Genomic DNA, 144,179 nt, shown 5'->3' on the forward strand with positions numbered 1-144,179 from the left:
GAGCACAATCTGTGCAGTCCAGTTTGCCCGCATGCCATCTTCCACCTCACTGGGTCACTCCAGTTCCTCTTCCATCTCCAAAAATTGTGTGAGGGTTATGTGATTCTTCACCTTGCAGTGGTGGTCAGACTATTATGTAGGTCGGAATACTGCTGGGTTAATGAGTGCTTTGCTCTGTACCCTGATTTCACCAAGGGGCAGCACTTACAGTGCTTGGACCACTCCAGGTCTTACACTGTTACGCCATCAGATTCCTTGGAAGGATTCAGAGGTTCTTTTCAGTCAGATTCCCACCTTGCCAGCCTCCATACCTCCTGCGTCTCCTGGGGAGTGTCAAATGTGTGATCTTTATTTTATAGGTGACGTTTGGCCTCTGCAGGTAGTACGTGTCCAAGAGAACTATGATCTACTGAGCACACTCAACTCCTGTTCCATCTTCCACGTATGTCTGGGTCCCTCAGTGTCCAAATCCTTTAGGGGCTGTGACTTGTGCTGCCCTTATTGAAGGACTCTATGCTGCTTCCCAATTTGTCCTGCTCTTACCCTGTGAGCACCCACTGCGGCTCCTTTTTAGGTGATTTGTTTCAAGCGACATCAAGGCCACGTTGTAGCACAAAATCACAGTTCAATAGTGAAGGCAGTGAGATAAACTGAAGAGGTTTGTAAGGAAATTGATGGAACATGAAAGATAAGAGTGACTGGGGGGCACGGTTTCAATAACAATTCCATGTATTAATAGGTTTGGATCCCTGCAACCTAAACTAGATGAGTCTCCCGGCTGTCTAGAGATCACTCCTGGTGCTGGGTTAACTCAAATATTGAATAAAGGTAGTAAACCCAAAGTTATATTATGTGAAGCGTCATCTTGGTGGAAGAATTAAAACGCTTAAAAAAAATCAGTGAAACCGTTTGCTATAATTTACCAAGAACTTGTTTTTCAGGGTTAACCCAGGGCACGTCCTTGGCCAGATGCCCAAAAACCATGCTCATGACAGGCTTCTACCACTCTTGTAATGTTCAGCCTATTAACCTTAACACCAATTTATTGAACATCCATCCCAGTCGTCTCTAGCCAGATAAGTTCTAGTGTTCTGCCCACAAGTGTAACACATACACCCACCCACCACAGGCGTCACCAGTCAGGTGACCCGGTCAACAAAAGAGGCCGGGTGCACATTCCTGGGACCAGTTCCGCACCATAACTATACGCGTCTGCATGGTCCATTATTCTAATATGCTGGCCTAGCACCCGCCAACTCTACAGTGGCGACAAGCAGGTCTTATACGCATGTGAAGCTGCCGCCTTGAACGTGTTTGAGGGGGAGAATGCTGCCCGTGTAGATGGTACCCCTCTGTGAACCGGCCAAGGACATGCCAATTGACCCGCAGGCAGGGGCGTAGGAGACACTAAAATTCGGGGGGGGGGGGACAGGGACACCTTGTGGACTTTCCAATGACCCTATACAAATCACCGCCCATTAAACAAATATAATTGCATACTTCCGAAGTGAAATATTAGGAAGAGCAGGCATGTTGTCACAGTTTGCATGTATGCTGTATTGTTATTTACATTCATATAGTAATCAGAACAAATGTTTAAAAAAGGTATATGAATCTTGCATCTTCATGCACCAAGCAAACAAAGGTCGCTGACTTAGGTGTTTGCAAGTGCCTTATGGTTTGAAAAGTACCTGCATTCCTGGCCTCCAGCAATTTTCAGGCAACAATACAAATGTGAAGATAACTTTGGTGATTAATGTTCTTTATTGAGAGAGATCGGAGGTTTGTCTAGTGTTAGTTTTGACTCTTGGTAAGGTAGCCACAGTGGGCTAACATGCCTGCCTCAAAGAAGGTGCACCAGGCAGATCACAAAATGCATATCATGTAAATAGGTCAGTGAGTTACTGCTTTTGTCTGAGAGATTCTTTTGGTATTTTCAGAAGTTAAAATCCTAACATTGAACAGTGCGCTATTAAACATCAAAGAGATGCATGAAAACTGCAAGGTATAGATTAGAACGTTATGATTTTTCCCGAGTGTTTCCTTATCCTAATGTTGGAAAATGGGTTCATTAGGATGTAAATCAATTCCTTTTATTAAAAAGAACCCCCCCAACCATGGTGTTAGGTTTTAAATTCTGATTGTGTGCATCTTTAGTGTTGCAAAGCCATCCTGTACCCTGGGCACTCCCCAATGTTTTGCTGACTGGTACTGGTGGTACCTGACTGACCCTGGCCTCTTCCTGAACAGGCCCAGGGCCACTGGTATTCTGAAAGAGACACTTAAAGATACTGTGAAAACACCTACATACACTAGGGTGCACTATGGGTTAGGGTATCCCTATGATTGGCATGACCTCTCCTATAAGGCCCTAGTACATAATAGGGCAGGGGGGGGTTAGAACTACCTTTAAGTCCCTAGAATATAATAGGGCATGGCAGTTTAGAGGCCAGCAGTCCTTTCTGCGTTTGCATGTGTGCACTGCTGAAGCCTGAGGTCAGTTTAAAAGTAGCCCTGTGTTGTAGGGCTGCTTTTAAAATGCAAATTGTGCCCAAACTCGACTTTTGGGTTTGGGGAACTTATAAATTAATCAACTACAATGCTGGGGCAAAATTAAGTAAAGTGGAAAAAAGTTTTCCACTTAACTATGGCTGTATCACATTTGCCACACAATATATCATCTGCTGCATAATCTCACGATTTGACCCAAAAACAATTTTGTAGGTCAAACGGATCAAAAATTACTTAAAGAAATGTGATTTATGGTGCTGTGAAGTGTAGGCCCTTTGCAAAGGTTGACTGGTCACCTTTCCCACTGCTGCATTCGTATGTTACACAGGTACTAATGAGGCAAAAGCTTTGTAGAGGCTGTCAGTATGTATAAATATGTCAAAATAATAAAGTATCATAAAGTGCACGGCATTACGCTGCAGCCTTTTTATTGTTGTATCATTTAGTCAACACTGCAACATAATTTTGGCCTCCATTGCTGCATAACTCCAGCGGCCTGAAAGCAGGCTGCAAGTGTTTGTGCATGAAGCAGAGACCATGAAGTTTGCAAACTTAGGGGCTGATTACGATGGCAGGTGGACTACAGTCCATCCGCTATCGAATTGTGGAATGGGACTGCTGGCCTCCAAGGTGGAAGCCCCACGATAGGCATTACAATGTGACCACCACTAGGGTGTGCGCAGTGCCTATCTTTTACATTGGCTGCATCATCTGCCGCAATGTAAAAACTGACATGTTACATATATCACTGCACTACGTGGCAGGCACAACGCGGTGCCTGCCACATGGTGCAGTGATTTGTAAGGGGGCTTCTTACAGGCCTCCAATGTCCCTTTCCGCCAACTTTTCCATGGCGGGTCAACCGCCATGGATAGGCTGGAGGGTAAGGGGGAATAGTAATACCTACTGTGTTGCCAGGTAGGCAGCACGAGCATTGTAGAAACCATAAGCCCCTCCGCCGCACTGGCGGGCTCAAGGTGCCAGTCGGGTGCGTGGCGGTTGGTCTTTCCGACCGCCAGGGAACCACCCACCATTGTAATATGGTTGGTAGTGATGCAGTCACCGATGGCGGTGGGACCACCACTGACGGGGTGACGTGGCTGTCCCACCTCCATTATAATCACCCTCTAAGTTTGGTGTGCATGCAAATCCTACTTTCCCAACCCCTGGTAAGTTGCAACACTACTGCTGAAAAAGGCCAATGGAGATACCAATGGGTGCAGTGGACTGGCCTCAAGGATCTTGTGACCTCAGTGTCACTGTCGATCTAGGGTGTGCTTCTTCATATGCCTGCTCGCAAGACTGGAGGTGAACTGCAGTATGGATTGTGGTAGACAGGCCTTCAAGGTTAACTCACACTTGCCACCCCTAGGGTCCAACTGCGGGTGCTAAGACACCAGGGCTTCCAAGGTCTATTGGGCCTTCTAAGGTGTAGCATCGGAATGAGCTGTCAGGAGTGTGGACTGTTCATGAAGGCTGAAAATGGTGCTCCAGTTCCAAATTCAGCAGCTATGGCCAGAGTGCCACAACCTCTCCCACACTGAACACCATACCGCCCCACTGAGCGAAACATGCACTGCATTCAGCTACAACTCAATTGTGCTGCGACTAAATTCAAACTATGCACTAGACTACAGTAAAATGCTGCCTGAAAAAAATGAGTAACAACCTAGAAAAAGCAAACACTCCTAAGGAATGCACGAATAAGCAAATCATGTGAAATGTATTCAGGAGCAACATGGTTACCTTAACAGTTTAAAACTCATTATTCAGAAATCAGTAAGTGATTTTGCCTGAAAATTTCAGGATATGGCTACAGGACCAGGAAGGGACCTGTTTCAATGTCCATTGCTTATATCCTTTAAAAAATGTAAGGAGTTTGGTTTAAAAAAGACCACATCCCCGGACACAGAGCCCCAGGACACATTTTATAAGCTAAAATACTTAAAACAGTTGAAAATCATATTAAACATTTCCACTCCATCCATCAACCAGGTATTTCAGTCCCTTTAGGAATGGTTCCCCACCCTGGGAAAACAATGTTGTTCAAAGAAAGAAGAAAGAAAGTAGCGCTTTCACTGGCAAACTGTGTTAACCCCTTCCACACTCATGACGAGCTGGGCTCGTCATGGTGTAGCCTCCTCATACACTGATGACGAGCCCAGCTCGTCATAAAACAATGAATATAGCAATTTCCCAGCACAGGAGGGGAATTGCCTTAGCAGCCATGGAGTTAAGTGGCGCTAATGTGTGTGGCTGTAAATAACAATCCGGCCAGTCTGCTGACCACTCTGTATTACTTTATTTCGGTATTTCATTATTTTTTCTCTCCATCCCGAGGTTTTTCTTTGGAATAATAAAACGGTCAGTAAATGAGGACATTTCCAGCCAAAGTGTTCCGCCTATTTTGAATCTATTTCACTGGGAAACGAAGAAAAGAAGAGGTAAGAGAGGGTACATAAGAGCGCTTGAAATCAGAACTTAAGGAGGAGCGAGACAGAGACAGAAAGAGATGGAAGAATAAAGAGAGAGAGGAGGACAGCTGCCAGAGGCAGGACAGGAGAAGTTGAAACTGTCCTTGCCTTCGCCCGGGGTATGAAGGAAAAGAGACCGTTTTTTTTCCTTCTCTGGCCTTCCCAGGACGCCGAGCCTTCCTGCAGCATAACAAAGGGCAGAGGGCGAGGCCTCTTTGACTACAGGCAGGTGAGGTCACAGGTCAAGTACAGGGCCATTAGGTAGAGCTTTTGCACGCTAATGGCCCTGCAAATGACTGAAAGGAAAATGGGAAATTCTTTTATCCCCAGTGTCCCCCCCACTCCAAAATCTGGGGGAGATATATCCCCCGCGTCCCCCACACTTCCTACGCCCATGCCCGCAGGGCATGTGGAGAGCCTAGGGGCAGAAGGAGGTTTGCGGGAGCCCACCCCACATTGGAGGCAGACGGTATAGATTACTGCCAAGAGGAGAGAGAGTGGGGTAGCTGCCCATCCACCCGACCCCGCGAGGAAGATAACTGTGCCCATTATAGAGCCAGTAGCCACAGCGCAGCGAGTGAAATGTGAGATTATGCGGCGACTGCCTAGTGTCTGGCCATAAAAGAAAGTGAGCAGAAGGGCCGCGGTGCAGCAAGGACAGGGATACTACTCCAGAAGCCCACCAGGACGCTGACCCCAACCAGACAAAGAGTGAGTGAAAGCGCTGCATATGGGGGTGAAGGCGCGTAGCAGCAAGTGCAGCGTAAACGAAAGCTACCGCCCAGCGCAGGCCGGTAAAGTCACCGGCGGCAGTTCCAGCCCCCCTCACGCAGACCGTGAAGTGCATGGGTTTGCTGCGAGGGGTAATAGTTAAAAGTGAATGTCTGGCCGCCGCACTGAAGGAGAATAATTACCGGGCAGCAGGAGGAGAGAATGGCGGTTATCCTAGCGTGCATGGTCGATGTGGTGCCCCACCAGCAATGGAAGGCAACGTCTGAGTCAGCAAAGCCAGGCGCTCCCAGCCTAGGCAGCTTGCCGGGTGTGAGTGAAGTGCACTAAGCATGGGCGAATTTTGTGAATTCGCAATTCGCGAATTTGCGATCCACGAATTTGTGAATTCACGGATTGTGTGGGTAAAGGCCGGGCGGGAAAACGGTGCACATCGCTAATGTGAGGGGCAGGGCCAAACGGGCGAGGCTTATATGAGAGTTCACATGCCTCTTGTGTGCATAAAAGGACAGGCACGGATCAGAGAAGCTCGTGGTCACAGGAACTGCACAGGGATTGAGCTTGTGAAAGTCAATAATGCAAAGGCCTCGACAAAACACACATTTGGGGGGGGGGGGGCTGATTAACTTTGGCATCACACCAAAGAGCGCGCTGTCCATCAAGTGGGTAAGGGGCGCGAAGACTGTGCACACCACTAGTGTGTGGGGACTGGGAGGGGCCAAACGGACGGGGCTTATATGCGAGTTCACATGCCTCTTGTGTGCATAAAAGGACAGGCATGGATCAGAGAAGCTCGTGGTCACAGGAACTGCACAGGGATTGAGCTCGTGAAAGTCAATAATGCAAAGGCCTCCATCAAGCATCAAAGCTAATTTTCGACAATAGATATGGGGAGAACGCACACCTGCCCAGCCTCGACAAAACTCACATTTTTGGGGTGTGATTAACTTTGCCATCACACCGAAGAGCGCATGGGTCCCGTGAGTGAGCTGCCTGCCAGTGCCCATCATCCTGTAACAGGAAGCACTAATAGATAAAATAAAGCAGGTGCTCGAGCACCTTCTTTATTTTATCTATTAGTGCTTCCTGATGAAGCTAATTTAGTAACTATTTTAGATTGGCGCTGGCAGCTTGCCAGCGCCATCCTAAATAGTTATAAGTTCAACAGGCTTGAACTTTAGCCCCCCAAATCCGCCGCTCGCGGATTTCCGGTAAATTCGCGGATTTACAGAAAATCCGCGAAATCCTCGCGAGTGGTCAACAGCGCACCTAAGCGGAGACAAAGAAAAAAAAAAACACTTACTGTGAAGGGGAGGAAGTCCATCTGCGAAGTACTGCGGCGTGTGAGTGCCCAGTAAAGCAGATTCAGACATCAGACAAGACGCACAGTCCATGACTGGGGTGAAGCGAGGCCTGCAGCGCATACAAAGCTGCGGAGGCCGATTCTGAACTCGTGAATACATCTCAGACAGCATTCACGGAAGAGAGAAGGTTCTGCACCCTGAGGGCATCGGATGAAAAGAAGGTAGCACCCGCCACGAGTTGTATTCCATTCCCCTGCACCAACGGTACCCGCGAGGGCAAGACAAGCTGAAGCATCATTGAACCAGTAGAGGTTCCAAAGAAAAAACGGCCAGACCGCGATAACAAGCCCTGCTGCGCCACCTAGTGGCCATTTGCAATACCGAACTTTTGCGCAACAGTATTATTATGGACAGACCGGCAGCATAGAGGGAGGCTGCTGTGACCCACAGAGAAAGTTGACTGACAGAGCCACCCTGCTGGCAAGTGGCCTCCTCCAGAAAAAGGAAAGTAAACCATAAAAATAAAAAAAAGAAGGGTCTGTGACGGACTGCCAGCAAGATATTAATAGGCAACCCCAACTGCCATGCTTCCCCTCTGCAAATGCAACTCACAGGACACAATAGGAAAGGAAACACTACAGCTGCACAGGAACAGCTGCCACAGTTGCATGAGCGAAAGACTGAAGAGAATGCGCAGCAAAAAAATTCCATGGAGAAAACGATACGTGCAGTCGGAAGTGCACCAAGCAGGAGTGACCAGGAAGAGGTCGCTGGACAGACAACCAGGACCACAGTTACCCCCAAGAGGGCTGAAGAGCGCCAAGTCCAAGGTGTGCGACAGACTCATCCAGAAGCGTGACTGCATGGGCAAGCACCCAGGAGTGCAAGACCTCCTCAAAGAGAAGGAGGCAAGCAGAAGGCATCAAAGAGAATCACTGCGGTATCCTCAAACAAAAGATGGTGCCAATGGAAATTCCCACGAGGAAGTACCAGTCCTACTGACAAGACAGTTCCGAGACGGGTCCACAGGAAAGATGACTGTCCAATGAAAGTTCCCTAGAGGAAGTACAGGTCCTACTGACCGGACAAACCAGAGACAGGCTCAGAAGAAGGGCGAGACTGTCTGGGCGCCCAGCGAGGTCCACGTGACACCAACACGACACATACGTCAGGACACCACCCCCAAGTGAGATCCTGGTCAGATGAGAGAGAAGGGAGTGACGCAATGCCACTCCGCAGAGAGGAAGCAGTGGCACAGCGCCACAGGGCAAACTACCACCACAGACGGGCAGGAGGAAAGGAGCAGAGTGACAGGACAGAAGACTCGAACCACCACCGGAGGAGCACACCGAGACACGAGACAGGCACCAGCCGGAACTACGCCTTGGGAGACAGTCCATGGAGACGACCCAACTGGAAGTCGCAGCTAGCGTGAATAGTTTCTCTAAGCGTCCCAGTGACACTGTCCAGTCCTGAAGCCAGACCAACGTCCCTGGAGACATCCCAACGAGGAGAACCAAACGCCAGCGCGTTGCGAGCATCTCGCCAACGCTTCCCTGCGCGACCAGTCAGTCCCGAACACCGACAGGGTAAGTCAGACTACTTCCCTGTGTCTCACCGCAGGACAGGCAAAGACAACCTCAGCAAGATAAAGGCAAGCTGCGAAGCCCTTCAAGTCCTTCTCGCTCCACAAACTCACCCAAGACAACAGACCGCCGACTGCTGCCCAAATGAGAAACAACCACCGTTCAACACCACCAAGGAGCATCGCACCACCAACGCAAATCCACACACTCCAGATAATCGAAGTTCCATGAGCGAGCCAATCGAAGTTCCATGAGCGAGCCACCCAGGAACAGTGTGTCTGTGTACCAGTCAACCTGCACCATACCGAAGTGAAGCGCACCCGGCCATTGGAAGATCCACCCCTGGGACCACACAAGACTCGACCGTGGTCCTGTGGAAAGTTCTGCAGCGATCCCAAGCACAGCCTGCCCAAAGGCCCGCACAGCCCACGTGGAAATCCAAGGAGTTGGAGCCTTGGTGGAGTTCCCGTGAAATGGGAGACCGAAAGGGAGAAATACCTAGGCAGTGGCTGCGACACACACGGGACGCAGGAAGGTCACAGTCCAAGACCAGAAGGCCTCACACACAGATCCTCCAGAGTAGACCTCACCACATCTCCCAATGCAATGATACTGGACTCTGTACATAGACTTTGACACTGAGACCACGCCAGTCTAAAGCACGTTGCCAAGGACAACTAAAACATCATGGCCATGCGGTCCAAAGTTCCAGTGACGCCTGGCTGACGGCCTGAAGAAACTCATTCAGTGCTATTTAATGTTTGTTGGTTTTTCTTCCAGGTTGGACCTTTTTTCCTTTCTTTTCAAGAAGGTGGGGGGGGGGGATGTTGTGTCTAGCCAGACACGTTCTAATGTTCTGCCTGCAAGTGCAAGAAACCCTACATCCACCCACCACAGGTGTCACCAGTCAGGTGACCCAGTCAACTAAAGAAGCAAGGCGCACGTGCCTGGGACCAGTTTTGCACCATAACTAGCGCGTCTGCGTGGTCCATTATTCTAATATGCAGGCCTAGCGCCCGCCAACTCTACAACCCCCACTTAGCAAATCCTGCAAGGTCTGAGATCGAAGTTTCAAGGCAACATAACACGTACAGTACCGCATGACCAGGAGAAAAGGACTAGGTTTGTGCCCGCCTACACCCTCCTCTAAAGTCAGGGCCCACCTTGGGCAGAAATGATTAAATCATACTTATATGGACCCCATCCCCAGCTTTTGGGGGTCAAGGAATTGTATTGGCTATGGGTTGGTAGGAGTCTGTGACCCAAAGCAGGCGGATGCCGAAAAGTGCTCCCACCATACTAGAAAGTCAATTTAGTCTTCATGTATTTGGTTCTCTAACATTTGGGGACAGGGTTACTTAACATGGAATTAAGGTTAGTTTCATATTTTCCAACAGCTATCCAAATAAGGGGCAATGTTAAGTTTTAGATGCTATACTCTCGGGGGAAAGCACTGGTTTTAGAAATCCAAATATACCTCCTGTAGATGCACTGAAATGGAACACCATAACACCATACAGGCAAGGAACAGAACGGTTTGCCCCTCCACGGCGTCCCCATTTACACATGTCTGAAGGTGGGTGAGAACACAATACCTCCAACTTTACCCAGCTTGCTGGTACGAACATACATACACATATGAATCCAGGGTTATCTGCTCCGACTCCTAGTCCAGGGCAGAAAGTATATGTGGAAGATGTGGTCTGACAAAATTCTGTTGGGTATCAACGCCAAATACTGCTAGGGCACCAACAAACGGGATGTGGGTTATCACCTTTACAAACCTTGAACATAGATGGACTGGAAGCAAAAATGAGTTATGATTGAAATCTGGGTGTCTGTTCCCAGGAAACCTGTGAATTGTTCCTTTCTATACACTACATGGAGTCCAACAGTTCAAAGACCCTCTGAGAGACTGTTTGGGGTGGGTGGGATCATGTTGTGGCATAACAGATATTATCTCACACTTAAAAGAGTTGCAGTAATCCCAACCAGTTTTTTAATAACCTATTCTGCGTTATTGGTGCATTTTCTTTAAAATCCAATAGGCGTAACTCGGCAAGTAAGGCTTCAGTTACGTCAGTAGAACTGGATCTTCTTTAGGATATGGTGCCACCATTGGATTTAAGGATTGTATCAATCCAGTACAAGTACTGCTGGATGGAAACGAGTCTGCCTTTAAGGACACTTGCCCTTTACCTCCGGAGATACACAAGTTACATAGAATCGGTTATACCAAATCAACAAAGTACATAAACTAAGGTTTTCAAGTAACTAACCTTAATTACTCTAAAGCTTGGCCTCAAACCTCGGAATGAGAGATTCCCATCTAATTGCCGTTAAAAGCATTTTGAAAAGGAACTTCTTGGTTGTGGTTGAGTTAGATTTTGGCAGATTGTAGACAGTTGAGTGCTGTGAAGAACCTGTTCGATCAATTATGGGTGAGTAACCATGACTACAGTATTGCTACCTCTACTTGCTAGATTAAGGTTTTTACCTGCGTTTATGCTCCCTTAACCACACTTTTGTATACCCAAACACTGGGACAGTAGAAAGGTCTTTGTTCAATGTTTTATAACTAGTACAATACTTCCTAATGTTGCCTATTTGTCAAATCTTACGTGTGAACCATCTTTTATTTACATCAAGCAGTTAGGAAATTGAGAATACAACAGATTTTTAGGCATGTTTGACATTACAACGCATACTTTTACCATGTATGCCTTTACATCGCAGTTTTAACAACGCATGCTGTTACAACGCATAGCGTTAAGGGGTGCTGGATAGTGAATAGTTTAATTTACTATTCCAACTCCAGTCCCCGTGGATAGTAGGGAAGGTGTTGGATAGTAAATTAAATCTATTCCCTATCCTAGAGTGCCCCCCAGCACTGTGCGTTGTAATAGTTGCGTCGTAAAGGCACTGCGTGGTAAAAGTTGCGTTGAAAAGGATGGTCCCCGATTTTGAGTTATCTTCAACACCAATGATTGCAACAAACTAAAAAAAAGTGGTAGGCTGGTTTGGTCCTCAATTTGCCACCATGGTAGATGGCCTACTTTCCCTAGTGCCTCTTACCTCTTATGAGAGAATAGTATAAAAAAAACTTACAAAGGTCCAGCTTTAAGGTTAGACAGGAGGGAGAGGGGAATCGGGATCCATTGCGACATGCCTTGATTGAGAAAAGAACAGTTTTGGAAATTAATTTCGAAGGTGATAAGAGATCACAAAGTAATCTGATGTGCCATGTAATGGCTGGTCGCTTTTATTTCCATTTCTACGTTCACCCCTGTAGTGTCTGGGCACGTCAATAACCCCAGTATAGGTAGTCATCAGCAACCAATTTACAGAACAGGGCACAGTGCTGAAAATGGAACCTTGAACTTGCATAAACATTTTAAGAATAGTCGACATTAAGTGAGCATATGTTCCGAGGCGAACTTCTCTGGAGGTGTGGCCATTACAATGACGAGCACCGCAGGTAGGAGGTAGTGTCTTGTTGACAACTTTCTTCCAATAACCCGGTGAATGCCAGTGGATAAAATATTATACCTATAAAATACATGCAGTTCAAAATCCCCTTATAATGAATGAAGTTCAGCTTTTCAAAGTGTAGTTCAGTAGTTTCTGGACTGCCGGGTACAGTTTGGTCTCAGAAGACGAGTAACATTGTAAGAAACAACTCATGGATGCTTCCTAATTAGGCAGTGAATCAAACGTGATCAATTGTAAGCATTCAATTTCGCCCAAAACAATCCATGACAGGAGCTCAGAAATGTCATAAAAATAAACTCAATTTATAACCTTTGGTATGAAAGACCAATTTTAATATAATGTTTAGCATGTAAACCAAGAATTTGCTAATCCTTTAGAAAATATCAAAATATTAGGCTTCTTCAGTGTATTTTGGTTGACTAGGGAACTTAGCATTCAGTAGTGGCTCAAATCCTCTCCTCCTCTTACGGTGCATAAACAATGCAAGCAATAGCACCAGCACAAGTAAAGCAAGGAGGAGCCCGCCAACAGTGGAGCCAAGCATAATGGTCATGGCACGGACCTCTTCTTCAGAAGCTGCAAAAAAGAATTAAAAGAAATCAGTCATTACCCTGAGTAACAAATGAAGAGCAAGAAATTCACAGCAAGTACAGAGTAGATCAACCAAAATCCGATTTTTGGGGTTAAACGAAGTAAAGTCAGGACTCACTGAGCAGTAGCATATTTTGTCGCCATTAAACAACCACATTTCTCTGTACCCGAGAAAGTATTTCAAAGGAGCTCAGAGTACACCATGTACCAGAGGGTGCAAAAAGTCCACAATTTGCTATTTGGGATCACATGGACACAATTAGCTGGCTTCGTGGTCAGGTAGTAAAAAGGTAGGGCAGGTGGTTAAAAAGGGAAAGCAGCATAATCCTTGTGCAATCATTGTGCATTGCAAAAATGAAGGATATTCTAGCATGAATTAAAGAAAATTTTGGAATACTTTGGCAGAAGGAGGGGGGGACTTATGTACAGGGATATACAGTGCTGGATTAAAGAGGGAACCAGCCAGATTCAGTTTACAGCAGCTGTTTGAGCTGTAGCTGGGATCCAAGCCCATCTCCGAACCTTTCTGGCACACAGTTGGGGATGGTGGTTTCCTAATTTTCAGTTCACAGTGCTGTAAAAGGTTAAAGCTAAAAAGGGGGGGGGGATGGGTCACAAGGGGGCGGAGTGTAGATGGAAAGAGCAAACATTGCCTTGGAGTGTGAATTCACAATTGAGATTCAAGCTCTTTGTACTACTAGGAAGGTGTATGGTGTGTCAACGATTAGGAAGTTTCATAAAGTGTTTAAATACTCAACCGCATGTCCTTGTACTGCCCAGACGTGGGTCCCGTGCTCTCCATGCCACTGGAGTCAAGCTATCCTGGCTGATGAGGGGTAAAACCCTCAAACCGGCCCTAGGATGCTTGTTTCCAGTCCAGAGAGGACCTGGCCTGGCAATTCGGGCTGGACTGTTTCCATTGGGCGCAGGGTGAAGTCTTATTTGCATATGGCTGGGTTCAAACTGGAATGGTATGGGGGATCAAAAAAACGATGGATGTAGGCCCATATCTCTATACTGGGGTGAATGTATGATATTGTTCTGCATTCGGTCCATCAATTGTTCTTTTTGCACTGGTACTGTGCTAGGCATGTCAGGTACACCTGCATGTTAGTGTGTAACTACGCTGTTGTCAACACTTCAGTATTTATTACTACACAACCAAACCCATTACATCAACATTAAATAACGAGATTGAGTTATGGACTGTAAGCATATTAAATGTATATATTTTGCGGTGGGTGGATAAAGGAGACCTTTCATCACATTGTAACACTGGACTAGTAGGCTAAATAATGATCTTTGCAATGCAACAACCTACTGTGCAATTTTACAGGAAATCAAAACCTGATTCACATGAACTGTATCTCTGCAACATCCACATCATCCGTCTGTTACCTAATGGTTCAAACCTCTGACTAAAGCTTACTTACAATTCTCTCAGGGAAGTGCACAATCACCCAGGGTAAATTATCAGGGTTATACCATGCATTACAAATCTCTGCAGCAGGGATATTAACCTCATCAACTATTTTACAATGCAGTCTATTTAGGGCCAGGCTGGGAACCCAAAGCAGCCCTGGCAAATTTTGTTACACCTGCCCCATATGGTGCACAGTGAGCAAACCGGACCACTACAATGGGGTTTGAGAGGGAAGGTCTCACCTAATAAAATTTGGTTAAAAAAATGGTGCATTCTACAACCCCTCTCATAATATATTCAATTGTATTCGCTTTTAAAGCATAGTAAAGGATGATCTTACAGTGAACCAGGGTACGACAATCTTTGTGGGGTTCTTCAATGATCCCTCACTATCACAACAGGACCCCTCATCTCTCCATAACCCCTCTCACATACTTTCCATTGGTTTTACAGTGTAGGGTGTTGGAGTACTTTACATCGCATAATATACTGAAACAATGAATCATATGTATGCAAATAAGTGCACAAATAATGTTATGTAAGTCAAAGGGGACTACAAGGTGTAGGATTTACAGGTTATACATACTGGTAGGTATTTTTTTTATTATTATTATTTTTTTTTAAGGAGACTATGGTCTGGAAATACACAAATTCCGGATTCAGAACGTAACACAGGAGTTAGGGTTGGCTTTACTAATGAAAATGTATTTCCAAACAAACCCTTTTTTGCAACATTAGTATAAAGAAATACTGGGAAAAATAATAACTTTCTAACCAGTACCATGCAGTTTGCATGCAGCTCTGATAGCAGTTCATAGGTTCCTGTGCTAGATTAAGATCGTAAATGATGAACAGCTCGTAACAAAAGGATCTCTGTGATAAATGCAGTAACCCACTGAACGATGCACATAAAATGATGTTCTGATGTGCATGGTACACGTTCTTTGCAACAGGCACAGTAACCCTCTGTGCTACCTTAGACGAGTCAAACATGTGACTAAACAAAACTCCGATCTCTCTCCAGCAGGTACATTAATTACCAGTGTCATTGTTGCCAGAAAACAGCTGGATATACAAGGAATTCTGCAGGGCTGCTTTTTTAAAAAAATGTAAAGCTGCTATACTGCTACAAAACCTGCCCACTGTAACAAAAGTTGTCCGCCACCCTTCCAGACTCCCAGGAAAATGCCCATGCCCGCTACGGCCAGTCCGGCTTGGAGTCTAATTGTGATGACTAAAGAAAACAGTTTACCATCACTTTTTTCCAAGTTCTGAGGTGGAAGGTTGCAAATAGAAACAAAAATGTAATAATGCATAGGATGACTGTCGTTTAACAGCTCTAACTCTGCACCGTTACTGCCAAAACCACAGCACCGCCAATTTGGGGGTTTCCGCAGTAAATTATGTTTATTTCCAGCACTGGCACCAGAAAAACTTTAAAAAACTCGATATGTAGGCATATTTACTCTAGTGAAATAAATATTATATTGTTAGATTTTGTTAGTACTGTACGTCTTCAAATAGCTCATTGGATGGGCTTGATTAAGCGCCTGCAAATGGAGCAGTCCCAGGTCCCTTGTTTAACGGCGCCCTGCACACCACAAATGCAGAAGCAACAGAACGTACCTGGGAGTTCTACGGCATAGGAATAGCCAAGTTGTTCTGCAGTTTGGAAAAGTTCATCGTTTGTTACCGGGGGGAAAAAGGGCACCATGTTGTACATGCGGTTGTGGCCGATTGGAGCCAATTCTTGAGGCCAAACGCCATCCGAGGGAGCAACACGCTTCATCCATTCGTCAAAAATGGCATCTGTGAAAGAGTGAAGCACCTAGAGGGAAAAGGTGAAGGATGGTATGCATTATTTTTGTCAGCGAAAAGTAAAGCAAAAGTGACAATAAGAAGTCACTACTCACATATCAGAGATTCATTAGAAAGTTAGCGAGTAGAGGCCTGGCGTTATCGCCTTTGGGGCTCCACCCTTACAGTTTTCTGCCCGTATTTTATTATGATGCCAGCAGAAAATATTAACCTTTCCTTAGCAAGTAGTAAAAAAAGGAAAATGCTAATCCTCACTATGAAGGACAAGCAGCTGTCTGAGGAAGGCAAAGAACCTTCTCGATGGCTGCACCATTTCAAAACCAACTGAAGTATACAAAACAATGACGGCTGAAAATTACTCCTGGCCGCATCCCAGTCCACTGTTATTTGGCACACTGCCACCTCAGTTTAGACCAAGACATAAAAATCAGTCTTGACCCTGGTCCAATGGAAACAGTCCAGCCCAAACTGCCAGGCCCTCCCTGAAACAGAGGACAAGTAACCCAGGACCAGTTTTTGTACTTCTTAATGCTCATCAGCCAGGTATAGCTTGGTTCCCGAGGCACAGGGTGCACAGGACCCACGCCTGGGCATACCTGAACCACTTAGGGCCTTGCACTAAAGTATAAAAGAAATGGATGGTTGGAATGCTAGAATTAGTCTCAGCCACTGGTAATTATGCTGATCACCCGAGTACTTACAAGTGACTCAAAAAAAAGTGAAGGATGGAGTGCTAGAATTAATCTGATGCCCTAAGTGTGATGGGTTTGCCCAGAGGTGTCCCTTGCTCACGTCCCACTGGAATCGAGCTATAACAGGCTGATGAGCCTAAAGGGTAAAAACAGCCCTGGGCTTCGTGCGTTCCAGTTAAAGGAGCACCGGACCTGGTGGTTAGGGCTGGACTGTTCCCACTTGAGCAGTGTCAAGACTTATTTGCATCCAGCTGTATCCTAAATGAGGAGGCATGATGGGTGAAAAACAATGGACTGGGATGAGGCCCAAGTGGTTGCCACTGGCTAAGATTAATTCAAGCATTCCATCCATCACTTTATTTTTGATACCCCATGTCAAGGCCATGTTAAAGTTCCACTGTGCAATAACAAATATTTTGTGAGGAAAACCTGTATCAAGTCTTTAATAAACCTCTTCACAAAAAGATTAAAACAAGGACTGTTGATTCTTCAAATGAAGAAAGTCTTAAGGAGTGACCAATTACCTTTTATAGTAGACCACTAAAAAGGTCTTTCTGGGCTTAGGACAAAAAACGCAGAAGGACATCTAGGTCAGTGCCTCAGCCAGGATACCAGGTAATAGTTTTATCGCAGCATGCAGCATAGATGGATTTAGTGGAGGGGTGTATGATAGGATGACATTCACCACTTCGGAATATCTGAATAGCCACTTGCCTCCTCTCATGGAGTGGTCAGTTGCATACATTCAGGTGGAGAACCCTTGTCTGCTGCGGAGACAGAAAGTACTCCTAATGCATTAGCCTGATCAGAAGACAGATGCTCAGGAGTTCTGTGTACACCACTCTCCTGGCTCAACACATGAGGACGTTCAGGATCTTCAGAATTCAGGGCAAGAGATAGTGGCAGAAAGATGTGCAGTAGTCCCTTGTTCCATTCCGGCGAGAATGCATCTCCCAACATGTGTTCTTGCAAAGTCTCAACTCACAAAACTGACACTGACATTTGAAAGTGGCTATAGGACCTGGCTTTCTGTGCAGGATCACCCCAAACCTTTTGCCTTCACCCCTCCTGTTTTGCTGAGTTCTGTTGTCTTTAGGACTGGGCACTTTTGCACTGCTAACCAGTGCTAAAGTGCTCTCTCCATTAGAACAAAGTGATCTTGGTTTACATCAAATTGGCACATAAAATACCCCTTTAATATGAACTTAAAGTACATTAAATGTATCCAGGACATGTAAATGAATTGCTACTAGTGAGCCTGCATCACTTATTGTGCCATCCACTTTAGCAGCCCATTTTAAACATGTCTGAGGCCGGTCATTACAGCCTGTGTGTGCAGCATTACACTGCCATTTCAGCCTTTAAAGTAAACCTTTTTGCCAAACCGAAGCCTCCCTTTTAATACATAAAAAGTCACCCTTACGGTAGGCCCTCAGCAGCTCACAGTGCATTGCATTTATAAAGTTGGACATGTACTTTTACGTTTTACATGTCCTAGAGGTGAAGAACGCAAATTTGATTTACACTTTTGTGAGGCCTATCTATCCCATATGATAAAATGTAGTTACCTTAGTGCATTTAATAAGCAATAGTTGTATTTGGTAGTAAGTAGAAATTTCAATTTTGGGGTCTGAGGAATTGTATTTTATAATTCTCTTTAAGGATGAAGTTGGATTTTAAGTCACAATTCTAAAATATACACTTAAAGTTGGCATTTTCTTGTCCAACCCATTTGGTGCCTGCAGCCTACTTTTTGGGTCAAATGACTAGATGGAGTTTGAAGTTGGCCTATGTATAGTCCTTCCAGACAGCCACACAATAGACGGCCTGGGTGTTGGCAGGATGGGCCATCCTGACTTGAAGGGCCGAGCAGTCACCGGTCACACTTGCACTGAAAAAGACACTGCATAGCTCACACACCCAAAAGGAATTCACACTAGCCAATTGCATGCCTCCAGATGGAATGGGACCAAGGCAGGAAATTCCAGTCACTTCTGTAAGGGGTCACTCCAGCAAAAGTGACTTATCGCTACAGAGACCTCCAGCACCAATCGCCAATACAAGATCTGCACTTAACGCTACAGCATCAACAACCCGCAATGACCACCAACACGAATCTCTAGCAATGAATAATCACAAATTCAGACACAAACTTCTTGCTACAGTGACAACCATCTGTGATGCCAGACTTGCTCTCGGAACTACACCAAAAACGTTTCACCATGCTCTACCTCCTTTCTGTGCCCTATACTTAGCTGAAACTTTTCAAATTACATTTCACAGGTTTTCCCGATTGAATTTGTCATTTTGGTGTCAAATAATGTATTACATTTTACTATTTTTTCAATTGGTGAGGGATTTTCCTTCGGTTGTGTTTTCACTTTAATACTGGTTAAGGATTGCATAAATACTATGTGAAGCGTAAATGCATGTGTGCCAAGCTGCTAGAGAGTTAAGCACAGGTTAACTTTTGTGACATTTTGTGGTTCGCCTTGACGAGTATTGCGGCTGTTGCTCGAGTAGGGTTAAACGCCCCTCCCCCACCAACCGCCTCATTTTCTCACAGCAGAGAAGAAAAAAATCTAGCCAATTCTCTCACCACCAGCCAAAGACTCCTTGTAGTTCATTGGGGTCTAGGCACCACTCATGGTATGCCAGACAACATCTACTCAGTTTGTCCACAATTGTATAGCGCTAGCTGGACCCGAGGGTATCGGAGCTCTTCACAGCGAGTACAATTATGAGCCTTGTCAGCATAGACAGAATCCGTAACTTAACTTAAGAGCATTATAGGCATAATTACAATACAGATCTTGAACAAGAGGGACGAGGTTGAGGGGTTTCATAAAGAGGAGTTAATTTGCTGATAGCGAGTGGGGTGCCTATCAAACAGGACGAGGTACAGTGGGAGATCCTGGTGATTATAGTTCTAAGACAACTGTTTTGGACCACTTAGAGGATATGGTAAGGCGTCGAGCTCTTTTTAGAGTATCTTGTGTTCTTCTCGTTACGTTCGAGAGCGCTCTAGGAAGAGGGCTTTGAGTAGGATCTTGAATTTCAGGAAAGAGGTGGTCGTTCTGATGTGGGGGGGATGGAGTTCCAGATCTTAGGTGTATTTCCCGCAAAGAATTTAGTTGCGGTTTTGTGTTTCCGATATTTCAGTGGGATGAGTAGTAGCGTGTTGGAACTTCTGAGATTCCTGGACTGGCCGGACCTTTTGAGTTTAGCGGCCAGGTATTTTGGTTTGCCTGTGTGAAGGGCTTTGTGCGTGAGGCAGGCTGTTCGGAAGCTGGCTCGTTGTTCAATTGGGAGCCACTTAAGTTTGAGTGCGGGAGAGATGTGGTTGAATTTTAGTTCCTGTGACCATTCTTGCTGTTGCATTGAAGGTAGTTTTCAGGGGACCTAGGTGAGATTTTGCTGTCCCGGTCAAGGTTGCGATTCCATATTCAATTCTGGAGAGCACCAGTGCCTGGGTGGCCTGTTGAAGGTCTTTCTGGGGAAAGAAGGGTTCTATTTTGTATAGAATTTTCAGATTGAGAAACGTACTTTTGGCAGATCTGGAGATGTGTTTTTTCATGTCCAGTTTGGGGTCTAGGGTGATACTTAGAGATTTCACAGAGTGCGTTGGCGTGATGGCGTCAATGGCTTTGAGCCATTCTTCGATTTGGGGGTTTTCGTCTCTGTTGGAGATGAGGAGAACTTCTGTTTTCTCTAGATTAAGTTTAAGGTGGTTCAATGTGAGCCATTCCTGTACCTCTTTAAGCGTGGCCTTTAGTCTGTGTAGGTAGTCAATGGAGGTGGTTTCCAGATAAAGCTGTGTGTCAAGGGGATGTTGGAATTGCTGAGTAGTGTGGTGAGGGGTTCCATGTGGATGTTGAAAAGTTGGGGAGTACTTACCCTTGTGGAACTCCTCTGTTGACGGGAAGGGGGTCGGATTAAAAGTTTAAATATTATTCTTTGCGAGCGTTTGTGTAGAAAGGAGGAGAACCAGTTTAGGAACGTCATTTCAATGCCTGCTCTTTCCTGGAGGACTTTGAGAAGCAGGGTGTGATCAACTGTATCGCAAGCGGTCGATAAGTCTAGGAGAATGAGATGGCAGCATTAGTCTGAGTCAAGTGACTTGTGTAGATAGTCTATGACATTTAGGATTGCGGTTTCGGTGCTGCATCCCTTTCTGAATCCAGATTGGTGAGGGTCTAGGAGCTCGGTGTTCTCCAGGTGTTGGGTTAGCTGTGGAAGGACACATCTTTCAAGAATTTTGGATAAAAGAGGTAGGTTCGATGCAGGTCTAAAGTTGTTCATATCCTCAATGTCTAGCCCTGTTTTTTTAGTAGCGGCGTGACTTGGCCTACTTTGAGGCAGTCTGGAATGATTCCCGAGCTCAGTGAGCTATGGAGGATCTTGCACCAAAATTGGAGCCAAGATAAGCTTCAGGTCTTTAGCCTAGAAGGTACCTTGGTGACCCAGCTTTGAATAGAAAAAAAAGCCTCTGGCAGAGTAGCCCACACCACCCTTCTTGTTGCTGTACTGCAGGTTCAAAGGCCGCGTCTGGTGGCTCAGTGGACTAATGCATCCACTGCAGGAGCCTGCCTCGGTTCGACCTCATGGTCGCAGGTTTAAATCCCGGCGTGTCCACTCAGCCTTTCATCCATCGGAGGTCGATAAAATTAGTACCATTGAGTTGGGTAACAATAAACATCTGTTATTCAGCACCAAGATAACCCATTTGGGGTGAACGTGCACTTTACAAATACACGTTATGTTAATTTCTTAGATTCAGCGTAGAAAGGAACTGAGCCAATGGGAGCATCCCTCAGCAGAAAGGCATCGCGGGTTGGAGATCCAAGATGAGCCTCAACCACCCAATCTTTTTTACGACGAGAAAATAGAAGGAACAACTGCCTCTCAAATTTCAGCAGTCTCTCTGATGCACCCTATAGCGCAACCGGTGTACCTCCTGCAGCAGGATGGACAGATGGTTTTAAAAAAACTTGCTCTGGTGTGGTAGGTACATTGAGTGGGGTGGAGAGAAAAGGTAGGATGTAGCCTTTTTGAACAATAAGTAGGAAACTTCTAAATGTAATGGATCACCAATCCAGGGGGAAGTGCTGGATCATGCTCCCTCTGTTGGTTAGACATGCATCCCTGAGGGAAAAACTAAACTGGATGGTTGGCCGTTGTGGTAGGGAAGGAGAGGAGTTGGAGGACTGGTGTCCCCATGGCCTACACACAGTCAGACACTTAAAAGTCTGGAGGGCCCCGAAAAGAACTGGGCTGTCTGCTGAATCACTGGCTGGGAAGGTTGTATCTGCATATATGCCGGCCACCTATGAATTTGTGGAACTCGAAATTAATTTGCTCTACAGGAGCCTACAGTCCCAAGCAATGCAATGTGGCTTTACTTTCTTTAAAGCACTCCACTGCAGAGTCTGCTTTTTCTCCGAAGAGTAGAGTGCCGTTAAAGGGCATATTCAGTAGTAACTCTTGGACATGAATGGGAAATGAAGTTGATCTTACCCAGTCATGTTTGCAAATACTAACACAGACTGCCCTTCCAATGCAGGCAGTGGAATCAAAGAAGTGTGGATAACATACTTTGCAGCATGATGCCAGTCCTATATCGTGAAAACCAAAGATCCCCTCCAGAGCCACCAGTAAGAGCTCACTGGTCATGTCCCAAAGGACGTGTGTTTAGCGGCCCAGCAGACAGACTGCATTTATCGATCCTCGGTGCCGGGCTAGCAAAAATTAAAAAAAAAAAACAAAAAAAAAAAAACACACATTTGCCAAAAGGTATCAATCCTTTTAGTTTCAATATCCAGAGATTGGTTGGAAATTAATTGGGATTTAACATTAAGGCAGAGGCCTGTATAATAAGACACTCTGGAGTAGGATGCTTGGTGATCAAATCCCGGCTCCAGGTACCAGCATATGCCACCTGTCCACCTGCAGTAAAATAGGTGGGTAAGAACACATGGCTTCATCACGGTAGCCAGCATGGTATCTGGGAGGGCATCATTAAATGTGAGCAAGGGCTTCAGTGTTGCAGGCCCAAGCTGCCGAATTTCTGCCAGAACATTAATTTTAGTCTGAATGGAGAGCATATACAATTCCAGTACTTCAAATACCCTGTAAACCACCACTGCAAATGAGGAGGAGTTTTTTCAAAAAATGAATAATGCACATCAGTATAACTAGTGTGGTGCAAGCACCACCTCTCTCCATAGTCGTCATTATCACTATTCTGGAGGTGTACCCTGCTCTGGAACATCATCAAAGTCCGCGAACTGCCCCCCCACCCCCCTCCCGCGCACCCCAAAAGAAGGCGCTACTGAATATAGTTGCAAAACGTTAGCAGCACTAGGTTAAGTTAGGGTGCATCACCACTGGTTGCTCTCCGTTAATTTCATAGCTTGACATCAGTTGGTTTCGAGCAGATATCGATTTGTGGTCCAGGAAGGGCATCAGCACCTGATCAAACACTGGTGGTGTTGATACCAGCATGGCTCTTGGGCCAGAGTCAAAGTCTGTACTAGACTTGGTACCGGTCTGGTACGGAGTCCTAATGGGACAGAAGGTGCCAGGGAAGGACCAGACAAGACAGAGATTTCATAAGGCACACCAGAACGTGCAGAAGGCACACTGAAGATTTGTAGCCTGGTTTCTTTGAGGGACTGGATATGCTTCAGGGTACATTGTGACAAACTAAAGAATCTGCTCTGCAGCCAGTGACCGAATGAACGAGAAATCTTACCGCTCTCGCGCCACCAATTTGTAGTAAGATTGGCAGACAGGGAGGTGACAAAGATTTGAAGAGTGCAGCAGTCATGGGACTAGCCTGTGATCAGGCCCATGACTTAGGGTAGGGCCTGCATGAAGACTGCAACTTCTTGTGTTCGCAGACATACAACTTTGCATCCTAATCTCGAATCGCCTTTGGGTGCATAAGGGTGCATTATCACTCATCTGGAGCTCAGACAGATACACTCCTTGATCATAAGGTCAAGAGTACGTGGGTAGCATCATAGGACTAGGCTGCTAGTCAAAATATGGCACCTAACTTTCCTAATCTGCAATGAAGCAGGCTGTACAAAGACACACAGATTGTTCAACATAGCTGTAATTTAACATGGCAGACATGTCTGTTGACAAATTCATTTCAAGCATAGGGGTCAATAAAGGGCTGTAAAGTAAGGTTGATTCAGCCTTTTTCAAATGGGGACTGGCTTCCCTAGGAGTTTAACATTCAGGTCCTAAATTAGAAAGAATAGGGCTCTCTCCTACCGACATAAGAGCTATGCAGTCTAGTCCGCAAGATCCAATCACTTATGGTTATGCAAGACTGTGTACATGTAAGGGCTTAATCCACAACAGGAAAAGGACCACGTTGGACGCAGGGAGGCCGCTTTACATTTTAGAGATTCTTTCAATATTGAAGAACTAAACCTAAGGCGATGTCCTAAGCCCAGTCGATATCCAGTTGCGACTGCAAGCAGTCCTAAAAACAGGCTCCTTGGAAGGCTTTAAGGAAAGCTTTTCACATTTGATTTTAAATAAGACGTTGGCTCCAACGAAGGTCCTTGTTTCTGGAGTACCTCTCATTGTCATATTCCCGGGGAGATTTTATGAAAACGCTACCTCCACCTTTTGATGCCCACATCTACCCTAAATTTCAAGTGGTAGTAACTATAGCCTTGGGAGAACAAAAGAAAACTGTCCTGAAGAAGGTGTACATCCTTTGAATCCCCGAAACGCAGCGTCGACTTGGTTTTCTGTGAATACCAATGCTTTTATGCGATAAAATATTTTTCACTTTATGATTTGTAATAAATTGTAATCTTGTTTTTTATATATTATGATTCTTGATGTTTATTAGTGTGTGGTTGCTGACGTACTGACCCTCTAGCAATATAATTGTCAATCTAATAACCTAGTGTAATTTGGGTTTGCCCAAGACATATGCACATACGTGCTTGTTATCTGGGACTTTTTTGCTCTTGCTCACTACACCAACCCGGTCCCCATTCTCAATAGTAGGGTATTTCCCTATCTTTTTGTACCCTTAATCGTTTAGGGACAATAGGAAGTGTCTTCCTAGGATGGAGTGGCAAGGCTGAGAAACTGTTAAATATTGGTGTAGACATCTGTTGGTAGGCAGTGAAGGGTAGCCAGCATACACTTCAGCATAGATCGGCATGGCATTTATTCCTTTTGAAATATTCATTTAACTAAGCCACACAGTGATGACCATTATGAACACCATTTTAAGATTAAAATCGTTGTAGAATAATAACGCTTTGCTAAAGATGCCCCTGGCTGAAGAGCTAATCAGATTGCCTCATCCTACAGGTGGTGCGTTGAGTGCCCAGTTCAGGTTCAAGAGGTCTGATGTTTGAGGAAGAAAGGTACAAACATAATTATGTGCGAATTCTACACTGTGAAATTCAGCTCCAAATCGGTCTCAACCAGTGTTAAAAAAAATTTTTTTAAAATTTTAAAAAAATCACAAATCAAAATATAGCTAACAGGTGGTAAGGTAGAAAGGGCCAGATGTACGACCCATTTTTACCGTTTGCGAAAGGTAAACTGAATTTAGCCATGTACAGAAGGCAAAAGTAGATTCAGTAACTTTGTAGCGAACCACATTTTGCTTTTGCGATTCGGTATTAGGAAGAGCAGCGTTTAGGGCATCCTCTTTCCTAATACCGAATAGCACTGGCATGCATGAATGGTTTGCAACCGGGAATGCGGTCGCAAAACATTGGCAGTTACCAACAACTTCAAGTTGGTGGTAACCCATTCGCAAACGGGAAGTGGTCCACACGGGACACCTTCTTTCTTGTGAATATGGGCACCAACATTTTTTAAGAGCAGGCAGTGGTCCCACAGTCCACTGCTTACTCAATAGAAAAGGAAGTTTGTAGTTTTTTTTAATTTTTTTAATGCAGCCTGTTTTCCTTGAAGGAAAACTGGATGCATTACAAAAACAAATGTTGCTTTATTAAAAAAGCAATCACAGGCATGGCGGTTCAACACTCTGTCCATCATGCCCTTTGGTTTATCTTGGTTCACCCTAAGTTGGCAGAGTATGCCCAGACGTGGGTCCATTGCTCACTTTGCCACTGGATTCAAGCTAGCCTGGCTGATGATGGCCGATTAGCCAGAAACCGGTCCCAGGATGCTGGTTTCTGGTCCAGGGACGACATGGCTTGGCAATTCGGTCTGGGCTGTTCCCATGAGGCACAGGGTCAGACTGATTTGCATATGGCCATGTCTGAACTGGGGTGGCTAAAGAACGATGATGGATTAAACCCAGATCAGTTGACTGGGGGTGAGTGCTTGCAATGTTCAACACTCCGTCCATCATCCCCTTTGGTCTGCTGACCCCAGCAGGCCACCAATCCCCGTAACTGTAGCCATTCGCAATGGGTCGCAAATTGCGACCTTCCTCAGGAATATTGATGAGGCAGGTCCATTTGCGACCCACTGCAAAAAGCTAACAGTATCAAACACACTGTTGTACATCGCAGTTTGCTATTACCTAATAGCGATTCGCTAAAATTCGCTTTTAGGAAATTGCAAACATGCAATTTTGTACATCCGGCCCAAAGTCCTTTGAGCAGGAATGCCAAAATGTGCCACATAACATAAAAAGCCTCAATTGCAACTTTACAACATACCACAAAGATGGGATCATTGGCTGCAGAATGAGACAAAGCATTTGTTCCGTTTAGAAAGGAGTGAACCAGGTTGTGAAGGCTCGTCGCTGGAGAGTCTAATGTTCCATCTGGTTTATCGAATCCTTCAAGGGCATTTCTGAAAAGAAGACAAACTATTTCAGGAGTTACAATATATGGAAAGCTCTTGTAAAAACAATGCATGCAGCTCAGAGAGCAATAATGGGAAATAAGAGGCACAAATCGGCTACGTTTCCTAAAAGTCTTCATCCTGGCTACAGAGGATACTGGAGGGAAAGTTTGCAATGCTCACATTGTGTGTGGATAATGTGCACACGTTTATATCAATATTGGATACATAGTGGGTAACCATATAAAATGGTTCTATATGGCTACTTTTCAGGTAAACTATATATCGAGCCTTCCTTCACCGATACGGTGTAATATTGGGAGTTTTTACAGTTGGTCTCGGGTTTTTTTTCTCCTTTTGTGATACATATAGCTACACCTCGCTTCAAGGAGGAGGAATTATGCAGGCATAGTTTTTATAAATGATTAGTTGAAACTACAGATAGTACAAGAGTGGAGACATTAACATGACTGTTGTGTACAGTGGCGCTTGACAATTTAGAGCCTAAATGACAGGGCGGTTTTATCGCACAAGTGGCCCTTTCAGCATTTAAAATTGTGTGCTAAACGGTCGCATTTTTCTGCACAACACATACACAAAGGTGGGAAACCAGAATTCCCCAGTACTTGGGTGATTGGGAGACTATAGAAGAAAAGCAGTTCCTTCATTGTCACTCCCCCCCCCCCCTCCCCCCTCCCCCCCCCCCCAAAAAAAGAAATCTGGGACAATGTTCAAGATGATCACCAACATAACCTAAGCAGTGAGTTTTAGGTGAGGAATTAATGTTTCTGCAGAAGGAAAATGTAATGTAAGCATCACAAACCCATTTCAGATGAGTAAAGACAATGACCACAACATGATCTAGGAAAACTACAATATGTCTCTTTAGAACAGTTTTCTGAACATTTTTTTGGCTTGTTTTAATTTTCTTAAAAACATTGATATATTTTAGTATTTTATAGTGTCATTTTTTAATTTTTCAATCCGAAAGATTTGTTACTTAAATTGATCATGGCGCTACATGTGTTGCTGGAGAAGCACCTTCAGGGAGCTCTTTAGCAGACACGACTCAGAAGCCCGAATAAAAAGGTCACAGGGAAATGGAAAAAGGCAGAACTGGAATCCGATATAGTGGGAGGGGCAATCCTGCTAAAATTTGGAACCTGCGTGAGATGGCACAATGCCGACCTTTTATCTCTGGTTAAGCAGGCCTTAGTTCTATAAAAACTTGAAGTAAGTATGGAGTCTCAGGCTGGCTCCAACCATGTGCTGTACCTATGTGAATGTTTGTGCTACAGCCAAGCGAATGGCTTTGTAGATTTGGAAATTAACTGCCCTGTGTATCCTGGCGAGAAGAGGTAACACTGGGTAGATACGAGCATATGTGTCTCTCTCTCTAACATTCATACAGGGTTGTGTGCGACGATTAGAGTTTGGGCACATCGGAATGTGAGCCTTACACCGAGCACCACTCCTTAAAGCACTGATGCCATGTGTGATACTGTCCGCACAAAGGAGGGCTGCTCCGGGCCTGCATAGGAAGGGCCCCTATGGGATCTGTGCATTATATTCAGTTTCAGTCCTCTACCTGCATGCGTTTCTCCTCCCAATTTTTTATTGAGAGGAGGACCCAAGCTGCACCCCACATTTGTCCATTAAGCTGGTGCGCTTCGCTCTCTACATAAGTCATGCCCAAACTTTACGCAGCACCACTGTCAAAGGTCACCAGCCGTCACTGTGTGGCACAGGGTGAATATCTGGAGAATGTGGGAGAATAGTAAATGTAGCCATCTATTACTTTAACCGATAATATTCAGTGGGAGCTATAGGGCTCTACTTGTTTCAAGGATCATTATTCCATTCCAAAAGGACAGACCTACATATAAGTGTTAGTGGGGAGGCTGGGAACTCTTTACTATGGACCTTTGGGGTAACTTTAAGGCTCAGTAGCTGTAGGCCAGGGGAAGCAACTCTTACCTGGTCTTGACCCCATCTAGGACCTACGAGTCCCCCACTATTTTAGTATTTCCATAATAAGAGAAGCGTTAATATCAACAGTAATTTAAATTGATCTACTTTTGGAATGCTGGTCACAAGTTACTTACCCGGGCAGCAATGTAACTCAAAACTAAAAGTACAGTAAAAAAAACAACAACAAAAAATAAAAAAACACAAACGTTAACTGCACATTTTTATTTGGTACCAAAGTACCTTTTACCCTCGCTGATCCTCCTTCTAAACTAAACAGTAGCAGCTCTACCCCCCCCCCTCCCTGCCAGCCTCAAAACTTAACATAAAATATTAAAACAGGTCTAGCATTTTTCTATTTTTCAAGTTCTAGGGGCTGGGTCGAGTCTTAGGGGCGGGGCCATTGCAGGGGCAGTCACGAGAGGGAGTGTTAGGCACTACTATCAGTGAGCATGTCAGGCTGGCCGGACGTCTTAGGACGGCCAAACAGACATGCCAGCAGCATGAGTGCAGTGTCAGGATTAGCCGCAAGGAAGTCAGGGAGCCTAGGCAGCAGTGAGGGCTCAGAGCAGAAGAGCGGCAATGGTTTTTTCACTTTTTCTGTGCTTTCTTCATCGTCCGTCAATCCACCACACCCGCACACCAGCCACTACTGAAAATAAATAAATGAAAATATGGCTTTAAAAAAGGTAGCACACATACCTAAAGCTGAAAGTTGAATTCCGGAAAAAAGGAGGATTATCGAATTCTTTAATTGATAAGCACTTCTGTACATCTTCCATTGTTGGTAGTGTTCCATTAGCGCCTCCAATTGGGTTTCTCCGGAGCTGGCCTTCATTTGTCCCATTACACAGAGTGACCAAACGATTGTAGTCATCCAGGCTAAATTATTGAAGAAAAAAAAAGGATTAAATGTAAATGGAGTATCATGTGAGCACGAGGTACTAAGAACCTTTCAGTCTTGTCAAATGAACAAAAATGAATCCTCAATCAACTGTCCCAAGAGAGGACTAGCGGGGGGGATGGGGGTGGGCGAGAGGTGCTAAAGATGGTATTATGCTGGACTACAGCAATTCGCCAAAATAAGATTCTGAAACAATTGAAAAGGTTTTCATTGCAAAGGTAGCCAAGCATCAATGAACGTGAAAAGAAACAGGTAAGAACTAGGCCTGTGCAGCGTTTACAAAAGTACACAATTTCGAATCATGAGCTTTCGCGTAATTTTTGCACAAGGAGCCAGTTTGTGCCGAACATGTCTCACTGAGGTACATTCTGTGGTCTAACCAACCTCCTGCCAGCATCTCACTTCACCCTGTGTTAAGTATGCCATCGCTTGAAAGAATGCATGCACGATACCAGCAAACCAAGTATTGTACTAAAAGTGCAATTTTGCAAAATTGCCACTAAATCTCGCAGAAAAAACCTTACTTATTATAGTTGCACAAAATTGTGCAAGTAAGAATTTATTGTACAGTTAATTAAAACCTTTACAAGAGTGCGTCTCATGGCGTATGTTCAGGACAACAGTTTAAAAGAAGAATGTGAACCACCATTAAAATAAACCTTAGGGCTCCCAAGGGAGTTAAGTAATACTTTAAAGAGGGAAGACGGAAAGGCAGATGATTTTCACAGACAAAAGTGAGGAGCAGAGCAGGAGAAGCTATCCTAATTAGTCGGATACTTAGCAGCAGCGTAGATGAAAGAGCAAAGTGTTAAGGAGTGCAAGAGAAAGCGCAGAAACGACCCTTAGCCTGTGCATTATTTGTTAGAACAAGCATTAATTTTTACACAGCACGACAGATATGGAAAGTGCTGTGTGTGAGGCAGCAAACTGTTAACCCGAGGTTGCTTCGGATGTTGCCTCTCAGCGTTCCTCAAATGTTCATTTTAATGGCAGCAGATATGGACAGAGCAGATGCATAGGCAGCACAAGTTGTCTCAAGGATGTTGGATGTTCAGTAGCGGCTGTGCAATGGTGTTCCACATAGCAAAGTGCACTGGAACAATGGATTACTCCACGGATGCTTCAAATGTTCCACAGCAGCTGTGTGATGAGGAGAACAGTTTTAAGGACTGAGTTCTGCAACAAAGGTGGTGCTTGTGGAGCCCAGTTTAGCTACAGCAATCTGCACGAATGTTACGGTTTTTTACATTTATAGGGGTATTCGCTGGGTTCAAGCTGGTGATTACAGCCCGACAGCAGATTCGGAATTTCAAGCGAACAAAGTCTCTGAAGTAGAGATTTTCTTAGCTGTATCAAAGAAGGGCCGATGCATGATATGTGAGTGATTGTTTCCTTGTTAAAGGCACAGAGACGACACATTGCTCCTGGAGTTGGAGTGTCTCGCCATGCAGGGAGGTGAGCCCTCAAGTTCCTCTCCCCCAGTCTAAGTGCCCCTAGGCTGGCTATTAGCCATTGCGGATGGGTGCAGGTGATGTATTTTTGTGGTTTCCAGGGGGTATAGGAATGGATTACTGCCCAGGCATGCAAGCGCTTGCTCAGTGCGCCCATATATTCTAGCCTTAATAGTTTTTAGGGCTCGCCTGCTGATGCGCTTTCGCATAGCTGGCGAAGCTCTATTGTAGCTTATCCAGAGTTTAACCACTGGCGATTCCACTGGCGATTCCATGCAGTGCATGTGCTTTTTAGGTCATTGCGCAAGCGCAAGCCCTAAAAAGCGCGTGCACGATGCCACCAGCCGCCTGCCTGCCTCGCATTACCGCATCAAAGGCAGCCCTCTCAGCGCATTTCTCACCCCCTAATTATTCACGGCTGGCCGGCCGTACTTTCACTTTCACGGCCGCCAGGCCGTGTCTCCTTTTATGATTTGATGCCGTGTCTCGCGTTTCTCCTCCCCCCAGTGTACTTTTTTTAAAACTTGTTTTATTTCACCCTAGTCAGTCGTTGCTGGTTTCCTTTTTCATTTTCTTTTCACTCGCTTTGGTCCTCACGGTCACTTTTTCACATTCTCTTGCTCCGTGTAGATTGTCTTTCCTCTTTTGGTTCACTTTATTTTGACCCCGTTCTGCCACCCCACGTTGTTTTCTCGTGCCGCACTTTCGTTTCAACCGTTTTACTCTTCTCTAGCTTTTTATTTTTAATACAGCATCTTTTGCACAGTCGTTGACTAAACGCTAATTTTTGTCGTATATCTGCTATAACATTACTGGCAGATACTTTAATGGTGACTGGATTGATTGCGTAATTCGGCAGCTTTCTTCCCTGGTTATCTAGGTACTCGTCGCTAACTACGACCAATACACACTGACCGAGTGAGGCACCCTAAACTTCTGGTTCGGCCAGCGCTCTACATATCCCGGCAATGCCCACGGGACCGTTCTTAAACTTCCGTTTTCCTTACACTTCCTGCGTGGGACTTGCCGTATCGACACGAGGAGTAACTACTGCCTGATGCGCTCGTCTTGCAGTCAGGTAAGCCGGTCATCCCTTTGTCGCAACGGCCCCAGACGCGGGGAAGATACTAATGCTTCCTAGATTCCTTTTCTTCCCACAGTGCCTCGCTCCATCTAATCCCAACATCGATGAACTTGGCCCTTTCTCTGGCTTATTTTTGGGTTGTCTGGTTTGCCATTTTGGATAGTTGCAGCTCCCGCAACCGGGGCAGATGTTCCTAATGAAATCGAAAGCTCCAGCCCCCGTTACGTGGGCGATTGGCACTCTTGTATTCGAGAGTTCCGAATCCCTAGCATCAGTGTAAGAGCCGGACGTTTATTAAGCTATAACTAAGGGATGTATTTTTTTCACCTCACCCCTGGTCTACTTGCCCATCTCGGCTGGGGATCAGATGTTGACGCTCTTAGAGATTAGAACTTGCCAATAGTACAGGGTTTGTTCTGGAGCTGAGCGCCACCGGATCTCCATCACATGGCCTTGAGAATCCCCTAGACCATTACAGGAGCTGGGTGTTGGTTCTTCTAACCTTTCCCAGGCACTTATTCATGGGGACTCCAAGTGCTTTTTTAACTTCCCATGCCTTCGTCCTTTATGGGGTTTGGGTCTCTCCACACCCCCATATTCTCACCTCATCTTAAGAACCCACACTTCACTCCATGGATCCCATGTTTTCCATGCTGCCTTTTAATGACATTAAAATCCTGCGCTGTGTACATCTGTGAAATATTGGTTAAAGGGGCCCTCGAGTTTAGATTAAAAAAAAAAGGAACAGCAACAAAAGGCTTCTGGAATGTTCTATTGGTCGTGATGTCATCTGAGGTTTAGAAACTTGAGGGCACTGCTGTGCCGGCTGCTCCGCGCTGTTTCTCCTCATTATAGTTTGTTTATGGTGGATGGCACTTCCTGCAGAAAACAACAACGTGTGTGTCAAAAGCTAACAACATCGGGGAGCCGGTGTCCCACACCATGTAAACGGCAATTCGTTTATGTTCTCAGTTCAAAGCATGGGACGGGCGCAATCTACTGGAGGATATGGAATCTGTTAACTGTAAACTTTAATTTGACAAAGATTGTAGAGGGTGTAATCTTTATTAAAACTCAAATAATACACCTGAAAGCATGCAGCGTTGTAAAACCTCACTTGGCTGGTAAATCAGAATATTGGTTTGATTTTTACGTGAAATAGATGGTGCGCTCCTTCTTTATGCGTCTGTGACCTGCTCTTCACTTCTTTCTCTTTCTCACACACACTATCTGCTCCCCCTGTCTATTTGAAGCTCATTCACCACTTCATGCACACGCTTGACAGGTTTTTCCTGTGGAGCACTACTTTCGTTTTATCGTGTTTGTTTAAACAACAATGTTCACTTCCACTTTCTGCTAGCAGCTGCCCCCTCACCCTCTCTCTTTCTTCCAGGAAGTCCTCTCCTATTTTGGTGACTCACAACCACACACATGGATTTTCGTCACAATAAAAAACACTTAACATAATCTTCACAAAAGTTATTTACAAAAGTTTAAGCTATTGCCATTACAAATTAAATAAATTATTTAAATATTAATTATTTTAAAAAAATCAAAAGCCATTGTTATTTGTAATATCAATACATCTAAGTCCCGTAAATATAAAACATGTTGCATTACAAATGCTATAGGTGTCACATTAGCGAAAGTTATAACTATTGGCATTGTAAATGACAAAGCTATTAATTTAGCTATTTTAAAAAAATAACACAAATAATAAAAATGTAATTTATAAGACCAATAGCTCAAACTTTCCTAATGCGAGCCCTATTGCATTTTTTGTTGTTGCTGCAGTGAGCTTTTTGAAAGCCAGCCGTGGGAGATATTCCCCCACACTCCCGAGTGAAAATGTGTTTAATTGGTCTTGGAGATTGTGATTGTACGAGGATCCTGAGCTCGTTTGGTCTTGCCAGACTAAGCCATTCATAGCATCTGACGGGGCAAGTCAAAGTCCATTACAATTTTTTTTTTTTTTATTTTTTTTTTTTTATTGTGCTGCTTCTGGCCCAGGGCTGCTTTATTATGTTAAACTAGAGCCTTATTTGTTTAGGTGATGCTCTTTGGCAGACAAAGAGCAGCTTTATAGGCTCGAGTGATGAATGTATCCAGCAGAGCGGCCTTCATACCCATTTCACTCCCTTAAGACAGTGTACGAATGAGCTTTGCTTCCATCATCCTAAGTAAGGGGTCTAGGCTCGTTCTCCAGAGTTTCTGGGCAAGAGTCGTAAGGGCGAGCACGAGGCTGGTGCCTTCGTTTTTCTGGGAGAACAAATGAGATGTAAACGTGGCTCGATGAACCAGAAAGATGCCCAGATACTCTGCGCTATGCTGAAGCCATTCCCTGTTGAAATGCCAGCTAGCACAACCTGCTGTTTTGGTTACGAAGGTGACAGTCATGGCTTTTGTAGGGGTTCTTTCAAGGCTGTCCCAGAGTGTGTAGGGTGGGGAGGGGATGCTGAAAGCCATTTTGCTTTTGTCTAGCAGATCCAGGTCATCCAGGAAAGGCAGGTGTGTGTGTGTGGCGTATTTGTATAGCACGAACAGTGACCCGGAGGCATCCCGGCGCTTGTACTCCTACCACAAGGCTTTTCCTTGTGGGGCGTCCACTCCTGGGCATCCCATGGTGAAACCAGGCATCCCTTGTGTATCAGGGGGCCTTTGTGGAGACTAAGCAAGCTATTGCCCAGAGTTGCAGCGTGGGACCCATGCTTAGAATCGGCACTGAGGCGAGAATATCCGGTCAGAGGAATTTATGCCCAAGACCCGCCAGGCGGGAATCGAACCCTGGTCCCTGGCCAGCGTTCTGCATCAAGGTCTGCCGCTCTAAGCATTGAGCCACACTTCTCCATCATACGTTGACCTCCCAGTTTGGAAGGATGGCAGTTGACTTTGTACAGCGCTGACCTGTAGAAGGCCCAAGACAGATTAAAAAGCATGGTAACAGAATGCAACCCGGTTTCAGCCGAGTTTGTGGGTATCTTTCTTGAAAAGCACGCGGCATGCCCCGGTTCAACCCGCACCCAGGTGTCGGAGTACAGCTCCTCAATTGGTCTCATTTAGTTTGCTAGGAGATCCCAGTCCCAATGTTTGCACCACAGGGTAGTTCCGGGGAAAAACTAGAACTTCAAAGTGTTAGATAGACACGAAGTGCATAAAATACAAAAGAACTCATCTTCTGCACATGCAAGTAATTGATGGAGAAAATCAAGAGCGAAAAGTCAAAGCAAGAGGTTAGGATCTCCTGAAAATGAAGCTACATTTTAGATTAAGAAATCAAACTATTTTAGGTAATACATTATAATGATAAATTTGTCCTAGTTTCATCACTGTAGACTTGAAAAGGTTTCATATTTATTTATTCGTGGTCATGGATGCATTTCGGTAGTACATTATCAAAATGGACCATAAAACAGACATGACTCAATATAAGGGTACATCAAGTTATCGGGTTCCTGCTTGGATGAAACAAATCACATGAAATAAATAGTAAAGGTTGCTGAAAATGCAGATTCCTAAAGTTACCTGTTACACACTATGCCCCAGCGTGAAAATCTAGAATTCTCATTAATTCGGCTTGTGTCATCTAGTCTTGATGCGCCAAAAAGTTCATCTGTACATATGTCACATTCATTTTTGCCAGTGGCAAAATTCCAATACGGTAAGGCAAACGACTCGTCTCCAAGCATTCTCTGCATGAAGAAATAGCAATACTTTCTTAGGAAACAATATTAATGCCATATGTTTATTTTACAAAAAACACATTAATTGTAACGTGAAGAGGAAAACGAAGACATGGATAGAATACAGGACACACAAGTTACATCTAATTCCAAACTAATTACTTACAAGAAAAGAAATGTTCCAAACATAAAATACGCAACCTACAAAAAGTGCAGATGAGTTGTTGATCTTGTGATGTATGATCAAGTGTGATGAGAAACTGATGAAGTCTGAACACAAAAGACAGCCCAAACCACACAAACCAGGATCTAGGCTAAACAAAACCATTAGGAAATGTCACTGTAAAAAATCACATGTGTATTTTTTCTCGTATCTTCGAGGTTGGATTAATTTTAACAGGCATAGGCCTAAGCTTAATAAATAAATGCATCTCTTACCTACCTGGGGTGAAGTCCAACCTAGAGGTGGACGAGGCACTAAAAGCTCGATCCAGGCTCGAACCTGAAGCCTAGCTCGGGCCCCGGCTCAGCACGAGGTCCTGTTGGAACCCAGCTTTCATGTGGCTTCTGCCTTCCTTCTACCCAAGATGTGGCATTACTGCCGGAGCTCGGACCTCGGTGTCATGTCTTGCTTGCAATAAAGACAGACAAATATCACAAATAACACGGTGCTTTATTTCACATGTGCTCTCTGGTCTCTGTCCTTACTCTCACTGCCCCCTTTCCTGTCGTTCCTTCTCTTCCCTTGACCCCTCTCGCTCCGCCCACCCCAACTACTAGACTGCACAGCATAACACTCGGGACCCACGTTCTAGTCTGGGCTTCGGCTCAACACCCTGTGACCTATAAGCAATGCATGTGACTGTGTAATGTAACTATTACTCATATGAAGTGCACCAATGCCTTCGGGTCGAGTTTGCACTGTATTTTAAAACCGCCGAACAATGCACTACGAGGGAAACGAAGCCTTTAACATAAGGAAATTCAAATAATACCCACTTACTGGCTGATTTATACAGAGTGCAACTAGAAAACCTGGATAAGTCGCAGCTTTCCCCACTTAGATTGTGTGATTTCAGGTAAATATTTTATTTCACAAAAACACTTTCCTTCATTATCGTGTATGAAAGCACTTTCGATAGATAATGTGATTGAAGACTAACAGTTTTAATAAGTACTTCTCAGTGCAGTGCTATAATGGGTCTTAATAATGTCGAAGATTGCATATATTAAAGAATTATTTTTTTCCAAATTTAAAGACTTTAGTATATTTTAACGATTTACAAAACACATTTTTAGGGCTTGGCTCATGCAGGGGCTCGAAGATTTGCACCAGGCCCTAGGCTCGGCTCTCCCTGTTAATTTGTTGGCTCACCCACTTCTAGTGCCACCTTTCCGCCTGCCAGAGTATTATCTTCGGCCACAAGTCCAGTGCTTAATTTGTATGAAAACATAAGTGACCGGGCCCTGGTCAGGAGGTTTACTGCAGCTTGCACCACACAATGCCTTTGCCACCCCGCCAATGACAGTAACACCACAACTAGTAACCATCACACTCTTCCAAATGAGCCAATTCAGTCTCTTTCAGGCCCCCCACAACTGGAAGAATGGCTTGGGCAGCAGGTAACAGTCATTTTTAACGTCTATTGAATTCATAATTAACTGTTGTGGTCCTCTTTAAATTCGCCAGACAGCACCACCTAGTGTCACTCACAGGCACCAGTGTCAACAATTAAGTGCCGGTGCCGAGCATCCGAAACCACAGGTTCAAATTAAGCAATGCCCAAATCCCCACCCACCTCACCAAGTTGCATTTCAGGTATTTATTCAGAAGCTTCCTTGCACCTGCTGCTCCTCTCTTGCAACATACGCCCTGTGCTTTCGGATTTAATTCCCTACCAGCTCTAGCCATAGTGTACATTCACGAGAACACTGCGGACAAGTGGGGTCAGTAAGTATAGACCACTTAGCCTAGTGGAATAGTGACCTTGATGCCAATGCTGGGAGACCCAGTGTGCCTTCGTGCGGTTGATCATTAGAAGTCAGCAGAACGCTGAGCGGACAGGTTCTGTTTGCAGGAACATTGGGGTGGTGCCTGTTCTGGAAAGCACCTTTAACTTTTACTCAAACCCTGTGGGACTCTTGAGGTCAGATCTAGTGGCAAGACACCAAACGATGGCACGTATTAGAACTCTAGCCATAGGCACCACAGCTTTGTAGGAAGGCCCACCCCTGTGTAGGTGGGGGAACAAGAGCTGCTGTAGCCTTAAAGTTTCAAGTCCAAATGAGATAGTCCATTTCAAGCGATCTTGAAAGAGTTGGATGACTGCAACAAACATTGGGCAGGAAGTGTCTTGGAGTATGGTGCTTACTCTGTAGGACCACCTGGAGCCTGGTGGTGCTTCCTAAACAGTGGGGAGTAACTCCTCATACCCTCCAAGTAGAAGCACTTCTGTGGTAGCCTCCTCGCCTGCCTACAAGATGCACTACATTGTAAGAACTCAAATCTGCCATTCACAAGCTGGATGACGGAGGAGCGAGAGTCCTCCAAGTGGGAGATTAAGTGAAGAGATTTTAGACACCAACTTGAAACCCTTTGTGGTGGTAATGTTCTCACCCCTGCCGGGTGAAAATCACCCTGCAATAAAAAGATAGGATACAGTTCCAGGAGACAGTCCCAAAACCAGAGACCAAGAGGTGTGCTTATCAAATTTGACATGACCTTCCTGCGAGCGTTTAAAAGGCCTAGCAGGGGATTTAGCCTCTACACTACGCAAAAATGGCATCCCACTAGCCCTTTCCGTATTCTAATTAAAATATTAACATGAAAGTTACTTAACTAAGTCATTGGCATGGTCTGAAGGGGGCTGGAGTGAGGGGACCCAGAGGTTCCCCACATGCAGAGTAGCTGTATCCTAACAGATCAGGTCTAGTCTGAGAATGGCTGAACTAACCAGGAGGGCCTCCTTGCCCTGGTACAGTGACATCCAGGGCAGATGTCACCCTTGCACACTGACCCTTTTGAGTGGGGGGTGGATAGTTTCCACCCCCTGTGGGGGTAGCATATCTCCTGAGACACAATCTCCCTCCAGTAATCTTGCACACTAAATCTGACAGGTACTGTAGATATCTCATTGTATAGGTGCTGGAGGGATGACCTGTCACCTCAGTCATGGTATATGCACTTAACGCAGTGAGGGACCCTTTCAGATTAGGTTTCTTGGAGGAACTGACTGGCGTGGCCAAGGGGAGATTATTCTTGCTGTGGACTTCAATATGGTATGGGACTCGCACAGGAACAGACACTGAGAAGGGGGGGGGGGCATGCAGAAGTCTATGTGGTTGAAGAAGACTCTGGAGGAGATGGGCTTTTGCCATACCAAGTGACATGTGACAAATCACGGCTTTACATTCTACTCCCATGTCCTTCGGACATGTTCCTATATTGATTACATTCTATTAACCATTCCCCTCGTGGGACTGAACAGATCTGTCCGGATTCAATTCGATCTTCGAACACTGAGACAACCAACAAGGAGGCAGCTACACCTCTCCTTGCCGAGGAATCGGGTAATAAACAATGAAAAAAGGGAAAAAAAACGATGAATGCTTAAAACTTAATGAAGTCCTAGAGGTTTCGGTCGTTGGGGTATGGAATGCCTTCAAGGCAGTCATCGGGGTTTGTTTCACAGAGTCAGCAATTGAGCGTTCTAGATTTCTCAGGCTGAGGTTCAGTCTGAATCTGGAAAAAGAATGGCTGCAGCACCCTTCTTGCCGCACCATTAAGACTAGTGGCAAGCTACATATGTACTTTACTAACAAGGTGGAGCTCACTCTGCTTCGTTTTAGAAAACATTCATGCATTTTGGGAGATAAAGTAGGCACCCAGTTCTCTTGAGCCTTGAGGGGCAAGAGAAAAAGAGTACATCAGGAAGTGTGTCCTGTGTCTTGGAACTAAGCTCTCCTCCAGGCCTTGGAAGACCTTCCTAAATAAGCTTTAACTCGAGACTCACAGATGTTCTTTCCTTTTTTTACAATGCTGGAAAGGACAGGGAAAGTTTAAATTTGTACAGACCCCTAAGTCTTTTAAATACAGACTACAAAAGTTTTACAAACTTTTTAGCAAACCGATTAAACAAAATAGTGGGGTCTCTGGTAGCTCATGATCGGTGTGGTTTTATTGCAGGTAGGCATCTTAACTCAAATACAACATTTTTATTGGAGGAACTAGATTTAAAGATTAATAAGGTGAAGGCTTAAATCTGGCTTTTAGACGCGGAGAAAGCCTTCAATCTAGTGTTATGGGATTGCCTTTTTGCTATCTTGCACAGTTTTAATTTCCCGATTGTTTTTATTTCTCTTTTATAACAACTATATGGGAATTCTAGGGCACAGATTATCATTAATAATACCAATATTGGGTCATGTCAGGTCACTAGGGGCACATGACAAGGATGCCCCCTGTCGCCAATTGTATTCGCGTTATTTATTGAACCGTTGGTGATCGCAATTAGGGATATAAGGACCGTCACTGCCCCAGTAGTTGGAATGACCAATATAAAATGATATGCGGATGATATTGCTCTTTTTTTAGATTCCAGACCCTCAGGCCAATTGAAAATTTTAAAAATCTTCTCAGACTGCCAAAAATTAGGAGGCTACAAGATTAATGTTAACAAAAAGGAAATTATTTTAGCCAACGGCACTGTAGACACTTTAGTACCGGAATTTAGGCAGATATACAACATGCCCAAAGAGATATCTGGGAATATTTATAGTCGCTGAATTTTTTACCCCTGTTAAAAAAAAGTTGTGTCTTAGACCGTTGGAATTTATTACCCCCGTCTTTAATGGGACGGGCAGCATTAGTACATATGTCAATTTTACCTCTTCAATTTTTTTTAGCGCCGTTCCCGGCGCAATCCAGGCCTCCTTTTTTTAAAAAGTAGATGCTTTGATCTCTTCTTTTCTCTGGGCAAAAAAAATCTCCCAGGCTTGCACTTAGCACTCTATATCTCCCATTTGCACAAGGAGGGTTGTCCCTTCCAAACATTAGAGAATATTATTTTGCGTCTTTTGCACACCATAGCTTTAGTTTTTTTTTCTCAGAAACCCACGAGGTAGACAATTTTTTTATGAAGATGCTGACAGAATCACTGACCCTGTTAGAATTACGAAAGATCCAAAGAAAGTTCGTTATAAGTCCCTACAGTGGATCTTTAAACCGAAAACTCACTTTTAATTTTTATTCTATTCCCAAAATAGGCAACACAACGGGTTTAATCAACCTTAGTTTAGGAGAGGAGGGCTGTATGGACAATATAATAAATCTCGGGAAGGAGAATGGCTTTGAGAAAATCGAAGACTTCCTTATGGGTAACAGGTGGAAGTCTTGGGATGAAATTTCTAGACAGATACACCACTCACACACAATTTTGAACTGGTCATTCGTTTTGCTTATTCCAAAACTCAGAGAGCTGGTTATAGGTAATTTATTCCATAAAGAGAATATCTCTACTGCTCTGAATAAGCAAATACAAAAGATGATGAGTATCTGGATTAAAATATTAAAAGAAAACAAAGGCCAGGAATCTTCCAGTAAGATCATTGAGAGGTGGAAAAAGAGGTAAGACATTGAAATCAGCCAGCAGTTAAGGGATAATATAAATAAATTTAATAAAACCATCTTCCGCTGCACTAATTTTAAACTTATGCAATTTTATAATAAATGGTTAATTTACAGAACCCCCTCCTTCCTTCACAGTATCTTTCCCCAAGTCGCCGACAAATGTTTTTGTTGTGAAGAAAAAGGTACCTGGAAACATATTGTCTGGGAGTGTCCTAAAATTCAGTCAGTCATTCTGGAAGGAAATTGAAAAATACCTCTTTGAGCTTGAAGCCACTATAATATTCGATGATTTAATACCGGTCCTAGGATGTTCCTCGAGTTATACTCCACATGATTAGCCCCTTTTTATTGCCTCTTTAATAGCTAAATCCCTCATTTTGCAGTCCTGGAAAACAGATCTTGTGCCAACCTTTCAGGCATGGAAGGCAAAATTACTACGAATCCAGGGCAGGGAAAGAAAATATGCATTGAGATCAGGGGCCCTGGAGAAATATGAAAAGTTTTGGAGTATATTCGAACCCTAGCTTGTTCTCTGTCGAAATCTAACTAACATCTTTTTAATAATTAATCTGCCGGATTGTATTTATTCACATTGCACATTATAAGTAAGTTTTTGAATTGATGAAATCTGATCACGTCTTTGTATTTATGTGTCCTGTACTGTATCAATTCAATTCCCAAATGTGTCTTGTAAAATATAGTCTATTTTTATGAACTCAATAAAAAAAAAAAAAAAAAAAAAAAAAAAAAAAAAGACTCCCAGATATGCAGAGAAATTCCCCAGAGGGCATAATTCTGCCAGGAGAGGTTAACCTAGCTATTAAAATCCCTCAAACGTAATAAATCCTGGGTTCTGTACGGCCACACAGCCCAATTTTACAAAACACTCTTCCAAACTGGTTCAGAAACTTACAGCCTTGTTCAACCATAGTGTTGACTCCGGTTTTGTGGGTCTGACAATGGGGGAAAGTGGCAGTAGTGGTCATGCAAAAACTAACAAGGATGTCAGGCACTGCATGTCCTACCGCTTTTCTGAATACGGATGCAAAACTCTCACAAAGTACCTGGCCACTTGCCCCAATAAGTTGCTTCCGACTCCGGCACATTCAGACCACAGTAGATTTATCTAGGGTTGCCAAGCTCATGACAACATTTGAACAGGGATTTCCCTGATGGCGAAGACCTCACGCAAGAACATACCTAGGGTTCACCTATTCCTAGACATAAGGCCTTTCGCTGGGTGGCCTGGGCTTTCCTCTGTCTCACTCCAGAAGATGAGTCTGGGTTACAAGTGGAGGAGAACGATTGTCTTGAATTACGCAAACCCCATGGCCAGAGTCGCCTTGCACAGATCTCGATCCCCTTCGCTTCCAGAGGCACAAGGCAGGGGTACCCCCCCCCGCTTCAGTTTTCTCTTTATAGAACCTCTAGCTTCCTTGATCTGGCAGTCCGTAGCTGCAACTGGGCTCATGCTTGGGCTTTGAGAATTCAAAATCTCCCTTTATGCTGATGTGCTTCTAATGTTGGAATCCCTGAGCACCTCAAACCCGTCAGTTGGAGACTTACTTTAGTACTAGGAGCTGGCCTTGGGCCTCAAGGTCAAATATGACAAATCTGAGATACTCAACCTGATATTGGTAAATGGGGAGGTGGCCAGAATTCAGGTGGGCCAAATCTTTGATTAAATATGTGAGAGTTCCAATTGTCTGGACCACCAGAGAACTCTTTAATGCCAACAATTTCCCTCTCCTTCCCCCTCCCCCAATAGCGGCTAAAACAAAAGAGCTTTACTCTTGGGGAAATTAGATGTTCTCCTGGCTGGGCAGGATTAAGGCAGTTAGAATGAACGTTCTCCCACGTCTTCTCTACGTGCTTCAAGCCCTCCCAATGTGGCTAAGTACTTCCTACCGAAAACATATTCAGCAACAACTCGAGCCTTTATATGGAAGGGAAAGGCTCCTAGGGTCTCCCAGAAATTACTGACCCAACCACATGAGTCAGGAGGCCTGGTTGTCTCCAGTGTTCCCCATTATTATGCAGCAGCTCAACGGCAGATCGCGGTGAGGTGGTGCACAATTGTGTCACAGAAGAATCACAACAGTGGACCATGCTATAGCACAGAGACTTCTTTAGGATGTTAGTGTTATTTGATTTTTTAAATAGCGCTAATCACTGGCAGATCTCTAAGCGCTTGACAGAGTTGCCAGAGGTCGGCAAGAGGTGCATGGCCGCATAGTGGGCCAGTTAAGCTGTGTCTAAGGCCTCCTTGAACAGAAGCATCTTAAGCGATTTCCTGAATGGGGGAGTGCCGGTTCCTTGCACAGGTAAATCGGGCAGTTTGTTCCAAAGTTGTGGGAGCAAGTTGGAGCATACTCGAACCCCGTTGGATGCAGTATTGCATCCTGGAGTGGTGAGGCGGCAGGCCTCGGAAGAAAACGGTGTGGGACTCTGAACATAGTTCTTCAGATGTTCTTTAATATTGGCCGGGGTCTGCCGTAGATTGCTTTATGGGCAATATAAAGGCCCTTACATTTAGCTCTGTTTGATTGGAAGCCAGTGCAATTTGCGCAGCAGAGGAGAGGCGTGGGACCGTCGAGCAACCTAAAGATCAATCTGGCTGCATCATACGGCACCACCTGTAGTTTATTAGTCAACTTCTGAAGGAGGCCTATATATACTGCATTGCCACAATCGAATCTGGAGACAATTGTGGCTGATACGATCATTTGCAGCGAGGCAGTTGAAAGGAGGGGGGGTGGGGGGAGGGGAAGGTTCCGAAGCGGTCTCATAAGCCCTATGCAGGTTCTGACAACTGTGGTGACTTGGTTGGCCATGGAGAGCTTTGAATGTGGTGTTGCTGGACAGGTGCCACAACCCCCTCCCAATGCATTCATCAGCACCTTGGTACCTTCCACTCTCAAGACATGGGATACATACGTAGAGTCACGAGTTCTTGTGTCGTACACAATCCCACACCTACACTCCCATTCACTACAATTTGAGTTTACACCGACCCTGTAGGGTCAATCATTTCATGAATGGGGGCAGGAAGGCTATAAAATGAACTCGGATAAATTAGACAGTCCCGAAGCCCTTTCTGCAATATAAAGAATGATTTGACCTACCAGAGTGAGAGAGACTCTGTTATGTTCAGATACGGCACTGGGCGACAGACAACCTTCGAAACACTATTTACTAAACTGAAGGGGCACTTAAGGAATGATTGTCAATCTCTAAAGGACGCTACTATGACAGAGTCCTGACCTATCAGATTCGCACCATGCCAGAGGTGAGGCTTCTAGGCCTGAAATTCACAGACATGAGAGCTACAACTAATCATGAATGGCACGTCTTCTGTGCCTAGGAGCTGCAAAATGAAAAATAGCTCCTAACTGGAAAAAAGCAGAATGCCCAGCATGCACTCATTGTGGGTTCTCCTTCTGTAGTTGGGGTGGCAGAAAGTCAATCAATCAGGGAATTGTAAGCACGCTACTCAACCGTGAGGGTCTCCAGGCAGGGGGGTGGGGGGGCGTAGATCTGTTTAGCCGGTGAGCAAGGTCTTGAGAGTCTTCCTGAAGGTGTTCAGGGAGGGGGTTTGTCTGATGTCTGCGGGTACCTCGTTCCAGGTCTTGGCTGCAATGTGAGAGAAAGATCTTCCACCTGCTCTGTGGATGCACTGGGTTTCAGCCAGTGCGATGTTGGAAGATCACAGGTTTCTTTTGGGTACTTGGAAGTCGATTCTGGTCGTTAAGGTATTTGGGTCTGTTGTGCAGGCATTTGTAGGCGTGAGTGCGGATTTTGAAGGGGACTCTTTTCTCCAAGGGGAGCCAGTGGAGTCTTTGTAGGTGCTGGGTAATGAGTTTGTGCCAGGGGATGCAGAGGAAGTCTGGCGGCGGTGTTCTGTATTGTCTGGAGGTTGTGGAGTAGGGACTTGTTGATGCTGTAGTAGAGTGTGTTTCCGTAGTCCAGTCTGCTGGTGATGAGTGCATGGGTGACTGTCTTCCTTGTCTCAGGAGGGATCCACTTGAAGGTCTTGCAGAGGACACAGAGGGTGTTGAAGCAGCTGGAGGGGACGGCTTCATGGTGAGTGATGAGTCTAGTACGATGCCAATGCTCTTGGCGTGGTCTGAGGGGGTAGGCGGAGTTTCGAAGGTGGACTGCCACCATGTGCTGTCCCATGCCGAAGGGGTGGTACAGTGGAGGGGGGGGGGGGGGGGGGGTGATGGAGGGAATATTGTGAAAATATAGGGACTAAAATTAAAATGACTGGGATAATGTGATTGTATTTTGAAAATTGTATGGGCCGGACAGACTTCCCTTTTTCACCCGAAAACGTTAATAAAAAGGCGCACACAAAAAGCCTAGTTACTGAGCTAGAGTAGAATTCCATGTGTCAAATCAAACTGTACCAGGGGATAGTTGTAAGGCGCATAACAATGATTTTAGACAGTATGTGTGCCAGAGGGTCATTGGTCCCGATAGAGCTGAGATTTCATTTACATGTTCAAGACAAACAAAAACTGGATGACAGTTTGAGAGATAACAAATTAAAGTGTGTCGAGTACAAGTTATAGTAGTCTGGATTATATTATACGTATAAGTAACATAGGTTGTGATTTATTTAAGAAAAATCATTTTATTTTCAGAACATGTGTTAGAAAATGTGTACATGGTAAAGTCTCAAGTTATGTTTTACCTCTAATCAGTCTCAATTCTCATAATGGAATAACTAATGAGATGTATGAAATAAAACAATTAATCCTGATTTTGATAGTGAATTTTATAGAAATACTTCTATGTGTAACAACATGTGCACCAAAAATGACAGGAAGAAAAATAGAGGGTACACCTTTGAACTAAAGACGCATTAGTGAAACTTTCAGAAAAAGTTCTTTATACATGTGCTAATTATAATTACTTGAAATGAAAATGTTAATCTATACTTTAATGTGCATTTATATGTTGGTACTTTTAAGTAGTACGCTATCTATACTTGAATTAATTTTTATCATATGAAAAGTTACAAAGTGCATCAGAAATTTCACTAGATCTTCCACTTTCATACAAATGTAAACTTATAAATTCTATATATTCTGCGTTATATTAGCCAAAGTTACCCACTGGCCAAACTGTACTCCACCTTTTCTGCTTCGCTAAGCACACTGAAAGTGAGAGACTTCCCCGATGTAACCATTTGTATGTATCCAAAACTCCACTTTTCCTGAGTTGTCATGTATTGTATAAAGATTTGGTTACCTTTATGTTACCACTTTCAGAACAGCTGCATCGGAAACGGCCCTTTTAAACGTTATTTCAGTCTCTGGCTAAATGGGCATTTTATAGAAGGTTATATACAAGAGGACTTGTTCCACCTATTTCCTCTGCATTTCGTGTATTCTTTGTCACCTGATCTACGTCCCATATGAAATGAACAATAAACGGGGTGGTCTAATCCAATGAGATGACCCCTGGAGGTGCCATACCCGGAAATGCTAATATTATATTGCCTGATGAGGAAGTTTTAAAGGGAGTTGATGCATTCTTGGAGAGAGACTCATGTCAGCTGAAGGTGGTGATGGACAGCTGACCTGCATGCAGGCAAATTACCAACTGAATGAAGAGACTTGCAGAACTTGAGATGCAGACTCAACTGACTTCCTTTCCTAATTAGCGCATAGCCTACATGTGCACAGTGGACCCTTATTTCTGGACCACTAGAACTGGCATTTAACATCCTTTCCTGAACTTGTGAGCTTTGGATATTTTTTTGTTTTACTAAGTGTCTTATTCTCCATTTGATGCACGTATTCTAATAAAGATTTGATAAACTAAAATACATTAACTAAATTTGACTCCGCGATCACGATTTATCCACTTAAAGTTAATGAGCATTCTCAATTTAAGTTTTACTAATGATTAAGGGTAATCTGATTAGAGAGATTTCAGGACATCTAATACGAATGCTGCTTTTTTGTATTACTTTGTCTGAACTCTTGGTGTGTATGATTTTGGCTAGTCTACACTTCTTCCGGAGATTTGAGTCTGCAGTATTAATCTTATATCTTTAAAACATTGTGTGGAGAGTAATTTATAAGAGTTTGATTTGACCTACATTGACACAGCGGGTGTCTGGGGCTCCAAAACCAACTGTGGTAGAGAGACCCACGGGAGACCATAGAGGGGTGCTAAAGCCACAGAGCACAAGACAGGTGCGGAGAGACCGTTCCTAGCCGTAACCCCATACCCCATGGCCAGACCGGCAAGGCGGAGGCGACTGAGTGCTGCATCCCCGGACTCTAACCAACCGTCCGGATCCCGCTTTCGGTGCCTGATGGGCAGAACGTGCTCCGAGGGCGAGGAAGATCCTCAGGGTACCTCTTTCGAGGGGGAAGAGGCGGACATGCACTCTTTACATCCGCTGGTAGTGGAAATCAATGAGCTAGAACACGAGCGAACACCGAACACTGAGGCGTCAGAGGGGGACCCCCTGGACTCGTGAAGTTGGGATCGAATTGGCTGACCAAGCAGTGGTAGAGCTTGCCTGGAGCACGCAAGTTGTTGGACATCCCTCCTTGTTGGTTCTGTTTCTTTAACTTTCTTTTTGTGCTTGCTTACTTCTCTTTCCGGACTCTCTATTCCTTCTTTCTCGTGCTGAATTCTTAGTTCACATCTTTTCTGGGCTTGGCCCTGATGGTTCGGGGGCACCTGCAGGAGTTGGAACTTGTGGACTAAATTGGATGAGGGAGGGCGACAAACTTCCACCTGCCCTAGAGTCTGCCCGCCCTTATGGTGCCGGGAGGGAGTTTATGGGGAGGGGGGCGTGGGGTGGCTGGTGAGAGGGAGGGAATTACACTGGTCTTTTGGTTGAGGGAAGTGGTTATGTGTTCTGTTTTTTGTTTAGTTGGTATATGGCATGCAGTTCCGCACTACTGGGCACACGCACAGTCGGACCCGCCACGGCTTGCACCAACCTGCTATCACGACATGGCTGCTGTAACTACACACAACACCCATGGGGTGGATGGGTGGTGGGACCCTGTAAGATTCTCACTTGAAATGTTAATGGTCTGGGTGAAAAGATTAAACGAGGGCTGATGATGGCGCATATCAAACGGTTGCACCCAGACAGTCTGCATTCAGGAGACCCATCTTAAGGGCACGAAATGTGGATTTCTAGCAAGAGGAGCCTACAAAGTATAAGCACATGCGGGATACACATTCGGGTCGCGGGGTGGCTATCGTAATGAAAAAGTCCCCGCCCTTTAACGTGACTCGGACTTGGATAGACCCACAGGGGACCTATGTGGGGGTGACGGGAACATGGGGGAGACAGGGGGTCACTCTGGTCTTGGTCTATGCCCCCCACCGAAATTACAGGCCAGGACGCTGACCGGGTTGGCAGAAGTATTGCTGGACACATCAGATACGCTACACATCATAGCCGGCGACTTTAATGACATTATGTCCACCCCCCTGGACCGGTCTGGGTCGCGAATAGACAGCTCCCCAACACCACTGGCCAGGACTATTGGTACGCTGGAGTTGACAGATGTATGGAGATGGTTGCACTCGGGCATAAGAAGTTACTCCTATTTCTCCGGGGCACACAAATTACATTCTCGCCTAGACTAGATCTTCCTTCCCCGACATGCCCTTCGGGCTGATGACGAAGCAGACTACCTGGCACGGAGTATCTCGGACCACTCACCTCTGCTGGTCTGACTAGGGGGGGGGGGGTAGGCCGCGACCTCGTGACGGGGGCTGGAGACTAATATAGGGCCTCCGGGTAGACACAAAGGTCGATTTTGCTGAAAATATGGGCTCCGTGCAGTCAGGGGTACCCTTATCGGAAGCCTACAAGGCGGTGCTCAGTGACAGGGCTCAAAGTAGGATATCCTGTGAGAAACAAAGCCAAAGAGGAACTGTGCACGCTGGAAACCAAAATTCTAGATCTTGAAAGGCAACACTTGACAGACAGGGATCCGCAGGCGCTTGGAAGCCTGCTAGACACCCAGCAGCAGTACAGGGACCTGGCCACAAACTAGGCAAAAGCGCAGGCACTTGCAACCCTACACAGGTTGTACGATGTAGGGGACAAGTCTGGTAAGCTCCTGAACTGGCTGAGTCGTAGGGAGAGGGATACTCTGTGGGTAGAGGGCGTGACCGATAGACAAGGACAGCTACAGAAGATAGACCCCCGGATTGCCCAGGCGTTCGCAGCCTATTTGGGACTTTTATACTGCCAGGGAATTGGGTGGCCCAGACAAAATCACGGCCTATTTGACCGAGATCCACACCCCAGTCTTAACGGATGACGACAATGAGACCCTCGAGGCAGACATAACGGCTGCCGAATTAAGGGAGGCAATAGCAAGGCTCCGACCGGGGAAGACTCTGGGTCCGAATGGGCTCCCCGCGGAATTTTTCAAGAAAGGAGCAGACCTTTTAATACCTCATCTTCTGGCGCTCTACAGAGACGCAACCCAAGATGGTGCCCTCCCGCCGGACCTCAGGATGGCCACTATTGTGCTGATATATAAACAGGGCAGACCGCCTGACACCTGCGGGTCGTATAGACCTATCTTACTCCTCAATGTGGAGGCTAAGCTCCTGGCTATGGTTCTGGCCCTCAGACTACGTCAGGTGATCTCTGGATTGGTACATCAGGACCAGACAGGATTCCTGCCGGACAGGGAGACAAGGCAAAATCACCGGCGGACCCATAACTGGCTCAGGGAGGTGAAGCAGAGGGAAGACCCACATATGTTCCTCTTAGACCAGAGGTCTTCAAACTGTGGGGCGCAAAGTCACTTCTGTCCAGGCCCAAGGGCTTCAGCCCCCTCCTCCCTCATCGTGTGTCGCAGCCCAGCTGCTGCTGCAGTGAAACTCAAGCTGCTGGGGGCTCGGCTGGGCAGTGTCTGGAGTCACATCTCTGGGACGCCCCAGTTTCACAGGTCTTTAAATACCACTTGCATATTTACATGGCTTTATAAACTGGTTAAAGGGGCTTAGTTTTCCTGGTTCCAGTACCCCCAGGGCCCCCACTCTGCCTGTTACTTACATTTGTATTTTACAATTACTTTTGTACTGTGAGAATGCATTTAATGAAAAGGAATATAAAGTAGGGTTGCCAAAAGAAAAAGGCCTGCCTGTTTTGATTAAGGAGTCTGGAAAGACCTCCTCTTGACACTAAATACTTAAATACAAAAGTATGTATGCATTCTTTATGTGACTTGACTTTTTTCTCTTTGTCAGTCATGGATCATTGAGGCAGCCCTAGAACACAATTAAAAAGTGCTTTCTATTTACATTTGCTATTCGGAGTATGTACAGATGAGACTGTTTATTTTTGTACCGACTGGGCAATGAAAATAATCTGCTGGCAACCCTAACCATAGGACTTGAATTTTGTTGCAGGATCAGCATATTATTTATTTCCTCCACCCTCAATTCCCGATTAATGCTGCAATAGTTTAACTTAAATCTTAAACCCTACACCTCCATCAATAACATGCTGAGTTACTTCAAGTGTCTGGGAATGCACCCTGCATTCAGACAACTCACTACTCATTCTCACCCTTCACTTTCACGCTCACCCTGAACTCACACTAATCATCATGCACTCACACCATTCACCCACTCACCCTGCACTCACAGTAATCACTCTGCACTCACAATGCACTTGCGCTGTTCACCCTATACCTCATATTTGTAACAAAGGAGGGAGGGAGAAAAAAGTGGATTCGTTCTCCCCAGATGATTCACAAACAAAATAGAATCAACTCTGGTACTGGTTGATATGGTCAGACTTCACAGATTAGGCTAGATGGACTCAGTCGGAGCCGCGTTCGAGGGGTAGGAGGCCAAATGGGTCCGGTCAAACCGTTGCCATATTGAACTGGAAGACAACCCCCAGTACAACGTTAAGGCTCATGAGGCCATCTAGCCTAATCTGTGAAGTCTGACCATATCAACGCCAATTGGGCGCAACAGACTGATACATTGAAACACTATTAGGAACATTACACTAATAGTTTAATTTTGTATTCATTTTTATGTTTTTGTAGAGCACACTTTTACATTAACACTACATGTGAGTAAGGTGAGGGTAGTAGTGCATATCCTCGTCCTGAAGAAGAGGTCATTGTACCCCGAAACATGTCGAAGCACTTAGAGGTTGCTGTACCTAAATATACAGTAAACAACCTCACACTGCAACCTTTTAACAATACCAGCCGAGGGCTTAATACATTTTTATTTTTCCACACCTTACGAGCCGGGTATTTTTTTTTAAAACTATCACGTTTTCACCACCTCACCACTCACACTTAACCACTCTCCACACACCGACACATAATACATCTGAAGTGCTCCTACGCAGCCGTTAGTCGTAGCACACCGCATTCCGTATAGGGGTGCGAAGACCCCAATGATGGTAGAATGACACCAAGAGGCCTGTTGCTGTGTGAGGGGTATTCTAACACGCTGTGCTCCCCACCACTGTAGGGAACAGCACCACTACCAGAGTGGATTCTATTTTGTTTATGTGCACCCTATACCTCACCCTGCAGTCACATGTGTACACTACTCATCCTGCACTCATGTGACACTTCACTCACCTGTCCCCCTCACTGCTCAACATGCAACTCACTCAAACAAGCCCATCAGTAATCATACATTCATTCGTCCCATTCTGAACTTGCATTCGCACCCAAATTCATAAATTCATACGCCACCTCACTCACCCTGCAGTCAGTCCTCTTACCCTACTCTCGCACTGTTGCATCGCTCACCGTGCACTCACATGGGCACTCTGGTCACCCACACAGTGACCAGAGGGTTAATGTGCCTGCTACAAAGAACATGTACCATGCAGATCACAGAACGGAGTGGGAGTAAACTGAGTAGCGCTATAAAAAAATGAAATGTTTGTCAGAAAGGTGCTATAGAGTGATGAGGTGCATTGTGGCAGTAAAGGAATTCATGGAGCAGGAGGAAACAGGGGTGGGGCACCAAAAAAGACTGTTGCACCGTGTGCAACCAGTGTTAGGATCAGCCCTGGCTGGGAGTGTTAGTCCCCTCCAAATTTCTGGTCTACCGACTCCCCTGCTTCTGGCTATAATTATTTACATTTGCAGTGCGCTACTGTTACCAAAAGATGTCCTGGGGCTAATAACCATCTGCTGCCTGTAGGCAAATGAGCAACACACAGAAGGAAAACCAGCCAAATGGGGTAACCTACAGAGCATAGAGAAAAGTTTTTATATCTTCGTAAAGGATAATAGATTCTTAGTGGAGAGAAGCAAAGGAGGGTGCAAGTCCCATAACTGCGTGGCCTGCACCAAAACAGCGAGACCGATAACTCATGCCTTCTTGAATTAGGGAACAATAAGCAGAGTGGCACAGGCCAAGAGGATCATATGGGTCCGACCCATATGCTTGGTGGGGAGAGATTAGAGGATGAGAGAGGACAGCAAGGGTGCAAGAGAATACAATTGAAGAGGTCAAGGATGAGGAGAAATGTGAATTGTTGAAGAGAAGTGTGGACACGCAAGAAGTGAGTGTGAGCCAAAGGTGAGGGCTTCTGTTAGAACAAAGGGGAGATGTGAAAGTTGAATGGGGGGTGGGGGCGGGGCCTGGAGAGGTGTAAGATATAAATAGACAAAAATTTGAATGAGAAGTGCTGAGGGGCACAGGAGGTGACGGGAACATAGAGGCCATGAGATAATTGCGAGAGACTAAGAGATGAGGGAAGTGAAAAGAGAATGGCAAGAGGTGATTAAAGGTGAAGTGAGAGGTTGAATGGGGAGAGTTCAGAAGTTGTAAAAAGAGGTGAAAGAAAATGGCCTGCAAAGTGAGAGAGGGACCTGGGGTTAGGAGAGGAGGGAGTGAGAGGAAATCTGCATGGGTGAACTGCTCAACTCTGCACAAAACCGCCAGGTTTTTAAGGTACCCCTGCTTCTCCCGGCCAGGGCCAGGTGAGCTTCTAATGTGGCAGCACGTATTCCTGCGGAGTGGAAGGCCCTTCTCAAAGGTCGACTAGAAATCTTTGATGATAATTGCTGTATTTTGGTTATAAACGGGTACTGTTGGGGTGAAATCTTTCCTTAGTGTGACCGTGTGTAAAAAATGTCAAAATGATGAAGCAATGCTATTCCAAAATATGCGGCATCACATAACATCACTTACATTTTCTTCCACACATTTTAGTCAAGCCTGTCACGCAATTTGGTCCTCACCTGCCTCAATTCTAGTAGCTCTGCCTACAGGTTTAGACATTTTTGTCAGGAGGAGAAGTCCTTAAGCCTCAAAATGTTGACAGGGGGGTATCGGCATCCAAACATTTGAAGACCTCTGCCTTAGACGCTGATAAAGCGTTTGACGTAGTTCACTGGCCCTTTTTGGAGGAGACACTGATCAAGTTCGGGGTCGGCCCCAATTTTAGACGATGGGTGGGTCTTTTATATACGGATGCCAGAGCCCTGGTTAGAGTAAATGGAGTACTTTCTGACGATTTCCTGGTTCGAAGGGGGACCCTTCAGGGATGCCCCCCCCCATCCCCGTTGTTATTCGCCCTCACGGTCAAAATAGTAGCTTGTGCAATCCGTCAGGCGGAAGAGGTGCACGGCTTCCGTATCACGCAGGCAGACCTGCAGGAGGAGAAGATCTCGCTTTACGCGGACGATATCCTTCTGTACGTGACACAGCCAGCAACCACTGTACCGGCGTTGTTCAAACTTTGACAGGTATGGCTCCTTTTCAGGCTACATGATAAACTGGCATAAATCAATTTTATACTGCCAGCGCATGGAGGAAGACTGGCCCCCGATGCCAGGAGCCCTACAAGTTACCCAATCCGGGTTTAAATACTTGGGGATTTATCGGACAACCGACAAACAAATCTATCAAAACAATGTCCAAAGGGTGATTAAGAACTTTGCGGACAACGCCCACCGGTGGAAGTCTCTCCCCCCTTACGCTCCTGGGCCGAACGGCGATTTTTAAAATGATTACGTTGCCCCGCTTCCTATATGCCCTGCAGAATGAATACTTCCCCTTGCCTATGCAGACATTCCAGTCAATAAACGCAGAGCTGAGTTCCCTTTTATGGCTAGGAAAGCAACCCCGAATAGCCCTTGCTACGTTCCAACAGAATCAATATAATAGGGGAGTGGGGGGGAGAAAACTCCCTGCCGGACGGGGAGGCCTAATATTGGGCCAAACATCTTGCACCGATAAATGAATGGCTCCATGCCCCCGATGATCACCCGACCTGTAGGCTAGAAAGGGCCACTATGGAACGTCGCACTAGCCTGCACTATTTATACGGGGGAGTTGGGAAGTGACGGCTACTACCGGCCACACAAATTACCATAGAAGTATGGGACAGGGCAACGAGGATGTTGGGGTGGACACACAAACCGACCAAGCAGACACTGATATGGTCTTGCACGTGGCTGAGAAAACTGCATAAGCTCACGGGCTTTGGTGGGTGGGATGCCATAGGGATCTCAACGTTGGGGGACGTAATGGTGAGAGGAGAGCAAGACGTATGAGTCTCTAAGGGCAGAGTATGGGTTGACCCCAGCGCAGTTCAAATATGCACAGTTACGCCACGCCTGGATTGGGGAAACTGAATGCAGTCTGGGAACAGGATGTGGGTGACCTGGACACCGTAGACTGGTAAGCGGCCCAGGTGCATAATAGAGAGGTTGCGATCAAAACTAGACTATGTCTTACACAGTATAAAATATTGCATAGGGTCTATTATGACCGGGCCAGAATGCACCGCATGGGCAGAGCTAGCGATCCCTGCTGTTTGAGATGCAGACACCCACAGGGAACCTTCTTCCATACTTTATGGGAATGCCCTACCATTAACGCTTACTGGACGCATGTTTTGGGAGAGTTGAGTAAAATTCTAGAGGTGACGCTTCCACTGGACCCTAAGTTTGTGTTACTGGGAATATCTACTGAGGTGGATTTGAGTCGCCCACACCTGATCTTTGCCCTACTGGCCTTAGTGGTGGCGAGGAGAAATTTGGCATGAGCATGGGGAGCACCGTTACCCCCTAGGGTGGGAGAATGGAGGAGGGAAATGGGATTTATACATGGCGGCTGAGAGAGTGACTTACAAAGCTAGGGGCTGTCCTCGAAAGTTCGCAAGATATGGGGGAAATGGGGATATGGAGAAAATACCATGGTTTGGGCCTGGGGAATGACTGACATGCTCATAACCACACTGATTGGGATGTTGCCCCTTGTTCATGGCCTGTTAGTTAAGAGGCTGGGACTTGCGAAGACGAGAACATGTGACGATCTGGTGCTCGTTGGAACAGGAACAGACAATGTTGAATTGCTGATTGGGATACTGTTGGGGTGGATGGAGGGTGGGGGGCGGGGGGTGCTTGGTGGTGTGGAAAATCTACTCTGATTTGCCAATGATGCCTATGTTGATTCAAAATGCCAATAAAAAGTAAAAAAAATAAAATTCGAAAAAACGCCACAGCAGTATCCTGAATCTGGCTAGAGTAGAAAGTGCTTCCTCAATGGCTTGCTAGAGCCCTTATTACCAGTTGAGGTATTCCAGCCATTGCGATAACTCTGGTGAGATTCCTTACTGGGTCTATTGAAGTATCTCACGAGACATTGTCTTTTCCAAAAGAGATTTATTTTCATCAGATGCTCCCAGCATATATACAGCTACATATCAGCAGCAGCTCCAGTTCTTTTTCTCATCATAACATCCTCCCTCCTAGTTCCATGTTCACATTCCACAATTCCACTTACATCATCATCTCAACATACAGTCTTTACATCTTGCAGGAGCAAACGCTGCGGGCAGCAGCACAGCCCTGCCCTGAGAGCTAATCGAAGGTCTCCTACCACCGAGAAAAATTACTTCATGTTAGTTTTAAACCATGGCCAAGAAGATGTGCCACTACACTAAACATTACTGTCATACTTCCGGTTGCCAGACACTAGTAGCCCAACTCTTGCACACATTGTTTCATCTCATTTGTATTCACGTAACTGCACTGGGGAGTTTTAAGTTAAGATGAATAGCTTGACTGCATTCTTTCTTCCACTGTCTCTCCAATGAGGATTTGCTCTACATTCAGTTTGAAAGGAATAATCCTGTTTCCAGGAAAGGGTGCAACTTCATCCCACAGAGATGTACCCAACCAACCATTTCTATGACCATGGTTATTGCCATTGTAAACTATTGATGTTTAATGCGAAAATCATTACAAACAAATATAAATTTAAAAGAATGAATATATTGGCGGGATCATACCAAGAATGATACGACACCATGCATTGTTAAATCGCCCAAAAAAAAAAAAAAAAAGACTGTAAATGCCATGACCAAGGAGTAAAAGCATGAATTTGGAACATCAGTCTGCATAACATACATTGAACAGTATATGGAAATTCTTACCTGAATGTCTCTTTCCAGGAGTAGTAAATGATACCTATGCCAGGTTACAAAAGCAGGCCCTTGATGGGAAAAGTCTATCGCTGTAAATGGACGACCAGGCCCTAAATAAAAAAAAAAACATTACAAAATAATTCCAAACATAAGTTTAAGACTTAGCTAATGGACATTTTTTAGAGAGGTAATGGGACTTGGAAAAGCAATTGCAATAACATGCTGAAATATGGTGGCTGTCAAGTGACACATTTGAGCCACACAGATAATTACTGTAAAATGACTGAAAAATGCATTTTCTCTCCCAACTACCGTAAATCTTACCAGATTACATGCTTTGTTAGATGCACAATTCAGCCTTGCGTGCAACTACTGTACATACATATGGAGATGCAGTTTCACCACTATACTATGGGAGAGCGCATGCCTGAAATGGTAAACCGTTTAAGCTTTAATTCTTATGCAACACATTTTTCACTGAATGTTTTTACTTTGCTCCTGCTCCTTTATTGCAGGTTTGTTTTCCATTATCGTCAGGTGGATCCTTTGGCCGCGTCATCCCTCTACTACAGCAACAATCTCCCTCGGTGTGCTGGGAGGGCAGGGTATAGTGTTAATGGTGAAAAGTGCCATTCTAAATCGGAAATGTTAGTCTAACTGATTAAGGGCACTAATAGCGCACATCTATACATGACTGGCGGCTTTAGGCACAAATGACCTATGCGACATCAGAACATGTGTACGGTAAGCAGGCATTTAATAAGGACGAGATGATGAATGCAGCGGCTTGAGAAATAAAAAAAATTCTTTAGAAATCATACAAATATGTAGGCCAGAGACAGAATTACAGGTGGAACTTTGTAAAGACAGAGGGAGTAAACACAAATTGTAGATTTTAATTATTAACTATTTTATGAAGGCATCAGACTAATGAGTTTTAACGATGATCCAGGCTCTCTCATTAAGCCAGTGCAGATATTTCCTCACTTCAAAACCAGGTTCTCTTATCCGAGGACCAAGGATCAAGGTATAGCTGTGTTTTGGACCACCTGGAGTCCCTACAGACTCTGGAGCACCATACAACGGACCATTGGTGGAAAGCGGTGTGAAATCACTTCTCCGGGGTGTATAATTGAAAGAAGTACATTTGTACCACTGCACTAACAAGAATCTGGGGTCTCACATTTATAAAAATCTTTATTTTGATGCTACTTTTGGCACTGGGGAAAAACCAGCCCCAATAGTAACTTTGAGGATTTACGCAAGTGCCTTGAGAAGTGTTTAAGGTCAGGCATATTGCCCCAACAAGAAAAGAAATATTCAGTCCCTGTCCAAGATTGCATCATCTTGAAAACTAGATGCATCACCTAACAAGGCTATCAGGACTGGCACTCCTGTATACCCAGGTGAGAAATTAACAGCTTCAGACAGCCCCAAACCAGGAGGCAGGACATCAGACAGAACACAAGAAGGAAATACCACACAGTATGCCATCTGGCCACTTATGCACACAGTATGCAATATCTCCATCAACTGAACAGCCACTACCCTCCTGCAAATGATAAAGGAATTGAAGGCTCTATCTCTACCTCACCACACAAACTGAATCAATGAATAATTTGCCTCTTGTAACAATCAAATGGGATCCAAGGGCTGGTACCCCACTGTTCAGCACTAACTAGGGTTGTACAAGTAACGCTATATAGGAATGTAAACACAATCATGTGGTCTCATTGTAAAATGGACCAAACTGTATATTTCTCTGCCTCAAGTACGGAGGGAATAGTTTATTCAGTTCTCCTTTGTCTCCATTCATCTACAGTTGTGCCATAAATCTCCTCTAACAAGGTCTATAAGATTCAGAAAAAGGTTACTATATAAACCGTAAGAATGATCTACATACACTTTAAATTTCAAGTCTGAAAAGGGAGTAATCTGGAGATCAAATATAGAATGCACCAAAAGGCCCTAAAATAACTTTTTATTTAATTGTAATTTACAATGCGAGGCCAAGGATATGCCAAAAAGGACTGAATGGATCGTTTCTCTGGTACCTGGACCAAGAACCCAGACCACGAGTAAGACACATTGTAAGATGGTCTGCAAAGTACAGCCTCTCTTTAAATTGAGATGGTCAAAGACTGGACTGGAACAGTGACGAAAGGTCCTTGAAGCATCAGGACAATGAAGGTTTGGATTTTCTATGAACAATGACACCAAAGGATTGTCCTGCACAGAATTTGATGGAGTACTGATATGTTAACTGTAGTAGGTATCCTTAGGTTTTGTCTCCCTCAGACTTCAGCATGGACCACCAAAGCCTTGTAGTGTTTAGGCCAGTGGGGTTGGGGTACCACAGCTATCCCAGGCATTGCTTGGAAAACCAATTGTATGGTTTTAACAATGAGGTAGAAGATCTACAAAGCTCCTGGTGTAGGATCGGGGAAAAGGAAGCCCAAATACGACATTTCTGCTTAAATCATAGAACTCCTCTGATTAAAAAAAAAACTTATGTGGTGATGGGGGACACTTTATTTTGTGAAGATCCACTTATTGTAACCCATACATAGGAATTCATGTAGTCATCGGCTCTAATCTTAAGCCATAATGGGCAGCTCTACTACAAAGATCTTCAGAGTAACAAGCGAAATAACAGCTATTTGGGTGCTCCGCACGTCACCACAAATGCATTTTAAGGCCATTTGTTGCAATCCGGTAGTGCGTGAAAGATAACTGTCAAATGCAGTCACTCAACAGAAACAATATAAGCACTCCCTAAAATGTATGAAATGTGAGCTTGCAACTTGCAAGACAACTGTGTAGCCTTAATTGTTTTCCAATTCAAGGACCTTGCTACTGCAAAGGACACTGGGCTTTACCCGACCGATGTGGTCGATACAGATCCCCGCAAACAGAAGAAAGGGGTTTAGTGAACAGACCGTGAGCTTGTAACGACTTCAGTCGAATGGTCTTCAGATTTAGAGACTGTGGTTGTTAGAATCTCCTGCCAATGGCCAGATCACTAAATATTTCACACTGAATCTCTAGCCTCCCATTAGAGCCACAAAGACAGAGCTCCGTTAATTATTTAAGACTAATGAGTCTGTCCAGCAATATGCTTAATCAAGACAAGGATATTCGAAGGAGCTGGTTAAAAGAAAATGCAGAGTTTACTATTACATTGGCATTTCCAGATAAATGTATAGAGTCCAAATGCCAAAACGCACTTTGATTAACAAAAAGATACTGACTGAAACTTTCAAAATAGAAACCTGACATTTTAAAAACAATCCGTAGGTACAGGCTTAATTCAGGAGGCGGTCTTTTAAATTGGTTAAGTTTGGCGCATTTCTTTTAGAGAGGTTGCGAGGATTCTGTACCTGAGACTAAACTGCATTTTACGCTGGAGAAATGAAGTGTGTGGGGGTGGGGCGCAGAAAGGAGATCTTATTGGGTCACAGAGAACGTTGCTCGGCCCAATACAATATGGGGCTGTACTCAAACACAAACCAAAGACCTTGAGATATTCCAAATATTGAAATATAGTCATGGTTGCAAAGTTGTAAATATGTTCATAATTAAGACTACCAATTCACAGTTCTTCAATATCAACTCTGAGCAACCATAAATGTGTTTCAAGAGAATTCTGTACAAATGTAAGAATATAAAGTAAATATTTTCTATAAAGACCCACACCAAAACCTGGACCTTCAATAGCCACTTCAACAAGATCCAATAAAATTTATTTCTGGGCCATAATCAAAGCAAAACATGTCGCCTTTGCATTGGATCTCTTTAATCCTCAAATTAAACCTGGTTACAGACTAACAATCCTACACTGCTATGCTTCTTTTTATGATCACTGTCATTTTAGCATGATTGCCATGCAATTACTACTACCTCTTTGGGCAAATATATTTTAATTATTTTCTTACATGCAAGGTTTACCATGAGGTCACAATGCTGAAACCCACTGCATGCTTCAACATAAAATGCCAAAAGAGATGCAGGCTAATTGTTTTACTGAATACATGCTTGTTAGTTGAAATGGGAAAATTCATCTACAAGACGGTTATGATGTGGATCAGGAGATATTACTCATTTACTTCGGCATGACCCCGCAATCACTGTTGCTCTACATTCTTTCACTACAGTTAAAAATATCCAATGAAGGATATGTTTAAGCTTCATAACCGTTTGCTGATAGATGCGGACTACAACGTGTCCGAGGTCGGTTTGGGGCTCTTTTGTGACTGAAGATTTACCAGATTCATCATCTACTTTTCAAGAGTCTCCTGATCCTATAATTGTGACAATACATTATTTAGAGGTTGATAAGATTTCCCCTCTCAACGACAGCTTGTTAGAATAGTAATAGCCCTAAAGAAGTCTGTGGTCTATACGACTTAAGACGAAACACGTGTTGGCGGCTAGATTTGCAAAGAATGACATCATAATAAATGACGAGACTAATACCATCTTGATTGTGATTTAGTCAAGGACCCGATTGATTATTGCTACTAGCTCAGGATATATTTTGCTTTTTTGGTTACATTTGGTATTGACTTTTCTTTACCTTTGGTTGATGGTGGATGGCCATCGCCTTATCCTTGGAGCTTGCCTTATTGAGACTACAGATTGTCACAACCCAGCGCAATTTCCCACTCAGCCATCCCTTCTGTATTGCATAACTAGACAACCTTCCCTCCATTGCTTGGCAGTAGTTACCCAACATAAGATTTACATCCTTACATACCTAATAATGTGTCCCTGACAGAGTAGTAATGCAGCCACACAAAGTAGTTATAGATACTGGTATTTGCTACTTGGGGTGTGGTTTTATTTGGTCCAAGGATGCTGAGCCAGTGCTGTGTCGCTATTACGTAGTCTGGATGAATAGTGTTCTTGGCACGATCCAGAGCATCCAAGAACCGTTCTCTCTCCTGGGGGGTCAAAGATAGTATATTCTTCCGAACAACTGGTGCTTTTCTTTGGTCACAGTTTGGACCAGTCCACCCAAACTTGCAGTCACCACAATGATATCCAGAAAAGTTGCCTGTTTGAAAAAAGCAGAAAAATATTCAAATTCTGAAAGCAGTCACCATAAATGTACTAGCAGTATAATCAGTCTGCATACTCTCTATATCATTCCACCAAATAAAAAGCTCTAAAGTATACGATTTGCCTACATTTGTTTGAGAGTTTAATGCTTTACACAGTAGATATGAAATGTAAATGTCGACCAGCCTGCAGAAAGAGGAACCCACTAGATTAAACAAAAAACAAGTGGGGGTTTTTAAAGTCTTGAGAAAGGGACGCAGGGTCAGTGAGGTCTTACAGACTGCTCCATTACCAGGAGCAGAACGTAATAACCAGACATAAGAGCAACTCCTTCTGAAATCAAACTCCACAGGCACTGTATTTACAGGTACCAAAGTAAGACTATATGCAAGCCAGCATGTCGGACATCTTAAACTATCTGCCAACTACCTCCGTGGGAAAGCACAATGGGGATGGAAACTGGGATTCTCAACAAGAGTTTTTATTTGCAGCAAACAATAACTAGGTTTACTTGTGATGGGCCAAACTAACCATCACACACACACACACAAAAAATGTATACAGTATGTAATACTTGGGTTAAAGTACAAATCTGCTTGCAAGGGTGAGAAAAAAATGCAAGAGTTAAAGCTTTAGTAAAGAAAAGACATGTGCGAATGGGAATGGGGAAAGGGAAGGATTCCAGCCATTAAATGCCTGTCAGCATCCAGTGCGCAAGTCTGCAATAGTCTATGGCCGAATGGAAGGGTTGCAGGGTGTAAACAAAACGGAGAGTGGAGCCTCAAAGGCATATATTAAGTGCAGGGTTTACAGATGAGTGGGGTCTCAAACCAGCTATTGCACCATCTTTTAAAGCAGACTTTGATCTCCATTATCGGGTGGTGGCTTTTCGATGGTCAATCACTTAAAACGTCCAACAATATTTGCATGATCAATAAATCAGACTTTCCTTTCTTTGACTTTAGTTATTCTGCTTGGAATTGGCACCCTAGTCTTCGCTACCTTTCAGGGGTGGAGTCAATGAGAGGGCTGGGGGAAGAAGGTGAAATGGACAGCAAAACAACTCTTCCTTTCACCCTTCACGACATTTGGGCACCAACATTTCCAAAACAGGCAGCTGGCACAAGATTATCACTTAGACACGGAGGCTTCCCAAAAGAGAAACTCCAAAAGGTAATATTGTGTCATCATTTAGTTTGAGCTAATTAAGATGCATACCCTCCCTGAATCCTGTGTGTGTAGGTACTCCTCATTTCTCATGTCTAACAATGTTGTGGTAATTTAGGCAGACCTTATCTTTCTTACTTTGGGTAAAGATGGAGAGTGCCCATTTTTTCTACGCTGAAATATCCTTTCTACTACTGGCTGCTCTACTTTGTTCTGTAGATTGGGTCCAAATTATTTAACCTCGGTTGTTTGGCTGCAAAGGGAAATAAGCGTGCTCTTTTTTGGCTTGTGAAAGTTTTGCATTTTTCTTGTAGCATCAGTGTGGGCTTATTCTGTTATCTTTAAGCTCAAGTCATAAGAGAAACGGGTGGTGGTGATGTCCTACCCAACTTGAGTCCACGTGAGGTCAAACTGTAAGCAATTTAAGGACAAAATGAAATGGTTTGAGAACCAGTCAAAGGCTTGATTACTTTGTCAGCCCGTCTGATACTTCTTCTCAAATAAAACAAAGTAGACCAACCCTCATAATTTGTCTAATTACAAGCTAATTTCCCAAGTTGCCTACGTAGCTCAACCTTCTAGAAAAATATGTATTAACATAGCTAGGAAAATATGTAGAGACCAATGGTCTTCTGCATTCAGTACAGGCTGGATTCCATCCTCGATGCAGCACTGAATCAGTTGTAGTTCTTGTACTGTACGAGCTACATTGTTGCCCGGATACAAATATCCCTGTTACTCTGATCCTTTCTGATCGGTCAGCCGATTTTTGATGCCAAGGATCACAGATCCAGTTATTCACACCGTAGGCCCTCAGTGTCAATGACTCTGTTCTGGCCTAGTTCAAAGATTTTTTTGACATGCATTCAAACATGTGATCCCTCTTCCTTTTTAATCCACAGCCAGACCTCTGACGTCCCACTGGGATCAGTTTGGTTACCATTGCCATTCAATCTGGATACGATTCCTCTGCTCTGGCTTATCTCGTTCCTTCAGTTTCATTCTCTTTACATATGTGAAGGATCACTAGCATTCTTGAAATTACAAATGTGAAGGACTAAATTGCCAAACTTGACGATTATCTACACAGGGTCGGGAAATAGATGTGTCAAACTAAATTATGATGCAATATTACCTTTTAGATCTTCTCTTTTGTGCAGGCTCTTTCTGGCCTCAGTACACAAGTAATAATCTAGTGCCAGCTTCCAGTGTTAAAAAATGTTGGTGCTAAATTGGACTCCTATCTCAAAGTAACTAGTCAGTAATGAGATCCCCTATCTTTTAATTTTAGGCTCTAAAAATGGTTCTGCGTTTTTTGGGGGATTTCGTATACGATTAAAATAGTATATGCTTTCTTTGCAGCTTGCATGGACTACTTCAATACACCTCAACTTGGAATTCCTCAGCATGTTTTGCAAAAACACACAGTGACCATGTTTCAGCACGGTGACCTGTTTGCATTGGCTCTCTGCAAGATAGATTAAATATTTTTGCTGGGTACAGAAAGCTATATTTCACAAACAAATGCCTCTATCGCCTCGCTTTACTTGGACACAATAGGACATTTGTTGAGGTCTAAGGATGTTTAGACTTGGAATGCTTAAGACAAGATGTTGTACAATTGGTGGGAAAGCATACACAGTCCCTGAACATGCTACCCTCAGCCATTCATTCTGAATCCTCTGTTAACACCTTAGCAGCTATGGAACGTCCAGCTCCAATGCTGAACGTTCCATTGCGCAGGTGAGGTTCGAACGTCCAACGGCCGACGGCAGCACTCCTGAGGTAGTGGTGCCGTCGGCCGTTGGACTAGGCGCAGCACTTATGAGGTAAGCTTTAAAGTAATGGTTGCTGTTCCATCAATTGGGTTGATTAGACCAATCCTTATCAACCATCTTCTGCATATTTTGATATTTTCTCACCACCAAGATAAGCTTGTGGCAAGTGCAACACTTGCAGGTGCATGTTCATGATGATTAAACAATCTGTATTGGGTTTTATCAATTTAGAAATTAGCAGTTGTAGCAGGAGGTTAGAAACAAATGGGTGGCATTCTTTTTTTTTTTTAAGACATTTACAATCGTAGCAGGATAAGAACAAAACAGCTATAAATTTACAGATACAATTTCAGTAGATGATACAATTTCAGTAGATGAAAAATCAATGTACAATACCTGCAAAAATAATAGGCTAGAAGTAAATTACGTACTGCAGTGTAAAAATGGTCTCCCTATGCGTTCCTAGAAGGATGAGGGGGGCCCAATCAAAATGGGGATGGGTTGCAGAACTTGGAAAAAGAAACCAGTGGAAGCACAGCGATAATGGTATAGGGCCAAGTATATTATGATCGAGGGGAATTTTAGCCAGAGATCTGAGGCCTTTAAATGTGGCCGAGTGAGGGAAAGATTTCCTCTTCAGCCAGTTCCTTGTACTGAATAAGCATAATATACCCAGGCAGTGGCTAAAGGGCGCCAGCTCATATGATGGGCCTCCTCCCAATGCAGTGCAGAGGAGAGCTTCCTACCTCTCCCCATCTAAGTAGTGCCTTGCGCCATTGGGGGAGAGACGGGGGGGGGGGAAGGGTTGGGCTCTCCAGTGCATGGGTAGTAAATGTTTGGCCAACAGGAGGGTAGGGTTGGCAAAGCACCCCTGAACCCTGTGATGTCCTTTTTGTCTGATATTCATATATGCAAGAGCAAGATACAGTCACTCACAGTCAAGGCTAATTGCTGATGTATGCTGACAAACTACTAGACCTTATCCGGTAGCACTTCCTCTTATCTTGGACTATTGCAAACTTCTTCATAACTTGTTCCGCTATCTTTCAAATATTCTGGATGTAAAGGCACAGGGCTAAAACCCTCAGAACTACATGCAAATGAGAACTGTAGATATGTAGTCCAGGCTACCTAATTCCACTCTTGCTCAATGGCACACATAGTTTAGCTCTCGTTTCTGTTAATTGAACTTTCTGTAAAAATTATTTTTCCGATGCGGCTTATGCATTTATTCAATAAAACCCTTTTTATTCACCCATTACTTAATTGCATTGCTGCATAGTTAACCTATCATTCATCTTCATTCTCTGGAATCTCTTTCCGAATGCATTTTGCGCACCACTAGGGCTTAATCAAGCCTTTAAAGAGTTGATAACACTTACCAAAAGAACACCGCACAAACTTTCCTCCAGGATGTTGCTGAGGAACCCAAGACTGTTTTCACCCTTGCATCGTGTTCCTCCAAAAATCAGTATCTCCAAAGCAAGGTCATGACTCAAGAACTTTAGAGATGGTCTATTCATGCAGAATGTGCTCCTAACACTATGCCTCATATCCAGTCCAATTACAGTGTACTAAGTCGGTCAGTATCACCTTGTAATAAGAAAACTAACTGGGCTTTCTATAGAGCTTACTCAGTGCACCTAAAGTGCAACCCACTAGATTGGCTCAATATCAAGTGACTCGCTCAATAAACAAGAGTCTTCCACTCCTTCTGCTCCAATGTAGTGCCAACACCACATCAATGTATAACCAGTTAAACAAGTACATCAAGTACAACATTTCCTCTGTCCTCTGAACAACTGTCCCAATCTGTTGGCTATAGTGAGCACAAGGAAATTGTGAATGGCACTTAAAAGTTCAGTGGATGAAAGCCAGTCTATGTACTTTTGTGTATTAGGATTCTTCTTTCTTTTTGCAAGCACAAGACTGGCAAAACAGACAATTCAGTCTCTAAGCTAGAGCTAACAATTAGACTGCAGCAATTCACACAATGTGGACTTAAGCAGTAAAGAAGCACAGGATTCCTGAGTACAAGGAGCAGAAAGAAAACTGACCAGGCAAACGTTTCCTGGCAATATAATGAGAATATGGAAGTATTCCCCCTATCGCAAATCAGAATGCAATAAGCCAAGGTCCAGGGACTTTGGCTAGGGAAGCTACGTTTGTGGTCAAACGAAACATCAAGGTCTTAACACATTAAGGAGGTCTGGACAAGGGGTATAGTTCATCAGGCCACCACAAAGAGACCAAAATGGATGAAGGGCGATTGATAATTGAAGCCTTGGTTTAATCAGAGTTCAGCTTGAGGGCGTTAACTTCCAGCCAAAAGGCTAACCTAGAAACAGAATTATCCAATACCAACACAAAATAATCATATGCATACATTTACTGAAAGCTACAAAGGTGTTAGTAAAGATGATCTGGGTGATTTAATGTTGGTAATAAGCTTCAAGCGTTGCTTTTATGCTTTGATGGTCAACACATGGGTTGTCCCATTTATTGAAGCACAGGTCTGGCACTTTAAGGCTGTTAACATAAGTAGTAAACATTATTTTAACTATTTTATTGCTTTTACCAGTAGTACAGCTCAAACATGTGGGTTACCAACAGTTTTGTGATGTGAAAACTCTGTGGGCACAGCATATTTAGTAGCACATACGGATTAAACAAAAAAACAGGTAAATGGTGAGGACTATAAAGTGACAGTATTGGACAATAGAGCAAATCGAACTAAGAAACAAGAGAGATAACAGATTACTGGGTAGAAGAGAAGGTGAAAATAACAGGTTGCTTTTAGCTTTTACAGTTGATAGAGACAGTACTTGAAGTAGTCGATCCCAGAAAGGAATAACGATATTTAAAAAACATAAGTGTATGGTTCAAATTAAGACTGAACTTGGTCATGTAAGGTAATTTGTTACAAAGCCAAAAACGTGTATACCTTTTAAAGTGAGTAGACAGGTGACCACAGAGCTGATAAAGTAAAGAACGGAGCTCTCAAAAAGGGCGAGCCAAAAACTGGTGTCTATTGGATAGTAAAATATAGTCGTTTACAAGAGAACAGTCATAGGAAAATTGCAGCATTACATCTACCTGGGTATAGAGCCCACAAAGAAAACTCCATAGTACAGGTTTCAAAAACCAAAAATGGAGGAGACTAGGAGAGTAACTAGATTTAAGTGGAGGTGATTGAAATGCCAATCTAATACAGGAAACTGTCGAGGAGCTTCGATTTAAATTATTTAGAAGGCAACATGGCCCGTAGAAATGTTGGTAATAACAGTTGTTTGTCTGGCAATGTGCGACAGTAAATAGCTCTGTGATCCCTAAATGGTTAACAAGTAGTCAAAGAAGTTTCACTTTGAATAGAGCCACTTATAAGGAATCAGGGTAATTGAAACGTCTAGCGGTCCCAGTAAATTTTTTAAAAAAGGAAACGGTTGACAGCTGGTGGACCTATACAAGTAATTACAACTTGAATAATTCAACCTCTCCATCAAGCTATGCAGCTAAAAACAGCTCTATTAGCATCCGGGGTAGGATGGAAACTAGGATAAAAATTTAAGAATACTGAAAATGATTTTTATTGTTCTATACTGAAAAAAAAGTGTAACCAATGTATGCAAGATATGACAATGTTAAAACTCAATGAAGAAATGCTAAATCCAACCTCTGAATTTAATTTTCAAATCACTAAAAAAAGAAATGCTCTGTAGGGTCGTGCTCTAGTCGTTACGCTGTGACATAACGATGTAGAGCATGACGGCCATGTTGGCAGTCCGCGCAGAGCCCGCGAATAGAGTGGACGCGGCTCCCGGCGATCTTTCCCAGTGGTTAATTAAATAAATGTTAATCCACTCCAAGCTGCCTCTGCCTTTCTCTGGGGGTAACAAACACTTCAAACTGGAGACGAGGGTGGGGAAGGAGACCGTGCAGCGTCCCAGATCAACGTCTCTCACCTGAGACCCAGCACAGACCACAGCCACGAGGCAGCACCAGGCTATGAGGCTGGTACCACGCAGAAGGGAAGAGCGCCGCAGAGGAGAGCGGCCGCACCCACCACCCCGGCTCACTACACGCAAGGGCCTGCCCCAATGACCAGTGGGCAGATCCTAAAGCTGAATGTGGGAGGATAGACCAACCCTGCTGCAAGAGTGTGTGGGAACAGACCCAACCTACCACCAGGACAACGTGCCAGGCATGGAACCCACGTGCACACCCAGACGGCGGGAAACAGCACTAACAGTGAGTAGGGCAGCACATGGAAAGGGAAGAACACGGAGGCGCTGGGCACCACGCTCTAGGCAGCCAGCCTTTCTGCCTGGGGCCCTAGCGGAGCAAGCGCAGCACGGCGCTGTGGGGGAATCTGCGTCTCCACAGAGCCCAGCACGCCAACACGGGCGTAGTGCCCCAGGAATTCCGAGGGGAAGAGGAGCTCCCCTGAAGACTAGCGGAGATGAGCGCCCAAGCCTCCTCGCTCACAACACCGGTCCCCTTCGTATCCAGGCCAGGAGATCCTGTAATGAAGTGGGAAGATTGGAGAGAATATTTTATGAACTATCTTGAGGCACTAGAAAATGAGTGGTGAAGGATTTCCTAGCAAAAGACAGAAAATTATATTACTCCATAACCTGGGCCCGTGAAGGCATTAGTTTTCCAGAACCTAGTTCCCACACCAAGACAGGCGGCTGATGACGACGTATTCCGACACGCGATCGAAGACCTGAACAACCACTACAGACCGGTGGTGTGCACGTCCATAGACAGGTACAACTTCCAACAGAGGAAACAAGGAGCGGGAGAGTCTGTAGACGAAAATGTGGCAGCATTAAAGAAACTGGCGATCATGTGCAAGTTTGGCCCTTTACCTGACTAGTTCATTAAGGACCAAATTATCATGCACACTACAAACTCAGCAATCCAAGACAAGCTTTGGGTCAATGGTGATGCGTCCCTGAAGGAAGTCATAGCCATGGTAAAGAAAGCTGAACTATCAAAAGGTGTGCTGAGGCAGCAAAGAGGGATAACACCACAAGGACCATGGTCAACAAGGTTTCAGAAGCAGACCCACCAGATAGGAGCAAAGTAGAAGCAGGGGACTCGAAGACGCAGGCCAGGAATGTTCTTAGACCAGCGCCCATGAAGAAATCCACAAGTGATGGCAAGAACACAGGCTATAGGTGCGGCAGCCATTCCCATGCAGCATATGACAAACGTTGCCCGGCTTTCCGCACCAAATGCATGTTCTGTGGAATCATGGGGCGCTTTGAGAAAGTGTGTCGACGCAAGCAGAATAGACCGGCAGTCAAGTATGTTGCGCAAGAACCTGATGATAAAGGAGACGTGGAGGAAGAGGAAGACAATGTGTTGTGCATAGAAGAACACATACTGGGCATCGACTGTTCCCGCTCCAAGAAACCACAATGCGAACTGTCGATTGGCGGAGTACAAATAAAGATGGTTGCCGACTCCGGCTCCCCATACACCATAATACAACGCAAGGTGTGGGATGATCACTTCAAACAAGGACCACACTTGGAACCTCCGGACATTCAAACAGTCACATTCACAGGGGAGCCCATCCCCATAGTGGGGTACAGAGTCTTGAAATTTGAGTTTAAGGATCGGAGTGCAGAATGCAAGCTATGTGGCAGAAAAAGGGCCCTCGGTCTTAGGATGGCTTGACCAGGGTGAATTAGGCATACAACTGAATTAGGCATACAACTGAATCCGGGAGGCATCACAAGTTCTGATGACCAGTCCAGAGCGACAGCCAGATGTCTCCAAAATGAAGGAGACCTTTCCTACAGTGTTCAGTGGGAAAACTGGAAAATTGACGAAGTTCACGCACAAGATTGATCTTAAGGTAGACGCCAAGCCTGTGTGCCACAAAGTAAGAAACATCCCATTGGCAATCAGAGAGACGGTACAGCAGGAGTTACAGCGTCTGGAAGACAATGGCATCATTGAGCCGATAACCAGTGCAGAATGGTTGGCACCGCTGGTGGTAGTGAGGAAGCCCAACGGTAAGGTCCGCCTGTGTGTGGACCTGAGGGAACTGAACAAGAACATAAGACGAAAAGTTCCTGCTACCAAGAATAGACAAGATGCTGGCCAAGACAAAAGGTGTGAAATGGTTTTCCACCATCGACCTCTCCTGGGCATACCATCAAATAGGTCTACACCATTCGTGCCGTATGCGGACTTCCTTCATAACCCCGTTCGGGTGCTACCAATTCCGCAGGATGCAGTTTGGCCTAGCATCGGCAGCGGCTGTATTTCAGAAGCTCATGTACAAGTTGTTCAGGGACACTGAAGGGGTACAGTACTTTCAAGATGATATCCTGATAATGGGCAAGAACAGGGCAGACCACGACAAAAAACTGTCCACAGTGTTGCATGTCCTGGAACAAAATGGACTCACAGCAGAATGGGAGAAATGCCGTTTCGAAATGTCTTCTGTCACGTACTTGGGCCAGGAGATCAGCGACCAAGGGATCACACCTAAGCAAGCCAATGCCAAAGCCATATGTGACGTGCCCTCACCGAAAAACAAGGAAGAGGTTCGCTCCTTCTTAGGGATGGCGGAGTTTTATAGTAAATTTGTGCCACACTTTGCCACTAATATGCACCACTTGCGCCAACTCCTCCGAGACAGAACATCCTTCGTGTGGACGGAGGAGACGTAGGAATAATTGCAGAGGGTCAAAGCGGACATCGGTGCAGCAGTGCCCCTTCACGGGTTCGACCAACGTGCAGTATCCATACTGACCACAAATGCGAGTGAGAAGGGACTGGGAGCAGTCCTGATGCAGGACACAAAAGAAGTTCAGTGTGGTGGAAAAGGAGATGTTGGCGGCGGTCTGGGCCATAGAGAGGTTCCGCCAATTCATATGGGGCACGAGATTCAGGCTCAGGACGGGCCACAAACCGCTGGTCAATGTGCGAACGCGACCCCTCGTATTGCGAAGTTGACATTAAAGTTGTCGGACTACAGATATGACATCGAATACATCCCCGGAACAAAAAACAAAGTACCTGATTATCTCAGCAGAGCGTCAGCCATGGTGGACGTCAGTGTAGCATTCATGGAGGATCACGAAAAGGTGATAAGTGTGCAGAAATGGAAGGAAGCCTATGTTAATGACACGGACATTAGAGCGGTTAAGCAGTTCATACTACAAGGATGGCCGGAAAAGAGACACTTGAAAGCAGAGAACGGGAGGTTTTTTGGAGTACAGGAGGATTTATCCATCGGAGACCAAGGCATCTTCCTGCTAAGAGGCGATAAAGTAGTTCCTCCCACCTCCTTGGTGCTGCACCTTCTTGCCATCCTACATGAAAGACACCTAGGCATCATGAAAACGAAACTTCGGGTGAAACAAATGTACTGGTGGCAGGCAATGGATTGCTGGATAGAAAGACATGTTCGAGAGTGCACGCAATGCCAAAATGCCGACAAATCTCAGAGTTTGTTACGACCAGCCTTGGGAAAGTTTGACAACCACGCAAACCCGTGGAAGGAGTTGTCGAAAGACATCCTCGGCCCGGTGCTAGACGCGCAAGGAATCCTGAAATATGTGGTGGTGCTCATGGACAAATATTCCAAATGGCCGGAGATTGACGTTCAAAAGGACATGGACACGGAGACTGTGTTGAAGTTTCTTGCAGCCACCTTCTTAAGGGAAGGTATTCCACGATCCATTCTAAGTGACAATGGACCCCAGTTCACGTCTGAAAAGTGGAACACCTACATGGAAAGGAATGGCATCAAGAGCAAGCACACATCAGTATATCATCCAGCCGGTAATGGCTTAGCTGAAAGGTTTAATAGTCATTATGGGCTCTGTTAATCAGCAATCAGTGACAAAGAGCTGGGAGAAGGAATTGAGGTACACGTTGTGGGCCTATCGGATCACCCCAACCAGCACAGGATCCAGTCTCTTCAAAATCCTAAGGGGTCGGAACCCCTTTACCAAGGACAATGTAGCAGGGAAAGAACGTACCATCACAAGCAAATGGTCCCCAGCGGTGGTCCACCACAATCTAGAAAGAGCACAAAGAGTATACACAGAACACTAACGGCTCAACGTGAAGGAGAGTGCTGGAGAGAGGAGAGTGGGTCAGAGTCAAACTGGCCCAATTGAGAAGAAGGGGGGACAGCAAGTTAGTGCACCTTTGCAAGTAAAGGAAGTCTACAAAAGAGCGGCCTTGCTGAGTGACGGAAAGGTTTGGTCTCAAAATCAGATGTCCAAGTGCAACAAGATATTGCAGTGGACCAAGGAGGAGGGCTCGCAGTCAGAACACCACAACGAGCACCACTATGATATCGCCCAGGCGGGGGGGGGGGGGGGGAGAGGCGACCTCTGGAGACGTAGAGAGAGAGAGATAAGGAGTCAAGGGAAAGAGGATGATCAGACCACACAGGAACACCAGAGGAACACCAGAGGTACAAATGAAGCAACGCCGAAGGACAGTCCTATGGGTGCAGAAAGAACATGGCTAAGAACTCCCAGAGAAGAAACAGGGAACACCTCCAGAACTCCAGTGCGATGTACCCGTGCTGGCCGACCAGTGGTAAGACCGGCGAGATATAGAGACTATGAGATGGTGAGAAAGATGAGCGAGAGAGCAGATAGACTTTGGGACACTACCTTCCATTGTTTGTTCAGTTAATAAAAGGAGGGAGATATGTAGTGTCGCGCTCTAGTCGTTATGCTGTGACGTAACGTCGTAGAGCGTGACGGCCATGTTGGCAGTCAGCGCGGAGCCCGCGAATAGAGCAGACGCGGCTCCCGGCGCTCTTTCCCCGTGGTTAATTAAATACATGTTATCACCTGCAAGTTGCCTCTGCCTCTCTGTGGGGGAGGGGGTAACAAACACTACATGCTTTAAATATTAAATACTTTTGGACTTTTTACAGGGTTCATTCACAATGAAGTGTGTGTTAGAAATGGGGGTCTTTTGTTGACAATGGTTTGCACCTTTGTCAAAGTAGGGACCCTTGCTTCTACTCAGGGTAAGAGTTACGCCCTTGTACAACCCCTGTTCACCCCTTTGGTAGCTTGGCACAAGCAGACAGGCTCATCTTCGAGGCATATGTGCACATATACAGCAATACAGTAAAAATACTACAAATGGACACCAGCCCAGTTTCGAAAAATAAGTATTCTTTATTTAAACCAAACAAGGCCAAAACAACAAAAATCTAATATACAGTTATCAAGATGTGACTTTTAAAAGGTAAAAACAGTTCTGACCATAGCAAGCTATGGATGCGACACTTAACACAAAGTACCTTGGATGCGTCAAAAATCAAAAGCTTTAACAGCAGCAGCGAAGGTGATGCATCGGTTCCTTACACCCAGGAAAGGTGACGAGTCAGTTCCTTTCTCCAGGCGATTTGCTGCATCAGTTCCTTACTGCCACGTAGGGGAGATGATGTATCTGTTCCTTACTGAAGAGGAGGTGATGCTTCAGTTTCTTACTGTGCGGGATGGCGATGCCTCGTTTTTTTACTGAGGTCCTGGCCCCGTCGTTGCTATACACTTGGCACCCCTGTGGAGATTTTTTTGGGGGGGGGTTCAGGAGGTGGCAGCTCTAGATGTGGAGGTGGCAATGGCATTGCATTGAATTCTCCAGCAGCGGTGCCCCGATGTGTCGGTTCTTGCAGTATCACAGCAGGGCCTGCGTTGGAGTTGGTGTGATGATCTCAGACTTTGGAGACCAGTGCATGAGACTCGGCATGCAGCGATTTCTACAGATGCAGGCAGGCGCTGCTTTGGTTTCTACTTCAAGCCCTTGAGATCTTCTTCAAGCAGGATACACAGCAAAGTCTCTGTCCTCTCCTTGGCAGAAACAGCCTCTGCAGACACACCCCAGATAGCACACAGCAAAGGGGCAGTACTTCTCCTTGGCAGAAGGTCCCCTCGAGTCCACAAGTATTCTAAAGTTCTGGGGTCTGGGCCCCAATATTTATTTACCTTTGTTCTCTGGTGGCAGAGGGTCCCTGTGCTTAGTCCAAATCAGTTCTGTCCTCTGGTCCAGTTTCCAGGCAGAAAGTGGAGAACGAATTGCGTAAGGCACACCAGGCCTATTCAGGTGCAAGGAAATCTCCTTTCACTACTCTAAATGCATCCCAGGTCTATTCAGCCCAGCCCTGACTCATCCAAGATAGACAGGACACACCTCACCCCCCCCCCCCAGTGGTTGTCTATAGTGAATGTACATACCCAGCCCAGTCACTCCTAAGCCAGTCAAATCACAAACCAGCAAAGGCACACAGGATGGCTAAGCATGAAACTAACCACTTTCTAAAAAGTAGCATTTTCAAACACACAATGTAAACATTACATTTACTAAGAGATGCATATTTAAATTCTGAGTTCAGGAATACAAAACTCCATCTTTCTATCTTCTCCCAGTGGGAAGTTATACATATAATATGTTATAAATAAACTCCTTTTCTAGCCTATGGGACAGATAGCCTTTCAATAGTGAAAAACAAAATACACCATTTCACTATCAGGGCATGTCACATACAACATTACAAGTCCAACCTTTAACACACATTACACCCTGCCCACAGACTTACCTTGGGCCTACCTTAGGGGTGATTCATGTAATAAAAGGGAAGGTTAGGGCCTGGTGAGTAGGTGCACTTGCCAGGTCGACATGGCAGTAAAGACTGCGCGTAACCACAGTAGTGGCAGATTTGAGACCCCTTTGAGAGGGTACTTGTGTGGGTGGCTCAACAGTGCTGCAGGCCAAATAGCAGTGGTTGACTTAAAGGCCCAGGGCACACAAATTGCCCTGTCCAAGGGATAATAAGTCAAACAAGCCAGTCATGGAAATATCAATCCATATTCACAATTTACAGAGGGAGCACTTGCATTTTGAACTGATTAGCAGTAGCAAAGTGCCCAAAGCATCTAGACCAGCAAAAATAAAATCCAGCACGCAGCAAAAATGCAGGTGCAGAGAAAACAAGCATTTGCAATGCAATAGGCCTCGAGGCGATTTGCTGCAAAATTACAGTAACCTGCGATTAAATGAGTAAACATGTTTTAGCTAAACTGGTAAATAAACACCAGCTATCATTACTTCTTACACATCATTTAACGTGTTTCAGTGTATTTCCTTTACATACAGTTTCATCAAGGGGGAACAGCACACCTCTCCCTTCTTGAAACACATTATTTTATTTTCTCTTTTCATTGTAGAGAGATTCACGTCTCCCTGGCTTAGTGACTGCACCTAAATCTAGCCCTGATTGTCGACATTTTGCTGTAATCTTAAAGCGCTTTGTAAACCAGAGGCATTGGATTAGATGCAGGTGCGATTGGTTGCATGGTCACTCTGGTGGCATGGTTAATGGTTGCAGAAACAGTGCCGGAAGCAGTGTAGGCTAATCGTGTTGAGTATTCATGTCACGTGTGAAGTCCAGAGAGCATGATCAGTCTATACATAAAGCAAAGGAGTGGTAAGAATGCTTTACAGTCTGCCCTGGTTTGGAAGATGTCTGAAGTTTGCATAAAAAGTCATGCCTTTATTGGTCTAGTCGTTTTGGACTGAGGTCAGAAAGCTGTGTGAGTGCCGACACTTTCCTGCTGTGGTGATGCAGCCCACCCATTGCTAGTAGGACATAAGCCACACAAGAGCTCGGTTTCCCATATCTGGCAGGTGGGCTAAACGGGCACGTACTTGTGTGGCAGTAACAGACTCCTGACTGGAATCGGATACTTCACTCAAGCGTAAAGTTTACTAATTTTCACCTAAGAATATACGCTGATTTCAACCATTCTAGTCAGTCTTGCGAATTCTGTTGTCATTGTCCTAAACGCTCGAAGCTTTATACAGAGGTAAATAGGGCATCAGGAGCAGAAAAATGTGATCAGATACTCCACCAAAGAACTGTTCACTCGTGGATTTATTATTTTATATTTTTACCAGCACTTGCTCTCGCAGCCACCTACTGCCCTACTTGGTTTTTGGGCACGCTGAATGGTGTATATTTTATTGAGAAAATGGCATTTCACATATCATTTGAAATCACCAAGTGGAAGTTTTGGGTGGTTAACAAGTGCAATGTTCTAATTTACGATTAACCTGAACTGATGTAAAAACGCTCTGTTAGAAAATACTGCATTTTTTTTAATAAAAGGAAATTAGACCCCTAAAAGGGAGGTTGTTTGCATGCATACATTATCTCCTTTTGTATCATCTTCTTATAGTTATTTGCAGTTTTATGTAGTGCGAAATCGACCTGCAGGTATGTCAAACCAGCGCATTCTTTTTGTAGTCTCGGGGAGTCCAAGTGATTTTTTCCAGAATCACCGGATACTTGAGCCGACAGCAAGACTTGAACCTGCTTCCCCAGCTTCAAAGTCTGCCGCTCTGTCAGTTAAGCCACATCCTCTCTGCTTTTCTTAAAGTTATTTAATGAACCAAAAAAAAAACAAGGACCACAGAAAGGTTCTTTCTTACTTTAGTCTGAAGAAATTTCGCAGTCGCTGGCACAGATATGTATAGTCATGGAGAGCCTCTGTTGGAGAAGATTTCTCTAAGAATAGGTCCTGCCTCAGGATGTGTTTGGAGGAGCTGGAGTTTGTTATCCTGCCAGGGTAACATGAAGAATGGAACCGGAGGAGGTACTGGCGACCACATAAGAGCACCCCTTCAAGAAGGTACCGCGCGTGCTTCGATCCAGACCTGTTCTCAGCACCACGGAAGGTAACATATGGCAAGTAAGCTGAAGCCAAGCAGGGGACACGCAAATTAGAGCTGTGCCTTCTGCATGAGTCATTTAAGTACTGGGGAGGCGGGCTGGCACAGGTAACTCAATTGGGTGACCCTGTGAGACGTGGACATAACAGTGGAAGAGAGGGTTTGGGTTGGCAATGGCAGTGGCCGGCGGCCTACACTTTGGGTAAGGCTGGGAAATCGGAACCGGCTCATCAGCCTAAATGGTGCCGCTTGACATGGTCCAACTATGGGCCTCCACACATACCCTATGACAACAGTAGTGCACTAGCACACATATACTACACCTGCGACAACACTGGGCCAGGTCAGGTTAACATGCTAGGAGAGGACTGGAGGCAGCCGATCTCTTCTGTTAAACTGTTATAGCACAGACGATTATGAGATTGTGCAGACTGTAGACAGACTAGTGACAGCAGTGCAATGATGCAGAGTTCAACAGCTGTAACTCATTTAGCAGGCTGAATGATGCTCAATTTGGAAGAAGGACTTAGTTGAGTGAGACTTACTGTCAGTCAGCGAGCTCCAGGCCTTATAGATGGTACGAGCCAGCCGCTAAGTCACCAGGGCAGCACGGCTGCCGTCCAGAAGAAGACTCAACATGAGTCTGACTCGTGCAGCAGTGACATTCAATTTAGCCCCAGGCTGCTGTGGACTGCAGTAAGGCGAGACGGTGGCTGCCGTGGTCCAAGGCATTCATTAGGCCGCACTGGCACCCGGCAGGGCCTCTTAGCACAACCCAGTTGTGAGCTCCAGAGGCCCTCTGCTGGACGAGCTGGCTGCCAAATTTAAACTGTGCCATGGCAGGGCTTGCCTATAGGTGTGTGTCCAGCTGTCTTACGAGCATGACACTTGCAGCAATGTGAATCATTTAGTGTGTCACCGGTGAGTTAAATTCCCTCTCTGCTCTCCGCCGCCAATCTGTGGGGCTGGCAATGTGAACGGGGCATGCCATGGGGGGGGGGGGGGGGTTATTATTGCGGCGCAGCCTGCGCGCCGTAGAACAGTCAGCACTGTCTATGCACCCAGTGGGGACTTAGAACAAAGTGGCTGAGGGAAGGGAGGGAATCTGAACTGCTGGCCTGGCATCAAGGGCTCTCAGGGGAGGGCAGGGAAGAGAGGCTGCTGTGAGAAGATGTGCCGGAGTGAGCACGGGAGGAAGAAGGCTGAGTGAGGGAGGTGTTGAGGTCGCAGGGGGAGGAGACGGCGCCAGCTGTTTAAGAAGGGGAGAGTCATCATTTATGCACACGGGAACAAAGTAAATGTTGTCTTTTGGCCACCTAAACGTCCTTCCTTAATCTAAAACAGCTGAACGTTTGTGAAGTTAATGCCTTACTGAGCTGACTCTGCTGAGAAAAAAAAAAAATCTGGTCTAAAGCGTTATCATTGCTCACCCATCACACGCACAAATTGAAAACGCTGCACACAAAAAAAAAAATCTACAATGTAATACAGCCTCGCTCGTCACTGAGGCTAAAACAACAAGCCAGCATAAACGAAAGCGAAAGTCTTCAGTTACAGACGCCGGCTACAACCGTGCACAAAAGTATCCAATTACCCACGCAGGCTACAGCTTGAAAAACAGATGGCACACTGCACTTTAAAGAAGTGCAAACAGAGCGGAATTAAACTGTATTTCGTCGCCGCTGAAGAGGGACTACACGGAAGTTAACAAATTACCCACAGCCAACAGAAACACACATAACAGTACCTCACTAAACCAATAGGAAGAGCATAAACAGAATACATAAACTTTATGCCAACATACAGATGACTTTAGGTCTCACTGAGACAGAACATGCGCTGTCCAAGGCAAGACCTAAAAAGACAGGGAAAGACCATACAGAGGATGCCAGGTAACGTTTAGTAACCAGCGTTCTCTTTCCATAATATGTTTTCACCCTACAAGTCAACTACCAAATTGTACATCTATATATTGGTATATGACAAATGAAATAGCAAAATCAGTAGTAAATATTTTTGTTTACATTTAATTGGTCTTCACTTGATTTTGTCTTTGTGGTTACAATTGTATAGAAAAGGATCTGATATGAAATGTCTTTAAATATAAAAAACATATTTTTTGAATTGTATATGTATAGGTCTCTTGATAATATTTGATTTCAATCATCAAAAACAAAAAAGAGCCAAAAAAGAAATAAAAATTATGTATTTTTGTAAAATAAGTATGAAGTTGGTATTTGTTCAAATAGCTAGCACGTTGCCCGGTGCAAATATTTTTCCGATAATGAGGATGCCAGGTCTAACAATGTTCTAACCAATTAACAAAAGAAGACTGACAAAGACAGTTAATCCTGCATTGGTCACAGGACAGTGGTCTAAACTAAAGAATGTCGAAGAGTAGTCTCAGATATCAGCAAAGGGAGTCCATAGAAAGAGGATATGAAATTCAAAAGCGAGTCACAGACTCTTATTAGCAAAGAGTGGAAGCAGGAAGGACCTTCACCAAGACAGATTGGACAGCCAATATCAAACTGAGTAGATCTCCTGTGATCCAGCAACAAGAGGCCTACGGAGTGGCTTTAGAGGGCTTTACAAGTCAAAACTGTTAGAAGGCAAAACATCTCTCTCCAGCATGTGCATTAACCACCAGAGTTATCTTCCCTTTGTTATCCTCCGAAAAATGTGGCAGTGGGTGCCTTAGCCCCATAAGATATTTTAAACTGCAGCCGATGTATGACCAATTAAGTATGCCCTAACAGATTTCCTGTCACATTTGGCCTTGTTGCCAATTTCTTTGGGTCTGAATTAAAAAAGAAAAAAAGTGTAGGTTGACTGTTAGACACTGGTCATGGCTCCGACACTTTGACCCTTCAAATTATCAAATTACATTTTTTCCAATGTCCAGCACTGGCTGTGATGAATTTAAATGAAAAAAAAATTAAAAAAGGAACGTTTCATATGCAGGGAATTGCTTCTTTCCCACACCTGAAGGAGGCCGCCAAACAGAAGGAATATCACGTGCTCGGATAAAACACTTTGCAACTTATGTAACTAGACGTTAATCCATTAATGTGAGAGTTAAGCAGTCTGAACCTAAACTCCAAATACAGAGACCCGTTGTCTAAAGGATTCCTGTACAAGGGAATGCGGCTTAAACAGCCAATTACACATAAAAAGTAATTGCCTTCTCTACACGGTCCATCGACCACAATAATCTTTATAAAATACAAAAAAATGTACATTACTTTGTACAATCCAAAGCATAACTGTTCCAGTCAAACGACAAAGAAGAGTGTGAAATGTGGTAAAATAATTATCAGACAGGTTTTACTAAGAGTAGAGATGGAATGTGGTACAGCAGGCCTTTAAGGGCAATACGCATTCGCTGTCTACAGGAGTTAATGTCTTCCACTTTAAAGCATCCAATTACGGTCACTGAAACTGCGGATTGTTCTACAAAGGAATGACGTGGAAAGCAGATTAGTTTTAAGGCATGGGCAAAGTGGGCTTTGGCCCAGGCCCCCCCTCCCCCCCCCCCCCCCATAGTCAGCTCTGTTCTGCAGAAAGTCTTCTCCTTGTGACCTTTAATAATTCTTAAACAGATGGTTTTAAATACAGTTTACATTTAATTTATTTTTAATGTGGGTGTTGTCTCGGTCTATTACAAACATTTTGCAGGTAAATGTGTTTATGTTTAATGCAACATCCATACAAAAGTTTCTTTTAGATTAAAACAGGACCTCACATATGAGAAATAGGAGGGTGTCAGATTATTCGCATTAATATTACACATCACAATCCTTGAATATTAAATGTAAACATTGAACATTTGAATGAGTATGGCTGTAAGCAGACAGTGACCACCTGGCCAAACAGTGCATGAAAGAGCTGGAATTCGATCATAAATCAATGCTGTTCCGAGCAGGGGCTCCCAAAAAACATTTGGCCCCGGGCCCCCAAAATCCTTAAAGTGTCCTTGGTGGAAAGGGCCCGCACACCCCATGTAGAATCGCCAGCCAAATACCCCCTTGCTTCCTGCTGTCGCGCCACAGACTCGAAGGCCTGAGTCCGTTTGCCTGCACCCCGACCCGGGTAAAACAGACGATGGATAAGTAGTATTAAACGATCATGGACTGCACAAACAAACCACTGAAAAATAGGATATTCCAGAACTGAAATTTTAAGAGAGCATTGAAAGGGTTTGGAAAATGAAGTTAAAAACCAACTCTTACGTTTTTGGGCTTTCACGGATATTTTACAGGTATCTTCGCGCTATGGAAATGTACACACACTTCTGTGAAAGGCACCCGAGCAGTGGCGCTGTGGACTAGCGATGGGGGGGGGGGGGGGGGCGTCTCTTACCTGCGGGTCTTCACTGCCCCTTCCTAGCTCAGTGCAGCTCTGCCTTTAGTTCAAATCTTTTGATCAACAACAGCAATCAGTGAGGAAAGTGCTGATTACCCCACGAGATTGCATAAAATCAGCAGGGCAGCAAGTAACAATACAGATGTGCTCTGTGCCTATCACCATAGCCTGTGTTCTGCTCAAGAAGAGGAGCTGCAGGCCAAGAAACAACCTCCAAACTATGGAAGGATCCACATGAATTGAACTGCATGTTTCAATGTTCAAGTGTAGCTGAGCTCAATGTTGGAGTGGCTGTCTGGGGTGGCATCAATTGCCAAACAACTGAGACATTGCCCTTTAGCTCGGAGTACTAATTCTCTTTTGAGAGTGTTGCTTGTAAGACCAAAGAAGAAATGAGCCAGTGGCAGCCCTCCATAATACTTACCCCCTCGAAGAGCCTGCGCTGCACTCTATGAATCCTTTTGCTACTATTTGAGAAAGAGGTACAGTACAAGGAGGTCACATGGACAGCCCCAACAACTCACACCGAGAACCACGCTTGTCAGAGGACCATAACTGCTATACGAAGCTGCTGTCAGCGATGGTTGACGTTCACATGCCTGAATACTGCTGCAGTTGCCCCACCCACTGGACACTTGAGCATTGTGTGGACAAGCACTGCTGCACCATCTATCCTTGGTGTGTGGGAGACATCCATGTGGACAACCCGCAATACTCCCAACAGAAGGTAAGAGCTGAAGGATCACCAGACAAACCACTGCTTTTTGTTGGGTGACTGAGGTGGTCTAACTTATCAAGCCAGTAGCTTAAACACCTGTGTGGCTGTGCACGTCCAAGAAGTCCCATGTGTTACTAGTATATTCACCCTTCACCCCTCCCCAGGTCAAATTTCCAGTCACTAACCAAATAAAGCGCAGGACCATTGCCACTCACCTTCCCTCTGAGGTTGGCCTATGGACACACTAGCAACCTTCCAAAAGGACAGGGTCTGATAATGGATCTGCCATGCCTGTGCACCAGCAAGTACAACTGGGGTGCAAATACTCAGATACTAGATAATCCTTTACCACACATACCAAGACAACAAGCTTGCAAAGAACACCATGATGGTATCGCCTTGATTTAGGTTGTGTGAATGCAGAGATAAGTGATATCACACACACATTATGGAAGCTTTAAGTTGCTGGACAGGGGGATTCATGCGAAGGAGTGTCAAAGGAGAAAGAACGGGAGCTAGCGCTAAGACCCACTCCAGAAGAAAGCAGAAGTTAGCAGGACTTCTCCCTTTTTCGGGGAAGGGGAACACATCGCATGATTCAAATATATGGATATAGTGTGGAAGGCTCCAATGGATTATGGTGGTTCCACTCAGAAGAGGAATTTACTGCGCATTGGTGGCGAATTTGGACAAAGAGTGGGGAGATGTAGATAAGGAGTTATGTAGATAGTGGATGAATCCTGTGAGGCCTGCCCCCCTGGTACTTAAGCAAGCGGTCTACCACTTAAGTATTGCCCTTTTGAGGATATCCCCCTATTGGGGCGGGTGACATGGAAGAGGATACCTTTCTCGAAACGGGGCTTGGTGGACGTTTAACAAGAGGTCCTGCACAAGAGCACAATGCAAGTTCAGGCACGACTGTGCTAACTGTGGAGGGAGGCACCTAGTCATACAAATCGTTAATAGTCTGCCCTATGCGGCATACTAGGCAAAGGAGAGGTAGGGGCCAAAAAAATGTGACAGGAAAAAGAGCCTAACCCAATTACATTTGAGGTTTTGTGTCCGTGGCTTAATTTGTACCAATGTCAGGTAAAGGCAAAATCACTTTTGGGAGTTTTAAGAGTAACATTAAAGGCTGCTGGCATGGCACACACAAATGTAAGGTTTCCTGTATAAGCCACCGGCGCAATGTTTGGCTAACACACAAGACATTGATTCAAGCAGCCATAAAATAGCTGAGAAGTGGATAATGTGCGGTGAAAGTGCGGTTATAAGATCCGGTATTTCACCGCACATCCTCCCCATTGCAAGTTAAAAATAAACTATTTTATTTGCAGTAGAACAGCGGGCAGGGTAAGAAAAAGTATAAATACTTATATTATTCGCAATTCTTCGTCATAATCACTCCGAGATTTGCGCAAAGAAATAAAGTATAAATGAGGGTGTGAATACATTAAAAGTTGGTTTTCGGGGGGGGGGGGGGCACCGATCAGCGAGGTTCCAATCGAAAGTGACGGCCCAGTCACGCATCTAGATTCTGTTAACTTTGTGGCACAGACGGCTTAAGAAATATTATCAAACACCAACTCCAAGTATTGCAAACGTAATAAAAGTTTCGCAAATAAATATGATGAAACACACCCCATTTCGAATGGCTAGCTAACAAGTAGCCCCATGTCACATGTGGCACCTTCAGCCAACACTACGTTCTCCGTCGTGAGCACTTTGCATGATGAGATTTTGGAATACTTATGATGTTAAGAACTAAGCTGCTTGCTCTTGAACGTGTTGTTGGCTAAAATGTCCTGACTGGATAGAGCTGGTACATGGCTTCTGGCCTCCAGGCAGCTACCCGACTGTCCATGGGACTACTGCAGAGGTTCTCACCGATGTCACGATTTTTAAAGTGTAGTGTATGGCCCGACGTGGATCACTGGCTCACTGGAATCAATCTAGCCTGGCTGTTGAGGGGGGGTGCCCCGAAACCGGTCCCAGGATGCTCGTTTCCGGTCCACGGAGAACCTGGCTAGGCAGTTCAGGCTGTACTGTTCCCATGTGGCACAGGGTCAAGACTGATTTGCATATGGCTGAGTCTAAACTTGGGTGGCTGGCATGGTGAGAAAAAGTAGGATGGATTTAACTCAGATCTCATGACTGGGGCTGAATGTTTGATTTGCTCTAACAAATCTCCTGTGTGTGTGTGTGGGGGGGGGGGGGGGAGGGTTAAGATATATCTAGCGTTACCCGACTTTTGTTGGGAGCGCGCTACACACGTAGACATACGCGCAGAGCCCCAACGTAGTTAATAGTAAACTATATACATGGCTTGGAGTGTGAAAAATAACAGGAGTCTCAAGTGATCCAATGAACGACATTCTGGGACTTGTAGTCCTGATTTAATAAGGGCGCGATCAGACCTCGAAAGCAAGGACGCTGAGCGCCTCTCATGGACCTGGGAAGCGCTGTACAAATACAGAATTAAGTAACGCATGTACCTCAGGCTCGAAGCGTCGGCGCTCTGCCGTTTCCTCGCCTCTTACCTGTACACTGGCAGGTCTGGTTGAAGAACTTGAGCGGCCACCTCTCCCGGTCGTCCACGTTCCGCAGGTTGTAGGGGCCGCTCCACGGCCGCTCGTCCACGCGCACCGGCGCGCACCTGCCCCGGCTCTGCAGAGACCCGCACACGTTGGAAGGCTCCGGCCCCAGCGGCGGGCAGCACTGCTTGGACACCAGCGACTCCACCGTCATGCATGCCCGGGGGAACTGGGCGTGCACGAGGACAAGCCCGAAGGCTGCCAGCCAGAACAGCGCCCCCCAGAGCGCGGGCACCGTTCCGAAGCAATGGTGCGCCATTACTGGAAGTAGGCCAAATTACCGTATAAGCACGCCTAAAAGCGCCCTTTATAGCTTTCAACGGCTACTTCTAGTACACACGGCGGATGACTGGCGCGCACGAGTAAAAACGTGCCCTCAAGAGTAAAGGGAGAGACTTCGTGCCCAGCAGCTTTGAGTTTAAATACCCCCGGTGGACGTCATTTCGGTAGCGATTATTTTGCGCCTGACACATGACAGACAGCACGGCACAGCCCCTTGAGCTCAGACCCCGTTTCATGACTGTCCCGTGGTTCTCAAAGAATGCAATTCGTCCAGGGAAAAGTGTTGTACAAAAGACATATGGCGTCTGTGTGTATGGTACAGCGCCCAGTCTTTGCATCCATTTGTTCTGACAAGAAAACGAGTTGTGTTTGTTCCTTTTATGCCGCAGGACTTCTTTGGGTCCCGAGGTTTCTTGAGTGTTTTTGGCATCTCTTTGTTCCTTTTATGTCATTTACACTGTTGCCCCTCATAGAAGACTGATGCTGGAACCTCTATTACAGTGGTTCTTAACCTGTGTGCGTGGGCCAGGACTATTCAGGGGGTCTGTGACTGTTTAAAAATTGAAATAATATTTGCAGATTAATATATATATATATATATATATATATATATATATATATATATATATATATATATATATATATATATATACATATACATATATATCACAATTGTAAAGTTTAAAACATTTTGTAAACGTGAAGATATTTGAAACTGGAGCCCAAAAATTAAGTTGGTATCTTTAGTTTGATTTGTGAGAGCAGCACAAGTACAGCAACAAATGAATAAAGTGTCTTGTTGGGTGGCTTCAATTGAAGAGACGTCTAAAGAGCGCACATCCTTAAGGAGCAAAATAAGACAAATTGAAATGCTAGAGTCTAGCATGTTACTTCGACTTTTAGAATTAAACTGAATAAGAAAAGTCCGACCTTTCCATTGAAATTAAAATTTCTATTTCTCTGTTTGTGAAGGCAATACAATGTTTCATCATTTCTGATCAGAGACGCAACTAGCAATTTCGGGGGAGGCTAAGAAAACATTTCGGGGGGGGGGGGCTGAACCTTTAATCAGTAGGCAGAGTGGAGCTGCAGGGGCTCTTTGAAGGGGTGAAACAACGGCAAGGCCTAATTAACATTCAAATGGTCTTTTAAAGACCTGTGAAACGTTCGGGTGCGGGTCTGTGTGTGCCCAGGATCTGTCTCATCCCGGGCTGCCACACACTACGGGGGGGGGGGTGGGCTGAAGCCCGGTGAGTTCAATGGGTGTTGCGCGCGCTGTTTCTGATTGTGTTTGATTTAAACTCGTTTCTATTTTTTTGTGCATAGTTATGAAGTTCAAATCCTAGAAATTGTTAACGTCCGGACTGGACCCCTTGTCCCCAGTACTGACTCAGTAGGGGTCCCCGGTTTACAGTAATGATTCAGTAGGAGTCTTCAGAAGTCAAAAGGTAAAACTCACTGGTCTATAAAGACACAAGGTTGGGGGCGTCGACAAAACATCTGCAAGAAACAAACTTGACAATTACTCCAGCTCCTTTTTAAAATACCCCTGGTGAACATATATCGTACTGATGATTGATTCAGAATTTAACAGTAGAAAACAAAATCGCACAGGAAATCTAACAAAGGCACTAACATTTTTCCCCTTAAAGAATAGGGATGATTAAGGAGAGGATAGCCTCAATACGGAAAATGTTTCTTTTTTGAGTTTTTGTTTTATATTTACACATGCTGAACGATTCGCATGGTGAAAAATCTGCATGAGTAAATGCTACACATTGAAGTTTTGCAAACATTTTAGTAGCGAAAGTGCAATTCAATATTCACTTTTAGGTGGGAAATTCTTTGAGAGTGAAGCATTTATTCCAGCTGATAATACCTCAAAAGCCGGCCTCGGCTACCACATGTCAAGAACATTTTCAGACAGCGCATACAGAGATACCATGAGCATTTAAAGACTAACGCAAAAGAAACATTCTTCCCACCAAGTATTTGACCTCAAAACGCAGCAAGAAGTCTGAGAACAGAACACTGTGGCCATACTCATTAGTAATTTTCAGTGCGTAGAAAAGTAGATCTCTGTAAAATACCATTTTACGATTTCTAATGTTAACCCTGATGTGTGGTCATGCGCATGATCTAAACATGGTAGAGTTGGCTAGTTTTCTTAAATGTGGCCTTTACGTTCACAGAATGACAATGATTTCTTGGAGTACTGGCTGGATGGAGCCATTGTGTAGTCCTTTAACCGGCTCCAAAGGTATGAGTAATGCAATAGAGCTCATATACGATTTACAGAATCAGGACTTAGTGAATGAGGCTCATTCAGAGTAGCAAACACACAAGAGGGTCGAGGCAAACTACTGCACCTGTTAATATAAGTGGCTTTATAGTATAGTGAGGGTGCTCAAAAGACCAGGAAGTACACCCCTCTTTACTTCCACTTGGGCAAGAACCCAAATCACAAATAAGAAAAGAGTGGAATTAGCACCCATCAAGAAATATCATAACTTCTTTTTGCTTTAAGTAAGTCCAAGAAAGTAATACAATAAGCAGGTCCAGGATTCACTTGTAGTCAAATTCAAATTCAAAATGCTTTATTCGGTATATAAAATATAACCATATAGCAGACAGAATAAAATTATACATTGTAGTACATTAGATGTAAATACAATTACCATACTGTACGAGGGCATGAAGTAAGTCTCCACAGACAAGATAAATGTAAAACATTTTCCAAATAAGCAAATTTCGCAATATATGCAGTCTTTCCATCTTGTGGGTAGTTATTTACATTAATTCCTAAAGGCACTTATATGTGACTATAAAATATACAATCCCAGTTCAAAAAGTGTAAATTTAAAATGACCTATGTTAATGACAATAGTACGAATTTCATCTTGAATGTACAATTCTACTTCTAAAAGTTCAATTTAAAGTGATATGTGCTAATAGTACGAATTTCATCTTGAATGCACAGTTCTGATTCTAAAAATGCAATATTAAAATGACCTATACTAACAACGATATATAAACTTGTTAAAATATTGCAGAGGAATCGTATAATTCTTAATCATATAATGATAGAGTTCCTTCTTGAAACGCATTTTAAAATATAGGTAGCTACATAAAAACATATATCCATACTATTAAGTTCAAACATTAACCGCAGAGCATCTTTAGTTGTTCTTTTACAATATTTTAAAAATATGGGCTTTAAATACAATTTCCTTAAGAAAATATAACATTTACAAAAAAGCATAAAATGGCAACAACTCTGTTTAGATGTCCCATCACATGGGCAAGGTATAGTACTATTATGTCCGGTATAAGGAAAGGACACTAGTTGGTGCACAGTGCCTAATCTCAACCGTGTCAATACAAAACGGTGGGAGCTTCTTGTAACTGCGATCAGATATTGTTGGAGACCTTCTTCGGCATTATGTTCTTGATAGAATGCATATGTACGTTGACTTGCATATTTGACAGCCCTGGCCTTCTCTGCATGTTCTAAAAAAGATTCCTTCAACTCTTTTTTTTGAGAAAGGAACATCCAGTTCCAAATTTAAAAAAGGGTCAAAATCAAAAACTAACTTGCACCAGAACCGGATGTGCCTGAGCCAGGGGATACGCATGCAGTGTTCCAATTTTAGGCAATCCTTAATTACACCTTGGGTAAATTCTGTTTCGGCTTTTGACCAGAAGGACAGTGGGCGTAAAGCGACTAAATCTCTGATATAGTGTAAGCCTACTTCCTTATGTATGATCTCAAAGGAAGCAGATGCTGGGGTACATAATAAGCGGTTTAAAAAAGGTTTTCCTGATGTTGAATCAACCTGCAACTGTTGGTATTATGTCCCCACACACCTGCCCCATACAGTGCAGATGACAAGCACCTCATAATATAAATATGGATCATCTGCGCTTCTCCAATTTGGCGGCGAATCTGAAAGCACTGTTGGTGTTCCTGATCATTTTTAGCTGGACACTCTCCTGTTCACTGGTCCATCCCCCATCGCCAGAGAAAGTAATCCCTAGGTAGCAACATTTCTTGACGGGTTCTAACCTAACATTGGCTAAAAAGAAGGTCCTATTTTGTTTAATCTTCTTCTAGCATGTCATTGTGAAAGTTTTGTCTTTGTTGATTACCAATTTCCGTTTAGTTATAAATGTATGAAAATTGTCAATGAGACGTTGCAGCCCATTTTGGGTGCGTGATAAAAGGACCGCATCGTCTGCGTAAAGCAGAATTGGGATAGGCTTACCATCAATTAGAGGTGCATCCACGGCGGACGTTCTAAGTATTACATCTATCTCATTATTAAACAAAGAAAACAAAAGTGATGCTAAGACGCATCCTTGCCTTATGCCTCTGTTAACTTTAAAATACGGGGTGCACTCACCGGCCATCCCGTAGCACACCTTGCATGTTAATGTTTCATATAATCTGTCCAGGAAATATATAATCTCTTTTGGTGCACCCATATCTATTAAAACAGGCCATAAAAGTGAGTGTTCAACCAAATCAAAAGCAGAACTTAAGTCGGCAAAACATAAAAAAAGATTTCCTTCCTTAACTGTTGTATATTTATTAATGATAAGGTCAAGGTTGATGCATTGCTCCATCGTACCAATCCCCCTTCTGAAACCGTACTGTACTGGTGATAAGATAGATTCCTCTTCCGTCCACGTTTCTATTCTGTCTAGGAGGACTCTACTTAGTACTTTTATCGATGAGTCAAGAAGGGAGATGGGGCGGTAGTTGCATGCCTCCGACCTTGAACCCTTCTTAAAAAGGGGTACAATAATTGATTGGCCCCAAGTCTGAGGGAGTTCAAATTCAATTGCGGCATTAAAAAAGTGTGTTAGGATGGGTGCCCATAAGTCCATTTCATGTTTGTATAGATCGATCGGCACTCCATCCGGCCCAGGGGCCTTGCCACCATTGCTTTTCTTAAGTCCTGCCAGAACCTAATTCAAAGTAATAGATAACGGGGTGGTCGGCCATGAACCAAAAGTATCTAAAATCAACCCATCTGAGTTAAAAACCTTAGAAGTGCTCTACCCATGTGTTGCAGTTAACATTGGAAGATACTACAGGTATAGTGTCATTCTCTAAAAAAGGGCAGTTGATTATCTCCCACAAAAGTTTACTATTTTTTGTAGTTACAGCCATATCTAAATTTTGCCATGCCTCATCTTGTAGCTGTTTTTTCCTTACCGCTAGCGTAACTTTGTAAATATGCCGCTTTTCCCTGACGTGTTCTAGATCTCTTGGTTTTATTGACAACGCATGTTTTAATGAGGACAACGCTTGTGTACAATCTTTGTTGAACCAGCCCGATTGTTTGGCTCTGTGTTTGTGAGTCAATAATCCCTCTATTGTTACATTTATCTTACTGATCATAGATAACACAGTTTCTGGGGTAGTCACGTCTTTAAGGCAATAACTTATTTCAGCACCACATTTAGCATTTACCTCTGCTAGGAGCCTATTAGGATTAATTTTAGCCCACTTAATTCTTGGTCCGTTCGGTCTAGAGGCCGTGATTTCCTGTGTCGGTTTACTATAAGTTTGAGTTTTACAGCCCCAGCCTAGTAATGTCAATGTGATGCTATTGTGATCACTCACTGCTTGCTCGACAATCCATAAATCACAGTACGCCGTACCACTAGAAACTAAAATGTGGTCGATGTTGGAATTAAAGTCCCTGCCTTTGAAGGTAGGGCACCTAATTTTGCCCCTTTTTTTTGAGCAGTCCAGTAATTCTAAATCTAGCTTGGCGGCTAGGCTGTTCAACGCCAGTCCATATGTGTTGTGTGGGAAGTGGTTATAGATAATAGTGCCTCTATCCTCGTGATCATAGATAGTGCCGCAGATCCCCTTCTGGGCATCTTTGCAAACTTGCAAATTAAAATATCCTACCCAGAGTATAACTGGGGAATCTTTATGATCTACGAGAAGTTTGTCTATTGCTCTTCCTATATCATGTACCACCGAACTTCTGCTAGCGTCAAAAATATTGTTATAAAAATTGACGATGACTAAATTGTCGGTTTTCTGGTGTTCGAGGCATGTTAGTAGTGCATAAGGCCCGACCTCAATACATTTACCTAATTTGAATTCTGTAAGCCCAGTGGAAATCAGGGTCAACAAATCACCCTTAGCCCTCCCTGCGACAGAATCTTCGGCATTTATATAAAAGGATGTATAACCTTCGACAGTAATTTGGTCTCTGTGCCATGTCTCTTGAAGACATATTATATCGTGCCCTTGGGCAATATAATCATTCCAGAAAGGAGTATTAAGCTTACCATTTATACCTGCCATATTCCAGGTAATAATATTCAGTCCATCTCCAGTTCCATGTGCTGTCTGATGCGGGGGTAATGACATTAGATTTGTGAGTTGGATAGTATCAGTTACAGGCATGTTGTTGTATTTTTTTCAGAGTTTCAGCCTCTGAACTATTATTTATTTCCATCCCGCATTGATTTCTACCCGGAAACTCACTGGTCTATAAAGACACAAAGTTGGGGGCGTCGACAAAACATCTGCAAGAAACAAACTTGACAATTACTCCAGCTCCTTTTTAAAATACCCCTGGTGAACATATATCGTACTGATGATTGATTCAGAATTTAACAGTAGAAAACAAAATCGCACAGGAAATCTAACAAAGGCACTAACATTTTTCCCCTTAAAGAATAGGGATGATTAAGGAGAGGATAGCCTCAATACGGAAAATGTTTCTTTTTTGAGTTTTTGTTTTATATTTACACATGCTGAACAATTCGCATGGTGAAAAATCTGCATGAGTAAATGCTACACATTGAAGTTTTGCAAACATTTTAGTAGCGAAAGTGCAATTCAATATTCACTTTTAGGTGGGAAATTATTTGAGAGTGAAGCATTTATTCCAGCTGATAATACCTCAAAAGCCGGCCTCGGCTACCACATGTCAAGAACATTTTCAGACAGCGCATACAGAGATACCATGAGCATTTTAAGACTAACGCAAAAGAAACATTCTTCCCACCAAGTATTTGACCTCAAAACGCAGCAAGAAGTCTGAGAACAGAACACTGTGGCCATACTCATTAGTAATTTTCAGTGCGTAGAAAAGTAGATCTCTGTAAAATACCATTTTACAATTTCTAATGTTAACCCTGATGTGTGGTCATGCGCATGATCTAAACATGGTAGAGTTGGCTAGTTTTCTTAAATGTGGCCTTTACGTTCACAGAATGACAATGATTTCTTGGAGTACTGGCTGGATGGAGCCATTGTGTAGTCCTTTAACCGGCTCCAAAGGTATGAGTAATGCAATAGAGCTCATATCCGATTTACAGAATCAGGACTTAGTGAATGAGGCTCATTCAGAGTAGCAAACACACAAGAGGGTCGAGGCAAACTACTACACCTGTTAATATAAGTGGCTTTATAGTATAGTGAGGGTGCTCAAAAGACCAGGAAGTACACCCCTCTTTACTTCCACTTGGGCAAGAACCCAAATCACAAATAAGAAAAGAGTGGAATTAGCACCCATCAAGAAATATCATAACTTCTTTTTGCTTTAAGTAAGTCCAAGAAAGTAATACAATAAGCAGGTCCAGGATTCACTTGTAGTCAAATTCAAATTCAAAATGCTTTATTCGGTATATAAAATATAACCATATAGCAGACAGAATAAAATTATACATTGTAGTACATTAGATGGAAATACAATTACCATACTGTACGAGGGCATGAAGTAAGTCTCCACAGACAAGATAAATGTAAAACATTTTCCAAATAAGCAGATTTCGCAATATATGCAGTCTTTCCATCTTGTGGGTAGGTATTTACATGAATTCCTAAAGGCACTTATATGTGACTATAAAATATACAATCCCAGTTCAAAAAGTGTAAATTTAAAATGACCTATCTTAATGACAATAGTACGAATTTCATCTTGAATGTACAATTCTACTTCTAAAAGTTCAATTTAAAGTGATATGTGCTAATAGTACGAATTTCATCTTGAATGCACAGTTCTGATTCTAAAAATGCAATATTAAAATGACCTATACTAACAACGATATATAAACTTGTTAAAATATTGCAGAGGAATCGTATAATTCTTAATCATATAATGATAGAGTTCCTTCTTGAAACGCATTTTAAAATATAGGTAGCTACATAAAAACATATATCCGTACTATTAAGTTCAAACATTAACCACAGAGCATCTTTAGTTGTTCTTTTACAATATTTTAAAAATATGGGCTTTAAATACAATTTCCTTAAGAAAATATAAAATTTACAAAAAAGCATAAAATGGCAACAACTCTGTTTAGATGTCCCATCACATGGGCAAGGTATAGTACTATTCTGTCCGGTATAAGGAAAGGACACTAGTTGGTGCACAGTGCCTAATCTCAACCGTGTCAATACAAAACGGTGGGAGCTTCTTGTAACTGCGATCAGATATTGTTGGAGACCTTCTTCGGCATTATGTTCTTGATAGAATGCATATGTACATTGACTTGCATATTTGACAGCCCTGGCCTTCTCTGCATGTTCTAAAAAAGATTCCTTCAACTCTTTTTTTTGAGAAAGGAACATCCAGTTCCAAATTTAAAAAAGGGTCAAAATCAAAAACTAACTTGCACCAGAACCGGATGTGCCTGAGCCAAGGGATACGCATGCAGTGTTCCAATTTTAGGCAATCCTTAATTACACCTTGGGTAAATTCTGTTTCGGCTTTTGACCATATGGACCGCCATAAGGACAGTGGGCGTAAAGCGACTAAATCTCTGATATAGTGTAAGCCTACTTCCTTATGTATGATCTCAAAGGAAGCAGATGCTGGGGTACATAATAAGCGGTTTAAAAAAGGTTTTCCTGATGTTGAATCAACCTGCAACTGTTGGTATTATGTCCCCACACACCTGCCCCATACAGTGCAGATGACAAGCACCTCATAATATAAATATGGATCATCTGCGGTTCTCCAATTTGGCGGCGAATCTGAAAGCACTGTTGGTGTTCCTGATCATTTTTAGCTGGACACTCTCCTGTTCACTGGTCCATCCCCCATCGCCAGAGAAACTAATCCCTAGGTAGCAACATTTCTTGACGGGTTCTAACCTAACATTGGCTAAAAAGAAGGTCCTATTTTGTTTAATCTTCTTCCCGCATGTCATTGTGAAAGTTTTGTTTTTGTTGATTACCAATTTCCGTTTAGTTATAAATGTATGAAAATTGTCAATGAGACGTTGCAGCCCATTTTGGGTGCGTGATAAAAGGACCGCATCGTCTGCGTAAAGCAGAATTGGGATAGGCTTACCATCAATTAGAGGTGCATCCACGGCGGACGTTCTAAGTATTACATCTATCTCATTATTAAACAAAGAAAACAAAGTGATGCTAAGACGCATCCTTGCCTTATGCCTCTGTTAACTTTAAAATACAGGGTGCACTCACCGGCCATCCCGTAGCACACCTTGCATGTTAATGTTTCATATAATCTGGCCAGGAAATATATAATCTCTTTTGGTGCACCCATATCTATTAAAACAGGCCATAAAAGTGAGTGTTCAACCAAATCAAAAGCAGAACTTAAGTCGGCAAAACATAAAAAAAGATTTCCTTCCTTAACTGTTGTATATTTATTAATGATAAGGTCAAGGTTGATGCATTGCTCCATCGTACCAATCCCCCTTCTGAAACCGTACTGTACTGGTGATAAGATAGATTCCTCTTCCGTCCACGTTTCTATTCTGTCTAGGAGGACTCTACTTAGTACTTTTATCAATGAGTCAAGAAGGGAGATGGGGCGGTAGTTGCATGCCTCCGACCTTGAACCCTTCTTAAAAAGGGGTACAATAATTGATTGGCCCCAAGTCTGAGGGAGTTCAAATTCAATTGCGGCATTAAAAAAGTGTGTTAGGATGGGTGCCCATAAGTCCATTTCATGTTTGTATAGATCGATCGGCACTCCATCCGGCCCAGGGGCCTTGCCACCATTGCTTTTCTTAAGTCCTGCCAGAACCTAATTCAAAGTAATAGATAACGGGGTGGTCGGCCATGAACCAAAAGTATCTAAAATCAACCCATCTGAGTTAAAAACCTTAGAAGTGCTCTACCCATGTGTTGCAGTTAACATTGGAATATACTACAGGTATAGTGTCATTCTCTAAAAAAGGGCAGTTGATTATCTCCCACAAAAGTTTACTATTTTTTGTAGTTACAGCCATATCTAAATTTTGCCATGCCTCATCTTGTAGCTGTTTTTTCCTTACCGCTAGCGTAACTTGGTAAATATGCCGCTTTTCCCTGACGTGTTCTAGATCTCTTGGTTTTATTGACAACGCATGTTTTAATGAGGACAACGCTTGTGTACAATCTTTGTTGAACCAGCCCGATTGTTTGGCTCTGTGTTTGTGAGTCAATAATCCCTCTATTGTTACATTTATCTTACTGATCATAGATAACACAGTTTCTGGGGTAGTCACGTCTTTAAGGCAATAACTTATTTCAGCACCACATTTAGCATTTACCTCTGCTAGGAGCCTATTAGGATTAATTTTAGCCCACTTAATTCTTGGTCCGTTCGGTCTAGAGGCCGTGATTTCCTGTGTCGGTTTACTATAAGTTTGAGTTTTACAGCCCCAGCCTAGTAATGTCAATGTGATGCTATTGTGATCACTCACTGCTTGCTCGACAATCCATAAATCACAGTACGCCGTACCACTAGAAACTAAAATGTGGTCGATGTTGGAATTAAAGTCCCTGCCTTTGAAGGTAGGGCACCTAATTTTGCCCCTTTATTTTGAGCAGTCCAGTAATTCTAAATCTAGCTTGGCGGCTAGGCTGTTCAACGCCAGTCCATATGTGTTGTGTGGGAAGTGGTTATAGAAAATAGTGCCTCTATCCTCGTGATCATAGATAGTGCCGCAGATCCCCTTCTGGGCATCTTTGCAAACTTGCAAATTAAAATATCCTACCCAGAGTATAACTGGGGAATCTTTATGATCTACGAGAAGTTTGTCTATTGCTCTTCCTATATCATGTACCACCGAACTTCTGCTAGCGTCAAAAATATTGTTATAAAAATTGACGATGACTAAATTGTCGGTTTTCTGGTGTTCGAGGCATGTTAGTAGTGCATAAGGCCCGACATCAATACATTTACCTAATTTGAATTCTGTAAGCCCAGTGGAAATCAGGGTCAACAAATCACCCTTAGCCCTCCCTGCGACTGAATCTTCGGCATTTATATAAAAGGATGTATAACCTTCGACAGTAATTTGGTCTCTGTGCCATGTCTCTTGAAGACATATTATATTGTGCCCTTGGGCAATATAATCATTCCAGAAAGGAGTATTAAGCTTACCATTTATACCTGCCATATTCCAGGTAATAATATTCAGTCCATCTCCAGTTCCATGTGCTATCTGATGCGGGGGTAATGACATTAGATTTGTGAGTTGGATAGTATCAGTTACAGGCATGTTGTTGTATTTTTTTCGGAGTTTCAGCCTCTGAACTATTATTTATTTCCATCCCGCATTGATTTCTACCCGGATTATTGGAGGAATCTGCGTTCTGGACTAAATCTTTTGTGGTATTTTTTCTCTTATCTATTTTTTCCTAGGCGGAGCCCAAATGTGGCATATCCGCATCCTGCCCAGCTTCATTGCCCTCTTCCTGGCCATCCCTAGCCCTATCCGAAGCCTTCAGAGCTTGGGCTACTCTGTTTATCTCTAAATATACTCCATGCTTCGTACCCCTCCCGACCATTTTATTATCCATCGGTACACCGGCCACAAGAAAGTCCAATTTCTCATCAGATATGTTTCTGTTTTTGTCACTGCCTAGCCCATTAGGCTCGATGAAATGTCGCAGTCAGTCTACCCCCTCTAAATTTGAGAAGGGCTCAAATCGGTTTGACACATATGGTCTCCTTCTATGTGCATAGTGCGGGGGGAGTTTTGCACCAGGATAAAAATAATTTAAATCTAATGTTTGAATGTCCCCCTCTCTCCCGAACCTTAGTTCCCTGCGAATGAAGTCAACTACCCAGGGATCTTTAAAATTCACGATGACGCAGTCACCTTCTAGGTCTTTAACACTGCTCCCTACCCAGCTTACCCTCCTAACATTTAGTATCTCTGTGTTAGAGAAGGGGGGAGCGTTCTATTTTTGCTAAGCCAGAAGGTGACTTTGTTCTTCAGTTCCCTATATGTTTCAGGTTTCTCAGTCCCAATCCCACAAACCCCCACCAGGATAATGGTATAGGGTACTGCTTCGGGAGGGAGATTCACACAAGGAAGTCGTTGGGGAAAACACTTGTTGCTCATAGGACCCTGCCTGTTAGGCTGACTTTCTGCTGATTTTACACGCAATTCAGGTTACTTCTTAGCCATTACGCCAGTCCTCGTTGCCTTATCACCAGCCGGCCCTAATGAGTTAGTCTCTGCCGAGCATTTTTCTACACTGTTTTTGGCAGGTTGGGTGACTGGATGTGCAATGATATTAATTTGCATCGCTTCACTATTGCTACTAGGGTCAATGGTTGATGGGGCAATGGCAGGTAGTGTAGCCTTTGGACTCTTCAAACTTTTAGTTATGTTGTCCAAACTGGTTGTATTTCCAGTAGCTAGTTTTTCCAGATGGTCTAATTTGGAGTTAATAATTTTCGTCCTTTCGATCAATGGCAATATCAGTGATTTAACCAACCTTTCCATTTTCTCTAGGAGCCCATCATCATTACAACATTGGGTGGCTAGTTGGGGTTTGTCGATAACTACTGAAGGTGAACAGGGGGGCTGCACAGGCTGCCGAGGTGCCTGGTGTAACTTGGCTTTTTTGGGGCTTTTAGCTACGGCATCCTTTCGTTGGCTACCCCCTCTTTTTCTTTTGCCCGGTGGGCCAAAAGTACTAGTATTTGTAATTTCTTGTGACGCAATGTTGGCAAGTACAGGGTTGGCAGGTATTGGTAGCGACAATGGTGGAATAGGCGAAAGGGGTGTTGGTACACTACCCCGCGAGGTACAGGAATCCAAACTAATTGGTGTTGAATTTAGTAGGGAGCATGCCTCGATATTATCTGTCTCCCCCTGTATGAGGCTAGTTTTTGGGCTCAAGGTGATTGATGGAACTTTACTTTTGGGTAGTTCTGGTGTAACAGCTGACCCAATCTTGCCCAGTGATGAGCGTTTCCCTGTTAAAAGGTCTAATGACAAACGCTTCTCTACTAGCGCTATCTCTTTTTCTAAAACCACTTTGGCCCGTGTTATGAATTGATCAATGGTGCCTGTAACCACCCCCCCTGTTGTGGCTATAGAAACCTGGCGGTCCTTCCTAGATGATATAACCATTGTACCACCGTTTAACCGCTATGAACTAGCATACAAAATACGATGAGAGAAGTAATCAATATACTAAATACCTAGATTTTGTGTGCAGAGCCCTACACGAAAGGGAGCTGGCCCAGCCCGGCCCCCTCTGACCTTTGAGGGCCTAAGAGGGCCCGCCCTTTGCCCAGGCTTAGCCCGGCGCAGACCCGCGCGCGATCCCGCGACGCGGGAACTGCAGGTCTTTTAACAGTCCTCCGGGCGCAGGGATGCGGTCTTCAAGCGGCGACCCAGCAAAGGATCCTGGGAAATGGAGTCCCCCGCTCGGCGGCCACAGATGGCAAATGCCAGAAACCGGTCCCCGGTAGCTTGTCTCCTTTCTGGTAAAGAATTGGCTTGGTAGTTTAGTCTGCCCTGTTCCCATGATGCACTGGGCCAGGGACAGACTGATTTGCATATAGCCAGGTTCTGAGCTGGGATGGGGCAGTGAGATAAATAACGGTGATGGATCAAGCCCTGATCTTTGGACTGGGTAAGAGTGGTCTGCTCAATTCAGACACTCTGTTCATCACCACCCCCTTTTGTAAATCGATTTTGGCCACTATAGGTGTGGCAGGGTATACTCAGACATGAGTCCCTTTCTCACTGCTCCATCAGGATTCAAGCAAGCCGGGCCGAAGAGGCTGAAATGCCAGAAACCGGTCCCCGGTAGCTTGTCTCCTTTCTGGTAAAGAATTGGCTTGGTAGTTTAGTCTGCCCTGTTCCCATGATGCACTGGGCCAGGGACAGACTGATTTGCATATAGCCAGGTTCTGAGCTGGGATGGGGCAGTGAGATAAATAACGGTGATGGATCAAGCCCTGATCTTTGGACTGGGTAAGAGTGGTCTGCTCAATTCAGACACTCTGTTCATCACCACCCCCTTTTGTAAATCGATTTTGGCCACTATAGGTGTGGCAGGGTATACTCAGACATGAGTCCCTTTCTCACTGCTCCATCAGGATTCAAGCAAGCCGGGCCGAAGAGGCTGAAATGCCAGAAACCGGTCCCCGGTAGCTTGTCTCCTTTCTGGTAAAGAATTGGCTTGGTAGTTTAGTCTGCCCTGTTCCCATGATGCACTGGGCCAGGGACAGACTGATTTGCATATAGCCAGGTTCTGAGCTGGGATGGGGCAGTGAGATAAATAACGGTGATGGATCAAGCCCTGATCTTTGGACTGGGTAAGAGTGGTCTGCTCAATTCAGACACTCTGTTCATCACCACCCCCTTTTGTAAATCGATTTTGGCCACTATAGGTGTGGCAGGGTATACTCAGACATGAGTCCCTTTCTCACTGCTCCATCAGGATTCAAGCAAGCCGGGCCGAAGAGGCTGAAATGCCAGAAACCGGTCCCCGGTAGCTTGTCTCCTTTCTGGTAAAGAATTGGCTTGGTAGTTTAGTCTGCCCTGTTCCCATGATGCACTGGGCCAGGGACAGACTGATTTGCATATAGCCAGGTTCTGAGCTGGGATGGGGCAGTGAGATAAATAACGGTGATGGATCAAGCCCTGATCTTTGGACTGGGTAAGAGTGGTCTGCTCAATTCAGACACTCTGTTCATCACCACCCCCTTTTGTAAATCGATTTTGGCCACTATAGGTGTGGCAGGGTATACTCAGACATGAGTCCCTTTCTCACTGCTCCATCAGGATTCAAGCAAGCCGGGCCGAAGAGGCTGAAATGCCAGAAACCGGTCCCCGGTAGCTTGTCTCCTTTCTGGTAAAGAATTGGCTTGGTAGTTTAGTCTGCCCTGTTCCCATGATGCACTGGGCCAGGGACAGACTGATTTGCATATAGCCAGGTTCTGAGCTGGGATGGGGCAGTGAGATAAATAACGGTGATGGATCAAGCCCTGATCTTTGGACTGGGTAAGAGTGGTCTGCTCAATTCAGACACTCTGTTCATCACCACCCCCTTTTGTAAATCGATTTTGGCCACTATAGGTGTGGCAGGGTATACTCAGACATGAGTCCCTTTCTCACTGCTCCATCAGGATTCAAGCAAGCCGGGCCGAAGAGGCTGAAATGCCAGAAACCGGTCCCCGGTAGCTTGTCTCCTTTCTGGTAAAGAATTGGCTTGGTAGTTTAGTCTGCCCTGTTCCCATGATGCACTGGGCCAGGGACAGACTGATTTGCATATAGCCAGGTTCTGAGCTGGGATGGGGCAGTGAGATAAATAACGGTGATGGATCAAGCCCTGATCTTTGGACTGGGTAAGAGTGGTCTGCTCAATTCAGACACTCTGTTCATCACCACCCCCTTTTGTAAATCGATTTTGGCCACTATAGGTGTGGCAGGGTATACTCAGACATGAGTCCCTTTCTCACTGCTCCATCAGGATTCAAGCAAGCCGGGCCGAAGAGGCTGAAATGCCAGAAACCGGTCCCCGGTAGCTTGTCTCCTTTCTGGTAAAGAATTGGCTTGGTAGTTTAGTCTGCCCTGTTCCCATGATGCACTGGGCCAGGGACAGACTGATTTGCATATAGCCAGGTTCTGAGCTGGGATGGGGCAGTGAGATAAATAACGGTGATGGATCAAGCCCTGATCTTTGGACTGGGTAAGAGTGGTCTGCTCAATTCAGACACTCTGTTCATCACCACCCCCTTTTGTAAATCGATTTTGGCCACTATAGGTGTGGCAGGGTATACTCAGACATGAGTCCCTTTCTCACTGCTCCATCAGGATTCAAGCAAGCCGGGCCGAAGAGGCTGAAATGCCAGAAACCGGTCCCCGGTAGCTTGTCTCCTTTCTGGTAAAGAATTGGCTTGGTAGTTTAGTCTGCCCTGTTCCCATGATGCACTGGGCCAGGGACAGACTGATTTGCATATAGCCAGGTTCTGAGCTGGGATGGGGCAGTGAGATAAATAACGGTGATGGATCAAGCCCTGATCTTTGGACTGGGTAAGAGTGGTCTGCTCAATTCAGACACTCTGTTCATCACCACCCCCTTTTGTAAATCGATTTTGGCCACTATAGGTGTGGCAGGGTATACTCAGACATGAGTCCCTTTCTCACTGCTCCATCAGGATTCAAGCAAGCCGGGCCGAAGAGGCTGAAATGCCAGAAACCGGTCCCCGGTAGCTTGTCTCCTTTCTGGTAAAGAATTGGCTTGGTAGTTTAGTCTGCCCTGTTCCCATGATGCACTGGGCCAGGGACAGACTGATTTGCATATAGCCAGGTTCTGAGCTGGGATGGGGCAGTGAGATAAATAACGGTGATGGATCAAGCCCTGATCTTTGGACTGGGTAAGAGTGGTCTGCTCAATTCAGACACTCTGTTCATCACCACCCCCTTTTGTAAATCGATTTTGGCCACTATAGGTGTGGCAGGGTATACTCAGACATGAGTCCCTTTCTCACTGCTCCATCAGGATTCAAGCAAGCCGGGCCGAAGAGGCTGAAATGCCAGAAACCGGTCCCCGGTAGCTTGTCTCCTTTCTGGTAAAGAATTGGCTTGGTAGTTTAGTCTGCCCTGTTCCCATGATGCACTGGGCCAGGGACAGACTGATTTGCATATAGCCAGGTTCTGAGCTGGGATGGGGCAGTGAGATAAATAACGGTGATGGATCAAGCCCTGATCTTTGGACTGGGTAAGAGTGGTCTGCTCAATTCAGACACTCTGTTCATCACCACCCCCTTTTGTAAATCGATTTTGGCCACTATAGGTGTGGCAGGGTATACTCAGACATGAGTCCCTTTCTCACTGCTCCATCAGGATTCAAGCAAGCCGGGCCGAAGAGGCTGAAATGCCAGAAACCGGTCCCCGGTAGCTTGTCTCCTTTCTGGTAAAGAATTGGCTTGGTAGTTTAGTCTGCCCTGTTCCCATGATGCACTGGGCCAGGGACAGACTGATTTGCATATAGCCAGGTTCTGAGCTGGGATGGGGCAGTGAGATAAATAACGGTGATGGATCAAGCCCTGATCTTTGGACTGGGTAAGAGTGGTCTGCTCAATTCAGACACTCTGTTCATCACCACCCCCTTTTGTAAATCGATTTTGGCCACTATAGGTGTGGCAGGGTATACTCAGACATGAGTCCCTTTCTCACTGCTCCATCAGGATTCAAGCAAGCCGGGCCGAAGAGGCTGAAATGCCAGAAACCGGTCCCCGGTAGCTTGTCTCCTTTCTGGTAAAGAATTGGCTTGGTAGTTTAGTCTGCCCTGTTCCCATGATGCACTGGGCCAGGGACAGACTGATTTGCATATAGCCAGGTTCTGAGCTGGGATGGGGCAGTGAGAAAAATAACGGTGATGGATCAAGCCCTGATCTTTGGACTGGGTAAGAGTGGTCTGCTCAATTCAGACACTCTGTTCATCACCACCCCCTTTTGTAAATCGATTTTGGCCACTATAGGTGTGGCAGGGTATACTCAGACATGAGTCCCTTTCTCACTGCTCCATCAGGATTCAAGCAAGCCGGGCCGAAGAGGCTGAAATGCCAGAAACCGGTCCCCGGTAGCTTGTCTCCTTTCTGGTAAAGAATTGGCTTGGTAGTTTAGTCTGCCCTGTTCCCATGATGCACTGGGCCAGGGACAGACTGATTTGCATATAGCCAGGTTCTGAGCTGGGATGGGGCAGTGAGATAAATAACGGTGATGGATCAAGCCCTGATCTTTGGACTGGGTAAGAGTGGTCTGCTCAATTCAGACACTCTGTTCATCACCACCCCCTTTTGTAAATCGATTTTGGCCACTATAGGTGTGGCAGGGTATACTCAGACATGAGTCCCTTTCTCACTGCTCCATCAGGATTCAAGCAAGCCGGGCCGAAGAGGCTGAAATGCCAGAAACCGGTCCCCGGTAGCTTGTCTCCTTTCTGGTAAAGAATTGGCTTGGTAGTTTAGTCTGCCCTGTTCCCATGATGCACTGGGCCAGGGACAGACTGATTTGCATATAGCCAGGTTCTGAGCTGGGATGGGGCAGTGAGATAAATAACGGTGATGGATCAAGCCCTGATCTTTGGACTGGGTAAGAGTGGTCTGCTCAATTCAGACACTCTGTTCATCACCACCCCCTTTTGTAAATCGATTTTGGCCACTATAGGTGTGGCAGGGTATACTCAGACATGAGTCCCTTTCTCACTGCTCCATCAGGATTCAAGCAAGCCGGGCCGAAGAGGCTGAAATGCCAGAAACCGGTCCCCGGTAGCTTGTCTCCTTTCTGGTAAAGAATTGGCTTGGTAGTTTAGTCTGCCCTGTTCCCATGATGCACTGGGCCAGGGACAGACTGATTTGCATATAGCCAGGTTCTGAGCTGGGATGGGGCAGTGAGATAAATAACGGTGATGGATCAAGCCCTGATCTTTGGACTGGGTAAGAGTGGTCTGCTCAATTCAGACACTCTGTTCATCACCACCCCCTTTTGTAAATCGATTTTGGCCACTATAGGTGTGGCAGGGTATACTCAGACATGAGTCCCTTTCTCACTGCTCCATCAGGATTCAAGCAAGCCGGGCCGAAGAGGCTGAAATGCCAGAAACCGGTCCCCGGTAGCTTGTCTCCTTTCTGGTAAAGAATTGGCTTGGTAGTTTAGTCTGCCCTGTTCCCATGATGCACTGGGCCAGGGACAGACTGATTTGCATATAGCCAGGTTCTGAGCTGGGATGGGGCAGTGAGATAAATAACGGTGATGGATCAAGCCCTGATCTTTGGACTGGGTAAGAGTGGTCTGCTCAATTCAGACACTCTGTTCATCGCCACCCCCTTTTGTAAATCGATTTTGGCCACTATAGGTGTGGCAGGGTATACTCAGACATGAGTCCCTTTCTCACTGCTCCATCAGGATTCAAGCAAGCCGGGCCGAAGAGGCTGAAATGCCAGAAACCGGTCCCCGGTAGCTTGTCTCCTTTCTGGTAAAGAATTGGCTTGGTAGTTTAGTCTGCCCTGTTCCCATGATGCACTGGGCCAGGGACAGACTGATTTGCATATAGCCAGGTTCTGAGCTGGGATGGGGCAGTGAGATAAATAACGGTGATGGATCAAGCCCTGATCTTTGGACTGGGTAAGAGTGGTCTGCTCAATTCAGACACTCTGTTCATCACCACCCCCTTTTGTAAATCGATTTTGGCCACTATAGGTGTGGCAGGGTATACTCAGACATGAGTCCCTTTCTCACTGCTCCATCAGGATTCAAGCAAGCCGGGCCGAAGAGGCTGAAATGCCAGAAACCGGTCCCCGGTAGCTTGTCTCCTTTCTGGTAAAGAATTGGCTTGGTAGTTTAGTCTGCCCTGTTCCCATGATGCACTGGGCCAGGGACAGACTGATTTGCATATAGCCAGGTTCTGAGCTGGGATGGGGCAGTGAGATAAATAACGGTGATGGATCAAGCCCTGATCTTTGGACTGGGTAAGAGTGGTCTGCTCAATTCAGACACTCTGTTCATCACCACCCCCTTTTGTAAATCGATTTTGGCCACTATAGGTGTGGCAGGGTATACTCAGACATGAGTCCCTTTCTCACTGCTCCATCAGGATTCAAGCAAGCCGGGCCGAAGAGGCTGAAATGCCAGAAACCGGTCCCCGGTAGCTTGTCTCCTTTCTGGTAAAGAATTGGCTTGGTAGTTTAGTCTGCCCTGTTCCCATGATGCACTGGGCCAGGGACAGACTGATTTGCATATAGCCAGGTTCTGAGCTGGGATGGGGCAGTGAGATAAATAACGGTGATGGATCAAGCCCTGATCTTTGGACTGGGTAAGAGTGGTCTGCTCAATTCAGACACTCTGTTCATCACCACCCCCTTTTGTAAATCGATTTTGGCCACTATAGGTGTGGCAGGGTATACTCAGACATGAGTCCCTTTCTCACTGCTCCATCAGGATTCAAGCAAGCCGGGCCGAAGAGGCTGAAATGCCAGAAACCGGTCCCCGGTAGCTTGTCTCCTTTCTGGTAAAGAATTGGCTTGGTAGTTTAGTCTGCCCTGTTCCCATGATGCACTGGGCCAGGGACAGACTGATTTGCATATAGCCAGGTTCTGAGCTGGGATGGGGCAGTGAGATAAATAACGGTGATGGATCAAGCCCTGATCTTTGGACTGGGTAAGAGTGGTCTGCTCAATTCAGACACTCTGTTCATCACCACCCCCTTTTGTAAATCGATTTTGGCCACTATAGGTGTGGCAGGGTATACTCAGACATGAGTCCCTTTCTCACTGCTCCATCAGGATTCAAGCAAGCCGGGCCGAAGAGGCTGAAATGCCAGAAACCGGTCCCCGGTAGCTTGTCTCCTTTCTGGTAAAGAATTGGCTTGGTAGTTTAGTCTGCCCTGTTCCCATGATGCACTGGGCCAGGGACAGACTGATTTGCATATAGCCAGGTTCTGAGCTGGGATGGGGCAGTGAGATAAATAACGGTGATGGATCAAGCCCTGATCTTTGGACTGGGTAAGAGTGGTCTGCTCAATTCAGACACTCTGTTCATCACCACCCCCTTTTGTAAATCCACAGATGGCAAAGAGCGGCGGCGGGGGGACTCTCGAGTCAGCGTCAGGTATTTTAACATTCCTCTGGGCTCAGGAACCAGGTAAGGGAGAAAGAACACTCCGGGCACCACGAGGTAGGCAGAAGGAGAAAACCCCACCCGCTCAACCGGAACTGCAGGTCTTTTAACAGTCCTCCGGGCGCAGGGATGCGATCATCAAGCGCCGACCCAGCAAAGGATCCTGGGAAATGGAGTCCCCCGCTCGGCGGCCGCAGATGGCAAAGAGCGGCGGCTGGGGGACTCTTGAGTCAGCGTCTGGTATTTTAACAGTCCTCCGGACTCAGGAACCAGGTAAGGGAGAAAGAACACTCCGGGCACCACGAGGTAGGCAGAAGGAGAAAACCTATATAAACACAAATACATTTGCAAAAAATGAAAAACAATCCTATTAGCTATATAGAGCAGTAAGGTATTCACACATTCCCGAGATAGCTAATTAACTTGTAGTAAAAAGAATGACATTTTTCAACACAGCATAGACCAGATTTAATTTGAAGAGACAGAGAGCACAAAAGGCAAAAGGAAGGCATTCATTCTGGATCACAGTGGTATATGTTATCTAATTATTCCTAATCATATAAAGCTGATAATTCAAGATGCCTATCACATCATTTGTATCTCACATAATTCAAATTAGGAATATTGGGACATACCTCAAGAAACAAAGTTTGATAGTTTCAATGTGTCACTCTTAGTAAGATAAAGTTCAAAGACAAGCATCAATTACATTTCTGTATGAAAACAATTGCATTGTTGTTTCATTTGTAAATATCTATGAAAAACAATGAGATTTGTAATAGGTTGGATCCAGTCGCTATTTAAATCTTATTCTAATCATCTAGATTATAGAGAAAAGCAATTTCTATTTTGGTACCGTAATCAGAAAGAAAATATATACAGTACCGCTAGCACTACTTGGCCATAATAAGCTCAAGAGATCGAATATGCATGCAACAGACACGATATCTCTGTTGAAATATGAAGAGCAAGCCGAATGCAATAAAAGATCACACTAAATATAGAAAACTACATTTATAAAACCATGTCGAGCTCATAGAAATCATGTCTTCAAGAATGGATTTTAGACGAATTTACATACTCACACAGAGGCATCACAATATAAAACGAGAGACCTCAAGAGGAGACGATATCAAAGGACGCTAACTGTAAGTTGTGAATAGCGCAAAATGTATATAAAGGCATATTGTAACTGAGAGCCTTGTAAGGCAATCAGAGCTTATCTTTATAAGCCAAAGTAACATGCATGATATATCAGCAAGTTCGAAATAAAACAATATATATCAACACTCAAAATTAGGCAACATCAACATCTCTCAACATTCTATTGTCAACGGCAACATGCCAAATTCAGTAGTTATAAAAAAAGAAAAGTATAATAATGTTACATTTTGTAGTATCCACAGCAAAAATCATGTGAGGTATTATGTATTCGCACACCATTCGAAACAGAGAAAACTGGCGGCCATATTGAAATGCCTAAAAGACCGAATACCGCAAGTTTAAATAAACACAGACTATAAATAGCATATTGGATTAGGTAACTTATACAACCTAATCCTCAATTAAAAGAGAAGATGAAAACGATTTTTGATTAATTTTAAGGTCTGCGAAAATTATCGTTTCATATAAATTTAGGCTACATATTGGGAGTCATTTCGAACCAGGTGATCGTGGCGGCCATATTTTAATGTGACGGTGCTCAGAACGTGTGCTAGTAAGGCAATACCAAAAAACTAAAAGTACATCGCAACAATAAACAGACACACATAGGCCCAAAGCCAATATATGAAAAAAACATAAACAACACAGTGGAAAGAGCAGAAAAAATTACATCCCATATTAAACAGCGCAACATTTCTTTATGTTGGTGACTATATTTTCAGCAAAATAGAAGATATGTAAAAAATACATTTCAATATATCTGCATTAAAAAATTGACATGCCAAAATATTTTTAAAAAAATGTAAGTTTAGAAACAATATTAACAACTGGGAACCAGTGTCACTTATGCATATATTCAAAATTAGGCAACATCGAGATCTCTCAACATTCTATTGTCAACGGCAACATGCCAAATTCAATAGTTATAAAAAAAGAAAAGTATATTAATGTTAAATTTTGTAGTTTCCACAGCAAAAATCATGTGAGGTATTATGTATTCGCACACCACTCGAAACAGAGAAAACTGGCGGCCATATTGAAATGCCTAAAAGACCGAATACCGCAAGTTTAAATAAACACGGAGATCTCGATGTTGCCTAATTTTGAGTATTGATATCTGTGCATCATGTTCTATATACAGCGTTTTCCCATTACAATATGGCCGGCACTTTTCTGTGAACAAAACATTATCAATTCTTTCTGATTACGGTACCAAAATAGAAATTGCTTTTCTCTATAATTTAGATCAGAGGTCTTCAAACTTTTTTAGCTTGAGCCCCCCCAGCTGAATTTTTTTAGATGTTGGGCCCCCCCACCAACTGTCCGAAATTTCTGGAATCTGGTACACTACATAATCGACCGCCATCCGCATATCCCAGGCCATATTTGGCAAATAACTGATTGAACCTACTACATCCACAGCCACTTAGAAACATTAGCTCAAAACTTTACTGCTTGAAGCTTAACAATGAGCATTGTATATCTCAGTAGAAAAAAACAAATTACAATGTCGTTCAGCTTATTAAACCTTGCACATAATGTTCATATCGTTAGATTTCTGAAACCATTTCTATATATTTTATTAAAAAGGAGAAAGAAAGGGAGATCATTGGTTCCTTGCTATATAGATCACCATGGAGTACACTGGTTTTATGGTTCAGGAAGTTCCAAACTTTCCCTTCCTGGAGGTTTAGGTGCCTTATTATTGCATGCTGTCGGTATTCTTCAGATTTTTCTACAAATTGATGCTTTTATCTAGCCTGCTTACCCTGATTCCTCAATCTTTCCACACATGTTCTGCTGCTGTGCCTGGGCTACTAAAAACTCTGCTGCCGCTGCTCACCCTGAGCATGGTCTGTTGATGTTAAGTTTGGGTTATGCTAGCTTGCTCTCCGTGGCCTTTCTGTGCTACATTGCTGTAAAGAGGAACTGGACTACAGTGGACAACATAGTCAAAACTATCTCACTGAGCTCCAATGCTGACTGAGCATATTTTTCTACATAACTGAAAATGCATGCTCCTAACCATGCCTGTTACCACTGTCCAGGACCTCCAGCTTACCCTATCTTTTTAGTCGGGTAAACCTTGATGCTTGTTAGGAAATCTCAGACTCACACGCCCCTAACATTATTGAAAACCTATGCCTCCAAATGCACATTCCTCAGGAAGAACAAATAATACAGCAGTGCTACCAGGTATTTTTGTACTCTCTTTAGCTTTATCTAAAAACAGAAGTGCCGTTGAACAAACAAGACTTATCACCATTCCCATTGCAAGAAGACTAGCTTTGTAAGTGAACCTCAACCTAGATTATCACAAAAAAGGAGATGTCTTATCTCATGGTAGAAAGCAAGATGCCACTACTTGAATGTCTTAAATGTATCGCTAGTGGAGCTCCTTACTGACCAGTCTTTCTTAATTACTACCACGGATAATGCATGTTGAAGTAAAGGTTGCACTGCACTCCTGGCTGAATCTACATACATCCAAGTGCTCAACGCCTGTGACCAACTAGTAGTGGACCCGCTCTAACCCAGAAGGCCTGGTTATTCACCTCAGGCTACTCTATTTCCAGGCCTTACTCTGCTACCTTCATATAGTGTCTTCTGCTGCTTCCAATGGGACCATGAAGGGCAGTTACTACGAGGGCTACAATCAGTTTTTGCCCTGTGAGACTGCCAGCTGTACTACCTGCATCTGGAGTACAAACATCCAGCAGATATAGGTGATTTGGTGATTGAAAGGTTGTAAACAATTTTAAGTACCTCATTGAAAAGATGGGTTGGCAGTCACCATTGCCTTCTGCTAAAATGACTTGGGTGTGCATGTTGCGCAGCTGTTGGGCATACCTCTTAGATCTGCTTGGAGGGCAAAAGCCAGAACACCAGAACTTTGACCCCAGTGACAATACAGGAAGAGACATCACGTCTTTGCTACTCAACTAAACGGCTATCATTTTATCAACCTCAGAAACATGTTTGACTGAGTGGACCTACAGGGAATCGTACTTGTGACCATGGGATCAAAGACATTTCTGAGATAAATAATGGATCTGGCACAGCAGTCAGAAAAATACACAGAAGTAAATTTTCATCATGTAACTGCGCTAGGACAGCTGCACCTTTTCAGTCACAGTTCTGAAAACGGACGGTGGATAATTAGCAAAAGAATACACAAACTTCAATGATATAGTATTTAAGGGCTAGTACTTATTTCAGTGATGAGATGGCTTCTGTTAGGATGCTAGGATGAAAAAGACCAAAATCTCAGGGTGTTTAGTGATATTGAGATATATTGGGCCTGTGACCACAAGGAGCATCCAAGGGTGTAGAGCAGATGTTACAAATCTAGTGAGCACCTGAGTGTTTTCATCTACTGGGCTCTGATCTGTATTTACAGATTTCTATATCTCAGCCATTTGATCGGGAGAGGTGAGGCACAGAATAACTCATTTTACTTTTTACTTAAATAAAAAACAGGCAGGCTCTCTGTGTGTATGCACATGTGCAGTTTTTGTGCAGAATTGCTGTCATGTCTTAACACAATGTGCCCTGCAGGCAGAGGCACAACTAGGGCCAAATTTCTGTGTGAAGGGAGGGGGGGGGGGGGGGGGGGTCTACGAAAAAATTTCGGCGGGGGCTGATTATTCCATCAACAGGCAGAGCGGAGATGCAGGGGCTCTAAGAAGACAGCAGGACAATGTTTTTCTTTAAATTACATGAGTATGGCACGTCGCAAATGTACTTGTGACAGGGGACGGTGAAATTTTACGGTGGAGCATGCACCCCCTCCAGATGATGGCACCACCCCAGGGGACCGCGCCCCACAGATTGAAGAACTCTGTCCTAAATGAACATGATAGTCAAATAATCAAATGCATTCAAACAGCATTAAAGAAATACACCTTCTTGAGGTAGCAGAAAGCTTCAACCAATGAAGGTTTATTAGTTAATCATAAAATTACAGTTGGCAGCAGTATATTTAGGTCAGTTCAGGCAAATCATAATATTGTCTGAGGGAATTAGCATTATGTCCAATCAAATGCAGCTGTGAGGACTGACAGAGTTAAACAGAATCAGCTCTTGAAGGAATCAAAACTATTCTAAGTCCAAAGCATGGCATAGTATGGCAAGGTTCTGCCCCTAAGAGTTGGGCAAGCAACTCATGACTTCCTTCTACATGAGCCCCCGTTTATAGAATATTTACAACGAAAATTACACAGTCGGCATAAGGTGAGTAAAATGTTACATATGCTCAACCAATCGTAATACATAATAAACGCAAAAGTACATAGCACTATCCCAACATCATCCCCTAAATATTTCTGATTGCACTTTTAATTTAATGTTGCCAGAAGTGACAGTACAAATCTAGAGACAAAATAATGACAGTTTTATTTCATCAATAGACTCAGATTGTCTGACAGTTTAAATGGGGGAACCTTGAATTGTTACATTCAAGAGCAAACCTGAGTTCACCAAGAACACTATTCTGCTGCGAAGCATTTCACTTGTGCAAGCTTTAAATGTGTACAAAGAGAGAGAGAACTGAAAACACAGTCACGTGTAGAAATTCAAGATGGAGTTGAGGCCCAGCATAGACTTGTAAGGCTAACTTAGCAAAACTTGTATTTAAAGTGTTGACGCTATCTTATCTTATAAACTAAGATAAAGCACCTATATCTCAGCCATTTGATCGGGAGAGGTGAAGCACAGAACAACTCGTTTTACTTTTTACATAAATAGAAAACAGAAAGTCTCTCTGTGTTTATGCAGATTTGCAGTTTTTGTGCGGAATTGCTGTCATGTCTTAACACAAGGGCAGCCAAGGTGCCCTGCAGGCAGAGGCACAACTTGGGCCAAATTTCGGGGGGTGGGGGGCTGATTATTCCGTCAACAGGCAGAGTGGCGATGCAGGGGTCTAAGAAGCGGTGAAAATAAGTACAAAGGCGTCATTAAGAAGCAAATGGTCTTTAAGAGACCTGTGAAGTACTCGGCGTGGCTGTCTGTGTTCCCGGGAAGCTGCCCCATCCCGGGCTGCCACACAAGAGGGGTGGGAGGGTGGGCTGAAGCCCTTTGACCTTAATGGGCTTTGCGCGACTGCCTGCACTTCAGTGTCTGAGAGTTAGGTTTGGATCAGACACAATGTCAGAGTCCCCGAGAGAGCTGAAGACAGCAGGACAATGTTTTTCTTTAAATTACAGGAGGATGGCATGTCGCAAATGTGCTTGCGACATGGGACGGTGAGATTTTAAAGTGGAGAGCACGCCCCCCTCCAGATGATGGCGCGCCCCCCCCAGGGGGGCCTGCCCCACAGATTGAAGAACTCTGATCTAGATGATGAGATATATTCCTTTACTTGCTTGGATACTACATTTTCACATAATAAATAATTTAAATAGCGACTGGATCCAATCTATTACAAATCTCATTGTTTTTAATAGATATTTACGAATGAAACAACTATGCAATTGTTTTCATACATGGCTGTTACAAGCAGTCACTGGTACATTACATTGCTTGTTTACTATCTTGCAGATCATTACAGAAATGTAATTGATGCTTGTCTTTGAACTTTATACTACTAAGAGTGACACATTGAAACTATTAAACTTTTTTCTTGAGGTATTCTTGTCCCAGTATTCCTAATTTGAATTATGTGAAATACAAATGATGTGATAGGCATCTTGAATTATCAGCTTTATCTACCTATATGATTAGGAATAATTAGATAACATAAAACTTTGAGCCAGAATGAATGCCTTCCTTTTGCCTTTTGTGCTCTCTTTATCTTCAAAATAAATCTGGTCTATGCTGTGTTGAAAAATGTCATTCTTTTTACTACAAGTTAATCAACTATCTCGGGAATGTGTGAATACCTTACTGCTGTATATAGCTAATAGGATTATTTTTCATTTTTTGCAAATTTATTTGTGTTTATATATGTTCGGTATCTGGATAATTGTAAATATGTAAATACTATTGTTTTTAGTAATTGATGTATGTTTTGTCTTTAGCCCTGAAGAAGTCTCGACTAAGACGAAACGCGTTGGCTAAAAGAGAATCGCTTTTGTACTACTTGGATTTTAAGTGTTTGGATTAACCAATAAAGAATAGATCTTGACTACAAGTGGATCTTCGACCTGCTTATTGTATTACTTTCTTGGACTTACCTAATGCAAAAAGAAGTTATGATATTTCTTTATGGGTGCTAATTCCAATCTTTTCTTACATGTGATTTGGGTTCTTGCCCAGCTGGAAGTAAAGAGGGGTGTACTTCCTGGTCTTTTGAGCACCATCACTATACTTAAAGCCACTTATATTAACAGGTGCAGTAGTTTGCCTCAACCCTCTTGTGTTTTTGCTGTTTAAATTGTGGTCACTCTGCACTGTTATTTGGCATATTGCAAATATTTTTTTTTTAAATTGTGTTGAAGAATGGATTTTAATGACAATCGCGAACAAATGTTTGACAAGCTGTTTAGTGATAAGACTAAAAGCAGGCCAACTGTACAGGATAAGACAATTTTTAACAATAAAGGATTAAAAGCTAAGTTTATACGTCTGGAGAAACTAAAAAAGTCTGATTTAGCTAAGTGGTGGAATGGGGTCACTTTAAAGAAGTACATTGAGAATAAACGTATTCCCCGAGGACTAAGGATAATGATTTTTCCTAGTTTTGAAGATCTGGATCAGGAGCTCTTAACTGACTGGGAGGAAGGCTTGTATTCTGCATCCTACAGGATGATGGTGACACTTATCACCAATTCAGAAAGGAAGGTGGTTAAAATCAGATAAGAAATAATGATACTTGAAAAAGAGATCAATGAGTCCAATTTGAAAAAAAATATTTTGAAAAATAATGAGATACTAAAAATAAAACTTAATAGTTACCAATTGTATCTAAAAAGAAAAAAAGCACCGAAAAATTATAAGAGATGAGGGCGACTACAAAAAGGGTAGCATTTTTACCTTTGCACGCAAGTATGATGACGTTGTCAGCAGGGTGCAGTAGACAAATGAGAACAAGGATAACACTAGTGTATCGTCCAGTAGCACCTCACTTTCATCAGTAGAAAGTGATCCAGGTGAGGGACCTAGCAATGCGATAACTGACAGTACATCGTCAGCTTTTTTACAAGAGGTACAGAGGTACCATTTGGGCAATCGGAAAAGAAATGTAAACTAAGAACAAGGCGGGGTGGCACGAAATACAAGAGCGGGAACAAAGGCAAGGGAACAAGGAACCAATTTGAAGAAGTAGCTAATATAGGTACCTGCACAGAAACTGATATAGATGGCAATCTGACTGTGAATGACTTATCTTCTAGCGAGCTTACGAAAAATGAAACAGATGTGTTATGTAAAGGTCTCAACTATTGCCCCACAAACAAATGTGATTTTGATAAGGTTCATTTGGATTTATTTAAATTCACACGTAAATTAAAAATAAAGAAACACTTTGCAGAACATCCCTCCTTGCCTCATGTCTCTGTTTCTAACTGTATTGAGGATGTTCCCTTTATTGAGGATGGTCACAGTTCACATTTGTTAGCAACTCTATATGATGAGGATAAAATTGGTGATGTTGTTCAGTTCACCAATTTGTTGGGTATCTATGAAGATTGTAGTGCTGATAGTGGCTTACGCCCGCCTCCAAATTCATGCCACCACAATCTAATGAATCGGTTATAGGCGAATTCTTTAACAAAGTAACAACTGATCTGTATAGACTTGAAGACCAACATTTAGCATCCAAAGATGTAAACATCACACAAATATGTCATCAAAAGATTGGATTTTGCTGAACATGTTGAAAAGTGATAATGAAACAGTTATAAGAGAGGCAGATAAGGGTGGGAGTATTGTCTTGATGAACCGAAAAGATTATCATTTTGAGATTAAAAGACAATTGTCAGACTCCTTCTGTTATGAGAAGCTTACTCAAAACCCTAAATCTAGAATTGAAACTGTCATCAATGCAAGGCTTTTTGAGTGGCATGAGTCATGCTTATTGTCTGACTCAAAGTTCCGAAATCTGCAGGCTCACCATTCCAGATTTCTCTGCATATACATTTTGCCAAAAATTCATAAGGGGGGTAATTTCTTCCCCGGTAGACCTATTATTTCTGGGAATCAGAGTTTGTGGAAATTTACATCAAGCCTATTGTACACAATCACCTTTTCTACTTGAGAGATAGTGGAAATTTGCTTTGCAAATTGGAAGATTTTACAAGGAACTGTTCTGAGTTACTATCTGTAACCATGGACGTCGAAAGCCTTTAAACGTGTATCCAACAAGAGCAGGGTATACATGCTTTGAGACATTTTTTATTCAAACGTGATGCCAACAAACTTGAGCACACTTTGATGCTACTAGATATGGCTGAACTGATCTTGATGAATAATGCATTCTTACATGATGGAGAATGGTTCATACAGAAACGCGATATCACGATGGGCTCCAGGTTTGCTCCATCTTACGCAAATCTCTTTATAGGTTTGTTTGAGGTGGAGCATGCCTGGGGCCCAAAAGCAAAAAATTGGTGTGACCACATAGTTTTTTTATGCAAGTTACATGGATGATATCATTATGATTTGGAATGGTCCCCTAGAGAGTTTGATGACGTATTTCACTTATCTGAACCTTAATGACTTCAATGTAAAGTTGGCCATCAAATATTCTACCAGTGAGATCGATTTTTTAGATCTCAAATTATACGAACATGAAGGGAGGATACATAGTGAGGTCTACGAAAAGGCTACTGCATGTAATAGCGTGCTACACGCTACAAGCTCGCATCCTAGTTCTACCATCAGAGCAATTCTTTATGGGGAAATGGTGCGAGCAAGAAGGAATTGTAGTTGTGATAGTGATTATTTTAAAAACATCAATCAAATCACGCTCAATTTCAAACGCAGAGGTTATGATCCCGAATACCTCAACAAAGCTGAAACAAGAGCACGTGCTTTAGACAGAGCACAGGTTATGAGACCCACCAGCAAACAAAAGAAAGATACTGTTCCCAACACCATGCAAGTAACTTTCATCACAGAGTACAACTCGTACAGTAGCCATATTTATAATGTGCTCAGAAAGAACTGGCACCTTTTAGACTCAGATAGCATTCCAAAGGACATTGACTCAATAAAACCGAAAGTAGTGTACAGAAGAGGACCTACTCTAAGAGACACATTATGTCCAAGCTACGTCAAGTCTAACTCATCCAACAAAACATGGTTTCCAGAGAAACCGCGAGGGTTCTATATATGTGGCGGCTGCTGCATTTGTAAATTTGGAAAGAACAAAACTACCAGTTTTTCATACAAACGCTCTAAGAAATTTGTGGTAGACCAATTTATTAATTGTAATACCACGTTTGCCATCTATGTACTTATATGTTTTTGTGGGAAAGCATATGTTGGCAGCAGTGTTCGTAGCTTAAACATACGTATACAGGAGCATGTAAGGGCAATAAGGAATGGTGATTTAAAATATCCTACGGCTAACCATATCTGTACAGAACATCCAAATGACAAGAATATCGAGTTTCATGCCATTGATCATGTGAAAGTCAATGAAAGAGGCGGTAATAGAAAGTTAGCTCTCAGACAACTTGAATCAAAATGGATTTGTCTTCTTTGGAGTGTAAAATTTGGGCTTAATCAGAACAATGAGTTTCATTAATTTCTGTAAGAATTTATTCAAAATTTGCAAACATGTACACAAATTCTCTGTAATGTGGACATAAAGATCTGACAGTAATGACATTCTATGGACAGATAAGGATATTGTTACATTAATATATATGCATAAGTGACACTGGTTCCCAGTTGTTAATATTGTTTCTCAACTGAAAAAATTGTAAAAATATATCGGCATGTCAATTTTTTAATGAAGATATATTGAAATGTACTTTTTACATATCTTCTATTTTGCTGAAAATATAGTCACCAACAAAAATAAATTTTGCGCTGTTTAATATGGGATTTCAGTTTTTCTCTCTTTCCACTGTGTTGTTTATGTTTTTTCATATATTGTCTTTTGGCGTATGTGTGTCTGTTTATTGTTTCAATGTACTTTTAGTTTTTTGGTATTGCCTTACTAGCCTACGTTCTGAGCACCACACACTAAAATATGGCCCCCACAATCACCTGGTTCGAAATGACTCCAATATGTAGCCTAGATCTATAGAAACGGTAATTTTCGCTGACCTCATTTTCATCTTATCTTTTAAGTGAGGATTAGGTTGTTTAAGTTACCTAATCCAATGTGGTATTTATAGTCCGTGTTTATTTAAACTTGTGGTATTCGGTCTTTTAAGCTTTTCAATATGGCCGCCAGTTTTCTCAGTTTCGAGTGCTGTGCGAATACATAATACCTCACATGATTTTTGCTGTGGATACTACAAAATTTAACATTATTATACTTTTCTTTTTTTATAACTATTGAATTTGGCATGTTGCCGTTGACAATAGAATGTTCAGAGATCTCGATGTTGCCTAATTTTGAGTGTTGATGTCTGTGAATCATGTTCTATATACAGCGTTTTCCCATTTAAATATGGCCAGCACTTTTCTGTGCACAAAACTTTATCAAAACGGCCCGGCGCATTAAACCCATTGCGACTTCGCAGGTGTTCTGATTTTGTGTATTTTGAAGGCACTATATAATGGGTCAGTCTGCATTGCTCGGTTTAATTTTCCACGAGCGCAGACGTAGTTTTTTGTTGCTGGCCACCACGCCTGTACCTGGTGAGTTCCATTGTATAGCCCAATACACGTGGTTCTGCTCGCGCTGTTTACAGTTGTTTCGTTGCTTCCTTGTCTTGAATTTACGATGTGTTTTTTTGTTTTCTCTTTCTTACAGTTATTATAGTTTATCGTGATTATCACAGGTATATTTTTTTAGTTATAATTTTTTTTATTTACAACTTACTGATATATCATGCATGTTACTTTGGCTTATAAAGATAGCTCTGATTGCCTTACAATGCTCTCAGTTACAATATGCCTTTATACACATTTTGCGCTATTCACAACTTAGAGTTAGCTTCCTTTGATATCGTCTCCTCTTGAGGTCTCTCATTTTATATTGTGATGCCTCTGTATGAGTATGTAAATTCACCTAAAATCCAGCCTGAAGACTTGATTTCTATGAGCTCGACATGGTTTTATAAATGTAGTTTTCTATATATAGTGTGATCTTTAATTGCATTAGGCTTGTTCTTCATATTGCAACAGAGATATCATGTCTGTTGCATGCATATTAGATCTCTTGAGCTTATTATGGCCAAGTAGTGCTAGCAGTACTGTATATATTTTCATTCTGATTACGGTATCAAAATAGAAATTGCTTTTCTCTATAATTTAGATGACTAGATATATTCCTTTATTTTCTTGGATACTATTCACATAATAAATAATTTAAATAGCGACTGGATCCAACCTATTACAAATCTCATTGTTTTTAATAGATATTTACGAATGAAACAACTATGCAATTATTTCCATACATGGCTGTTACAAGCAGTCACTGGTACATTACATTGCTTGTTTACTATCTTGCAGATCATTACAGAAATGTAATTGATGCTTGTCTTTGAACTTTATCCTACTAAGAATGACACATTGAAACTATCAAATTTTGTTTCTTGAGGTATGTCCCAGTATTCCTAATTTGAATTATGTGAAATACAAATGATGTGATAGTCATCTTAAATTATCAGCTTTATCTACCTATATGATTAGGAATAATTAGATAACATATATTAGGGCTCCCGGTTTTATGGTATTTATTTTTTTAACATTTCTGTCTGTAATTATCCATATTTATTTTTTTGTCATTTTATCTGTATATATCTGTATTTACTTTTGTCGCAAGCAAAAAAAGATGTTGCAGCTAGTATTTTTCCACATTTATTTAAATAGACAGTGCACACGGTTGTTATAGGTTTAGCTATATGAATGTATGCGCCAAATTAAGTAAACACAATACAGTCCAGTGGTGGCTCGTGAAATTTCAAAATGGTGGGGCGTAAGAAAAAACCATGAATTTGCTTGAGAGAGTGCAGTGACTGAGCATATCTCTCCCCAGGGTGGTGCTAGGGGTCTCTTCCTAGACTAGAGAAACAATATATATATAAAATGGAACAAAACGGTGTATTTCTTAGCATAGTTTCTTTAATAAAATGACCTAAAAGCAGTAGTTTTTACAGGAACACTCATACATTATTTGAGAAAATTCCTACTTGCCTCCCCAGAGGTGCAGTTACCAGGAAAAATTTCTTGGGATCTCCCTTATAAAACATTTGTAAAAAAAATGTATTTTACCTCCATGTGCATGCAGATTTAAGTGGCATGTAAGGACAAGGGGAGCTGGTCAGAAAGGCGTGGACTGCTCAATGCATTAGTGACCTGCACAAAGAGGCCAGAGCTGCCTAATGTGCAAGTGAGGTGAGAGTGAAAAATACTTTTAGGTTAGTCTTTAAAATGCAGGTCATATTTATTGCACTAATTACAGATATTGCCTTTTCAAGCCTATGAATTACCACATTGCCCAACACTACATACATTGCTATTCCAGTTTACTCATTGTTGCAAACTGCATGTACAAATGTGCAGCAGGTTAACTAATTCTCTTGAGCAATGCTGCTTGGAGTCTAAGCTACGACCTTCGAGTTTTAGTGGATCCCTGGGGATGGCCCACTATCCTGCTGAGCTAGTTAGTATGTTAACCTTTGACCTGCAGCTTGCACGCAGATTACTGCAGCAGGAATGTTAACCATCTGATCTATGTTACCTGCATTTAATTTGTGACACGCATATATGTTCACAGAACTCAGTTCATTCATTAAGTTCAGTGCTTAATTTATAAAAAAGCATAACTGAAGGTTGGCAACGTTTTCATTCACAGCCCACTTCAAGTGTTGCCAAATGCTGAGGTTGCCCAATAAAAAGCTTTCATCCACCATTCTACCCTTCCAGTATCAATATCTCACACTTGTTTTGGTTCCTTTTCTATTCCTGCTTTATCCCCTTGACACTGTTTTCCTATATTTCGTGTCCTCCTTTCTCCCTTGTCTACATTTCTCTATTTAGCTCTGGGCCATAATGTGTTGTATAATTAGCCCCCCTCCCAAAAACGAGTGCCAGTGCCCACCACCTGCAACCACAGAACAAATTAAGTAGTGCCAATTACAGACCGTTTAGATTTAAAAAAAGGTGCACACACAATAAATCAATAGGTATTTTAAAAAAAATGGGAGAAAAGTCCCAGCCAAGGAATGCCACTCAACGAATTATGCACTCACCTTAATATGTTGAAATCACACTTTCACCCAAGTTTTCATTGTGAAATGTGCCAGTTTGAGTGTCAGACAAATCTTTCCCCTTAAAGTTCAGCTAGCGACTGGTGGCACCGTAAATAAGACATTGAGCATTTTAAACGAAGTCCTGTATGAAGCATAATTATCTGAAATGATATTGTGGGGGAAAACACTTCTTTTCAGCGTTTTAAGTGAACGCCTCCGAAGGTACCGTGTAACAAATTTAAAAGAGAGGGGAAGGGCTAAAGATATATGTGCAGGTCAGGATGCAGCTTTTGTAATAGAAAAACCTGGACTCCAGAGACATGTTTGACTGGACTGGCTCTGAAAGAGGCCATTGGGGTTAATAATGGGGCAGAATGCAATCATTAATTGTATAAACGGTAAACAACATTTTACCGAGTGCTTTCTTTTAACCATGGCAATGTTTCACATTATTGAAGTAAGGGTTATAAAGCTGAGAAGAAGCTTCATTAATGTAGCCCTCATTTCCCAGTATAATCCACATAGCCACCCCAAATCCCTTCTTTCGCTACGCAAATGGTCGTACCTGCGCTGCGAACGGACCCCAGCCCCTCCCTTTGCCAGCCTCCTGTTCTCGGTGCTGCCTGGCCTGCTCTTATCTGCAAAGCCCCCCCGCCCAACTCTCTAACTTGGGAAACACAATGCCAGGCCTACAGGAGCACTCTAGACATCTGGGAGCTCCCCGTGGACATGCCATTATCACACTATAACCCCACCCTTTCCCAAGTCGTCACAGGCCAGGGTGGGGTCAGTGATGCTTGCTGACCCCACCCCAGCCTGTGACGTCTTGAGAAAGAGCGGAGTTAGTGATTTATGGATCAAATGCGCAGCTCAGAAAGTACAGGGCTGATGCCCTATTCTCCTAGTGCAGCGTGTGTCTGATAAATGAGCCTGGCTGCCTGCCCTCGCATACAAGAGGGTTGAAGATTGTGCAGGAGGACAGAAAAAGTATTTAGTGCTGCCAGAATACTTCCTACTACGTGTAGACTCATTAATGTAAAAACAACGTGGATGGTAATTTCTATTAGCAATTACCATCCACAAAATGATTAAAATTGCAAGGGCGTAGTCCCTCCGCCCATAGAGAGCAGCCCCCACTGGCTCAAAGGGCTTCAGGCCCCCAGCCCCCTTTGTGTGTCAGCCCGGGCTGAGACAGTTCCCAGAGCACACACAAAGATGAGCTTATCGCCGCACCCGAGTACTTCGAAGGTCTTTAAAAGACCATTTAAGTGTTAACTAGGCCCCTGCCGGAGATTAATGGCCCAGCAGGTGTTAATGTGGGCAGGCATACCCCACAGTCAGGAAGAGGGGCTTGCCAGCAAACCCTGGGCTCAGGGCTGGAGCAGGGATTGCAGAACAATTCTTGCAATCCGATTTAGTTGTATATTTTTCCTTCTGTATTTATATGTAAAAATCCGTTTAAACGGAAAACCGGGAGCCTTACATATAATACTCTGAGCCAGAATGAATGCCTTCCTTTGCCTTTTGTGCTCTCTGTATCTTCAAATTAAATCTGGTCTATGCTGTGTTGAAAAATGTCATTCTTTTTACTACAAGCTAATTAGCTGTCTCGGGAATGTGTGAATACCTTACTGCTGTATATAGCTAATAGGATCTTTTTTCATTGTTTGTAAATGTATTTGTGTTTATATATGTTCGGTATCTGGATAATTGTAAATATGTAAATACTATTGTTTTTAGTAATTGATGTATGTTTTGTCTGTAGCCCTTAAGAAGTCTCGACTGAGACGAAACACGTTGGCTAAAAGAGAATCGATTTTGGACTATTCGGATTTTAAGTGTTTGGATTAACCAATAAAGAATGCATCTTGACTACATGTGGATCCTGGACCTGCTTATTGTATTACTTTCTTGGACTTACTTAATGCAAAAAGAAGTTATGATATTTCTTGATGGGTGCTAATTCCAATATTTTCTTGCTCATTGAGAGTACATAAGGCAGGCTATCACATCACAAATCATATTTATTTATAGAGGATATTGTATTGGGCAACACATCACTTAAGGAACCTAGGAAGGAAGCAAACTTGAACAAGAATGAGCAAAGTAACAGGCCTGATTTCACTCTGTCTACCCATGTAAACAAAAGAATTCAGAAATGTATTTTCATGTGATAGCACATTTAGGTCGGACATTTGCCTTTGCCAGTGCTTGTTCATGATATTGCTGTAGTAGTATGATGACATTTGGTGGTAGTTGAATTAATTCTGTTATTTATTGTAGTGTGGTATTGGCGGTTGTGGTGGTGATAAAGGCAGTGGTGATGGCGGATATTCAAATGTTGATATTGGTAGCTATGTGCTGTGTTGGTGATGATATTGGAAATCCAGTTATGGTATTGTTGGTGTTTTTAGGGGTGGTATAGATGGTGGGGGTATTGGTTGCAGTTGTGATGGTGGTATTGGCATTGATGGTGGTGCTGGTATGGTGTTGGTGGTTGTTGTGGTATTGGTGGTGATGTGAAATTCGTAGGTACAGGCTGGTGAGTATGTGTGTGTTACTGAGTGTTGCAGTGGTATTAGAGGTGTTGCTGGTAATATTGCTGATATTGGTGGTAATATATACCATGGTTGTACTGGTGCTGGCTGTGGTATTGGTATGTATATTGTTGAACGCATTGATGGAGGTGGTTTGGTGGTAGTGTTGGTAATGGTTGTATTTGCGGGCAGTGGCATAATGGAGGTGGTATTGTTAATAATGGTGTTGGTATTGGTGATGGTGTCCGTGTTAAAGTTTTCAGGAATTGCTGTTAGCATGAGCTAAAGCCATGTTGTTCTCTGGCAGCCATTTTAGTTAGCCATGTGCTCACCATGTGCTTTCTCCCTCTTCCAGAGCCTTGCACATGCTCAGAAAGACCCAAATCTGCCAGAATGCACCTGCTCCTACTGTAGAACTGTCAGGCAATTCTTACTGATGTAAGCAGTTAAGTCTTCCCTGCCTCTTTGTTGAGGAAGCACATTTTGTATACCCATATTTGTCAATACCCATGCATGTATGCGCCAGGACCAGCCCCCCCCCTGGTCTTATGCTGACTAGGTAACAAATGCATATATAAGGCCCCTGTTCTCTGTACTCATTAGACTGTCTCATGCAGTGGCCTGAGGGTACTGTGTGATGCAGTCTCCCTCATGTGAGGTAAATAAATACTGTTTTTGATATTGCAGCTTCCGTGCCAATCTATTCTTTGTTGGTTTAATGGACCAGGTGTATCAGTGAACCCCTAAAAAGGTTTTTATTTCTACAAAATGGCGCCCAGACGCGGGGCTCATCGGAAAAGCGGCTACCCAAGGGTGTGGTCTTGATGGGAGACAGGAATCTACGGAGGAGGACAGGATAGGAATCTACTTGGTAGCCTGCGCACAGAGATTCTTTATTTTTGCAGACCCATATGTTTCTGTTTTCCCTTATCTGGTGCTCCAGGAGGTAGCCGCTCCCGACTGAGATCTTCTTTGGCGTGAGTATTCTAAAACGACCGTTAGGTCATTCAGAACTTGGCAGTGGTAGGCTGGAGATTTGTGCTTTGTATGGTCGTCGACATTTGATTTGTTTGTTTGGCCAAAGATTTTGGGATTTGGAAATATATGAATTGCAATTTATGTAGGCAGGTAATGAGGAGATTTTTCTCTAAATTGTGAGAACTTGAACGGCACACTTTGAGTTAAGTGCTACTTTGTGTATAACATTGTATATGCTACAATATTCTTGGCATGCCTATTTCAAGCACACTTCATAGAAAGTGGTGCTTTCTTGGAGGTACCAATGTGAATCTTGAAAGTACTCAGCTGATTCCCCTAGAGGGGATACCTAAATAGGTTTAGGTATATTTCAAAAGGAATTTCTTCCATCATGGCTAAGTACACCATGGAACTAAATATGATACATAAAAAGGATCCTAATCAGCTGTAAGGATCAAGACGTCGTTTCCACAGGAGTGCCAGGAACTGCCGACAAGCCCAGCCCTCCCCCCCTGCACCTATTGCATCTATCAAGCACTAGAACACATTGGTGGTATGGAGGGAGAGGAGGGAACAAAACAAGGAAAGGTGGGGAAACAAAACAAGACTCTACGGGCTGGTATCCCTCAAGGTGTAGACTGACACTAAAAGGAATAGGTTAGGTTAATGCAATGCAACAATAGTCAGATAACAAAACATGAACCTCTATACTATATCTTACCTATAAAACAGTGATTCTTTTGTATTTCGTCAAATTGAATACGTCGCAAAAACTGATTCAGCTGTAGGTGAGGATGATGTCTTAATCTACAACAATACAGTACTATTACCTCTTGATTTCTGTGGGAAGTATATAATGACAATAAACAGTATTCTCTTACCAAGCTGTACCAATAGTAGGGACCATGACTGTCCAAATGTAGGGCAATGCGAATGATATATGTCTCATCTGAAAATATAGTAATTCTCATGTGAGAACTCACTATCTAACTATAGGGTAATGGTAATAAAATATGGCGCTAATAGCGCTTTACCCGTTCTTCTTGCCCATCATCTGTGATGGTTGCCAGTCTCCGATAATCACCCGTGAGTCCAAAAGAAATAAAAAATAAAAAATAGGATAACAGTCCTGATGGACCACAACTCCCACAATGCCTCAGGGTGGTCCCAGGCCAGTGCTCTACAAGTCCGGCCGGCCGGCGGAACAAAGAATTGTCCGGCCGATGGGCGGAACCGCAGATACACAAGCCTAGGACTCCCTCGGTTATGGTAAGAAGATAGTCGACTCAGGAAGGAGAATGTCTTTGAAACTTAGTTTTGTCCGAAAAGCAGGAGTGAGACGGACGAACCACTTTGGGACTCAAAACAACGTAGGAATACAAGGGCTGTGAATGGGGTGAAGAAATGAGCGTCTGAATCGTCAGCCGAGGACCGTGAATACGGCGGCCGGCTATGAAACAGGATCAGGAACGAGAATTCGCAATCTGAAGGTGCCATAACGAGAACGGCTCCGATACACCGGAAAAGGCTTCCAAGGAAGTGACGTGCCCACACGGAAACACAGGAACACTAGAACGCGAAGCAAAGTACTGTGGGGAGGTCGGGCTTTTGACTCTAGCCCGTTCCATTCGCGCATGCGTGTCTAAATGGACAGCGCGATCCGATCGAAGGACTGGCAGGCGTGACATCAGCGCACTTAGTAACATTCATAAGTGGTGATATGCAGAGTGCTTCTTGAGTGTTCTGCCAGCCAAACTGGCAAATTTGGTGTATTTTGGCTCGTTGAAGATGGAAAAGTCTTTGGGCTGTTGTGGTGCAGTCTTTTGGACTATTTGTGAGAGCTTTTCTTGTAAATATGAATTACAATTGGTATTTACAAATGGTTTGGTTCGAGTACAGTCTGTGGGCTGTCTCTTGTTTTTGCCCTAAGTATTGATTTGTGGTTTGATTGTGTGTTTGAATGTCTATGTGGTTTGTGGTTTGACACCGGTGGTACTTGTGTGAGTGAGTAGCGATTGCGCTCTTTGTGTAAGAATGGCTAGCCTTAAGGATGCTGTGTTGTGTGTTCTGAGTGTATGACCCCCTGCTGAAAATGTCTGGAATGAGCTCAATTTGTTTTTTTGTCATCATTTTGTTATGCTAATGTCATTGAAAGAATTACATTTTAGAATTCCAGAAATGAATTTTGTAACTTATGCTAAAAAGCTGCACACTACCATTAAAATTGAAAACGTAAGAAACTATAGATGTGTGCAAATTGCCACACTGGTAAAGATAAATTAGAATTCACACTCAAAAGGAATAAAATAGGCCTCATAGAAAGGAAGAAAACAATGAAATTGTGTGCTTTGCAATAACTAGGACTAAAATACAAAATGTTACAGCATTCTCCTTAGATACATTGTATTGGATATTAAAAGAAATTCACATTATTTAAGTCATTAGTTGCTGTAAAATACAAGTGTCTCTTTCACCACATTACAATACAATAGATTTTGTGCTGGCTTGAAAGGCATGAGATGTTGGCGCCTGCTGGTCAGAGCAAAGCTGAGTCAATAACACATGGCTATTCCTGGTTCCAAGCCACAAGGAAAATGCTGGGTCAACTAGATCGTAAGTTAGTGCCAACCTTGTATAAAGGCGTGCATTAAAGACTGCTGATTTTAAAAGTTAGAAAAGCCAGTTTCATTCTTTTGGATATCAGAAAAAAGATTAAAGTAGAGATTTTCTTTCTTGTTGCTTTTTCCATAAGCACATCTGTGGTTCTGATGGTAAATATTTAACGTCCTATAAAAAGTGACGCATCTGATCAACCATCCCTGGGATATCTAGGGGAGACCCTGGGGGTTCCAAATATACCAAAACATTGTAGGTTATCCATTTTTAAGTGCCTCTACCACCAAAGTCGAATTTGAGCAATTTACTTTTTAAAAGCTATCCTGCCACCCAAGAACTGTTTTTAAACTGATCTCATGCTTCAGTAATGCACACATGCAAGTATAGAACAAGCAGCTGACCTCTATACTGCTAGAAAAGCACACCACACACTGCACACAAATGAAAATAAGTGTAAAGAAACCAGCAGAAGTTATTATCCTACCTTTAAATTATTGGCAAACAGACAGAACAAGACTGATTTTCAGCTGTGAGTCTCCAGAGGTGCTTTGACTTGGAAAAACCTCATGGAAAAGCCTTTCACAAAAATAGGACAGCTGGTAAGGGTCAAAGCTCAAGTTCTGCATTTAGCAACCTATCAGAGCTAAGGGTAAGGTTTGCTTTAAAACTTCGACCTCTGAAAAATTCTGAAAGAAGAGATGACAGCTCAGGGAGGGAAAGAGAAGCTTTGCCTACTATTTTTGCCAAAAGCAAGTTTTGCGCAGTTATATGAACAGAAGGAAAAGCAGTGATGTATGCAGGCCCTGAGTAGAGCATAGCCCTGCCATGTATATCAAAATGATGATTTTAGCTTAAAGATTACTGTGCAAGGGCTGAGATAAGGAGGCAATGGGATTCAGTTTGCATTCATTCGCCCTCATGTTAAACTAGTACAATTGTTGAAAGAATTGGTAATTGGTTATTAACGCTTTCTAAGTTAACTTAATGTGCTTGTGTTAAGCCGAATAAGACAATAGCCACTTTATAAGATATCTCCTACAAGTTTGTTTGTGCCCAGCTGCCACAAATAGGGATAGATAGTGTCAACAGAAGGTAACCTGTTTCAGGTTTCTTACTGTCGAAATGGGGGAAAGGAGGTTAGCTCCTGAGCAAATGAAGGGTGAGCAAATTTATGTTTTCTCTCTCTATTTCTCACTCTCTTTTGAGCCTGTCTAAGCTGTCTAGGAAACGGCCCTGAGACATTTAATTGCCTATTAGGTAATAATGTTTTAAAATTGTTAGATTTATTAAAATGAATTTAAAAAAAAATCATGTTACTGCCCATCCTGTCTGATGGCATTATGAAAGGATGAGTAGTCTTGATTGCTGTTTCCTTATTTGACCTTTAAGGGGAACTAAATGTTATTCTCATGCTACATACAGTTTTGCAAGGGCATTGCTATTCTTTTATTAGCTAGTCTGTGTGAATAAGCTGACAGCCCTTATTAGAGCTGGTGAATAGGTTTTTTTTTCTTTGAAAAAGATGTTGCATAGTCCAGGTCGTGAAAAGTAGAATGCACAAGGTTCATAATTTCAGGAAAGACGCCCATGTGATCCTATGCAAACATTTTTGAAGGAAAATATTGTTTTATAGGAGTTTGTTTGTCACAACATGTTCTGCTGGAGAAATGTATGTGCCCACTATATTGACTTTTTTTGTTATTTATGTAATAAGAATCCCTGTTAAATTAGTAGTTTTAGATTTTCCAGCTGCGCCTATAACATGAAAGCATGACCCTAAGTGTAAAATGTAGGTGCTTTTATTAAGAGAAATATTTGTAGAAATGTCTGCAGTCCTGTACAAGTAATGCAAAGTCTATAAGTGAAAGCGTAGAACATTTCCTTTTTTCTTGAGGTTCTTCAGATTAATTATATAGGAATACACCAATGTAAGGATTTGGAGTATGTCTGTATTGTTTTTCTTTTTTCCTTAGAATTTAGTAAATGAACACAGACTTCCCTGGCTGCTTGGGATTGGGAGAAACAGATTAAATAAAGTAACGTATTAGTCTTGCCAGTTCACCAAGGGTTTCTTTTATACTTGTCAATGGGTCTAGGGTGTTTTTTTACTCTCAGACAGATGGTAGTGGTGGTTCCTTGGTGCCTTGCTAATGTATGGGGCGCCCCAAGACTAAGGAAGTATTCTGAGACTATCCTCTCTGTTGATAGATTATTTCTGTGCCTTGTCTAAAGACCTTTTGTTCTGTCCACCAATAGATATTTTCTGCCTTACAACCATTGCCAGAGGGGCCCGGACATTAGATCCAGCCTGAAGAGTCAGCACCAGTCCAGCTTGAAGCCAAGGTGAAGGTAACCAGCAGAGGCGTTGCTAGCAACTAGGACCTCAGTAAAGGTAGAAGGCCGGAAGCACTGGGATGTGAAGTGTGTATCCCTGCTACTATCTTGGGCGAAAGACGGGGTCACAAATCAGAATGGAGAACTGATCCTTTGGGTATCCAGTTTTTGATGCCCAGCCGAGAGTCACAGACCGACCAGAATGGCAAGAAGGCTTTTGCTTGAGGTGACCCCCTTTGAAATAAGGGTTGCTTCAGGTACTTCAGCATCACACCCCTGATTCCTGGTCCCAAAGTGAATGAAAGTCTGCACCTTTATTTGTTGATTAAGAGATAACCAAGCACACTGGGTACAATCTGTGGCCCCAACAAAAGAGCAGTGCACCAGCGAAGTAATACAGGAGTTAGGGAAGGACTTGAGTTTAGGGTACAGGTGCTGTGCCCTTGGTGCTTGTTAGATTAAAGTCAAGAAAACTGGTGCACAGCCTGAGACACTAGACAGGATCGTTGAGGGTATCTGCCCCGGAAGGTGATTGCCATATCCTGAAAGAAAGACATTTTCTTCTCAAACTGGGCTGTGATTGTTTTTCTGAGTTGTAAGTTGTGCAGCTCCATCGTGGGAACAACAAGAACCTGCCTGTGAGGCTCGAACAGACACAGGGAGAAGACTCCCCTCTGGCTGGTTGTACAGCAGCTTCAATTTCCCAAGGGCTTCTTTTTTGTTAGCAATGTATCCCTTTGGTTGTCCCATTTTTGAGGAGGAGCTGCCCTTTGCGGCTCCTCGTCCTAATTCTCATGGCCCTGTGTGGTCCTCCTGGTCCCCTGCAGCCAAAATAATATTTGTAATAATCCTTGTATTCTCTTTAATATTTGCATTAAGAATAATGTTTATTCTGCAAGAGAAATATTTTGTGAGCAGTTTGATAAATTCCTCTTTACCCTCCTCCTAAAGTATATTGATTGATACTCTAGCCCTTATGAAAAGAACACTGGAAAAGTCTATTGAAAATATTTGTGTTAGATATGTGCAGTTGGCTATTCTGAAATTGAAACAGATGGTCGCTGAAATACACAGGAGCCCTGAAACTTAGAATTGGACTGGATGGTTTTGGGATTTGCTTTCTGCTTGGGGTTGAAAAATATTGATAGTTCTGTTTGTGATAATAGTCAATACTCTCTCCTGCTATCTGTATTACCCAATGCTCTGTTTCCTTTTTGCTTCTGTCTATACCTTATATATGCCTGCTTAATATTTAGAATGAAAAATGCTCACCTAGCAATGGATTAGAATATTGATGAATTTATGAGAATAAATGTGCAAAATATTTTCTATGTTCCTTCTAGATCATGGAGATGTCTTTAGCTCATGCTAAAAGGACCGTCTGTTAAAGTTTGCAGGAATTGCTGTTAGCACGAGCTAAAGCTATGCTGTTCTGTGGCAGCCATTTTAGTTAGCCATGTGCTCACCATGTGCTTTCTCCCTCTTCCAGGGCCTTACACATGCTCAGAAAGACCTGTAGCTGCCAGAATGCACCTGCTCCTACTACAGAGCTGTCAGGCTATTCTTACTGATGTAAGCAGTTTAGTCTTCCCTCCCACTTTGTAGAGCAAGCAACTTTTGTATACTCATATTTGTCAATAACCAATTCTTGTATGTGCCAGGATCTCCCCTTGGTCTTATGCTGACTACGTAACACATGCATATATAAGGCCCCTGTTCTCTGTACTACTTAGACTGTCCCATACAGTGGCCGGAGGGAACTGTGTGATGCAGTCTCCCTCATGTGAGGTAAATAAATACTGTTTGTCATATTGCAGCTTCCGTGCCAATCTCTTCTTGGTTGGTTTAAAGGACCAGGTGTATCAGTGAACCCCTAAAAAGGTTTTTATTTCTACATCGGCGCTGGTATTGCATGTATGAGAAAAAGACTTGAAGGTGAGAAAAGTGTGATGGTTAAGTGTGCTTTTTAGAAATAAAATAGTCCTCATGCAATACAGTGCGGGCACTCCACAGTAGGCAGAATGATTCACAAAGCAGCCAATAGCAGTGTGTGGCAGATATATATTCTTCTGGTTGGACCTAAGACCCACTATTGTACAGTAGCCCCTGCTACCGAATGAGGGTGGTGGGGCGGGGGGGGAGACAGAAGGGGGGCATACAAAAAGTTTAAAAAGCACCTACCTGAATTCCGCCGGCTGCCGCTTCTCCTCCATCCTCTCGGTAGCAGGAAGCACACAGCCTCCCAGAATTCCCTGGCTAATCACAATGCTGCCGTGGTTCGGCACTCAGAGAGGGACTAGGAAGCTGGGCATGTTCTCCACCCAGGCTGTATAATTACAACCTGTAGAGAACATGCAAAGTGTGCATGACGGCTTCGCCAGCCCGACACGGCAGGCCAAACCATCATGCACACTTAAAGTGCAGCCACCACTCTTCCTCCCTGTGATGCGGGGAGCCCCGCCATAACAACCTGGCTTCAACTGCAAGCTCAATATGAAAAATAAAATGATAATAACAAAAAATGATTATCATTTTATTTTTTGTATTGAGCTTGCAGTTAAAGCAGCGGAGTGACGCTCCTCCGACGCGCTTTTACACTTTGAAGAATTAGTAATAAAATATCACATATCTATTTTAATATGTTCATGGCCAGACCTAAGAACAAGAGGCCTGATTCACAGAACTAACTTAAGACAAAATCCTAAATTTACTAGTTTTGGTATTCACAGAAGGCATTTAGTAGTAGTAAAGTTAGGATTTTGTCCTAAGTCTGTCTTAACCCCTTCCACGCTGGTCTAAATCCCCCGCGGTGCGAGGGGGAGGGGCCGCGTGCGGCGCCTCGGTACTCATGACGAGTCCAGCTCGTCATGCTGCAGAGTGGAGCTGTGCTGATGACGAGCTGGACTCGTCATGACTCCACCCACTGCAATAGAACCCCCGCACAGGCGGGGAATTAGCCGTGCGTGGGAGTGCCGCGGCTGTTATGACGAGCTCAGTTCGTCATGAGCACAGCTCCACTGTGCCTCATGACGAGCTTAGCTAGTCATAAGCATAGAAGGGGTTAAGTCTGTCTTATGTCTGTCTTAAATCTGTCCTAAGTTTGTCTTAAGTTTGTCTTAAGACTGTCTTAAGTCTGTCATAAGGCTGTCCTAAGTCTAACTTAAGACAACATCCTAACTTTACTACTACTAAATGCCTTCTGTGAATACCAAAAGTAGTAGGACAGACTTAAGACAGACTTAGGACAAACTTAAGACAAACTTAGGACAGACTTCAGACAGACTTAAGACAGACCTAAGACAAAATCCTAATTTTACTACTACTAAATACCTTCTGTGAATACCAAAAGTAGTAAGTTTAGGATTTTGTATTAAGTTAGTTCTGTGAATGGGGCCAAAGATAGGGGAGCCAATTCTATGCAAGGGAAGGTGCAAAGTACTGGATCATTCCCTAATCACTCTAAATGTGCATTTAGACCCATCTCTGTGCTGCCATTCCAGGTTTGAATCCCTCTGGTTCATTCTTCCTTTCTTCCATCTAAGTCGAAAAAATACACTCTGATGAATTAGCTAGTTACGCTGTGAGACGCGCTATCCATGTGTATAGACAATTTAGTCTAATTGCGCAGTGCACAGTAAGTTGTAGGGTTTCATTCTAATATGTGATTTCTCTTACAAAGTATTTTTTTCTTTAATGTCTTCTCAGCTGTAAATGAACAAACATATTGTATAAATTCGCAGGCATCCGCAGTAGATTCTGGTTGAAGGAAAAGGTAGTTTGCCTATTTGCCGACCATCTGGAACTCTGTGGGCTGTATAGAAGGACTTGCTAAGACAGCAGCTTATGATAACCGTAACAATATTTAGCATCTGCCTCCTCAATTAGCATTCTGTGTGAAAGAATTAGGACAACAGCAACGAGGCTGATAGTAATTCTTTTGTAAATTTTTTTGATCGTGCAATTATCACAAACTTTGCTAGCATAATGTGAAAATTCTTCTGTGAGATGAGGCAGTAATATTATATCGCCGATGCTGTAATCATTAGGTCAGTAACATTCTCCCCAGCTTTTTAATATCAAAAGCAGAAAAAGGAGCACCTTTGTCTGTAACACCCTCTTTCCTCTTGTCTGAACCCCCGCCTCTGTATGTCCTGCAGCTTTAAAATCCTGTTACTCATTCTGATATGTTACTGTTTTTAGGTCGAGACATGCCAATGCGCAAGCATTGCAGCTCGACATATAGAGGTGGAAACAGGAAAGCTGAACCAGGCGGATTACGGCGAGTGCATGTGCCCATAGCACACGCTTGCCATTGCCGAGAGCTTCACACTTCAAAGGAATGCTCTCCACCGCCCCCATGCCTCTTCTCTCACCCTTTCGCTATCTCCGCACCAAGGCCCTTTCCCCTCGTGCTCCTCCTTCCTGTTAACTTGTACTTTTATTAACTCAACATCATTCTCTGATTACTTAACAAAACGTATGTACTACAGTCTTAATTTAGTCAAATACTACTATCTTGCGCAGCAGATTAAATCGTGTGAATTTTCTCTTTGTCTTTGCTTACGTGTGTATTTTCTCTCTGTCTTTGCTTACACTGGTTTGTTTGTGCATAGACATTTCTTTCTGGTTGTACCACTATATATTTGCTAGCAAACCATACATGTTGCTACCACTTTCTTTCTTTGTAAGACTTTTTTAGAAAATGATTTCTCTTATGTGTTAACTAACTATAAACTTTTACGAGTGTTAAAGTTTTTTTCTTTTTGTTGACACACCCCAGTTGCCACCACTTTCTTTCTTTGTAAGACTTTTTTAGAAAATGATTTCTCTTATGTGTTAACTAACTATACACTTTTACGAGTGTTAAAGTTTTTTTCTTTTTGTTGACACACCCCCACAATTTCAGCCCATCTCCTGTTTCCCGAACCACTAAAGATAGCAATTATGTAAATCGATCTTGACTCCACAGTGGGCGGTCATTTGAAGACTGGAAGTTCAGCCACACACTTCTCTGACATGCAAACAGCTGTCAAACAAAACAACATTTCCACATCTCAGCGAATGTTTGGAAAGCGGATTGCCTCCTGCGTCCCGCCAGTTGCTCTATAGCATTTCATGCTTCAGGAACCCTTGGCAGCTTGTATGGAACACAAGCTGGTTTTAAACGGATTTGTTAGCTCGTGTCAACACAACTTAACGTAAACACGAAGACTAAATGTGCTATGCAAGGCCTTATGACAGACGTTCAAGCCATTGTTGATAAGTGGTATACCCCTGCGCGGTAATTTTATCGCAGCGGCCTCTTTAAAATCTGACCTGTTAACAGAACAAAACAATTTGTAAATTAAAAACAAAATGATGTTTCTTTGTTTTCTCTTATTCTCTCTGTCTCTTGTATTGTACTACTTAGAGTAGGTTTTAATGTATATAAGGTTTCTTCTTTTATCAGGGCTGTTAAAGGCTTTTTGGATGGGTGGGGTCACACTCTCCGCAGGTCATAAACAGGACCATCTGCTCGTGAATCGGGATGCTGGCATGGTTGCCCAGCCCCCCTCCCAGCGCTGCCTTTCCTCTGCCAGCTACTTTTCATCCTTTTCTTTTAGTGCTTATCCGCTTATCCTCTTCTCCCCATTTTTTAAAATGTTTTTCTTTTAAATTCACGAGGGCCCAGTAGCTTTCCCAACAGAACCAAACAAGCATTGACAAAGTCAGAAGTCTGGCAGCCAACACCAGACTTTGCCAATGCTTGTTTTTCTACTGGTAGGGTGCTTTGTCTCTGTTTTCCTTTTAATTGTGTTGTTTTTGTGACTCTTGGCTCCCGTTGGTCAAACTTCTTCTGCATCTGCGTGATGTGTTTGCGAATCTGTGGCACCACTGAACACCACAGCATCACTCAGCACCACTCAACGCCACAGCATCACTCAACGACACAGCATCACTCAACGCCACAGCTTCACTCAGTACCACTGAATGCCACAGCACCACTCAACGCCACAGCACCACTCAACGCCACAGCACCACTCAACATTACTCAATGTCACAGCATCACTCAGTACCACTCAATGCCCCAGCACCACTCAATGCCACAGCACTCCTCAATGCCACAGCACCACTCAACGCCACAGCACCACTCAGCGCACAGCATCCCTCAATGCCACAGCATTACTCAATGCCACAGCATCACTTAATGCTACAGCATCACTCAACGCCACAGCATCACTCAGCACCAATCAACGCCACAGCACCACTGAATGCCACAGCATCACTCAGCACCACTGAATGCCACAGCATCACTCAGCACCACTGAATGCCATAGCATGACTCAGCACCACTGAACGCAACAGCATTACTCAGCACCACTGAACGCCACAGTATCACTCTGTGCAACCATTCAACAACAACTGGTTATAATATGTTCTCTCAATGGTTTAAGCTTTATTACAAATGTCACAAAAAGATGGTAATATTTCACTTCTGTTCTTGGATTTTCATCACAATAAAATGCACTAAACATAATCTTCCCAAAAGTTATTTACAAAAGTTTAGGCTAGTGCAATTATAAATTACAATAACTTGTACTCACACTGCTGCACGCCTCACACTGCTGCACGCTGCACACTGCTGATCGCTGCACACTGCTGCATTACTCACACAGCTGCATGCTGCACACTACCTCACGACTCACACTGCTGCACGTTGCACACTGCTGCATTACTCACACGGCTGCATGCAACGCACTGCTGCACGCCACACACTGCTGCACGCCACATACTGCTGCACGCCACACACTGCTGCATGCCTCACACTGCTGCACACTGCACACTGCTGCATTACTCACACTGCTGCATGCTGCACACTACCGAACGCCTCACACTGCTGCACGCCTCACACTGCTGCACGCCGCACAATGCTGCATTACTCACACTGCTGCACACCACACACTGCTGCACACCACACACTGCTGTACGCAACACACTGCTGCACGCCACACACTGTTGCATGCCACACACTGCTGCACGCCACACACTGCTGCACGCCACACACTGCTGCATGCCACACACTGCTGCACGCCACACACTGCTGCATTACTCACACTGCTGCATGCTGCAGACTACCACACAACTCACACTCCTGCATGCCACACACTGCAGCACACCACACACTGTTGCACGCCATAAACATCTGCTGCACACTACACACTGCTGCATGCCACACACTGCTGCACGCCTCACACTGCTGAACGCAGCACAACACCACCACATCACTTAAGGACACCACCACATTACTCGAGGACACCACCACATCACTCGAGGACACCACCACATAACTCAGGGACACCACCACATAACTCAGGGACACCACCACATAACTCAGGGACACCACCACATAACTCAGGGACACCACCACATCACTCAGGGACACCACCACATCACTCAGGAACACCACCACATCACTCACACTCAACGCCACAGCATTACTCAATGCCACAGCATCACTCAACTCCACAGCACCACTCAACGCGACAGCACCACTCAACACCACATCACCACTCAATGCCACAGCACCACTCAACGCCACAGCATCACTCAATGCCACAGCATCACTCAACGCCACAGCACCACTCAACACCACATCACCACTCAACGCCACAGCATCACTCAAGACCACAGCATCACTCAACGCCACAGCATCACTCAACGCCACAGCACCACTCAACGCCACAGCATCACTCAACGCCACAGCAGCACTCAACGCCACAGCTTCACTCAGCGCCACAGAATCACTCAGCACCACAGAATCACTCAGCACCACTGAATGTCACAGCACCCCTCAACGCCACAGCACCACTCAATGCTACAGCACCATTCAACGCCACAGCACTACTAAGTGCACAGCATCCCTCAATGCCAAAGCATCCCTCATTGCCACAGCATCACTCAACGCCACAGCATTACTCAACACCACAGCACCACTCAATGCCACAGCACCACTCAATGCCACAGCACCACTTAATGCCCCAGCATCACTCAGCACCACAGAATTACTCAGCACCACTGAATGCCACAGCTCCACTGAATGTATGGTATGGTGATCTCACTCAGCACCACTGAATGCCACAGCTCCACTGAATGTATGGTATGGTGATCCTGCACACCTCTGTATGTTCTTTTTTATCAAAACTAAGCTTAATTATATCTTTCGCGTGCTGACAAGTGTGAGGGCCTGTGCCCAAAGTCCTCAAATGTCAAATAATTCTCAAAAGAGCGTAAGGAAAACCCTACGCTACCTGTCGCACAGCTGTGGGCAGAAGGCCTCTGTGTTAATCAAAAGTAAGATTCTATGATGTATCCCTAATGGAGCATTACGGATATCCCCATGGGCACACCTAGTTCTCCTCCCTTACAATCAGAGGATTCCACACATTTTTATTCTTTGGTAAAGAAAGTTTTTTTATTAAATTTGATGATTTATTTTCGTTATGTTCATTTCATGAATTCTTTTCAAAACAGAAATTTTCTCATCACTTCAACATCAGTGGCAATGATTCATTTACAATCCAATGCATTTCGGGCGTACCGAATCGCCCTTCATCAGGGAATCCATACTATAAAAAAGCAAATGATAACAAAAATTACATTAATGTTCCAGAGTATACTCAGCGTATTAGTTCAAGACATATGACATTCGTTGACAGTATCATTTTAGTTATCCTAAACTTGTTCGCAATCGTATCGCTTAATGCGCTATCACCTATTTTCACTTACGTGCCGCTGTTCTTTATAGTTGCGTCATAATCTGAAAAACATAAAATATCCAAAAGCCCGTATAAGCAAGTAATCCTGGCCGGGTTCTATTCTCATAACTAAAGTGCTAAGATTTGTGCGGTGTTCAGTTAGCGAGTGAGGTGACTGACCTGTATTCGCGTGTTCTTCGTGTTTCAATCAGCGTTCTCTACCCCTCCATAACGGTCGGTTGTCGTGGTAGCTAACAGACTTCTTCCTATTAGTTAACGTTCTGCTCACGTGATAATGAAGCGAAACGAAATACTACTATTAAGTTAGCCCCTAGTTCTCTGAACACGCTTCAACCAAAAAAGACTAATGATGTGTAAAAAACTTGCATCTATATCTTGACCATGCTTGTGAAAAAAATCTCAAAAAACTAATAAAATGAACTCCAAGTTTAAAAGGTAAGGGGATTTGAACCCTTGCCCAAATGTAAATCAAAAATCGCTACTCTATTCTGTGTGCTACGCTCCCCTTCGGGTTATAAGTGCCAATAAGTAGTGCAAAGGGTACAACTTCTCAACTCTGGATTACAAATAAAGATGATAATTATAAATCAACACAAGTACATTATAGTATATTGTATCGCAGGTAACCTGTCCAGCGTAAGAAAAACCACAGGCATAACCTTTTACAAAGTGATTCCAATTACAGATAACATGATAGTTCACTCCGTTCATTAAGTCCATTTGGACTTTGAGTGCAAAGTCTATGAATCCAATAGTTCTCACGTTGTAACATGTGCTTGGTATTGTCTCTTCCTTCTGTTTTATCCACTACTTCCAAGATTATATATTGCATTTGTGAAATGTTGTGTTTTGCCTCCACAAAATGGGTGGCTACCGATGATTTGGGATTCTTTAACCTTATGTTAGATTTGTGCTCGGTCAAGCGTGTCTTGATGCTTCTTTCCGTTTTGCCAATGTAAAGTTTCCCACATGGGCATTTCAACGCATAAATGACATTTTTGGTGTTACATGTCGCATTAACTCTGATCTTAATCTTGTTTCCTTTCATTGGGTGATTGATAAAATTGCCTCCTATGATGCTGTTGCAGCTTCCACAACTTAAACATGGCCTCGTTCCTTTGTATACTTTGATTTCAGGTTTACGGCATTTAAGGATTTCTCCTAGGTTTTGTGCTCTGGTGTGAGCAAATATGGGGATTTGTTCAAACGATTTTTGAAAATCCGGTTCAGACTTTAACATTTTCCAGTGTTTGATGATGATTCTTTTAAAATTGTGGCTTTGTGTTGAGTATTTAGATACCGCAACAATGCGTGTTTCCTCACGTTTTTGGGATGTCTTTAGAAGATTTTTTCTGTCCATTTTGTCCACTCTTTCCCTTGCTTTGTCTATGACCTCTTTGGGGTACCCTCTGTCCATAAACCTTGTGGCCATTTCATCCAGTGATGATTTTACCTTGGATTCTTCTGATGTTATCCTTTTGACTCTTGTCATTTGAGAATATGGTAAATGCTGTTTTAAGCTTGGTTGGTGAAAGCTACTGAAATGAAGCAAATTGTTTTTATCCGTTTCTTTTCGATGCACATTGGTTTCAAATCCTTTATTTGTGTAATTGATTCTCACATCCAAAAATGTTACTGTGGATTCTGATATGTCCCATGTTAGCTGAATGCGACTGTCCTCTTTGTTGAATTCTTCTAGTGCATTTTCTAACAGCGTTTTCGAAGATTTCCACAATATGAAAATGTCGTCTATATAACGAACCATGAATTTAAGATTTTCTTTCCAGATTGGTTTAGACAATATATTGGATTCCTCATAGTTTTGCATGAAAATGTTCGCGTACACCGGTGCCGCTGAATTTCCCATGGCTGTTCCTGTGAGTTGTTGATACCACTGTTCTCCATATCTGAAATAACTTTGATACAGAGTGAAGGTCATTAATTCCATCAGAAAAACCTGAAAATCCATGGTCAATTCTGTGTTCAAAAGAGCTCTTTCAATTGCTTCCATTCCCAGTTGGTGTGGTATCGATGTATATAGAGATCTCACGTCTGCTGTACACATGATAATGGTTATTTTGGATCTATGTGGATCTCCTCTAGTTTCAGTAAAAAGTCAGTCGTGTCCTTGACATAAGTTCTCATCTTTCTTACTGTGGGTTGAAGATGTTTATCAATGAATTGGCCTATGGGCTCATGTAGACTTCCCCTAGTCGATACTATGGGTCGCAAGGGTGGATCCATTAGGTTTTTATGAATTTTCGGTATCATATAAAATACCGGACTTTTTGGATTGTCTTTTATTAGAAAGTTCTTAGTTCTGATGTTAATGGTTCCCATTTCGTATGCTTTGTTTATTATATTGCAGAGTGTCTTTGTGAATTCACTTGTGGGGTTCCCATTCAATAGTAGGTAGGTGTTGGTATCTGAGACGTGCTCTAGAACTTTCCTTTCGTACATTGAATTGTTCATGATGACCAAGGCACCACCCTTATCTGCTTTTGTGAACCTTAAGTCTGTGTTCATTGCCAATTTCTTCAGAGTACCCAAATCCTTCTGTGCTATGTTTCTCTTGGGTTGTTTGTCACATTTAAGTTGAGATAGCTCCTGTTTGACCATTTTTTCGAAAAGATCCAATGTTTTATGACTTATAGGAGCTTGAAAGGTGCTGGTTGTTCGTAGTCCACACAGTTGATCATCAGTCTCTTTATCTGATTGGGGAAGAACATGGTCAAAGAAGTGTCGAAGTCTGAGTTTCCGCATGAGTTTGAAAAAACTCACTTCTAATTCCAATGCATTAGTGTTGGTTGTCGGAACAAATGACGTCCCCCTTTGTAGTAAGTTGAGTTCATGTTCATTTGGTTGATAGTCACTAATGTTAATGACCAGTTGATTTAGTTTTGTGTTTTCTTCTTGTCTTTGTCTTTTTTTGGTATTGTGGTGCTCCTCGTCTGGGGATGTTCCTTCTCTTTCTCTTTTTCTTTTTCTTTTGTTTTGTCCTCTCCGGGGTCGCCTTTTTGAGCCTGGCCCTGTTCTAAAAAAGGATTCACAGTTGTTGGCATGCTTGTCGTTGGTTGTTCTGTTATGGTGTCTTCTGGTGTTCTACTTCCTGATAGTGTCCTAGATTCAGGTTGAACATGTTCTCTCTGTTTAGAACTTGGTTGTTGTCTTTGAGTTCTCTGTGAGCTATCACTTCCCGTGGAGGATGTGTCAGTATTGGGTGAGTATGGTCGATTTTTTTCTCTTTTGGGCATAGATGTCGGCCCATGTGTATACCTCTCCCAATTTATAGTCAAGGGTATCCCTTTTAAATTTTCAGATTTTTCTATCATTAATGTCTTTTGTGTGTTTTTCCATCTGTTCCTTGATGTCGTTCAGTGTTTGTGATAATTCCTCCTCAGTTAACATCTTTGATAACTCCTCTGACACTTCCGTTATTTCTTTTGTGAGCTCCTCTAGTATTCCTGAAAGTTCTTCTATTATCAACAGGATAAGGTCCAGTGAACATTTGTTGAGGATAGCAAACCACTTGTCCTGGAATTGTTTGGAGTTTTTGCACAGTGAAGGTTTTAGGGAAATCCTGAGACCTCTCGGTATGCGCTGAGCTCGATGGTATTTTATCAATGTACTTGCGTGGAGCTTTTGGTTTATTTGCCTTTTGGTTAAGTAGATTAGTTGTTTAATGTTTTGTTCCTTACCCCGGGTAGAGGGTTCCTGCGATATTTCCTCCCTTATTAAAGCGTATATACGGTCAGCTTCTGTTTCTTTGAAAGCAAAAGTTTCTGCCCTAGCTTCCGTGCTTCTTGTTATCTCCTCATAGTTACTCATGATTCTGTAGCGTGCTACTCCCTCCGAGGGACTCACTTGTATAAACGTTTGGATGAGTGCACAGCTTGTGTTTCGGTCCTTCCTTAAAGTTTTTGGGTGCTTCATGGGTGACGACCATTGTCCCTGGGCGTCTAATTGTTAGATTCTATGATGTATCCCTAATGGAGCATTACGGATATCCCCTTGGGCACACCTAGTTCTCCTCCCTTACAATCAGAGGATTCCACACATTTTTATTCTTTGGTAAAGAAAGTTTTTTTATTAAATTTGATGATTTATTTTCGTTATGTTCATTTCATGAATTCTTTTCAAAACAGAAATTTTCTCATCACTTCAACATCAGTGGCAATGATTCATTTACAATCCAATGCATTTCGGGCGTACCGAATCGCCCTTCATCAGGGAATCCATACTATAAAAAAGCAAATGATAACAAAAATTACATTAATGTTCCAGAGTATACTCAGCGTATTAGTTCAAGACATATGACATTCGTTGACAGTATCATTTTAGTTATCCTAAACTTGTTCGCAATCGTATCGCTTAATGCGCTATCACCTATTTTCACTTATGTGCCACTGTTCTTTATAGTTGTGTCATAATCTGAAAAACATAAAATATCCAAAAGCTAGGGCAGAAACTTTTGCTTTCAAAGAAACAGAAGCTGACCGTATATACGCTTTGATAAGGGAGGAAATATCGCAGGAACCCTCTACCCGGGGTAAGGAACAAAACATTAAACAACTAATCTACTTAACCAAAAGGCAAATAAACCAAAAGCTCCACGCAAGTACATTGATAAAATACCATCGAGCTCAGCGCATACCGAGAGGTCTCAGGATTTCCCTAAAACCTTCACTGTGCAAAAACTCCAAACAATTCCAGGACAAGTGGTTTGCTATCCTCAACAAATGTTCACTGGACCTTATCCTGTTGATAATAGAAGAACTTTCAGGAATACTAGAGGAGCTCACAAAAGAAATAACGGAAGTGTCAGAGGAGTTATCAAAGATGTTAACTGAGGAGGAATTATCACAAACACTGAACGACATCAAGGAACAGATGGAAAAACACACAAAAGACATTAATGATAGAAAAATCTGAAAATTTAAAAGGGATACCCTTGACTATAAATTGGGAGAGGTATACACATGGGCCGACATCTATGCCCAAAAGAGAAAAAATCGACCATACTCACCCAATACTGACACATCCTCCACGGGAAGTGATAGCTCACAGAGAACTCAAAGACAACAACCAAGTTCTAAACAGAGAGAACATGTTCAACCTGAATCTAGGACACTATCAGGAAGTAGAACACCAGAAGACACCATAACAGAACAACCAACGACAAGCATGCCAACAACTGTGAATCCTTTTTTAGAACAGGGCCAGGCTCAAAAAGGCGACCCCGGAGAGGACAAAACAAAAGAAAAAGAGAAAGAGAAGGAACATCCCCAGACGAGGAGCACCACAATACCAAAAAAAGACAAAGACAAGAAGAAAACACAAAACTAAATCAACTGGTCATTAACATTAGTGACTATCAACCAAATGAAGATGAACTCAACTTACTACAAAGGGGGACGTCATTTGTTCCGACAACCAACACTAATGCATTGGAATTAGAAGTGAGTTTTTTCAAACTCATGCGGAAACTCAGACTTCGACACTTCTTTGACCATGTTCTTCCCCAATCAGATAAAGAGACTGATGATCAACTGTGTGGACTACGAACAACCAGCACCTTTCAAGCTCCTATAAGTCATAAAACATTGGATATTTTCGAAAAAATGGTCAAACAGGAGCTATCTCAACTTAAATGTGACAAACAACCCAAGAGAAACATAACACAGAAGGATTTGGGTACTCTGAAGAAATTGGCAATGAACACAGACTTAAGGTTCACAAAAGCAGATAAGGGTGGTGCCTTGGTCATCATGAACAATTCAATGTACGAAAGGAAAGTTCTAGAGCACGTCTCAGATACCAACACCTACCTACTATTGAATGGGAACCCCACAAGTGAATTCACAAAGACACTCTGCAATATAATAAACAAAGCATACGAAATGGGAACCATTAACATCAGAACTAAGAACTTTCTAATAAAAGACAATCCAAAAAGTCCGGTATTTTATATGATACTGAAAATTCATAAAAACCTAATGAATCCACCCTTGCGACCCATAGTATCGACTAGGGGAAGTCTCCATGAGCCCATAGGCCAATTCATTGATAAACATCTTCAACCCACAGTAAGAAAGATGTGAACTTATGTCAAGGACACAACTGACTTTTTACTGAAACTAGAGGAGATCCACATAGATCCAAACGAAACCATTATCATGTGTACAGCAGACGTGAGATCTCTATATACATCGATACCACACCAACTGGGAATGGAAGCAATTGAAAGAGCTCTTTTGAACACAGAATTGACCATGGATTTTCAGGTTTTTCTGATGGAATTAATGACCTTCACTCTGTATCAAAGTTATTTCAGATATGGA

The 144,179-nt window shown here is 43.5% G+C and overlaps 1 protein-coding gene across 1 annotated transcript; it reads right to left on the reverse strand.

Annotated features, from left to right (window-relative positions):
- Nucleotides 1-12,406: 12,406 nt before the first annotated feature.
- DCT (dopachrome tautomerase) lies at nucleotides 12,407-85,370 on the reverse strand. Its single transcript, XM_086934796.1, has 8 exons — nucleotides 84,935-85,370; nucleotides 61,333-61,632; nucleotides 56,586-56,686; nucleotides 35,357-35,523; nucleotides 29,098-29,277; nucleotides 26,301-26,436; nucleotides 15,737-15,938; nucleotides 12,407-12,672 (listed from the first exon to the last, which is right to left on the reverse strand). The coding sequence occupies exons 1-8, from the start codon at nucleotides 85,245-85,247 to the stop codon at nucleotides 12,488-12,490; spliced, it is 1,584 nt and encodes a 527-aa protein (XP_086790922.1). The 5' UTR covers nucleotides 85,248-85,370; the 3' UTR covers nucleotides 12,407-12,487.
- Nucleotides 85,371-144,179: the final 58,809 nt, after the last annotated feature.

Source organism: Lissotriton vulgaris, chromosome 8 (assembly GCF_964263255.1).
Source record: "Lissotriton vulgaris chromosome 8, aLisVul1.2, whole genome shotgun sequence".
Taxonomy (NCBI): Eukaryota; Metazoa; Chordata; class Amphibia; order Caudata; family Salamandridae; genus Lissotriton; species Lissotriton vulgaris.

What these genes read in the sequence shown, in the direction of transcription:
- DCT (XM_086934796.1), bottom strand. Translation starts at nt 85,247, where the DNA reads ATGGCGCACCATTGCTTCGGAACGGTGCCCGCGCTCTGGGGGGCGCTG. An exon ending in TGTCAGGGACACATTATTAG is followed by an intron (nt 56,687 to 61,332) that starts GTATGTAAGGAT and finishes TTTTTTATTTAG; the next exon opens with GGCCTGGTCGTCCATTTACA. An exon ending in AATTCAACTTTCAGCTTTAG is followed by an intron (nt 26,437 to 29,097) that starts GTATGTGTGCTA and finishes TCTTCTTTTCAG; the next exon opens with AAATGCCCTTGAAGGATTCG.